At 38.6% G+C, this 136,426-nt stretch overlaps 1 protein-coding gene across 7 annotated transcripts; it reads left to right on the forward strand.

The window, feature by feature from the left end:
• The first annotated feature begins 336 nt into the window (after window positions 1–336).
• Window positions 337–114,019, forward strand: HERC2 (HECT and RLD domain containing E3 ubiquitin protein ligase 2). 7 transcript variants are annotated; one of them, XM_074815002.1, is made up of 93 exons: window positions 337–482; window positions 1,346–1,462; window positions 12,210–12,324; window positions 20,299–20,436; window positions 31,042–31,261; window positions 32,909–33,009; window positions 33,709–33,865; window positions 34,667–34,777; window positions 35,107–35,278; window positions 36,618–36,791; window positions 37,398–37,586; window positions 38,236–38,387; window positions 39,189–39,346; window positions 39,795–39,908; window positions 41,297–41,548; window positions 42,494–42,687; window positions 43,232–43,432; window positions 44,122–44,350; window positions 44,425–44,549; window positions 45,870–46,048; window positions 46,995–47,179; window positions 47,541–47,696; window positions 47,969–48,154; window positions 49,026–49,196; window positions 49,303–49,406; window positions 49,521–49,671; window positions 50,279–50,493; window positions 51,392–51,524; window positions 51,634–51,761; window positions 51,884–52,079; window positions 52,680–52,816; window positions 53,333–53,506; window positions 53,586–53,722; window positions 53,805–53,956; window positions 54,218–54,409; window positions 55,228–55,415; window positions 55,917–56,109; window positions 56,704–56,886; window positions 57,468–57,652; window positions 59,297–59,444; window positions 59,537–59,733; window positions 59,974–60,204; window positions 60,887–61,022; window positions 61,588–61,731; window positions 63,180–63,322; window positions 63,536–63,803; window positions 63,967–64,109; window positions 65,511–65,609; window positions 65,699–65,867; window positions 65,981–66,106; window positions 66,845–66,953; window positions 67,099–67,238; window positions 68,875–69,065; window positions 70,864–70,969; window positions 71,161–71,252; window positions 71,834–72,009; window positions 72,501–72,612; window positions 73,565–73,646; window positions 73,740–73,883; window positions 74,470–74,560; window positions 75,979–76,156; window positions 76,619–76,700; window positions 76,782–76,953; window positions 78,002–78,146; window positions 78,840–79,065; window positions 79,954–80,125; window positions 80,697–80,883; window positions 81,663–81,803; window positions 82,171–82,362; window positions 83,282–83,435; window positions 84,140–84,247; window positions 85,406–85,537; window positions 86,057–86,215; window positions 86,298–86,416; window positions 86,786–86,911; window positions 87,823–87,978; window positions 88,124–88,239; window positions 88,364–88,562; window positions 89,726–89,940; window positions 90,717–90,894; window positions 92,596–92,757; window positions 93,899–93,990; window positions 94,886–95,025; window positions 96,047–96,234; window positions 96,918–97,115; window positions 99,019–99,102; window positions 107,667–107,808; window positions 108,557–108,751; window positions 108,849–108,961; window positions 109,819–110,009; window positions 111,727–111,832; window positions 112,362–112,574; window positions 113,182–114,019. In XM_074815002.1, exons 2-93 carry the CDS (start codon window positions 1,391–1,393, stop codon window positions 113,452–113,454), a joined length of 14,520 nt encoding a protein of 4,839 aa, XP_074671103.1. In that variant the 5' UTR covers window positions 337–482; window positions 1,346–1,390; the 3' UTR covers window positions 113,455–114,019. The 7 variants fall into 7 exon arrangements, 6 of the variants coding, with proteins under 6 accessions (XP_074671103.1, XP_074671105.1, XP_074671106.1 ...); XM_074815004.1 differs by having other exon boundaries at window positions 33,709–33,850; XM_074815005.1 differs by lacking the exon at window positions 84,140–84,247.
• The last annotated feature ends 22,407 nt before the right edge of the window (window positions 114,020–136,426 follow it).

Consider the following 136,426-nt stretch of genomic DNA (forward strand, 5'->3'; position numbering starts at 1 on the left):
GACTTTAAAGAAAACCCCCAAACCCTCTTTTTAAAAAATCTCTGCATCCTACCTAAAAGCAGACTTTGTTTTTCGTTATTATCGGCTTGATCCCAGCCGCATCCCTGAGGCGGGCCGATGCCTCTGCCCGCCCCCCCGGCCCGGCTCGGCTCGGCTCGGCTCGGCTCGGCCCGGCCCCCCCGCGCCGCTCCCCTCCCCTCCCCGCTGCGGCCCGCACCGGGACAGGATGTCCCGCCTCCCCCTCCTCTTCTGATTGGCCGGAAGCTTTGCTGGCGTAGTGGGACTGAGCCGCGAATTGGCCGAGTTTCCCCCGTCTCCAGTGCCGAGGGAGGGGCGGGCGAACGAGCGGCTCTGCCGGTGGCGAGGGAGGGGGGCGGCGGGCGGGCGAGGGAAGGAGGGTCGAGGATTACCCGGGGCTGAGCGGGCGGCGGTAGAACGAGGCGAGGTGAGGGGCGAGGAGCCGCCGCCGCCGCGGCCGGCCGGTGAGTGTGAGGGAGCCTGGCGCGCGCCCCGACGCCTCCATCTGGCGGGGCGGGGGGGGGGAAGGCAGAGGGCGGGAGTGCCCCCCCCCCCCTTCCCCCCCGCGGTGAAGCTGGCCGCAGTGTGGGGGGGGGGGGCGTGAGCGCGCTCAGCCTCGGTCTGGCGGCGTGGGGGAAGGCCCCCCCCCTCAGCCGGGAGCCCCGCGGGAGGGGCGGGGCGGTGCAGCCCCCGCGCCGTGCGCAGCGACCCCTGACCGGGCGGGGCCGTTCCCCTTTCCCCCAGGCCCCGCCAGCCGCCCGCGGTGCCGGGGGACCCCGCTTCGCCGCCCTCTCCCCCGGGCTGGCCCGGGTGGGTGCAAGCCGCGGCGGGTGACCGTAATGGGCGGTGACAGAGGGCCGTGAGGGCCGGGGGGAATGCGCCTGGGGGAGGGGGTCGTGTGGCGAGGGGGAGCCCCCCGGCCTCGGCTGCTGCCGGCGGCGACGGCGGGGAGGAGGGGGTGCGGGTGACCCTGATAATCACGTTATGTTGGCCTGCGGCTTGCGTAATCTGCGATCAATTATTTATTTCATGCACCACTTACGGGTCTGAGGGGTAGCGTTAGGCCTCTGATGTAGCTCAGTGCAGTGGAAGGGAGGCTTCCTTCCACCAGTGTTATCGGGAAGGGAAGGGGGGGTTTGGGGAGGTTCAGATAGTGTTCTTAATGCGTGTTCCTCTCCCTGGGCAATTTCAGGGGATGTGAACGAAGGAGGTCCTTATTCGTGATAAATTTTTAAAGATCAAGGGGAAACCATGCTAGTCTGAACAAAAATAACCTTGCGTGGTTTATTTCATGTGCTAGATTGTTATTTTTCTCATTCTGTGGCAGGTTGGGCTGCTCAGCCAGCCTGGAGAGAAGGCTGGAGGAGGAAACATGTCTTCTGAATCTTTTTGTCTGGTTGCTCAAGCTAGATTTGACTCCAAATGGTTGAAGACAGACTTACAGGTAAGGAGTTAGTTGTATTTCGTTGTGACCTTTCAGGTGCAGATCAAGGATGCTTTCAGTTTAAATAGCTGACAGGCAGAAGACTGCAGCATTGCTCTTGAGACAGATGTATAGGGTTTTTTTTACATATGCTGATTTAATACTGATCTTGAAGAAACACTAACTTATGTTGATCTGCAAATAGATCTGTATGGTCAGTTCAGTCCCTTCTGCTTAGAAACAAACTGGACTTGTCAGACACGTTGCTGAGTATGTAACATTACTGCTAGACCTAGAAACTCTTCCTTTAGGTTGTTGCTAAGCTTCTTGTCTACATATGATGCATATGCAGCTTTAATGCATAAGAGAATTGAAGTGAAAAGTGATGGAAATCTAATCTATTTTGAAGAATTCAGATTAAGTTCTACTGTAGTTGTTTGTATAACAGGTATAGACTTAAATTTTGTCATTTTTGAACGGAGTTAATTTTTTGTCATAGATATGTGGTTGAAATGGAACTAGTCGGTTGAAATGTGCTGGTGTTTGGTGAAAGTTTTTTTTGTCTTAAAAGATGATCTGTTCCGTTACCAAAGTTGTCTGATACAGGGATGAGAATACCATCATGTTTTCCCAATTCTGGTTTGAAAATTAAATGGAAAATACAGAGAAGTAGAGTGGTTTGGGTCAGTTATGTTTGTTTCAGATGAAATGGGTAACTAGAGTGAGTCCTTGTCTGTCTTCTTCATTCCCCCTGATGTTGCAAATAGATACCTTATTTTGAATAACCTTTCCAAGTTCCTGCTCAAAACTCCAAAATTCCTGTTGGGATGGACCAGCCAGTGTTATTATTTTTGTTACAGATTAATAATAATTATAAAAAATTTAAGAAGTTGCATCCTGAGTGACTACCCAAAATGCTGATAGTCTGAATGATTGAGTTCAGCTGTTCTTGTGGTTAGACAAGAGTTTTTCCCCATGCAGTTGTGATTCAAAAGCAGCCTTTCTCCGATATTTTACATCAAACAAGCTAAATTGGAATCAGAAGTGACAGATATAGCCTTAGAGGTTACATTATTTAGTAGGTCTTGTATGTAAATGATAAAAAATGACAGGGCTTGCTCTTGGTTTGGCTAGATTAGTTCTATTTTAACCTTTTATTCTTACCAAAGTAAAAATTTTGATCCAAAGTTAGATGTTTTGGCTAATGTGTAAATAAATGTACTAGAAAACAATTTGAAGATAAGCATATTAACAAATGCAGAAATATTTTTTGTGTTCCCTGGAGGCGGACTTCTGGATTACAAATATGTTGCCTCAATGACTGTAGAATGGAGGAAAATTTTAGCTGAAAAAGTGGCAATCTTTGTTTGTAACAGCTGATGACTATGCATTGCCTATTTTTCTTCTGTATTATATGGGGTGAAAAATGTGACTGTTCATGTGATTTGTCAGATTTTTTTTTTTCCTCTCATTTGTAATGCCTTTTTTTTTCTACATCCTTTTTTTGTTTATGTAAACTTTTGACAAGAGAGCTTCAGCTGCCATCCAACTTCAAGGATTATTTTCAGCTGAGTGTGTAGAATGCAATGAAATACTTGTCTTTTATGAGACTGTTGTGTAATTAATGTGTTGTAATAATTCCTTTTAATAATAAAAATCTTAATTTGTAACAAATTTATATGAATAAGCTGTCTTATTTATAAGAGTTCTTTATGAATAATAACAAGTTAGACTCTAATTGTCAGGGTACTCCCTTTGTTTTCTTCCAGTCATACTGTAGTCAAAATAATGAGATTAATGAAATAAGGGAACAGTAATCATTTGTGATCTGCTGGACACAAACATCATTTCTCTGGAATCTGAAGACTAGCCAGGCCTCCTGGGTATAATATAATTTTCTTATTAGGTAAACTGTTTTTGGTATTACACTGGTCCTCATCACAGAACTCTATCTGGATATATGTGTTCAGTATTTTAAAAAAATAGATTAAATGGCAGATGTCTTCTGTCAAATAAAGGGGGTTTGGGGCTCTAGGGAATTTTTCTACGGCATGATTGACTGTTTTAGCTACTAGTTGACTAGCATGACCTATCTACATGTGGAATTTCTTCATAGGTATAAATCCTGTCCCTTAATCCTTCTAGTGTTCTAGGTGTACTGAATATGCTGATTTCCTGCTGGCTACGGGCTAACTATAGAAGGGGCCTTATTGATGTTCAAGAGACTGTCAGCAGGAATCAAAAAGATGAGCATAGTACCTAGAAGAGGTTTGAAGAAAGACACACTAATTTATGTGGATTAATCAAACTGACTAAAAACTATTGTTTGGAATTATACCCTGAAAATCTGGACTCTGCAGCTAGATTTTTTTAACTTTTCACTGCCCAGCGGTCCAAGAATGGGTAGGTGAAAGTACTTGGAGAAACAGAATTACAGTGGGGAATTCTTACCCTAGGAGACATACAGAGATTCATTAGTCTTTAAAACTAGTTTTTTTGTTTTAAGTGAAGTTCTTTGCTGCTGCAAAATTTGGGGAGTGTAGCTAGAATTGGAAGTGAAATGTTTCATTTGGTGGGCTAATAGTCTCCCAAGTCTGACTTGCTGTTTTTTTTTTCCTTTGGTCACTGTTGCCAGAGTTTGCTCTTTAGACTTGATGGCTGTGGCAGTTATTATGTATTAAGCCAGTGAAATCTCTCTGAAAATAATCAGTTTCTTTTTGCTTTGGCTCAAGACGATGTTGCATTAATAATGTAATACACGATATTATAATGCTATGTACATTAATAAGTCTATACTATAGTGGTATTAATATAATAAGAAAAGAATGACACATGGATTTTTAGCATGGATTGTGTTTAGTCGCTTGCGTGCGTCACTGTTCCAGGCATCCAGGCCAAATTTATATGTTCTTATACAGTTTTGGGATGTTACTGTTCAGAGACAAAGCCAGTGTGATGTAGAATATTATTACTGTTCTTAAGCGAATATCAAAGACACAAGTGCTTTTGTAATAGCAGTGTAATAGAAGTGGTGTGAAATGTTAATGGAACTATATCTTAACAATGTATCTTTTGCTTATGTGAATTTATCTGAAACTAATAAATCTTACTATAGGAAGCCAAAATGCTCTACAAAGACACAGGTGCATCCCATAACTATTCCATGTCTTTCTCCTAACTTTGTAATTATTGACCTATTATTGCATGATTTACAGCTGCTAGTATAATTTTGAACTGATTAGAAACATTTGTTTTATTAAAAATTTCCTGGTTGAGCAAAATTAAGATATTCTGTGTTTTCTGAAAAAACACAAACTGTTAGATGAAAAATTAGGATAGTTCAGCTCAATATGAGGTAACATCAGTAGTACAATATGCAATATGGTCTCATATTACATATATCAGTAATGTGTATTATAATCATGAATATAATAATTAATAAAATCACCCTATGAAGTTATAAAACAGGTGGATTTAAGTACAGGCCACTTTTTCATGGGTCATGTTTAACATAGTTGCTAGAAAGGTTAGCCTGTCACTTAGATTTCCAATTTACTTTTTTAGATTTGAATTAATAAATTTTAAAACACCTACCTGTCCATGTCTATTACTAGCAGAAGCCATCACATTTATAGCAAAATCTCTGTGTAATGGGGAGACTGTGCTTTAAGGGCCTAATGGAAGGCAGGCATCTTTCTTTTTATAAAAAGGAAAGTATAAAAAATATACAGATGGAGGGGAAGACTAAAATTGTTCACTTAAACCTAGATACCCAGTTTGCTGAATCAAACTGTGCTTAAAATAATTACGGTTAAGTAGATACTGTACTACTAATTCAGAACCTTATGCAGAGAACTTTAATGAGTGATGGCTGAATAACGGAATATTAGAATTGCTGTCAGCTAATGGGATGCATGTGTGTGTTTGAATGGTGTTTAATTAGTCTGCTTATTCTGGATCCTGCAGAGAACTATTGTGCTTAATAGCAAGAGTTACAGGTCAAAAACTTTTTCATTTTCTTATAGCATGGAAAAAAAACTTCAGGCAATGGTCAAGGTGCAAGAGCTGTCTGCCAAGAGGAATATGATGCATTTTTATCAGTTTTCACTGAGTTCATGGTTGGCAGGCTATTTCTGTCATCTTGTGCCAGAGATGAGAGTGAGCTTTTTAAAATGAAACAGCCACCTGTAAGAGTTGCATTGGTCTGAAACCTTTTTACTTTCCTTTCAAAGTTACATTTGGCATTTTGATTTTTATGAAAATCCAACTCTTCTAGCATCTAGATCATTGTCTTTGCTTGTAGGAAAATAATGTAAATAAATGATGTCTGGACTGTTAAAAGCAAGTTAGTGAAAGTTGCTTTCTCTATTTTGTTGATTTTTCTGTTAATTTTCTTTTTATCTTTGGTTTTCTGATCAAAAAATGAAGGGCTTATGTGGAAGTTCTTATAGCAAACTGCAAATGAGAACTCCTACATTTTTAAAGGAAGTGAAGTTTGCAATATGAATTTTTTTATTTATTTAAAAAGTGAAGCAATGCTGTCACTCCAAGATAAGTGATTTCCAGAGGATGGGTTGAGGACCGTATGTGGAGTGATAGGTCAGAGAAATGAAATTTAATGTTTTTGCAAATATTTGGGCTCAAACAGAACTACTGTTCTGCAAATGGAGGAAGTTAGAGAATGTCTCTTCTAACTTTGAGGGAATTGCATAGTTTTTCTTTGCATATGATCAGTAACTGTTAATAAACTCTTGCAACAAATGGAAGACTAGTAGCCTGTTATTATGGGGACATTTCTAGTTTAACCCCCAAATCTGTTGAAGTAATGTGGGGCTGCTGAACTTTTCTGTCTTTGCTATCGGAACTTTAGAGCTGTATGTTTAGATCTAATGATGTTTCATTGTGCTTTGCATAGGTGCAATAAGCAGCTGTGGTTTCAGGGAACTATGGAAAGGTTTCAGCAGCTGTGGCTTCAGCAGGGAAGGAAGGAAGCCAGGACAAAATACTGAAGGAGACAACAATGAAAAAGCAAACACAAATTGAATGGATTCAAAAAAGCGTAAACAACAGAGAGACTTGGGAAAGGACTTACTGTTCTGTGATTTTCTTTACCATTATTGGGCTGAAAAAGTTTGTTTGTTTTTAATCTATTTCTAAAGAAAAATGATTTTTTTAATGTAGTCTTTAAAATACAGTCAACGGCTAATGCAGAAGTAATTGAATGGAAGAACAGATTCTCTCCCCCCCCCCCCCCCCCCCCCCCAGCAATTCTGAGGCGAAGATTATTTAAGTAGCTTATATTTTAAATCCCTATTGACACTTCGTGATTATGAATTCACTTTCTTGAATTTCCAGTGCAGTTATATAATCAGAAATCCTGCCTGAATCAATCCTTGTTCTTTTGTGTCATTTTCTTTTCCTGGCTTCATTCTTCTTGAGCTCAAGTTAACTTTTGTGGAGGCTTCTATGCCTTCTGCAGGAAAGTTTATGAAACCACGTCAAGAACATGATCTGCTGTACCACATGGAGTAAGCTTTGTCTGATTTAAACAGTTGAGTTTAGAACAAAATCACAGCTGCTGATTATTCTTAAAATAACTTACTAGAAGCAAAATTGTAGTGGTGCGTTGAGAATTCTCAGAAGCTTATCCAGCTAGGTTGCAAGAGTTAATTTTCTTGAAATATAAGGAAATGTTAATGCCAATGCCTTATTCTCTAGAGTTGATGGGGATGGACAGGAATTTCACTGCCAGCCCTGTTGGAGGATGGCAGCAGCGTATGCCAGCAACCAAACTAGATATCCCTTTGACTTTAATTAAGTGTTCTACCAGACAGAATAAATTACAGTTTAACTGCAGAGATAAGATTAGCAAAAGATTAGAGTGGGGGCTGCCCAGTTTACAATACAGTAGAAGTTCACTTTGAAGTCTGCTCAGGCCCTTGCTTTTTTCGGCTTGGGATAAGTGAGCAGGGCTGAGACTTAGGTCTGTGTGGGAAGTATGAATTTGGTGAGATACATGTCTTACAAGTGCAGAGATCAAGACATGGTCTGGGGATGAGAATGTGTGACGTGGTGGCAGTGGCCTGGGGTTTGCGAAGGTGAGGTGCATAGAAGATGAGGCTATGTGGCTGAGGTCTTATCTGAGGGGAGGTCAGGAGATGCCATGGGAAGAACAAGGGAGATTTTGGGCATGGGGAATGGCACTTGATCCGGTGGAATGAGTAGAACAAGTAAGAAAACAGGCCAAGGTTGTAAGGCAGTGGATAGTGGTGATGGAGCATGGAGCTGCTGTTGCTTTGGTCTTGGGAAGGCAGCGTGTAGGTGGTAGTGCAAGCAGGGACTTGGGGTCCTTGTGGGGTTTTCATAGAGTGTACAGCTCTGGCACTGTTGCCAGTTGCAAAAGTTCAGTGAAAACAATTATTCTTAATTTGTTAATTTACTGAGTTTGTCAAGTTCATACCTTTAAACATTCACAAATTAAGTTACTAAGTTATTAGAGGGAAAGATGTCCACATAAGCAGTGTAGTGAGAGTGTTAGGCTTAACAAAACGCAGGTAGGTACTGTTGTACTTGCAACCCCAGTATGTCAGAAACAGTGAAGACACCGAATGTGTTTTTCTTCTCTTACGCTGCACCATCAATTGCCTTGTGAACTTTCTTTAAAGAATTGGTGGAAGAAGAACCATATTTTTGAAGAGTCATATTTTTTTGAAAATAGAAACCAAAGAGTTGTTTTCCAAATTTGTTTTGAACAAAGTTCTAGTTCTCTTGTTTCAGCACTTGGATGTGTTGATGGACTCCTTGCAGATGACTGAATGCAAGAAGTATTGGTGGGAGCAAAAGAAGAAAGTAATATGTGCTTCTTCTGGCTAAGAAAGCCTTAAAACACTGTAGAAAGAAAAGCAGGGTTGTGTAGTCAAAGCAGATATTTGACTTTTCTACCATATGGTTGACTTACTGTTATCTTCAGCTGCTAGTTTCACAGAATCGCAAATTGTTGAGGTTGGAAAGGACCTCTGGGGGTCATCTGGTCCAACGCCCCTGCTCAAGCAGAGCCACTTAGAGCCAGCTGCCCAGGACCATGTCTGAATGGCTTTTGAATATCTCCAAGGCTGAAGACTCCACAATCTACCTGGACAGCCTGTGCAAGTGCCCAGTCACCTTCACAGTGAAAAAGTGTTTCCTGATGTTTGGAGGGAAGCTCCTGTGTTTCAGTTTGTGCCCGCTGCCTCTGGTCCTGCCACTGGGCACCACTGAGCAAAGCCTGGCTCCATCCTTTCTGCACTCTCCCTTCAGGTGTGCAAAAATATACATTAAGGAGATGCCCTCCGAGCTTTCTCTTCTCCAGGTGAAACAGTCCCAGCTCTCTCAGTCTTTCCTCTTAGGAGAGATGTTCTGGTCCCTTAATCATCTTGGTGGCCTTCGCTGGACTCTCTCCAGCACGTCCATGTCTCTCATACTGGGGAGCCCAGCACTGGACCAGCACTCCAGCTGTGGCCTCATCAGTGCTGGCATCAGCATCATCACCTTCCTCGACCTCCTGGCAACACTCCTCCTGATGCAGCCCAGGACACCCATTAACCTTCTTCATGGCAAGGGTACATTGGTGGCTCATGTTCAACTTGTGCCCACCAGGACTCCCAGCTACTTTTCTGCCAAGCTGCTTTCCAGCTGGGCAGCCCCTAGCACATAACTGGTGCCTGGGGTTGTTCCTCCCCAGGTGCAGGATTTTGCACTTCCACTTGGTTCCTGTCAGCCCATTTCTTGAGCCTGTTGTGGTCCCTCTGGAAAACAGCATGACCCCCTGGTGTATCAACTACCCCTCCCTGTTTCTGTTGGTTAAGTGAAATAGTTCTCTTACAGGAGTTGTGAAACTTCTATTATGGTTCCAGAATTTTGGGATCATGAAAATAAAATTGCTTGAATAATTTATCACTTAAAACCTCAGACTTTTCCTTCACTTTTGGCTACTGTAGTGTCAATTCACTGTTTAATATGTCTGCTGAACATCGAGTAAATTAATAATGAACTTATTAAGTTGGCATTGAGTTGCCCTCAGTTATGACAGATGAATTGGTTGTAAATACTGTTTCTTAATTGTCCTTTCAGTTGGTTGTTTTGATTACAGCTGCCAAAGAAGTCCAGTGTTCCTTTACTTTCAAACATGTCTCCTTCTTCCCCTCTCCCAACACATATACCACTGTCAAAATGTTAACTACTGCCTGAATAAAAGCAAAATTGTTTATCTGAAGGTTGCTTATGGTGTAAGCTTCCACATGAGGTATTTGGAGAAGGAGGGGAAGCTCTCTCTGAACTGTAATCTTGGTGGTTGCTCTATCTTCATGCAACATACGAAGAAAATGACTTTGATAAGAATTTGAACACCAAACCCAAGGCAAAAGAAATTTTGTTTACTTTTTCAGGTTTTAGTTGCTTGAAAGACTTGGGTAAATTTTGGGCCATGTGAAAGGATTAGAGATTAAAATGGAGAAAACAATTCTTGATTCTACTTTACAGCAGTGTATACGAAAGTTTTCTGAAATAAAGTTTTCTGAAATAAAACAATGCTGTGTTATGAAGAACCCTGAATTCAAAGCCCGTAGGCATTTAGATTGTAAGCTTAAGGACTGTGAGAATCATTTTCCATACCAAGGTGATCTGAGAATGTAAAATAAAATGTATGAAAAGACAGTTTATCAGACAAATCTTAACTTTGTGAAAACCATAATTATGCAACCCATCTGGAGGGTTGCCTCACTATTTTTTAAGCTTGTATTTTAGCATAGGTTAGCATAGCTTAACATTTGACAGGTGAATGTGTTTAAAAAAAAAATCTATCACATATGAGCCAAAAATGGTGTTTAGCTATTTTTGCAAGAAAAAAGTTGTGAAAAATAAATTCCTTAAGTGCCCCACTAAAGTATATGACCACATCTGATGAAGGAGAAAGTGAATGACATTTGTTTTTAAAATATTTATAGAATGAGGCAAGAAATTGAATCAGTGGTGAATGGTTGAAATTTTTTTTTTTGCATTGTTGCAATGCAGCTTTACTTCACACTATTCCAATTTTGAAAAATTTAAGCCAAATGTAAAGCTTTTAGCAAAAGACAGACTCTTTGCAGAAGCTTTATGTGCTGTGTAGCTCTGAAGAACAGGGACTACTTTTCAGTAAAGCATGGTCACAGTGTAATTCTGGTGCTGCACAACAGATAAATTGCAGATAAGTTGAATAATGTCTAGCTCACACTGTGTGATTGTTTTCCCTCTTATCCCCTTGAGATCAGGAAATAGCAAGTGACGAATATGTACAGCATGTCAGCTCATATTTTATGCTGAAAGAAAAGTGACTGAAATCATTAATATGTGCAATATGAAGTCAAGAAACTGCTATGGTAATTTAATGTGTTGCAGTGGTGTCAAAACAGGCACTGTGTTTTTAATTCTTCATATTAACTCAGATTAGCTAGATCAGAGAATGGCTTCCCTGATGGTGGTTGTAACTCTTAAAACCTGTAATCCTTAATCATTAAAATATCTTTAGGAAATAGATCAAAATAAAGTGTAAGTGGACTTCTGTGTATAATGGTAAATATTTTACAGCAGTTGTGTAAGTAACATTTTTGTATTGCACCTCAGTTAAAACACTTTGGAATTGAATAATAGTTACATAACACAAAGATGCTTCCAAATAAGCCTTCAGCAGGTTTGTGGTTTTTTTTAAAATGTCTCCACTACATCACTTTGGTATGCTAAAGGTATTCTGTTTTTTCAATTTCATGTACTCCCCTCCTCCCTTATGCTGTATTGTGGCAAATTATAGCCTGGTTGTTACAGAATTTGCTTGGGATGTTGGCACCTGTTTTGCAGCATTTTATAAAGCAGAGAACAACATTGGTAGAAGGCAAGTTATCCTGGTCATTAGGATTCTTCAAGGTAGATCCAAATTCATAAATCATTAGGAGACTCGTGTTACAGCTGTCGCTTTCATGAGTGCTTCCAGCTAGCAGAGTCCTGCCATTTGTTCTATCACAAGTATTTGTCCTATTGCGCATGCAGCTTGTTGGGAACTGACCTGGACTGAGGCGGCCCCTCGCTCTTCCCCCAGGCGCAGCTGGTTCTAGTCTTGATCGGTTTCATAATCTGGTTCTGCATGTGAGAGGAGGTGGTGTAGCAGCTGGAAGGAAGAGGGAGGGCTGTGAGAGATGCTTTGCACAGCAGGACCAGTTTGAACTGGTTAAATACGTTTATGAATCTGTGCCTTGATGTCATGTGTTCTGGTTGAGTGCCCAGCTCTTCAGTTGATGATTTGGAGAGGGGGCTGTGTTGACTTTCCTCATGCTTCCCCATTTTGTGTCTTTATGCAGCTTGACTTTGTTTGGATAGCTTTTCTGATGGGAAAAAGGACACCCTGCCCCTGATTATGGCATAATGTCACCTTGAATATGTGGATAGTTCTGAGGTGACCAAATCCGTGCTTTTGATGAGAGTTTTTTAGCGAAAGTTCATCTTGCTGTGTTTGAGCCTATCTAAAAGTTACTGTTTTGCACTTTTAGTCTGAAAATAGCATAGCTAGAGAATCAGAGATCCTGAAGATTATTTAAATCCCTATCATACACACACACATTGAATATACTAGTGAGGTGATACATGTGTTTTCTTTATCTGGGACAAAATATAAAGTCTGATGTATTTTAATGTATGTTAGCTTGAGTTGGCTTGAGGGAAAATTGTTGTGTAACTATATATAATGTATTATTTTTAACAGCTCGCTTTTACACGAGATGGACTATGTGGCTTGTGGAATGAAATGGTAAAAGATGGGGAGATTGTATATCCTGGAACAGAGTTAACACAAAGTAGTGAACTACCTCCAAGAAAAGGTATGGATTTTTTAAATTATTTTTTTCTTTGTTCATTTTTTCTTTCATGGTGGTAATGAAAATGGAATTCAAATTTCATACTGTCACAGAGATTTTGTTTATCATCACCTGTCTATACAATTTGCAGGTGTTCATGTTTTGAATTAAATACAATTGAAACTGATTTCTTAGAAGTGTACAGAAAGGTAATGTCTAAGCCTTCAAATGAAGGCTTAAATCTGTTCTAGCCTTTTGAAATTAAACTTCATAACTAGGCATGTTATTATGAGAGAGGCTTGGCAGTGTCCTTTTGTTTGGTATATGCTTGGTGAAAAAAAGAAAGCTGAAGCCTTTGTTCAAAGGAAGTGGATTGAGGAATTGGGGTAAAGCTGATACTGCTGTTTCTAATTTTGTTTACAATCTTCATAAAGTATGTAAAAGGTCAGCTAAATAACTGTTCACAATCTGACTGAGAATGTAGTGCTTTTATTCTTTTTTTTATCTTCTAGTGTACTTGAGGGCAGTTTAAACACTGTGGATTCTGCAAGTGGCAGAGCAGTGCATCTGTTTAGAGAGATTACTTTGGTGGAGGTGGATTTTGTTTCATGATGGGCTATGCCAAAATGGAGCGATTCTGCTCTTGCCTTTTTTCCTTCTGATTGTGGTGCTCTTTTGACTCCTTATTGAACAGAAAATTAAACTGGTCAAAAAAGGAAAAGGTTTATGCTTCCTAACCTGGCTGAACTGGGCTCACCAAACAATCAGATAAGTTTTGCCAGTAATTTATGTGACTCCTAAATAAATGAGCTCTGTCTAGGAGAGGGATGGAAATACTGCCTTTGGTAGTGGTGAACTATTATTTCATCTTCTTTGACTTCCTGAACTGTACTGTTGGATAGACATGGTATTTTAAACCAGTAATGCTCAATTACTTATGGAGAGAAATTTTTTTGTACTTATGAATTGCCTTCTTTAAAAAATGGGGGGGAGGGGGAAGTCTTTTTGACTAGAGGAAGTTATTTCTACAGAAAAGAAGCTGTAATAAATAGTTTATGAGAGGAGAGTGAATTATATGTTATTTCTATCAAAAGCTTTGTAGGTTGTGAGTGGCTGTGTGCTGTAGTAAGGACTAGAATTATGCTCCTAACTGTTTCAGAGTTAGAAAACTTTTTTTATCCTCATTCTGCTTCTGCCCCTTTTGAATATTATTGTTAACACTAGAGGAAAATACAGCTGTTCTTATCAGAAAGGCTGCTATAACAGCTGCTCCTGAAATGAGTGGAGGTAGTGTAATATTTTTTTCTTACGACTAGTTTAGGAAAGGCATCATAAACTTGATGTAGTGAAGGGAAGGGTAGTCCCTTAAATGAACTGTGGGAATCTCCCCTCTGCTGAGGGGAGACCTCATCACTCTCTACACCTACCTGAAAGGACATTGTAGAGAGGTTGGTGCTGGTCTCTTCTCACAGGTGATTAGTGACAGAACAAGAGGGAATGGCTTTAAACTCCAACAGGGGAGGTTCAGACTGGACATTAGGAAAAAATTTTTCATAGAAAGAGTGGTCAGACAGTGGACTAGGCTGCCCAGGGAGGTGGTGGAGTCACCATCCCTGGATGTGTTTAAGGGTCGTTTAGATGAGATGCTGGGGGATATGGTGTAGGGGAGAACTTTGTAGAGCAGGGCTGATGGTTGGACTCGATGATCCCAAGGGTCTTTTCCAACCTGAATGATTCTGTGATTCTATGAAGTGCTTTCCCATTCATTCACTGACAGCTCCTGATAGAGGTGTTGTCATGGTTGTGGTATAACGATTCAACACACTCTACTCTCATGTGGTAAAAAGATAACAAACATCTATAATAAGACAATATATTAAAGTAAATACCTACTTTACAAATGAAATTGATGCGGTAACCTCTTTTTGTGCCAGATACACATGGTTTTTAGAGTTGTACTTGTGCTGGTCTCTGACAGAAAACTATTCTTCCAGTATCTTTATAGCTAAGTAGCCACAGAGAATTGGGATTTTTGTTAGTTATGGTGCTGTGGTGTGTTCAGTGATTCTAAGAAAACTTATAGAAAGATATAGTATAATTGGGTTTTGTTTTCAGGGGAATCATTGAAATACCAACTAGGAAAATGCAAGCTGTCAGTTCTGATCCAACATGTAGAGAGCAGAATAAAGTAAAAAACCAGAAGTGCTAAGCAAGTCAATCATCCACGACTGCGTGTTCATCCATACTTGGGATACCTACTCTGAATAACGGTGTGACGTTGTTTTTAAAATGCTGTATGTATGCATGTACATATGACTTTAAAGGATCAAAAAGGTGTAAAGTGTTAAAGGCTGTAGGATACCGTTATTTACAAATACAGAAATTCTGACTGTTTACTCTAGAAATAAGGCATTTATTTTACCTTAAAATGTCAGTGGTCCAAGCCGTGATGAGGCTTTCAAAAGTTTTCTGGTATCTGTGGTGTGTTTTGTTGGTGGTGTGTGGTTGTTTTTTATTTTGTTGTTGTTGAAGCACAACTGCCACTTCTTGTTTCAGGTGACTGTATTGTGGTGGGCTGACCTTAGCCAGTTGCCCACCCAGCTTCTTGCTTGATTCCCCTCCTCAATAGGACAGAGGGAGAAAATAAAACAGAAAAGCTCGTGGGTCAAGATAACGTCAGGGAGATCACTTACCAGTTACTGTCATAGGCAAAACAGACTTGACTTGGGGAAAATTAGTTTAATTTAATATATTGCCATTTCAGATAGAGTTGGAGAGTAAGTAACAAAGATAAAAATTAAAACAGCACCTTCCCCTCACCCTTCCTTCTGGGAAGGTTAAGTGTAGGTGTTATATAGCACAGATTGTGTCTCTTCCTTTCCACAATTAGAGTGCCTATGCTCTTCTACATAGGTACTTCTAAAACATCTATTTCTTGAAAAGGTGCAGTAGTTTAGAAATTTAAATATAGCTTTTTCAGGCTCTTAACTCTTAGAATTAATGTATGAATTCTCTTTCAGTGAAGTTAACCTTGATAAATGCCATTGTGCTGGCCTACAGGATTGGTAAAATACAACCATTTTGCTTACTAGACTTGAGTTTTGAGAAGAAAAAGCTAATCAAGGCTATTTTTGGTCAGTGTTGATCAGATTGCGTGTTTGATTCTGTTAGGCAGTGGAACCAGAGAAATTGGCGGTCAGTTTGCACTTCTGAATTTGCAGCTTGAATTGACTTTCATGAAATTAAAATCTAGAGTACTTCAGTCTGTTTAGTTGGTAGTTAACTTTTTTTTGCATAAACGATCTACAAATGTAATTCAAGAGGAAAAGGAAAAGTGCATACAAGTAATGAGGTTTGTATAAAACCCAGTGCTTTTATATTAAAAGCAATATATCTTAATCTCAGTATTCAGATTTTGCTGCTAAATTGACTAATTTGGAGATAAATAAGAGAGGTTGCTGTAAGCAGTCCTTTTTGTTCAGTCTGTTTGTTTTAAGAAGTTTTGATTTATGCCCATCCATTGTAACTCCTTTTCTTCAGTAGTGCTGTAGCTCTCTGTCGATGCTGACGGGGCTGCTTAGAGGAGGAGGCGCTTCATTCTTTCAGTGGATATCAGCAGTGATAATAGGCTGGAAGAACATGCTATTGATAGCAAAAACATTCCTCTTCTCTCTGGGAAGAATATGCAAGTAGTGTATTTTTTTTTCCCTTGTTAGCAAGAACATTTGGTTAGGAATAACCTCTTCTTTTTTTTTTCTTCAAGGCACTTTCAGAAAAACATGTTTGATAAATGTGTTCAGCAGAATGTGTTTGCATGTTTCCAAGTATCATCTGAGGACACAGCTGTGACAGTAGTGATGTCCAAATACAGGTGCACTTGCAGTATGCCATGTACTTAAAAGATAATCAGGCTGCCCTCAGGAAATTTGCATCAGATTAATATCTTGTATACTGGAAGTGTACCGAAAATAATAAGAACTATTAAATAATGTTATTCTTACTAATTTTTAAGTGAGAGAACCATTTATGTAAATTTTTAAGACATATCAGACTATGCAGGCATCTCTCTTGCAGGTTTTTTTTTTTTTAATATTTTTGATTCCTCAAACCTCTGTATATGTAGGAATTTCTGTTTCAATTAGCTATTTCAAGTTTCAGGGCAAAAATATAAAATTGTCAGCTTCATGCCTCTGTCCTGCCTTTGGTAAATACTGTGGGCTTCCTCTTATCTTCTGTTCCCCCTTCCCTGAAAGTTGGACCTTTGTCAGCCTAGTGCTGTTGAATCCACAAACCTCATTCAGTGTTGCACCTGCAACTAGATAGTAAAGTCCAAACACCACAAGTGCTTCCAGAGAGGCTGGCAGAAACCAAATCTTTATGATAAGAATAACACAGTATGTGGGAATTGGTTATACCGTTCAGACCATGTATGTATCAAACTGTAGTAGCGAGCAGGCACACAGGCTGGCTCCTGCTTTGAGCCTACTTTCCTTGTGTAAGAAAGAACTTGTTAAGAGTGAGAAGTGTCTCTTCTTCTCTCTCTCTTTTCTGCTTCTCCCAACCCAGCTATATTGGCTGTACCAGCTGGCTCAAGTGTTCAGTACTCAGCTGTACTCTCTTTGCAGGACAGAGTCTGTAGTCACCCTGTTGGACAGTTTGACTTCCTAAGTGTAAAACGCTTTATTGCACATTCAACAGATAATTTAAAGAATGCATTTTAAAAAATAGTCTACCAAGGAAGAAAAAAACCCAACTTTATTTCTGATGAGGGTGATGAGATCAGAATCTTCTGTCATCTGGACTTCTACGTGTGGAAGGCTGTGTAAACATGGTTTGCAAATCATTAGGCATGCATTGTTCCTTCATAAATAACTATCAACTGAAGTTTTTATATATATATGTATATATAAAAGAAAAGCTCTTTGACAGAAAACAAATTACTATTTTGTATTTCAGATGAAAAACTTCCTGGATCTGGCACTACCAAATACTATTTTAGAGTGATTGTAAAATACAGCCCTTGCCTAAAGCACACCGGGTAACTTTTTGCCTTGTAAATGACAACATCTGTTGGGAAACTGTTGTAGGCTTTTTCTTTCTACTGAGGGATTCCTAATTATATCAGTTCATTTGGCATTTAAGAGCTGCACAAGATGATAACTGTAACAGGTGCTGGAGGTGACTATGCAGAGTCTGTTATTTTCTTCATTGAATATGAAATATAAATTCCACCTTTAGTTGCTTCCTTTTTATCCTCTGTTTATACTGGATTAGGCTATTGCTGTGCAAGATAGAGCACACACATGGTGAGCTACTGCACTTGGGTTTGGGAACTAACTTCTAACTGATGATGGTTACTTCACTTGTTCAGTTTTGACTGGCTAAGTATAGCTACCTCAGCTTGGAGGCTTAGGGTTGTAAACCAAAACACAGTTAAGAGAAAGTTCTTTCAGGGAAATGTTACATGGTAGCTTTCCCCCACCACAATATTCATGCTTCAGTCTGAGGAAGATGAAGTTAAAACAAGTTGTCACACTGCAGCATGTTTTTTCATGCTTTGTTTTGAAAACTGTCTTATTACTTGTTATTTTGGCCTGTGCCGGCTTCACTCAAATTTCTTTCTCCCTGCCCCTCTTTCTGAGAAATCTTTGGGGCTCCCTTTTTAAAAATCCCTCTCATTAAGCATAACTGAGCTTTGACAATTGTGATGTCTGTGTTGCTGCTGTCAATCTAGACTGATGCCAACTTTGTCCTTTATGGGACAAGTGGTTTTTTGCAAGTATAGTGAAAAGTCTTTGTGGAACAATTTGACATGGGCTTTTAATGTGATTTTTAGCTGAGCTCCTTCCCACTTATTCTCTCATTGCTCCCCTTTTCTGTTCATAGAGACAATGAAAAAAAAAATCCTCCATGTGGATTTGCGTGTCAGGGTTGTTTTTACACAATACAAAGCTTAAGTTCCCACCTGGATCGGGACCTTCTCCCTTTGCAGTGAGGAGTTGGGCAGAATGATTTAAGGTCGTAGCCCTTTGTCATCCTTTGCCAAGGATCTGTTAAAAAACGTAACAAGTTCTCTTACAGCTGCCTGCGAAATGTAGTGTCTTGGCACAGCACCCTTCTACCAACTAACTAAAATCCCAGACCCTGCAGAGTGTGTCTTTAGATGTGTGGGTGAGTGGAGAAACAGTGAGATTATGGTGTTACTGTGGGAATATTCTGAACTACTGGGGCTAAACAGGGTCCTTAGTCACTGGTTTAACTCTCTAAGGGAATCTATGCCTTTAATATTTTTTACTTGTGCCTTGAAGTAGAAACAGCTAGATTCAGTCACATTTTGGACATGTGTTATCATGCTGTACTGTTGGCTGTTCCTTGGTGTTTGAGAAACGGTTATACCCTCTATGGTTGCCACTTACAAGTGGGATATCCAGACTGTTTTTTCCTGTTCTCAAGTGACTTTGCTAGCTCTTCCTTAGCCCACAATCTCAGCTGCAGCATGTATGCTCTTCTCTTCTTTTTTTCCTGTTCTCCTTCAGTCTTCATCTGCCATCTCCTGAGCAGTAGTGTGGGTTATAGGTTAAGAAACACTGGCTTTAATTTAAAGCTTGTATAATTAAGGCACCTTAAAAAGGTTTAATTTGGGAGGTGCTATTGTCTAGTCTAACATTTTTTTAACAAAGAGGCAATCACAGATCCAGTTACAACCAGATTAGGCATTCATTTTTTTTTCAGGCCAGATGGCAAGAATAGTTGAATGTTTTGTACATTGTGATAAGTGTATTTTGTATGTTCTGAGGTAATGAGAGCCTTTGATCTCCAAGTGGGGTCATGATGAGTCTGAGGCAGGCTGCAGTCAGATGTGCTGTGTCTGGCTACAGCTGTAAACCTCTTGCCTATTATTGTCTTCTGAAATATGCTGGTATACGTGTATATGTTTTGGGTGGCACGGGTGAGGTAGAGAAAAATACAAAATTCTAGTGCTTGTCTGGCTTCTTTTGGCCATGACATTTTGGGGGAGAGTCTCTTGTAGATGAGATTGGCAGATAGGATTGGAGGATCAGTCATTTTCAAGAGCCTGGTGAAAATGGCAGGACGTAAACTTTTCATGGGTAAGTTGCAAATGGAACTTGAGAAATTTTGGGTGACATTCTTAGAAAAGAAGGTCGGGACGAGGAAAGCAGTTGCTAATGTGGCCCTTAATTGCAAGGTGATCTTGTACATTGAACTGACTGCAGGTATAGATATGGAAATCTATATCCCCAATATGAATAAGGAGAGACTTTCAGCTGTCTAGTTCTACTGTATTTAGAAAATTGGGACTTTCATGCAGCCTTTGACTACAGAGATAAGTGACTAATGTCTGTTCTATCTTTATGAAAGTAATCTCAAAAGGATTGCAAATGCTGTTTTGTTGCTTGGACAGAAAGTGGTGGTATTATTTTCATTACTTGCTTGCTGGTAATTACTAAGATGCTAGATACATTACAGATGTTGAAATACTGCTGCATAAAATTAGTGTAAATGTCAATATATAGCTCTCCTTGATTTTGAAATTTAGGCAGTTGCTATCTTTTTTTTTTTTTTTCTGTGTTGGAATATGAAAACAAGTAAATACTGCAGAAATGCAGATGGGAGCAAAAATCTGACTGAAAGTGCATTCTTTGTGATACTGTGTGTTGTGAATCCTTTACAAGTGTTTCATGATGCTATTGATCTTAAATGTTCATCCTCCCTAGGAGGTTACAGGAGTGATTTCTAAGGTCACTGTCATACAAAATGTAACACAAGACCTAGCACCTGTGGCAGTTAACATGGTAAAATACTACTTCTCCCCACCCTGTACTCTTAATGATAGACAGTACTGCTGTAGACTTGTGGGCTGGGCATTTCACCTTTACATTTCTAATCCAGAACTGAGTTCAAGGGGGGAAGTAGCTTAAATGGTCTTTTAATTTCTACACCATCACCCCCCCCCCCCCCCTTTTTCTTTTTCTTCAGATGATAGCACTGAATGCCAAACTGCATCAAAGAAAGAAGAGCAAAACGATAAAGAAAAGAAAGATGAAGAGGAGGCTCCACTGCCCACTTACAGAGCCAAATCGATTGTTGAGAGTTGGGTGTGGGGCAAACAACCAGGTATTACAGCTGTTTTGGTCATTCTTAGTGAAACATTATGTATTCTATATTGATCATTACTTTTGTAGCATCAGGAAGTAATCAGATCAAATGTACTTGGTGACAGATGCATCTGTTAGGTTAGTGAAAAAGTTGGATAAGTGGTTAACTGTGACTGAACTTAAACATTTGCTATAATTACTTCCAGATTTAGATGCATGACTTGAAGAGGCAATTTGCATCTTTCATGCTACTTGAAGGAATGATAAACTGACTTGGAACAAATGCAGTAATACAGTGAATTGTTATGATGTCTTCAGAATACTTTTCAGTTGCAGACGCTAAAAAGACATTGCCTAGTTCTTGAAGCCTGAATTTTCTGCAGGCATTACAGGTTTAATAGGTGATTTTTCTTTTTGATTTTATGGTCTGGTAGATAAGTTTGAGTGAATCATGGGAGGAAGGTTGAAATGGTTAGTTCAGTTAGCTGTCTGTCCCGACCTTTGCTGACAGTAATCTCACCTGTGATGGCTGTGGAAAAATGGTTTGTGTGTTCACATCTTCACGTATGGCTCTTTAAAATACTGATTTTGATATTGAAGACAGTTGAAGTTCATGGCTGTGTATTACTGCAGAGCAGCAATTCATTGTGTACGTTTAAAAATAACAGAACAGAAGAAGCTTCACTTCAGTGTGGCTTTTTTTGCAGTTCTGGTGCATGATATTGCCTGACATGGTGGCATGTGACTTTGGAGACAACTGTTGTGTCCCTTTTCCTTTCCCCTCACCCAGCAGCACTTGAAAATCCCTGGGAAAAGTATTGTCTCTTCAGCGCCAGAATCCTCATCTGTGTAGTGCTGTTTGCTAGGGAAGCTGTTTGTTTCTGTTGAGCCACAGGTCAGCTGCCAGTCTGCTGTCCTCTGCTCTGTGCCAGCCAGCTTGCTCCCTTTTCTTAAGGACAGGAGGACAGATGGACTTGCTGTCACTCTAGTAATGGGACAGAATTTGTAGGAGGAATGAAAAGAATTGCCATTACAGTGGAAGGGGGAGTGAGAATTGAATGTGTTGATGAGATGCAAGGTCACATTATTTTTGTTTTGTATTTTTATTTAGTGTTTGTTGCTGAAGAGTAAAATAAAACTATTTTACAAAATGGTAATCTAAATGCCAAGTATCTTACCAAATTTCTCCCAACTGATGAAGGTGTTTGGGACAAGACCTGGCCTTTAAGCTCCCTCCAATTATTTCTTAAAAAATTGAAAAAACAGTTGTTTAGGAAAAAAGGCATGTATGTATGTTTGGAGTTTTCAGAAAGAAATAACTTACTCTCTTGTACTTACTTTTAGTGCTTATGTATAGTATGGTTTATTGGCACACATATAGATACTTACTGTAGAAATAACTTACGAAGACTTTGTCTAATAAATTTGTATTCCTTGGTCTCTGTTACCATTTGTGCTTGAAGTTTGCATCACCTAGCTGTGACATATGAATTCTTAAACAATACTACAAATACACTTGCAGTTTATTTATAAAAGTGTTACAGGTGGCTTTTGTTCATGATTGTATGTAACTTTTTGGTTGGTATTTGTCAGAAACATAGCTAACAGATGCCTTTTGAGCCATTCTAGTTTTTGTGTCTTGGTAATTAATTTTGAAAAAAATACAGAGAATGACTTCAATTTTCATAAAATGAAAATTGTGTTTCATAAAATGAGGAAAACTGTTTTAAGCTTTTCTTCTGTCATCCTTCATAAAAATGAAATTAACCTTTGAACATTTGCCTGTCAAAAGCATGAAGGAACTTCTGAAAAGAAGAATTGTTTCTTAAGTATATTGTTGCTGATCAGGTAAGAATTAAAGACTTTACTGTGTTTTCATTAATGCTTTATATTCCTTTATAAGTAAGGTATAATTTGGAGCTGTGAGCTTGGAGTTAGTTTACAAAAAGAACTGAAGAGGCATTTAGTTTGTGTTTCAGGTCAATACCCTGAGCTATTTCTACTGAGTTTAAACAGTCTTACATTATGAAATTAGTATCTAAACATTAGACAGTATATATCTATGTTTTAGAAGTGCTGTGATACACTTTTTTTTTGCCAAGAATTGTGGAGGATCATGCTATTGAACTTCAACAGGCCAGTGGGCCTTGTGACATCCCTCCCCCATGAGGGCTGAGAGATTTTGAGAGCACACAAAAACCATGTTCACAAAATGTGTTGAGAAGCAGTACTTTTTGTCCCCCCCCAGTCCTGCGCTTGTTTTGTAATCCTGGCACAAGTTCAGAGAAGCAAAATGCTTTCCCTAGTTCTAATTTTGCTGAGATCACTACTCTGCCAGAACAGGACAAACAGGTCATAGCTTTTTTTTGGAATGGTCTTCTTATGACAAGTACTGTAAAAATGTGTAAGATAGTAATAAATAAATTGGTAAGTCATTATTTAACTTTAAGGTGTTTTTCCTTCTTTCTTGCATCTTGGTGTTCATCCATTCAATATTCAGCTCTCAACTGATGTCAGTGTTTTAACTATTCAGGCCTCATTTCTGACATGAGTGCTTCTTTAAAACATCTTTCCCCTATCCTATTCCTACCAGGTTATGTGTTCATTAACCAGTTCTTGTGATTCTTTCTAAAAATCATGGTTTACTACTTGCATGAGTTGTCTTTTGAGAAAATATTTGGTTTTTAGCATCTTACATGATTTGGAGAGAAGTCCAGGTTTTCAGCCCTGGATATGGGGAGAAAGAGGAAACCCTTTGAAGCGGTTGTTTAAAACGTACAGAAAATAGAGCAGTATTTCATTTTCTTGGGCTTCTTTTTCTTAGTCATGATATGCTTAAGGTTGGCTATATTGAGTCAAACCAAAGGACAGTCTAGTCCAGTGTCCTGACAGCAACAGCATAAACAGCAGTAGCCAAGTGAATAATTAGGTCCCATGTTTATGATACATTATCTGTAGCCTATAGACTATGAGCCAGAGGTGGTGCTATGGGGAAGTGTGAATGTGTGTTTGGATTCCCCATCCCTCTTTTATTTTGCTGGAGCATATGTGTGCATGGCATAACTTAATAGGCTTTAATATTTTTGATGTTGATTTTCCTATTAATTTGTCTAGTCCCTTTTGAACATTTTTAACTTTTAACATCCACATCTGAATGTAGCAAGGAGCTTTGTAATTGAACTGTTTGTCACGTGAATCAAGTCCTTGACTTGATTTTGGCATCTGTTTGTTTTACCTAATGCTCTGTTCTTCTGCTGGAAGAGGCAGTGAGTGGTTGTTCCTTACTTCTCTTCCCCAGCGCTGCTGTGGTGGGTTTTTTGTCTTTTAAGAATTCTGTCATAATTGTCCCCCTCACTGAAGATATTATTTCATGCAACTTCTTTGCATATAGAAGCTATTCTAAACACTTAGTTCTTCCCTTCATTTTCTTTTTTTCCTACATTTTTATGCCAGGGAAGGTGAGTTGGGAACTGTATATACTACTTCAGCTGTGGGTATCTCGTGGGTTTCATGAAGTGGCATAATGATCTCTGGTTTTCATTCTGTCTTGATACTCTCTTTTTTCCAGCTGTTGTACAGTGGACCAGTTTCTTCTTGGATCTACCATGCCATAGTCCCAAGATCTCATTCCTGAGTGGAAGGTTGTTTGGAGCCCCTTTAACAGGGAAAACTGGAATTTTGTTTTCCCTTGCTCATCAGTGTCCATCTACTGTTTTATTGCTCGCTTAATTGCCTGCATATTTTTGCAGTTGGCTGTCATCTTTACTAATGTAGTACCAACAGACTTAATGACCTAAATATTTGTCTCCATGTCCACACAACTGATGCATGTATGGAACAGCGGAGGAATTTACATGGGTTTCTGTGTGGCTTGCTGTTGATGCTCCTGAGTGGATATTGGCTATTTATTCATATTCCTTGATGCATTTTGTATGCTTCTCTGTCAGTGGGTTAAGGTTAAATATTAAGGGTTCTAACCCTTAACTATCACTACTGGGTGTTTAGAAATGTCTTCAAAACACCATGTCTTTGTAGATACAAAATCTGAGAGGTTTGGGTATTTTTGACTTCCATGTAAAAATGCTGTTTTCCCTTAAGATGAATCCTGTTTATTTTTTGTTGTTATGTTGTGAGGCGTTTTTTGTTTTGGTTGTTTGGTGTTTTTTTTTTTTTTTGTCTTTGGAGAAAAAGCACTGGATATATTTTTCTCAAAGCTTTAAATCGTAGAGCCAGCTCAGACTGTGGGTATAATTGAGTATTTATTTCATACCACTTGAGGTCAGGTAATTTTTTTTTTTCTTGGAAAAAAAAGGATAGAAACAGCTTGCCTGGTGCAACAACTGTGTGTGTAAAAACTTAACTTTAAAAATTGTTAAATAGATTATGATTCAAGTTCACTGTAATCTGATCTTATTTCCTATGTTTAAGATACTAAATATTGCATAATTACAGACAAAGTTAGTTTAAATTCACATTAATTGGTGTCTAACTGGAAAATGCTTGGAAGTTTCAGTAAGAATGCTATTGTTCTGTTTCCTCTGTAGGACAAAAACAGTAAATGAGGAAATAATCTTAATGCAAGCATCCCTAAATGAATGAGCAATGTACAGTTGAAGTGGGAATATGGCTTTCTTGTGTAGTCAGATCTGGTTTCTATTAGCTGTGAATTAAACTATTATGCTGGTAAATCAGTGTTGTGATGTAGCACTTCTGGGGTTTACTCATGTAAGAGTGAGAGCTTGTTTACAGACAGTGCTGCATCTTGTTTTTCCAATATTGTTAGTACAGCCGATTGCACTAAGAAATGCTTTAGAGGCAATACCTAAGAGGGCAGGTTAAAATTACCCATGTGAATACAGTGAGATATTGTTGAGATACATGTCACTACCAACAGCAGTTGAATCTTTCTATGTTTGCTTTGTGAGAACAAAGGAGAGAGACATGCAGAACTTTCATCCTGTAAGGGCTGCTAGTTACACAAATCTAAATTTGTACTGTGTACAAAAGTAATTAAAAGCAGTCATGGCATAGAAAAAACTGTTTTTAACTGCCTTTATAGTGACATTTTCTACTTTAATAAAATTTCTTGATCAGTACTTTAGATTTAGAAATGCTGGTAAAAGAATGGTTCAGCCAAAGGATGAAATTTGGCCTCCTCTGTTTACCTTTCTCTTCTAGGAACTTTTTTCATCCCTGTTTTTTTTTTTTTTACTTTCTTAACACTTGGAACAGATTTTAACTCCCCTCCTTCCCCCCTCCCTGCCACTTGAAAGCTGTTGCCCAGCTCCAAGTATCTGTTTGGTTGTTTATGCTCTTAAGGGGTGTGTGCCTATCTGTGTATACTTTTACACACACACACACGGCTCAGTTCTTACTGTTTTGTTCTGTGTGTGAGTATTTGAGCATCAATTTAAACAAGTTCTGCTCATGATATAAAACTTTGAAAATTAAGCACCCGGCCACATAATGAGATGCATTCTGAATGTGCATTCAGCTACTCATTATTTCTCCTGCTGAATACTAATAAGGTGAGGTCTGCTGGTGGTCATCTTTTGAATAGAGGAGCAGACAGAAGGAAGCTAAAAGCTGAACACCTTTTAGGAATTATAGTCTTTGTTTCTTAAGGAAATTATGTGTATGTGATTGCATTTTTGTCTTTCCCTCTAAATTTTGAATCTGCTCATTCTGTGGTGATGGCTTGCAGAGTCATTAGATGCCTGTTAACCCAAGCCAACTGCATCCTCTGTTTGCTCTTTGTCCAGTGGAAATACCATGTAGTGGGGAAAGAGGAGAGAAAATATAAAAATCTCTAGGAAATTGGAGCACATTAGTTCTGCTGCTGACAGGAATGTGTGCTCATTATAACAGTAGATTCTTGCCAAATTCTGTTCGAAATGTGTTTTGAGTTTTTAGGTCTGAAATCTCTCCAAACTGTAAAATTTGTATTTGCCTTTAGTAAACCTTGTGTCTCAACCAAAGTCCTTGAAACTTTTCGTTTGATGTCGGCATTTTTAAGGTCCTTAATTTACCAGTTAGAAGCCTGTGGTGTTCCCTACAGGAGCTAAAGAAATAAGTGTTAAGAAACCATTTATTATGATGTTTGGTTTTTTGTTTTTGATTTTTAGCTGCTAAAACAGGAGCAAATATGCCTTTGGACAGGCCACCTGTCTTAGACTCATGTCACGTTAGTGTTCTGGCTGTGGCTGACATGGTTTAAGAAGCTACTGTCTTCAGCTGCTTGTTTTGCCCCCGTAGTTTTGCTGGCATACCTAAATAACGTGTCACTTCTTAACTCTGTTCTGTCAGATGATCTGGGTTAAACACTATCAGTATTTTTCCTTCTAATGCAGAGAACTTCTGGCAGGAGGAATTAAGAAGTGAAGACATGTAGTTATGTTAGTTGCTGAGGGGAGGGAGAAGAATAAATTTTAACGGAAGATGGTAAAAAACCTTTATGTATCTCTACTGCAGCCAGAAATGTATCTGACTGTATTTGTCAGTTAACAAGTATTCTGCTAATGATAGTTTGAGAATTTAAACTTGTATGGTATGACTTCAACTCTTATATTGTAGGTGTGGATTAGGCAAGTAATGTGTCTTCACCCTTCATAAAATAACTGACACAGCAAAGCATTGCAAGGGATGATTAGCATCCAGGGCTGGTGTAGTGGCATAGGAACAGTTTTGTTTAAAGAGTTCCCTGTAACCTTCTCAGATGAAATTTGAATCGTTACTATTAATATGCTATTTTCTCATTAGTCTATTTAGTTCATCGGTAAAAGTGTTGTTCAGACTTTAGGGTTTATTGAAACCAATTTCACTGGCTGATTCCCAGATACATTTAAAGCTTTCTAAAGATGATCTGAATTTTTGTAAAGATAAGTTTACTTGTGAAATAAGAGAAGATTTAAAGTGAGGAAGTGCATAGATATCTCTCACTTAAAAATAGTGTTACTCTTAATAAAACAAGACAGTCCTTGGTTCAGTTTTGAGATGTCTGAGATACAGGACTACTATAATCTGTTTCAGCTTTTACTACACTTTGCACATGAACTTTCTTTTGCATTCTTGAAATGCTGAAGAAGTATGTAGAAAATATTTGTTAAATTATGGTAGAATTATTAAATTTTGGTAGAAGGCCTTCCTAAAATTGTAGCTATTTCAGATTGTGGAGGCAAGGTGAGAAGGGGGAAAGAAAGTAATTTTATTACAACTAAATTCAGTAAACTTAAGTTTATGCTTCATGCAGGTTATTTTTATATGGCTTGAATCTTGGTGAGGCTAAATCATATTTTCCATTATAAAAAATTTTTTTTGCATGCATTGTTTAAGTTTTTGAAAATAGTGTATTGTAACTGAATGTGTCTTCATATTGCTAGCTTCCAAATATAAATATTTTGTGATTTTTAGGGCTAATTGCTTGAAAATTGAATTATTTCCAGCCTCTTTTCTTCATAACAAGACAGAATTTTAGTTGATTCCTATTCTAGTTTTTTTAATTGTCTTAATTTGACTACTTTGATGTTGACTTTGTTGTCAGGAAAGCAAAATACTTGCTTTTAACATCCCTTACTTTAGAAAGAGCAATTGTGAGGTTTTGTTTTGTGAAACATTGCACAGTCTGTGGAACTATGGATTATTTTTGTATTAAAATGGAATTGAACCTTTGAGGTGTTCAAAACCTACAGTAATGTTAATTTTTTTTGTCAGATGAGCTGGTTGTCTTGAGTCATTGAGTAGGATGTTGAGTGTCTACCCTCACTATGTGTTGCTGAACCATTAGGAATTAATTTCCTAGGTGCTACTATAAAACTAGTTTTTTTTTTTTCTGCAGAGACACAATATTGTGTGTGTATACAATGGCCAGCTTTAAAACTGGTACTGCTTCATGTTCGTACATTGTATATGCTTCTGCAGGATTCTCTTTTCTGTGCATTCAGAGTTCATACAGTAGTTTGTGTCACCTGTTGCATCAGAATGGCTGGGATGCTGATAGCAGCAGTACTGTGGTTGAAAGTGATTTGAAAGGTATGCAGTTGTAGACTTTTAGGGAAAGTTCCTTGTAATTACTGGAGGATTGTAGGTGTTCTCTGCTTGTCCTAAGGGTTTCTTTCCAGTAGTACCCATGACAAGTGTTTAATAAGCATGTTATTTTGAAATGAAGGACTTTTTCATCTACCACTTCTTCAACTTTCAGGAATAATTTTAGAGGGTGTCCGTATTTACATGATTTGCCATCCAGGAAGGAATGATGAATGCCATAGCTCTGCTCATAGACTCTGCTGAGTCTGGCACCTAGTGCTTGATTTCTGTATCACCAAACATAGACTCTCTTTCCCAAGCATGAGTGAAGTGCCTTGTTTTTTCTTCATTGACTATTTCCTTATTTTTCTTATAGATACAGGAGACCATAATGTGGGGAATGAATCTGAAGAATTAAATCAGTTGCCAAAAAAGAACAATGTTAAGAAAAGCCTATTTGTGAAGTGTAGAGTGTGGTTATTTCTTACTTCATTGTTGTATCCTGGTGGTATTTGATGGGGCTTTAGTGTTCAGGAAGGGAAGAAGAAAAAACTTGATTTTTATTGCTTCTGATGGTTTGTTTAGAGGGATCCTGAAACTGGCATGTCAGTATTGATTATGTTCTGTTATGATACTCTGAAGTGCAGAAACCATGTGCTGCAAGTGATTTTTTTGTATTTTTGCTTACAAAATAAAGGTTAAGGCACACCTGAGGTAGCAGCAGCAGCCTCAGAACATGTAGTTTATATTTTGTAGAAGCTTTTACTTTGGTGTTCTGAGTAATGCTAACACTTCACAATTGAGATTTTTCCCTCAAAATTGTGGTATTTAATGAAAGAAAATTTTAGTTGGATCAGCCTGGAGCTTCAGGCTGGGTACTGATACAGTCATCCAGTCATACAAACCTTCTGAGTAAACTTCTATATGGCCATAAAGTTAAGAGACATTATAAAAGTCAAACCAAACAAATCAAACATACTTTCACACTTTTATTTATGTGTTACTTTACATTGTGATCTGAAGTAGCTGTATGTATGTAGCTTGTTGGTACTTGACTGTGCTATAAAGTTCTTTGGGGAATTTTGTAGGGCTGATATTAAGGACAGCATGGCTTTTTTGTCATATATATGTTTGAGTCAAGGTATGAATGTGTATTAGCTGCTATTGCTTTTGTCTAACTTTTTTTTAAGGTCTAGACTGCAAGGAACACTTTTTAATCTATTCTTGTTGAAAAACAAGTTGTTCCTCATAGTCATGTGAAAAGATGTAAATTGCCTTAGGGAATGGAATCTAACACATTATGAAATGGTGAAATGTGAGTAGTGATGTTGAAAACAGGCTGGGGTGATGGCTGACAACGAACCATAAGTGACTGTGCAACGTGATCCTGTGGCAGAGAAGGCCACTTGAATTCTCTGCTGGGTCCGCCTGCAAAGATGCGTTGCAGAGAGGAAAAAACTTTGAAGTACTTTATATAGTTACAGTTGCAAAAAAAGTTATACCTCATTAGATACAGTTTTCAACTCTAGAGTATAAGTGTGTCTAAAATTCTATAGCTTGGAGGTAGCTGTTCCAAAAAATGTGTTGGTTTCGTGGTGGTTATTTTTTTAAGGTTGTGCCCATCTTCTTATAAACGCTGTTACCTACATGCAGACATATGTTTGGTTTTTTTAATACCCCTTAGTCAAGTGTCAGTTAAAACAAAGGTACTTCTGTGTAGAGCCAGGCAACAAATGTGGTTGGCGAGTACAGTGATTCTGTGCAAAGCAGAGTGGGGTGACCCAGTGATCAGACTGTTAATAAAGGGACAGAAAAAAGAACCCTTCTAAAAATGTGCTTCATTGATGTTTGTCCTAGGAATTAAAGCTCCAGAGAATGTAAAAAACACGATTTCCAAATTTTTATTTTAAAGTGGTGTGTGTGTTTTCTGATTTTTTTTTTTTTTGTTTGTTTGTTTGATAGTGTGCTTGTTACTATCTGTTATTAGATTACTAGGACTTTGGGCTGTGGACTGCTTTTTCTGGTTAGTGAAGAGTTAATTTTCTAGTGTTGGTACATAAGTCAGATATTTTATTTGCTAATAGTACTTGCAAGCATCTTAAATTTCTGACATTATTTGTTTCAGAAGCTTAGCAGCTCTTGGCAGTGATCCTAGAGCTTCTGAGAGTAGTTTTATAACTTCTGAGAAACTTAAGATAATGTGTACCAGTGTAAAATGAAAGTGTATCCTTGTGGGGACTTGCAAGGTGGTTGCCTGCAAGCCTGACTCTGAGGTTGGATGATGATAAGAATTTGCTAACTTGTTTTTTTTAAATGCATAAACATTTCATATGACGTTTTAATTTCAGACATGAAATATGAAGGTTCAAACGTGTTCACACAACCAGTTTTGGTGATAACCTTTATCTAAACACCTGTTAAGTATGATGATGGTTATGTAATACTGGATTAGAAATGTGTACGTTAAGTATGGAAATGGAGTTTCACTGGGTTTTGAGGTTCACACTTCTGATTGGTTCACAGTTTTCACTTTGTCTTGATTTTTCTTGATACTGTATATAGGATGAACACCCATAAAATGATATCTTTCTCTGATTCTCAGACGTGAATGAGTTGAAGGAGTGCCTTTATGTACTAGTGAAGGAACAGCAAACTCTGGCCACACAAACTGCTACAACAGCTCTTTCAGCTATGAGGCTAAAACAGAGGCTAGTTATCCTGGAACGATATTTCATTGCACTGAACAGAACAGTTCTTCAGGAGAATGTCAAAGTTAAGTGGAAAAGCAGTAGTATTCCTCTGCCTGCTGTGGATAAGAAAAGGTAACGACACACGCATGAGCAAGTTAATGCATTAAGAAACTTATAGAAAGGTTATCAACCTGTGTGTAAGAGCTTAATGTGATTTCTTCCTCCTCATGAAACATTAGCAGTAAAGAAACTATTCTTATTTCTTAAGATGGTTTTATGTGGTGTTACCTGCCACACAGTTTTCCTCCTTGGCTGATGCTTGCTTATAGTGTCTCTGTTCATACTGATGGGTTTTTATTGTAATACATTGCTGTAGATATTATTCTTTGAGTTATAAGTGTACTTCTATTGAGGTATTCTTTTTGTTTTACTCAGCTAGGAAGTATGGATAAGCCTATTTCGGAAATTATGCGGATGGATGTTACATGGTTCTAATAACAATATATTTTTTTGTCAATATTTGCTCAGTTAAGGCACATAACAAATTTAAAAATAAGAATACATAATAGTTTAACATAGTTTTTCCTTTGCTTGGGTAAGAAATGCTGTAATAGTACATTTTATATGAAACTGTTTCCAGAGAACTAACTGAATAAGAAATAGTCTGATTACTTTCCATGTCTAGATAGCTTATTGACCTAAAAATAGGAAAATTGATCAGATGAGGCATTAAAGAATGTATTCAGTAGCTGAACAAGGTTGCTGTCTGACAGAATAAGCAGTTCAGCCAGGGAAATTTTTGTTAGATTGTCTCTAGCTTCAAAAATGAAAGGAAACAGTAAGTAGCTATCATGACTAGTTATTATGGGATTGGAGTTCTGACAATGATATCTTTCACTGAATAGTCTGTTCTCTGAAATTGGTTTTTTTTCCAGTTCTGATTAAAAAGAGCACTGGTATACTTAAGTTACCAGATTGCTAAAAATGCCAGTTTAAATTTTTTTTCTCTCTCGAAAAAGTCCTAAACAGTTCAGTTTCTTTTGATGTGAGATTAAAAAGAAAACAGAATTGTTGGTGTCTTTCTGAGAGAATGTAGTAGGGAATCTCCTGCTGTTAAGAACAAAGGGAAGCTTACTTAATGTGATTGCTTGCATAAAAAGAAAAGTTAGAAACATATGTGAGTCCAGTGGGTATTAACAGAAGTTCAAGTTATCTCTCTTCCTTACACACACCCATACAGAAGCTGCAAAGAGATTTGTAACACTGACACTTAAATGGAAAGATAAGAAATTACAAAATTGATGGAATTAATTACCAGTAATTGAAGATTCATTAAAAAGAAATGCCTATAAGCATAGTTTATGCAGTCCAAATTAACTAGAAGTATAAACTTCCTGAGTAAATGAGTACATGAAGTACCTTGTGTCTGTGTACTTTGAATACACCATCATATTTTCACTCTGGGTAACTATAGGCATCTTTCTGATGGCAGTCAGTTATGCCAGTTTAGTTTATTTTTGCTCTGTGAAGCTTTTTTGAAGTTGGGGGTTGAATTGGTTGTTCTTTGAAGCAGCTGAAGCTGAATTTTTGTTGTTGATGTTTTGATGTTGATCACCTTCATTCTTAAGGGACAATTACAATTCTTTAAAAATTGTGTAAATATATATACATGCATATAGCTAAATTATAAAATTGTCAAAGATGCAAGTTATACAAATAACTACTACTATTATTATAATATAAATTATATCAAGACAATGCATATATAATTTTATTTAGCTCAAGACCTATAGGCAAAGGTGTAGAAGGACTTGCACGAGTCGGATCCCGAGCAGCACTTTCATTTGCGTTTGCATTCCTTCGTAGAGCTTGGAGGTCAGGTAGGTCTACTCTGTAGCATGTTGCAGATATATTTTTATTATAAGACAGATGATTCATTGAAGCATGTGTGTGTGTTAAATATTTGCATAGAACTATATGTTTATTAAATGTTAGATTTGCATAATTGTGTTTTATGTTTATGTGGTATTATGCCCAACAATACTATCGCTGATCCGAAGCCAGCCATCCAAGCCAGCACCAAGGCTGTGTTGTGCTGGGATACTTTTATGCTTAGGAAGGAAAATGGGGATTTCATGAAAAGAATGTATTTTTAATGCCAGGTTTCAGGAAAGTTAGTTTTATTCTTCAGACAGGGTCAATCCAATATATTACTACATGATAGTAGCAGCTTAGAAGAGGAGTTTTGAGCAGTAATGTGAAACTTCCATTTAGTTTCTGTACTTGTCAGCAATTGTCAAATTGCAGAGGTTGGCAGAGTTGTCATCTGTGCCACTTCAACCTACCTGTTTGTCTCAGTCTGCACTGTTTGTTCAGATGGCAGCTGTTTGGCTCACTCTTTGTCCAGCCAGCCCTAGTTCTTCTGATATCCTCAGCGATGCGTAGTGGGAAGAGCTCATTTAAGAGTTTTCACCTTTCTGAATGTATTTTTTGTGAAGCAGAGAAGTTCTTCAGAAGTCTTGCAGTCAAAATGTTCATGTGAAGATTGAGAGTATAACTAGCATTACTGTGTTCCTTAGGTGAAGATGCAGACCTGTGCAGTGAATTGTTACAGGAATCACTTGATGCGCTACGAGCTCTACCAGAGGCATCCCTTTTTGATGAAGGGACTGTATCTTCCGTATGGCTGGAAGTGGTGGAAAGAGCTACTAAATTCCTAAGGTCTGTTGTGACTGGGTAAGTTTCTTTTTTTGAGCATTACTGAAGTAACTGTTACGTGGCAAACTTGCATCTCTTAGCAGCTGAGGCTATAATAGTTTATGGAACATTGAAAAGATTGGTTTCCTTTTCTAATGTTGTTGTACCAGCAAGCAAAAAATACATGAACTGTTGAAATGATGCTCTTTAAATATGATTTAGTTTCTTTCAGATTTTTCTTAAACAGTTAATTTGAGTGTTCTGTATCACTGCATGTAGACTTACCTGAAAAAGTGTTTCACTAATGTAAACTATCCACATGAAGAGTGCTTTGGTAATAGAATATATGTGTACACTTAATTGTGTCTTTCTAGTATAGTAAAATAATGCAGACTTCTGTGCATATGAAGGAATATACACTCATATTGGACTTAAATCACCCCCCCTACACTTTTCCTTGTTATTTAAGGAGGCTTAAAGTTATCATTTTACAGTAGTTACCAGAAATTAATTGTCTTTTGAATACTGGAACTACATCCTTATAGTGATTATAATAAATGTTTAAATTTCAGCTGTGAAAAATGTTTTTCATGTTCTTGGCATATTTAATAGAGTTATAGAGTAGATAGTGAAGCTTGGGGCAGTTTTAGAGCCTAGCTGCCCCTCTAAAAATTGATCTTGTGTGGAATGTGTCAGCTTTTCTCGCCTGCTTTCATTACCAATTTTACATTTTTCTGTAAGTTTAGTGATTCTTGGTGTGCTGTAGGTGCTTTTGGTAAGCGAATACGTATTGTTTCCGTTTACTTTTCTGTTAATGTGTATTGTTTGACTTTTAAATAGAGATGTGCATGGAGCTCCCAGTACCAAAGGGCCAGGAAACATTCCGTTACAAGACCAGCACTTGGCACTTGCCATATTGCTAGAACTGGCAGTGCAGAGAGGTACACTAAGGTGAGAAGCATAAGCACTGTGATTTTTAACCATCATTGTCTGTTGGAATGGCCTGAATAGTGCCTGTCTTCAGTTTTCCTGGGTTTGGGTTTAGCGTAATAATTGTTTCAAAGCATGTGAACATTTTCTGTAATTCAGTGGCGGTCAAGATCTTATGTTAGCTAGCTTGCAAAATCTATTTTTGATTATTTTGATAATCTGTTTAAAGTGGAAAGCTGTGACATCAGATATTGCTGAACTTAAAAATGTAGAAAATGAATTGTATGGATAACCTAAAATAATGGTTTTCGGAATGCTTATTAATAGAAGATGTAAACTTTCTCTTTCAGCCAAATGTTGTCTGCAGTTATGTTGTTGCTTCAACTTTGGGATAATGGGACGAGGGAAACAGATAATGAGCGATCTGCACAGGGAACGAGTGCACCCCTTCTACCTTTGCTACAAAGATTTCAGAGTATAATATGTAATAAAGATGTGCCCAATACTGAGGAAGAGATTCAGGTACTTACCAATGGATTATTTGAAAGGGGCGTTATGTTGGTATCCAGTTTCATTTGTCTGGCTAAAATAATTATAAAATTATCCAAACAAAATTGTTAGTAGTGTTTTCCATGTAAGATGTATATACACTACTGTTGTTTGGTTTTCATGTGTACGTTTGAGTATCTTGAGGTGGAAGAGCAATGTTGTAGTAGGTTAGAGGTAAGCATTGTGTGTCAGAGTTAATTCTTTTGTGATAATTAATTTAGAGATGTGACCAGTTAACTTTTCTGCATATTTGGATTGTTCTTATTTAGTTGTGTCTGAAGTTAATTGAACTATGACTCTTGGAGATTATTACTGAGGTTGACAAAACAGTGGATCAGTTGTATTATGCTTCTAACTTTCTATTATATTCACAATCTGACTGTATTTTCTCAACATGTGTGTTTGGAATTTTCCTCTACTAAGAAAAAGGATGTGCAGAGTTAATTTGGTTTTTCTTAAACTTGTGCAGACAGAGTCATAGAATGGTTTGGGTTGGAAGGGACCTTAAAGATCATCTAGTTCCAACCCCCCTGCCAGGGGCAGGGACACCTTCCACTAGACCAGGTTGCTCAAAGACCCGTTCAATGTGGCCTGGAACACTTCCAGGGAGGGAGCATCCACAACCTCTCTGGGCAACCTGTTCCAGTGTCTCACCACCCTCACAGTGAAGAATTTCTTCCTTATATGTAACCTAAATCTACTGTCTTTCAGTTTAAAACTGTTACCCCTTGTCCTATCCCTACACTCCCTGATAATGAGTCCCTTCTCATTTTTCCTTTAGGACCCCCTTTAAGTACTGGAAGGCCACTATAAGGTGTCCCTGGAGCTTTCCTTTCTCCAGGCTGAACAACCACAACTCTCTCAGCCTGTTCTCACAGGGAAGGTGTTCCAGCCCCCTGATCATCTTTGTGGCCTCTTCTGGCCCCTTTCCAACAGGTCCATGTCCTTATGTTGGGAGCCCCAGAGCAGGACACAGTACTTCAGGTGGGGTCTCACCTGAGCAGAGTAGAGGGGGAGAATCACCTCCCTTGACCTGCTGGCCACACTTCTTTTGATGCAGCCCAGGATGCAGTTGGCTTTCTGGGCTGTGAGCTTATATTGCTGGTTTATAGTCAGTTTTCCAACCAAGTCCTTCTCTCCAGGGCTGCTCTCAATCCACTCTTCACCCAGCCTGTATTTTTGCTTGGGATTGCCCTGACCCAGGTGTAGGACCTTGCACTTGGTTGACAAGTCTAAAATAAGTTGTGTATCTGTATGTGTAGTGGCATAGTAATACCTTGAATACTCTTCTGACTGCTTGTTTCTTTTCTAGCTCCTGACTTACCCTCTGAGTCCAAATGAAAGTTTTTTAAGGTATCTGACTTTACCGCAGGACAATGAGCTAGCGATTGATCTGAGACAAACAGCTGTAGTGATCATGGCCCATTTAGATCGTCTAGCCACCCCATGTATGCCTCCACAGTGTAGCTCTCCTACATCTCATAAGGTAACTGTTTGCAAATTTAGTAAGATATTTTTCCTAAAAGAGTAACTGATTGTCAATTTGGAAGGAAAGATGACCCCTAAGATTCTTCAAATTTCCTTTTGGTTTTCACAAGGTAACCTTGAGTTGCCTGAATTTGTCTTACTTGGGTATCTTTTTATTGCATCAGCGCTCTCTCAGTCAGCCTTGGAGTAAATGCTATGGTTTGTGAACCATTCTTTCTTATCACAACGCTATGGCTAATTCTGCCATATTTTGAGCTGTTCCCTGTGTTTATAATGCTCAAGACTGGACTTCACTAATGTTTGGGATCTGATATATTAAAAAAAAAAGAAAAAAGTAAATGTTAAACTTCCCAACTTGAAAGATTTCTGAACACTTGCTGTAGATATTTATACCTTGTTCAGTACCAGACTAAACTGAATATGATGCATGCAAGTCTTTATTTTTGATATCTTCTAATAGGTAAGCTTTATTGGCTACTGGCAGTAATGACTATCACAGATTTGAGTATATTTGGCATGTAAAGGTTTAAAAAATAATCTGCTCTATGCATTTTATTAAATTGGTATTTCAAAATCAGTACTTACAGAATTTCTTATTTTCTAGGGATCTCTGCAAGAGGTCATTGCTTGGGGTTTAATAGGTTGGAAATATTATGCTAATGTGAGTGGTCCAATTCAATGTGAAGGACTTGCCAATCTTGGCGTTGTGCAGATTGCATGTGCAGAGAAACGTTTTCTAATATTATCTAGGAACGGACGAGTTTATACACAAGCGTACAACAGTGATACTCTGGTGAGAGCTTTTTTTACATGTTTTTAAAAATGTGTTCTCTTCTGTATTACTTCATAGAATAAGTTTGCTCCTTTATTTACATTATCTTGGAAGAGTAGATGGAGACATGCTGATTTTTATGGGCTTCTATGTTGTTTTTGACTTTTCAGAAATACTGATTTTGATCTCTTGTATTGATTTGATGAAATACATCTGGCTTCTGTAATTTCTGTCAGGCTAGAGGTTATGAATGCAATGATAATTGTTTTCATTGGTACTCTGGCCTTGGTGACAACTTTAGAAATTGGCAGATAAAAATGGATTTTACTAAAGTGATGTAACACAGTGCCCACACTGCGTAGTTTCTCAAACAAAACTGTACTGTAACAGGAACACTTGTCACTAACATTTCCTGTAAGATTAAGGTAAATACCATTTTTGTAAGTACGGAAGACCTTATAGGGATGGGAACAAAATAACTTCAAGGCATTATTTTTGTCAGACTCAAATAGTCGATTTGATCTTTTTTTTTTATACCTTCACCTCATTAATTTGAGCTCACAGTTTTGATAAAGCATTAGGAAAACTGTACCTAGTTATTCTGTATATAGGCAAGTGATGGAAAATATAAGCAGTTTTTGTAAGTGTATTACTTTTGTTTGGTTCACAGGGACCACAGCTGGTACAGAGTCTAGTTTCCAGAAATATTGTGAAGATAGCAGCACATTCAGATGGGCATCACTATCTTGCTTTGTCAGCAAATGGTGAAGTTTTCTCTTGGGGTTGTGGAGATGGTGGAAGACTAGGCCATGGGGATACAGTGTATGTAATAAAAATAATCATAACATTTATTTGCCAGTGTTCTGAATTCATAGAAAAAACTACTTTGTTGTGTATATAAGCACATACAGCATTTGCCATTCGTCTCTGTTATTGAACAAAAGTTGCATTCTCCCTGCATATTTTCTCTGCTTGTAATATTCCCAGTTCTGTATTAATGCTACTTTCTGAATACTTGTAGATAGAGGCTGTAGTAGTGGTTGCATGGTTTTATGAATCCACAACACAAAACATTGATTCAGCTGTTGGAGTGAGGTCATCATTTCCTGTGCAGTCATGTTGCATATATTATTCCTTTTTTCCCTTGAGTTCAACAATAACATTACTGTCCTGCTTTTGTGTAGGAGCAGTCTTCTACAGGGGTATTCTATAGGGGGTGTACATCAATATATTTTGAAGGTTTTAAGTGTCTTCCCCCAGAATTCACTATAAAGCAAGGGAGTTACTATACAAGGGTTAGCAGTGTCATGAAATTAATTGTTCAGATATAGTAATTAAAGATAATCTGTGTTTATAATGGACAAATATTTTTTAAAAAATACTGCATTAATTTAATTGGAAATAGAAGTCATAGTTCAGACACTCTTTCAGTGTTTTTTATGTTGTTGAACAATCTGAATGTAATTTTTAGCTTATAGCTCTATTTATATCTTGATACTTCAGACTAGTAATAAGGTTTGCAGGTAGAATTGCAGCAATTGTCTTTTGACAAGTATGTCACAGATTTTATTATCTGCTTATGAAATCACCTTTTGTGAAATATGTCACCTTCTCTTTAAATAGTCCTCTGGAGGAACCGAAGATGATATCTGCTTTATCTGGAAAGCAAGCTGGGAAACATGTTGTTCATATTGCATGTGGAAGCACCTATAGTGCAGCCATTACTGCTGAAGGAGAGCTATATACATGGGGGCGAGGAAACTATGGCAGGCTTGGTCATGGTATGTTACTTGACACCTTAAAGTTCTTTGTCAAAGAATTGTTTAGTGCCTGTCTCAAATTATCTTTTATTTGACTTACCTAAAGCTGATTTGAGAACCATACGTGGTTTCACATGAATTGAAATAATTACAGGAGGGATCATCTCAAAACCACTAAATTTCTATGAGTTGTGTGAAAATAAGCAATTGAATGGAGAAGAAAAATCTGCACTGTTCTCTGTTACCTTCCTTGTGAAGCAAAGACTGTCTCATGGGTTAAGTCCATATTAGTTACCTAAGAAGCCATATGAGAGCTTAGTCATGATGCTCAAATCTGAAAACAAAACCAAACCAACTTCCCCCCCACCCCCACACAACAAAACACCCAAAAGCAAGCAAAAAAAGCCAAACAAAAGAACATACCAGGCTTTCTTGATTTTGCTTCTCACAAAACTACTTTGTTTTGAAGGTTCCAGTGAAGATCAGACCATCCCAATGCTGGTCACAGGGCTGAAAGGACTCAAAGTCATTGATGTGTCCTGTGGGAGTGGAGATGCTCAGACTCTTGCAGTTACTGAAAATGGTTAGTAGCAAAATATAACTTCGCACTTTAAGTAAGCTTACCTTTTCTTCCTTTCATTCTGAAGATATTTTTACTGCAAATATACTTATTTCTAGTGGCTTGACTTCTGTAAGAGTTGGAAGGTGAAATTCCTTTTGTGGAAATAATGTACGTGCATTCATGCGTTTTGCATATAATGTATGCAGATATAGTTCCATGCATGGATATGCAATATATTTTTTATGAATACGCAAATATATATTTTAGTTTATTGTATATATATTTAAAATTCTCATGTAAATGTATAATATACACACAAAATATTATGTATATGTACATATATGTCTAAATTTAATTATTATATAAGTGCAAATAACTCATGTTGTCACAACAGCCAGAATTTTGAGTAGGAGAGTTGTCTGTGTTAACCTATGTGAAGTGCCAAAGAGAGGCTTTATTGAAATTCTGCTTCCTGCATCCTTGAGTGAGGTTGCCAGGGTGAGACAGATTCAAAACCTGAATTTCACTGTGTGAGGTTAAGCCCCAGAGTTATCCCTTAGAAAGCAGATAGTTCTTGTAAGCTAGTTGTTCTTTTAAAATATAGCTGGTTATGGTGATGTGCAGTATTTTAAAAGCTGAAAGATTTGCTCATCCAGGAAATGGAAACGCAGATTTTAATTTTCCTTTTTTTTCCTCTTGGTCTCCTTCTTGCGTGCTTCCATTGCTTATCAGAGTGCCTTAGAGACTAGCTTATGCAAGTAGGGAACATAAATGCATCGGAATGTAAAACAAGACTTTCTTTTTGGACATGCATGGTTTTACCATTCTTGAACCATATTTTTATTTAATGCACATACAGAATGACTTGACAATTTCTAAGTTCCTACATCAGGGCTTAGATTTAGTAGTGTATTTCAAAAGAACATGGTAGACAATGGCACTTTTAATTTCATTTTGTGAAATGGTTGAATGACAAGAACCGAAAGTTAAGAAAACGGGTTTTGCAGACAATTTGGCCATTTAATGTGGAAAAAGATTTTTGCAAATTCTTATAATTAACACCTTGTAATAAAAGAAGGCCGTTTTTAACTAAAGATCATACTACAGGCTTGATTCACAGTAAATCCTATACTTCATATGTTTCTAAGAGGGACTTTCTATACACTGATGAATTTTCAGAGCATGTTGTGTTATACTTTTTATGTTTTATCAACATGAAAACTTTTCAAATCTTTTTCTTCCTTATTTTCACGAACAATTAGAAATTCATAACTCTTCTTAAATTACAGTTTGAAAATTGTGCTTATTACAGAATCTCAGATTTTTAGGAACTTGCTTATCAAAACAGGTAACTTCATTACATGAAAAAGCAATGCAATATATTTTGTTATTTTTCTCTTGATTTAAAGGCCAAGTGTGGTCTTGGGGTGATGGAGATTATGGAAAACTGGGAAGAGGAGGCAGTGATGGTTGCAAGACTCCTAAGTTGATAGAAAAACTTCAAGATCTGGACATTGTGAAAGTACGCTGTGGGAGTCAGTTTTCTATTGCTTTAACCAAAGATGGCCAGGTCTACACCTGGGGAAAAGGTGACAATCAGAGACTTGGGCATGGAACGGAAGAGCATGTTCGATATCCCAAACTGCTGGAAGGCTTGAAAGGTAATTATCAGAGCTGGAAATACTTCAGATTTCTTTTTGCTGTTGTTGGAATCTTTTTACCAGACACTAATGATCTCAACTTTAAGAATGATGGTAGTATGTACTCTGTCCATATTTTATGCTGGTTGCATTGAAAAAGGTAGTAGTGAACATCTCTCATCACTCTGCATTTATACCTTTAAAACTGTAGCAGACTTAGAGACACTGTTATGACTACTTTAAGTGCTGCTTGTCTTGTGCTCTCTTTATTCTTACTGCTTTGCTTTTATTAGGTTCACAGAAACACTTATTTAAAAGCATGTATTTTTGCATTGTCCTGCAAATAAATACATATATTTTTTATATATATATGTGCTTAGATTAAGGCATGTGAATGGAATAAATGAAAATCACAGGCAACAAGTAATGTTGTTAAAGTTGTGTTTGTGCCAGTACTTTTGACTAGTTTGTAACAGAGTGAAGATTATTTTTTGCATTTGTGAGAAACCTGAGATTCTGTAGGGGAGGATGAGGAAGAGAAACCTCTTCTATTGCTCTTTCCTAAAATTGTTATTCATATATGATGAATGATTTAATTGAAAGTAACTTCTGAACTATGACTACAATATAACCTTAGGGTCTCTGTTCATAGGTGAGGAGGGCTTTTAATAAACCTTATGTGAAAAAGTATCTAAGTAGAAGGGATACAAAATAGAAGATTTTTTTAAACTTGTAAACTTTTGTACTTAACCTGTCTCTTAAAAATCTTTAAATATTTCCTTGGTTTTTCTTTTTTGCTGTACTCTTCCAATCCACTACTAAGGCAAAGGTGAGACTCTTGACATCCACAGTGTGTTCATAGTTAAATATGGTTGTAATGAGCAGAGTTTTCCTTAACTCTGATATTTTTTTTGTTAATGATTGTAATCTTTAAGTTATATTTTCAATATTTGACTTTCGTATCAGGAAAAAAAGTGATAGACGTGGCAGCTGGATCCACCCATTGTTTAGCACTGACTGAGGATAGTGAAGTGCATAGCTGGGGAAGCAATGATCAGTGTCAACATTTTGATACTTTGCGGATCACCAAACCAGAGCCTGCAGCTCTCCCAGGATTAGACTCAAAGCATATTGTTGGAATTGCTTGTGGGCCTGCTCAGGTAAGTTTTGTTTTTGGATTGTTAATTACTATTTGTCTTTGTCTCTCACTGAGTCTAGTTCAGTGCACCAATCCCAGTCCCTCTTTTTCTTCTTGCATGACGTTTTCTTCTTTCTTATTCTGAATAAATGAAGGCTTGGAAAAAACAAATCTTGTGCAGTTTATCTGCCAAAAAGGTACGACTAGCTTTCCCTCTGCTGGGTATTCTGAGAAGTAGCTGTTTGCCTTTCTTGGTTTTTTGTCTGGTACAGCAATAAAAGAGTTATCAAGCCCGGTGTTTCCTGCAGCAAAGTAATAGTGATGTATCTGGACTGGCATGACAGAGCTTTGCAAAATGTGATGAGAGTGTTCTTTTCTGGGATTGGTGGGGTTTTCTATATGTTTGCAAGGATGCAAGTAGAGGGTTCTCTTCAACAGATGGGCTGATATTATTTCTGCATCTTCTGCTAATGTTTGAAGGCAGATGTTAGCTTTACACTCCTATCTCTAATCAGTGTCATGTTATGTTTTGGAAATTACTGTTGAACTTTTGTTTCTGTTTATAGAGTTTTGCTTGGTCGTCATGTTCAGAATGGTCAATAGGGTTGCGGGTGCCTTTTGTGGTGGATGTTTGCCCCATGACATTTGAGCAGCTAGATCTGTTACTGAGACAAGTGACAGAGGGAATGGATGGCTCCTCTGACTGGCCCCCTCCTCAGGAAAAGGAGTGTATGGCAGTGGCAACATTAAACCTTCTAAGGCTTCAGGTACCTTCAGTTTCTTACACATTGAGCAGTTGTTGAGCTAAACGTTTCAGTAAATTGTTTGGATGAAAACAGTGGACTTAATGTGCTTTAAAATATTTTTATTGATTTAAAAAGTGAAATAAGTACAATATAATTTTCTACTCTTTGAAATTTGGCAGCTAGTGGTTGTTTTTTGTCTTCTTGAGAGCTTTTGGATCTCATTAAAAATGAACCATAGAAATAAAATGTAAATGGATGAAGCTCACTCAGTAAATGGATATATACTCACTCAGTAAGCCCATACGCTCAGAGATTTTGAGCATTTTTAAGAATTTTAAATAGCATTTTTTAGAGTGAATATTCCCTTTAGAAAATGTCTGACAGTCACTGAAGATGTGCTACTTTTCCTAGCATACGGTAACAAATTTCCTAGCATACTATAACAAACTAGAAACAGTTTAGGTTATTCTTTAGGTTATTCTAGTTCAGAGTTTTAGGGGATGTAGTTAAATATAGTTAATCATCTTTGTGTATTAGTTTAAATTCAGTATGTGCTTGTGCAAGCCACATTTCCCTTTAATTTTACAAATTTACAGATGAAAGTTTGTATCTTTGTCAGTGGATTTACTAGATTGCTGCAGGATTGATTCCCACCCCCCCAATCTCTTTTTAATTAAAATTTGCCTTTCTCATGCCTTTCTTTTTTTCAGCTTCATGCTGCCATCAGTCATCAGGTGGATCCAGAATGCCTCGGTTTAGGTTTGGGCAGCATCCTGCTCAATAGCCTGAAACAGACAGTGGTAACATTAGCAAGCAATGCTGGTGTTCTTAATACTGTGCAATCGGCCGCTCAAGCAGTGCTGCAGAGTGGATGGTCTGTGCTGCTGCCAACAGCAGAAGAGCGGGCTAGGGCACTCTCAGCACTCTTACCCAGTGCAGGTTGGTCCTAAGATTTAAACCTGTTTGTTCTGTGCTTGCTTTTGTAGTTCATTAATAGCTTCTTCCGTTCTTAGTTTCAGGAAACGAAATGAATGTAAGTCCAGGCCGTAGATTTATGATTGACCTCTTGGTGGGCAGCTTGATGGCTGATGGAGGCTTAGAGTCTGCACTAAATGCTGCTATTACTGCAGAAATTCAGGTATGTTTTGGCAACTTTGCTGTTCTGTATAAACAGAATAAGAAGATGTATCGAGTGTTTTCTGAAGTTTGTGGATTGATGTTATCCTCTTTTGACCTGAAACTTGAGCCAGTGTTTGTATGGAAGCATGAATCATATTCTCCTTTTCAGTAGGGTATTTCTTTTTGTTGCCTAGAATGACGATTTTAACAACAGTAACAAACTTTTTCATAAAGCTCTGTAATAGGCTTATAACTTTACAAAGCACTTCGTACCTGTCTGTGGGATTCTTGAGTTCTTCACTTTCTTGATTTCACCTATATCTTTCAAGCAGAAATTTCAGCCTTATTGCTTATGAATTCAAGATGAATAAGTTCTTTGTAGCATCCCAAATTTCCATAAGTTCCATTTCAGACTGGTTCTAATGTTTACAGATGCTGACTAGTTATACAACTGATGACAAACATTCTATATGTACTGTCTTCTCCATTAGCCTCTCAGAGATGGGACATCCTCTGCACAGACTACTTTAAATTGCCATATTTATGTATGGCTGTGAAAACAAAAATGTGCGTTTCCCTTGCCTCTTCATTAGTTTTTTTTTTTCCAAGTATATTTTCTCCTTCATTTCTCTCTACTGTTGGTAAATGGGGAGGTTTATGATGCAGAGGAAATGCATGTATTAAGTTTTGCTTTATGCACAGTCTAGCATTAGTATTTTCTGTTGTATTTAAAGGCATTCAGGACCTCTTGATTTTTAACCAAGTCTCCTAGGGCACATTTACGTTATAGCATAAGTCAGAGGTGCCAGAGCCAACTTCAGATACATGTTGAAAGTGATCTAGGTGGCAGCTTACAGTACTGTACAGGTTAATTTACTTGTCTAAAACCTGAGTGAATTTGTTTCCATAGAGTTCTCTATGACTGTAGCTCAATAGCAAATCTAACCCAAGTTCTTCTGCAGTGGACTGGATTTATTACTTTTATAAATACAGAGTAAACATCTCTTCAGTTGTGAACTGTGCAGCAGTTACTGGCATGTTTAAACATACATAGAAGAGAAGTTAACTTAGTTTGGTGGAAATTGAATTTGTACTTTTTCTACTCTTGTTTACCTTCCCCCCCCCTTTCTTTTTATATTATAATTGTGTAAAAAAAAGAAAAAAAGTGTGGCCGCGTGGTTGTTGTAGAGTATGCAATACACATTTGTCTGATAGGAATTGTTTCGTTTCTGGCATAGGGAAAAGTAATGTTGATCTTATCATGAATACTCGAAGGTAAAATGTATCATAATCACAGTGGCAGTTTGAACGTGTTCTTTAACTTGATTTACTTTTTTAGGATATTGAAGCAAAAAAAGAAGCACAGAAAGAAAAAGAAATTGATGAACAAGAAGCAAATGCATCAACGCTTCATAGGAGCAGGACTCCACTGGACAAAGACCTTATTAATACTGGAATCTATGAATCTGCAGGAAAACAAAGTTTACCATTAGTTCAGTTAATTCAGCAGTTACTAAGGTAATTACTTCAAATTTGACTTTTATTTTTGTACAGAAGATCTGTTTAGATATTTTATGAACTAGTCAATTAAAGGAGAACTGATTTTGGTTAGCAGATAAATAGTTTCCTGCTAGCATTTTAGCTTGTCAGAATTCAAAATATTGGACATTCTTCTAGCTTGTCTATAGTTTTGCTATTTTATGTTTGTTAAGGAGCAAAGTTCTATACCTAATTACCTGATTTTAGAAAGTCTTACTGCCTTGCTTTTGTGGAGTTTGATACTTCTTCCTGTACTCTGAAAGTCTGTGTAACAAATACAGAACAGACATTCAAAAGCCTGTCCTTACAAAGTATGAGAATCAGCACAAATTTACTTAGAACTGAATGTATTGCCCTGTTTATTTAGAATTGAATATTCTGCCTCGAGGAGACTCTAGGTGGGGCTAGAAGTGGGGAAGAAACCTGAATTTTAATTTCTTGACACAGAAAGAATTGTGAAGACGTGACCAATACGGTGCTGAGAATAAAGCTTCTTTGTCAGCTACAGCAGTGTTTAATATGTAGTAGGAAGCAGTTACGAGATTACTAAGAAATTCATTGTGCTCTTTCACTTAATTGTGATGGTAACCATGTCATTTAGTTGGTACGGAGACTCTTGAGCTACATAGTGCCGTGACTTTCATTGCATCCTTTCAGTGAAAATTGTCAGATTATGTTTTTGTAGTGAATGATGACAAAAAATGCAAACTTGATGTATTTTATGTATCATGTTAAACAAAATGCCTCCACAAAAACCATTGACTTTTTGGGTATTATGTTGCAAACAAGGGAACATCCCACGAAGACACTTTGCATAGGTTTCTTAAATATTTATGTGAAATTCTAGCAAAAGCTTAACCTGTGTTTCTGTGGACTGTCTTCGCTATCAGCTTTAAGTACTTTACAATACTTTTATACCAATTAGGAACATTGCTTCACAGACGATAGCCAAACTAAAAGATGTTGCTCGTCGCATTTCTTCCTGCATGGACCATGAACATTATAGCAAAGAGAGATCCGCTTCTCTGGACCTGTTGCTCCGTTTTCAGCGTCTACTTGTTAGTAAACTTCACCCAGGAGATTGTATTGGGCATGTCCCTAATACATACAGTAAGTTATTGTAAAAAGATAAGTCCCGCTCCCTCCCCCCAAGTATTTCTGTAATACCTCTTTTACAGGATAGGAGTTTCTTATTTTAATTTATCTTCTTGTCTCATTTATCAGCCTAGTTGCTGAGTCTGTCTGAGAAGTGTTTGAAAGTAGGTTCTTTAAATTGTTTTCTGTAAAGGAAAGTTTCTCTTTGGAAGGTTACAAGATCTAGATAATAAACTTTTAAAAAATTTGAAAAAGATATAGTTTCTTAATTCAGTGCTGAGTGGCTGCATTCCAGAAGAGTTTGACAGCTTTTGAAATCTGGTTCTTAAATATGACTGGTGATAGTTTTTTTGTGCTCTTCCTCCTTTTTATACAGGTCCTGACCTCTTAGGTGTTGGCTCTTTACTGAAGAAATACACTGCTCTTCTGTGCACGCACATTGGTGATATACTTCCTGTGGCAACCAGCATTGCTTCTACTAGTCATAGGCATTTTGCAGAAGTATCTCGTGTTGTGGATGGAGATTTAACAGGTAGGTTTTTCTTTGCTGTCCGTCCTTCCTCCCCTTCCACGAAATTACAAGGTTATATTGTAGATGTTCTTGAAAGGTCTAAATGACTAAAAAAAGTCAGTTTAATCTTTTGATTGATGGGAGAGGAGGGCAAATTTGATGAGGAAGGCAAGAGCTTTGTGCTGAAGTGATAATAGAAGGCAGAATGTATTGATTGGTGATTTACTTCCGTGATGCTGTAAACATAGGTCTTGAATTAAATCTGAATATCTTGCCTGTTTTCTGTGTTTTAGGCATTCTTCTTCCAGAATTGGTGGTTTCTATAGTGCTACTCCTCAGTAAAAATGCTGGATTAATGCAGGAAGCTGGTGCTATCCCTCTGTTGGCTGGCCTGCTAGAACATCTGGACAGATTTAACCATTTAGCCCCTGGAAAGGAAAGGGATGACAATGAGGATTTAGCATGGCCAGGAATAATGGGTATGTACTAGTAGCATCTGGATTGTTTATTTATGTTTTCATACAGGAACTATACAAAAATGGTGACCGTTCATGAACTGCTCTCAGGAGGGAATTCTACTTTACAGTACAAATTTTTATTAACCAATTCATATGGTAGTCATAGGGCAGTATTTATTTCTGTCAGTAAATTCTTAAGGAAGTTACGTATAGATGTAGCATTAAGAAGAATACAAATGCTGCTTTTTAAAGAAGTAGTTCACATCATTTTGCATTTTGAGTGTGAAAAGTTGCAGTGAAAACGTGAATAGTACATCTATGCATTTTGTTACGAAATTGTATCCATAATATAAAGGGAGAGTAACGTGAAAGCTTTAAAATAAGGAAGTTTTCTTTTTCCAGGAGACTTTATAATATGAGCTGTGTCTGGGGTGAAAACAGAAGCAGAGAATGTGCATTTCTGACTGTGAGCATTTTATTGGTGGAGGGAGGAATGAAACATGGTTGTCATAACCCAAGAGAGCTGAAGGTCACACTGCTAGACAGTAGTGTGTTGGGGAGAGCAAAAACTATGTGGAAATTCGGTTACTGGTCTAATAGAGCAAACTGAGATGAAGGTGAACAGCCATATAGTTGGGCAATGCTAGGTCTTTGACAGTGTGACACTGGAGATTAGTGCGTAAAAGAATACAGCTTAGAGACAATTTAATTGCATAATATGTAGACAGGAACATATTAATATCCATTTTGACTTTTGAGAATATCAAAAGACAAAGCAGCCTTTGAACAGAAGTGAAGAATTTGGTAAGGCAATTGTTAAAAGACTGTTTAGAAAAAACTTTACTTTCTGTTTTTCTGTTGATAAAATCTCTTTTTTGTTTTATATCTGTAGGTTCATTTTTTACTGGCCAGAGTTGCAGAAATAACGAGGAGGTGACACTTATACGTAAAGCTGATCTAGAGAACCACAACAAAGATGGAGGATTTTGGACAGTGATTGATGGCAAAGTGTATGATATAAAGGACTTCCAAACCCAGTCTTTAACTGGCAGTAGCATACTTGGTGAGAATCAGTATCTGAATTAAAGACACAGATTACTTCTGTTTCATAACTGGATGGCATAAACAAGTTTTTAGATATCATACTGACTACCTCATGCTTTCTTTAGCTCAGTTTGCAGGTGAGGACCCAGTTGTTGCTTTGGAAGCTGCTTTGCAATTTGAGGACACACGGGAGTCAATGCATGCTTTCTGTGTTGGCCAGTATATGGAGGTAAAAATGTTGTATATTAATGAATACACGCTTTCTAAAGTAAAGTGTTGCTTTGCTTTCAGAATTCCTGTTGGAGCTCAGTTCTAGCTTTGAACTCCTATTTCTTTTAATTAGCCTGACCAGGAAGTGATTACAACACCAGATCTCAGTACTTTGTCATCACCTCTAATAGACACAGAAAGGAATTTGGGTCTTCTCCTTGGACTGCACGCTTCCTACTTGGCAATGAGCACACCACTTTCTCCTCTGGAAATTGAATGTGCCAGTAAGCAGAACTTAATTTTGAGTTTAAATAAGTGATAAATACTTGTCAAAGCATGCAAGAAAAAGACACACGCCAAATAAATTAACTAGCGTCTCTTTAGTCTTGCTGTCTTCTGAAGTTCTTTATTGTCAACATTAATTACCACACTCATCAAGGTCCAATAATTTAGCAAGATTTAAATGGGGATTAGATAATTTTGAACGGTTAAATATATAGAATTTTGTAACATGCAAAGTAGAATATTGGAAGAGAAAGGCGACTCTGTATAGCACAGTTATCTCACTAATTTGTGTTCAAATAAGAGTGCCTGAAGCATCTGGTGTTGGATTCTATCTTGTTGGGTATCTTAGTTTGGTGAATAGAGGGTATAATTCAATATTAATCACAGAAAAATAGTTAAGGCCCTATTATCTCTAAACAGGTGATGGGTGCTTTTTTACATAATTGTTTCTTAGTTGCAGAACCTTTTTTTTTCTGTGAATAAGTTTCAGCAAATGGAAGAGCTGCTAAACCTTGTTTGAGGCTGTGTATGCATTTTGAGGGAATTGTTGGGTCTTTATAGCTTAATCTTTCATCAGAACACACATTTCTGTTTTATTTCTTTTAGAATGGTTGAAGTCATCTATCTTTTCTGGAGGCTTGCAAACTAGTCAGATTCATTACAGTTACAATGAGGAAAAAGATGAAGACCATTGCAGTTCACCTGGTAACACTACCCCAAATAAATCAAAACTATATACACATCGATTAACTTTGAGTGACCATTCACAGCCTTTTCTCCAAGCTATTGCAGATAATAATATTCAGGATCACACTGTGAAGGTAAGCCCTCAGTTGTGTTCAGAAAAAATGTTGCTGTAGGGGGACAGTGGTGGCCTGAAACAGTTTGTTGGTGAAAATTCTCCAAAAGTTAGAGCAAAACAATTGAAAAAGTGATATCAGAATTACTTTTTGTGAAAGGAGTGTTTGAGTACTACTAATGGATAAAATTTGTTCATTTCACTTTATTATAACACAACATTTTTTTCTTTCAAATTACTGAGTGGGAGAATGAAAAAACCTAAGAGTATTCTTACCAAAAAAATTAGTAATGCGTTACTTCCCATGTCAAGTTTTAGTAGTATTGACAGACCCTGCTCACCTTCAGTTCATCTACGATGGAGTTTTCTTTGTCAAAGTGCGAATGTATTTTGTGTGTCAGGTGCATGTATGCCTTTGTCTTAAAGTCCCTTTGTGCCTTGGGGTTCAGGTTTCACCTAGTTGGAATCGTGGATGTTATGAAAACCCCTAAGACTTACATTGATCACTGTCTTCTGTAATAACTTCAGATTTTCTAATACTTTGAGTTCAGCTCCTTTATCAAAAAAAACCCCAGGTGAGTCCTTGGGAGGATAGGACAGCAATGATGGTGAGTCAGGAAAAGACAATTAAAAATTGTGTTAGGTGACCTGGCTATCTCAGGAAGAGATAAAAGCAATAGCAGCTTTGTTCCTTCAGCCATGTTGCTCTTCATACAAGAACAATGATACAGGATATTCTTTGTAGTATTGGGTTGTAATTGCTGTGTATTAAGTAGTGCGTACAGCGTGTTGTATCTCAGTTCTGAATGTTAGTTCAGATTGTGGAGGTTATTCAGTGTTAAATGCTGGCTGCAGTATTTTGGGTCCTTTTGTTGTATTTAAAAACAAAGTTAAATAGAGGCTGTTGTGTGTTTTTGTAGGATTTCTTGTGTCAAATAGAGAGATACTGTAAACAGTGTCACTTAACAACACCAATCACATTCCCTCCTGAGCATCCTGTGGAAGAAGTAGGACGTTTGTTATTATGTTGTCTTCTGAAGCATGAAGATTTGGGTAGGTAGGCTTGTGGTATAGCTGTCCCAGAATACATTTTTGACCAGTTTAAACTCTGCTATGGATGATTTTGGAAATGCATATTCAGAGATTGTCTTTTCCCATTAAGGTCATGTAGCACTGTCTCTTGTTCATCCTGGTACCCTTGGAGTTGACCAGGTAAAGCACAAAACCTTACCAAAATCTGTAGTGGACGTGTGTCGTGTTGTCTACCAAGCAAAATGCTCACTGATTAAGGTAGGCCTCTTACCTCCTGAAGTTTAGACTATTTTTCATTTGAAGTGTTTTATTAAAAAGTTATATATTGTTCATTTTATTGTATATTAAATAGTAACCTAACTTTTCAATGCCTTTTTTAGACTCATCAAGAACAAGGACGTTCTTACAAGGAAGTTTGTGCTCCTGTCATTGAGCGTTTGAGATTCTTGTTCAATGAATTACGTCCTGCAGTTTGCAATGATCTCTCTATAATGTCTAAATTTAAACTTCTGAGTTCCTTGCCCCGATGGCGGAGGGTAGCTCAGAAAATAATTAGAGAAAAAAGGAAAAAAAGAGGTAAGGCAGCATTAATGTTGGTTTTTCTTTGAAACAGTGAAGATCAATCTCATTCCAAGGTTTAATGCTTTATATTTGAGACTCTTGTTAGCTAAAGCGTCATGGCCATTTGGTTTCTGTGGCATTTTCATGAAGTTTTCTAAATCAATGGTTACATGTCAGTTCCTACAGCAAGAACAGTCAGACAAGAGTGTCAAGTTTAGGCAAGGCATGCTTCTTGTGTTCCAGCATATTAAGAATGGTCCATCAATATCAGTCCCTCTGAATTTGTTTTAGTAAAGTTTAACTAGAAGTGGCATCTTATTAAAAGTCATGTTTTATTAAAGCAGTGTAGTCAAAGGACTGTTTAACTGGAAATAAATGAATGTGGTATACAAACACCAGAGTGCTTTTGAAGTTGGCCTTTAAAAATAAAAGCATATTGCAGATATTACCAGAGTTAATTTGATAATAGTTGAACACAGAGTTCACCAGGAGTATATTTACAGTTCATTACAGGCAGATCTTGAGCATTCTCTGTGCTTAGCTATCATGCAAACCTAAAAATGTGACACTGTAAATGTTACTAGATTACATGAAAGAATAATTTTTTTATTTCAGTGCCAAAAAAATCTGAATCTGCTGATGTGGAGGAATCCAAAATTGGAAACGAAGAGAGTGATTTAGAAGAATCCTGTGTGGTACCTCACAGTCCTGTACCTATAGATAAAAGGCCCATACCAATCAAATCACCCAAGGTAGGATATCAGATTTAATCAACCTTGTGAATAAAAATAACAAAAGGAGAAAATACGAGCTAAAGCATGATTGCTACAGCTTGACATTTAATATTCTGATAATGGAGTTTGGGATATATAATTAAGTATGGGGCATTGTTTTAGTGAAACCTGTAATAATTCTTAAAAATAAGCCTGCGTACTGCATATTTAGAATATGTAAAGAAACTTCTAATTTTTAGATTATTGATAATCTCAAAGTGTTCAGATAAAGCTTCATTTAAAAATAAAAGGTTGTGATGGGTTGCTTCCTCTTTTTTTGAATATTAATGCATTTGAAATTTTATGTAGCAATTGTATACAAGATAATGAGTTACAAATAATGCTAAGATCTTTCCTGGCTTTGAAGATGTTTCCTTCCTCATCCCCCTCAAATATTTTAAATTTGGACATGGTTTTACATGAAAACTTATATTTTCAGTAATTTCAAATTAAATAGTTTAAAATATTTTAACGTGCTACCTTCCTGTTTTGCAGGATAAGTGGCAGCCACTTCTGAGTACAGTTACAGGTGTCCACAAATATAAATGGCTGAAGCAAAATGTCCAAGGCTTGTATCCACAGTCTGCCCTCCTTAACACCATTGTTGAATTTGCACTTAAAGAAGAGCCAGTGGATGTAGAAAAAATGAGAAAATGTTTATTAAAACAGGTAAAATGGATGAAAATGGGCTTGCATGTATTAGCTGTTTATGTAAGTGTGACAATTTTTTTTTTTTCCTCTTTTGCAGTTGGAAAGAGCAGAAGTTCGTCTGGAGGGAATAGATACTATTCTGAAATTGGCAGCAAAAAATTTTTTGCTCCCATCTGTGCAGTATGCTATGTTCTGTGGATGGCAGAGGCTAATTCCAGAAGGAGCCAATATAGGGTAAAACTTTTTGTTGCTTTTGCTTTCACAATTCTTCTGTAAGAAAAAAACCACTTACTTTTGTTGTTGTTTTTCTGTGAAGGGAACCTCTTACTGACTGCTTGAAGGATGTTGATCTGATCCCACCGTTTAACAGAATGCTGCTAGAAGTAACTTTTGGAAAGTTGTATGCGTGGGCTATTCAGAACGTCCGGAACATCTTGCTAGATGCTAATGCAAAATTTAAAGAACTAGGTGAATCTCATTTTGTCACTGTTGGCTGGGGACAAAGCTATTTTAAATACATGTTGGTGCATTTTTTTAAAAGTTCCCAATTATTGGGACCTTAACATCCGTTCCCTTGGTTTGTGCTGAAAACTACTTTGACTTTCTGTCTGTCAACGTGTCATTACAACCCACCCCCTGCCCTGACCCCCCCTTAACTCACTTTTCAGTGTTTAAGAGAGTGCTCCCAAATGTCAGCTGACTCTGTTATTTATATTACTTTTGAATTAGGTGTGCAGCCTGTTCCTCTACAAACAATTACTAATGAGAATCCAGCAGGACCAAGTCTTGGAACTATTCCACAAGCACGTTTTCTGCTGGTCATGCTTAACATGTTGACGCTGCAGCACGGTGCTAATACCTTGAGCCTCCTCCTTAATTCTGGCATGCTAGCATTGACACAAACAACACTGCGACTGATAGGTATGAGATCTAATTGTTTCTTGTTTGGAAGAAAGCACATGTTTTATGAATCTCCTGTATTTTTAACTTGTTGGTGTACCCAAGCTACAGAATGACTTCGCTGCTTAAAGGTAGTACTTAGTGCTATTTATCTTTACCCCTGATACAAACCCCACATCTGTAAGCGTGATTGAGAAGGAAGTTAGTTTGATTATAGTCTTTATTCAGTCATGATTTTTCTCCTAAGCTTTTACTTTGGCATCCTTTGCTAGAATTTAGGAGTGATAGTGTAGTTTTGGTGGAAACATTACAAATAATTGAAAATTTCAAATGAAAATATTAAAAACTGCCTACTCCCTACTCATTCAGTTTCATTTGTTCTACCTATTAAAACTGTTCCCAGTCTGCATATTTAAGCTGGAAGCTTCCTTTGTTCTAAGAAGTTCTGTGATGTTTTTTGCTATGATTCAAGTTGTCCTGCTTTTTCTTTCTTGTTTTTCTTAGATAATAGCAGATATTTGTTCTTGTAATTGGTACTTAACTGTAGTGCTCAAGAGAAGTTTTAAAAAAAAAATTCTGTTAGCAGAACCGTTCAGCCCCTGGACTCGTCCTTGCCTCTATTATTTATCACTTGCTTCTGATCAAAATTAAGTATTTAAAGTCCTCTGAGTTCAAAACCATTATATCCTAGTTTCCTAAAAACTCATCTGACTGTATCACCTGTTAAGTCATCTTTCCTGTTTGTTACTGCTTTTATATTGCAAACCTAACGTTTAAGTGTGACAAAGGTATGTATACAAACTTGTAGCTGGCTTCAATTTTGTTTTTTTCCTCTTTAGGGCCTAGTTCTGACAACACTGAAGAAGATATGATTGCCTCTTCTCATGGCGCTTCTGCCACAGTCCTGGAAGAGTCAAGAAAGGAAACTACACCCGTTCAGCTCCCTGTTTCTGGACCAGAGCTGGCAGCCATGATGAAAATTGGTACCAGAGTGGTGAGAGGGGTAGACTGGAAATGGGGTGATCAGGTACAACTTCTTTCATACAGGTTTGGGTGTGTTAAAATCTAAAGTCTCTGTTCAGTGGTCTGTCTGTGAATTTTATGTTCAAGTTTTAAAGGTCATTATACATTTTAAAGACTTGGAGAATTAACATAAAATAATTATTTATTTAACTTTATTTTTGGAGATGAAAATTCTTTTTTAGTGAGACTGTTCTGATTCGTGATTTAACAGGAAATTGGATCAGTTGTTTACTACAGTGTTATACACTTCCAACTAGGTGTGTATGGCACTTATGTAGGTCATAGTAAACTAGATCTAAACATGAGTGTTGCTGCACTTTACTGGGGCGATTTTGTTTTGAAGGTTGTGAAATGCTTTCCAACTTTATGCTGGATTTTGAAACATTGAATGTTTACTACCTGACCATTAGGTTAGCAGCAAAAAAGAGCAAGTGCTTTATTATTTTACAAACTTTGGATGTGAATTAGTGGTGTTGGTGTAACTTGAGCCTCTCTCTTCTGCCAGGATGGACCCGCCCCAGGTTTGGGTCGTGTGATTGGAGAATTGGGAGAAGATGGCTGGATTAGAGTGCAGTGGGACACTGGAAGTACAAATTCTTACAGGATGGGGAAGGAGGGAAAATACGATCTCAAACTAGCTGAGCCACCACCAGCAACACAGCCCACAACAGAGGATTCAGACACTGAGGATGATTCTGGTAAAAAACAAAATTTTTTTTATAGAAGTGGAGGCAGGGTTTTAGTTGAATTCCAAAATTGATAATATGAGAAAGCTTCTTTCATAGGAGAAAATGCTTCATCAAAGAAGGTTAATTTAATAGGTGTACATTTCTGACCAGAATCTTTAAGATAGCTTTACTGTGAGAAAGGATAGAAAGGATGGTATCACATTTGTTGCGTATTCATGGGGCCAAAGAAAACAGTATTATCCAACTGAAGCAGTTTCAGTTACAGCTACCAGGAGGTATGCATTTTAACATATGTTAATGCCATTCTAAAGTGCATTTTTTTAAATGGCCTAATTATACATCTAGTCACACTGCTTTCCTATTCTTGGCATTCCATTTAGAATTTCTTTTAAGTCATATACTGCTAGAATAACTTGAAAATATCTGCACAAACTATCTGGTTTATATTTTCCTCTTGCAGTTGGAAATAGGGAATCTTATTTATGACAATCTTAGAGAAAATATTTACAACAAATTTCTCACATCGTGTTTGTTTCGGTGCTCTGTGTGAAATAGATTAACTTGATATTCATGCATTTCTTTGCTTTTTATGTCTCCCTTCAGAAGGAGAACAAGTTGAAAGGAATCTCCACCCTACTTCCATGATGCTGACAAGTACTGTGAACCTGTTGCAGACACTGTGTCTCTCTGCTGGTGTCCATGCTGAAGTCATGCAAAGTGATGCTACTAGGACTTTGTGTGGTCTACTCCGGATGCTTGTGGAGAGTGGAACAATAGATAAATCAGGTATATTATATAGAAACAGTTTGACTCAGCTGTGTGCTTCTGTTTTGTGCTTTGTTGTCTTGTAACTTTGTAAATCTTTTCTTACTAGTTTTTAATCCTTTAAGGCCAAAGGCTAAAAAATTTTCAGAACTTTAAAAATCTTAATTGTTAGCAAAGGCAACATTAAATGATCTTGAGCATTCTTAGAACATAAACAGTAAAAGCAGGAGAAAAACATGAGATGTGGAGCATCAGGATGTGTGTGGTTGGCTTAGAAAATGACTTTCTTAGCAGTCTTTTTCTGTTTGGGGATAATAATATGACTGTGTATGTCATATTCATTTCCATAGCTGCTTTGTAATTTCAGAAGTAATGTTGTTAACTGCTTTGAAATGAGGAAACAGTATAAGGATGAAAATTGTTTTAAAGGCATGCTTAATAAAATTATTTACAGGCTCTAAAACGGAAGTTAATAGTTCATGTAAAGGCAGTGGAGTAGCTTGGTGTTATGATTTGTCCAAAAAAGCCCCATGTAGTATATAGAGAATTATGTAGCTGGCGGAAAAGTCAACTGTTATATGTATATATCTTTTTGTTTTTAGCTTCCTTGCCAAATAAATTAGTTTATAAAGAACAGCATAGGAGTTGGTGCACGTTGGGATTCATTCGAAGTATAGCACTCATGCCTCAGATGTGCAGCACTCTTAGTACATCTCAGTGGATAACTTTGCTAATGAAAATTGTTGAGGGGCATGAATCTTTCACTGCTGCTTCACTACAGAGACAGGTAATGTGTGTATTTCCAAATTACTTTGATAGGCAATAAATTTAGTAGACTTTAGTTGTCTTTAAAAAAAAAAAAGTGTATTTTAAAAACCAGATGGGAAACATGCTTAAATCAGTTTTTAATTAACTGGAAAAAAGATAACATGTCTTCTTATTTTTAGGATTCATTGTTTTAAACATACATCTGTAAGTCTTTGAGCCTTCAGGGTACTACAGACTCCATTGAAAGCATGAAAGCTTTGTATAGATGAGAGGCCAAAACAGTGTTCCAAAAACGTATTCCAGAAACTCCCATATAACATTTCCTAGAAGTTGAATAAAGAATAGCAAAAAGATGGTTAGGAAAAATGTGCAATTTCATTTTAAATTTATCAAATTGTATATTATCTGCTCTTTCTCCTTTCATAGCAAACTGTTACTTACTGTTTTAATTACAGTCTGTCTTAATAAACTGCATCTTTGCATCTTACTTTGGTATTGTATTTCCCCTTTTCTCTTTTCTTCTTTTTTTTTTCTTTTTTTTCTTTTTTTTTCTTTTTCCTTTCCTTAGCATCTTGTAGTGCCTTTTTCATGAGATTGAAAAGCAATCTTACTATGGAATAACTTTTCCAAGCTTTAAGGCTCAGGGATCAAAAGGTTTTCTTAATCTTTTCCTTGATAAGGCATCAGCATTTTTTAAGTAAGGTCTGTGCATTTTTGTGTGATTTTGCAGCAAATTTTTGCCAGTATTTTTAATATGATGTCATCATCCAGGACTTAGTGAATTAGATCATCTGTGCAGTTCAGGGAATATTCCAGAGAAACGAGCACTCCTTCTGTACCAGCGTCTAACTTATTATTAAGAAAAAGACAAGATCTTGAAGTTTTAGAAAGACGTATTATTGACAAAGGTTTACAAGAAGAGAGATCTCTTCACTGTTATTGGTCACTTGTATTGGTCTTCTGGGTAGAAGATGAGGAAGCTCAAAACCTGAGATACTCCTGTTCAAAATGTGCAACCTCATCTGCCCGTTGATACTGCAGCGCTACACCTTCCTGTGTTCCTCATCAGTCCTGCACTGCGTGTCTAGGTTTAGAGATGCCAGCCTGTTCCTTCTATACTGTGGCGGAGGCCCTAGTTTCACAGTAACTACTTTTGGGTGTCACTGGTTGCTTTTTGCCTTCTTGTATCATTCAGCTTTATATCTCATGATTTTTAATTATCATCCCTTTATTGCAGAACACTTGGAAACTTTCATTCTGAAATATATCTTAGTACCAAGTTCTGAGCCTGGAACCTGAACAAACCTTCCCGTTCTGTATTTCTATTTTTCGTTTGTGTGTTAGTCATTTACATTGTTTCTCAGTGTGTGTTTGTCCCATGTCCTGAGTATTGAAGAGGCTGGATTCACTAATATAACGTGCCAGTAAAATTGTTACTGACTTTGAACTGGCACAACTTCTTTTACAATATTCCTTAGCAAACTGAACAGAAGATCAGTAGCTCTGTAATTTCCACAGCTGGAAAGAAATGAGCATTATAGAAAAAAACTACAAAGGAAAGCTAACGTTTAAAATGTCTTTCTTCTGTACTTAATATGTTTGAAAATTTCTTTACTATTTGGTGACTTAGGATGGAATAACACTAATTTTGTTCTCTTCTTAGATCCTTGCTGTACATCTATTGAAAGCAGTACTTCCATCCTGGGATAAAAATGAAAGGTCAAGAGACATGAAATTTCTTGTGGAAAAACTGTTTGGATTTTTAGGCAGCCTGCTTAGTACTTGTTCTTCAGATATCCCACTACTCAGAGGTAGAGGAATTTTCCCTTAGTGGCTTATTTTTATGTATAGAAGATGTATGCATTAAATTACTAACTGTTGTGCAATTACCATGTCTCTCCAGAATCTACTCTGAGAAGGAGAAAGGCCAGGCCCCAAGCATCTCTAACTGCCACTCACAGTAGTACTTTAGCAGAAGAGATAGTGGCACTGCTGAGGACGCTCCATTCGCTCAGCCAGTGGAATGGACTCATAAACAAGTACATCAACTCTCAGCTAACCTCCATCACCCACATCTTTGCAGGAAAACAGTCAGAAGGGGTAGTTTCCACGTTTTAAAATAAGCTCATTTTTATAGCAATATTTATTTTGAAATTATAAATATTAAATGTTTATAAAAATATTAAGTTTAATTTTGAAACCATTTTTCTATTTATATCTATATATATTTATTTCTGTGTTGTAATTTTTAAGTTGAAGTATGTGTGATTAACTTTGTATTTTAAAGCAGATAGAAGTATATGTTTTCTCCCTACAGTTAATTTTATTGTTCTTTGTTAGGCTCTGTTGGATGACTACTTTCCTGACACTGAGAATCCAGAGGTGGGAGGCCTAATGGCAGTGTTAGCGGTGATTGGTGGCATAGACAGTCGCTTGAGACTGGGTGGACAAGTAGTTCATGATGAATTTGGAGAAGGCACAGTGACACGCATCACCCCAAAAGGGAAAATCACTGTACAGTTCTATGACATGCGAACATGTAGAGTGTGCCCTCTGAATCAACTGAAACCCGTAAGTTCACTTTATGGAGGCTTTAATACAGGGAAAGGCATGGTTAAAGATTCTGATATGCTGCAAAGTAAATATTTGTTCTTCATTGGGTAAATACATGAACGTTTAACACATACAATGCTCTGAATGCAAGTCTAAGATAGTACTCATGCAAACCTCTACAGGGCCTCTAAAGCCCGTCCTCATTTGTTGAGGAGGTGAAAGGAGAAGGGATTTGAGCTGAAGTCCTTTGACTTGAGGTAAAGTCCCAAGACATGAGAATGTGCTTTATAGCTCTTACATGAGAGGAGCTTATTTACTTGTATTTAATTTGATTTGCTAACTAATGTAGAAAGTCTTGGGTGTTTTAATTTAAATCTTAATCTCAAATTGGTTAATATGGCTTTAATGAAAGCACAGTCAAAGTGCCTGGTCTGCTTCAGTGACTGCAGTTCTTCCTTGCTCTGACTCTTTCTTGCTTTTTCACCAAGTAGACTTGCCATTATGTGGTACAAATACAGGCTTAGGAGCTATGTAGGGAATAGAAATCCTCTCCGGCTGTTCCTGATCAAGAGCAATAAGATGAATGCTACTTTTTCTCTTCTTCAGTTAATAATTGAAATTTTTGAATGATTATTTTAAATTTTGGAAAATGCTTACCTGTAATTTTTTTGTTTTGTCTGGTTCTTCCTGCACTGTTTAGCTTCCAGTTGTGGCTTTTAATGTGAATAACTTGCCTTTCACTGAACCTATGCTATCCATTTGGGCTCAACTAGTAAATCTGGCTGGGAGTAAAATAGAAAAGCAAAGAATGAAGTCTCCCAATCAGGGTCTTTCAGGTACAGTTGTTTTATTTTTTGTTGTTGTTGTTTAGTTTTTAAATAGATGGATATACTCTGGGAAAAATAACTGGTAATAGCAAGTGTACGTAAAGAAAAAGGGTTTTCTGGAACCTTAGCTTCTTTCTTAGTCAGAGTTGAATAATATGCCCTTATGAGACAGGTTTAGTTAGGAGATAAATTGCTCTGCATTGTAAGTAGAATACTGTTTTTACTTTGGTGAGAAAATGCAAATAAGGTTAGGGGCTGGCCGCCTTCTATTGAATTGTTTAAAATATTGGATCCATATAACATCTTAACTGCACTTACAATGCTATGGGCTGTTTGGTTGTCCAGGGTGTGAAAAGTAGGAAGGTGATGTTTTTAATATCATGGGTTAGAGAATGTGTGTGGACTTCTTATCCAGGTGCTGTTCTGACTACCTCATATAATCAGTTTTTCACAAGCTTTCACAGGGTGAGTTAAGATGTAAACTCATTTTTAGACTGAGCTTGTATGAATGATAGCCTTTCTTCTCTGATAAAAGAGATTCTTAGTGCTAATGGCCGCTTAATATTTCCAATAGGTCAAGTGGATTTGGATCTACTGCGATGCCAGCAATTAAAGCTGTACATACTGAAAGCAGGCCGAGCTCTGCTTTCTCACCAGGATACACTAAGGCAGATCTTATCTCAACCAGCTGTTCAGGAGTGTGCATTAAATCCTGCAGGTATTCTGAAATGCAACCTCAGTGTACTGCAGTTTGTTTAGATGGTGGATAGAGTATGTGATTATAACCCTTGCTAATGGCAGTTGGAGGGTAGAAATTAGGTTTTCCCTCTGAAGACTGAAAACTAAAAATTAAATTTCAGGAATGTTTTAACCTTATGTTAAAAGTATTTTGACTTTTTAACTTACATTTTGAAGATTAAGTGGATCAAGTGTTTGAAGCTTGAAATATTGGAGTTAGCTAAATTTGTAAGTCTTCTATAGTTAGTAAGCTTTGTAAGTAATTTTAAAAAACCTGTGGGTTTTTTTCAATGGTGTCTTTTTCTGCTTCAAAGCTTAAAGTATGAGTTCCCAATTGGCTATTCCTTTGACTTCAAACGTTTTGCAGTTTCCAGTGAACCAAGTAGCAGGATACAGTGTCTTAAGTGTAATCTTAAAAGGATTTTAAGGAATTGTAGTTTTAATAACTTGAATTTATTCTTTACATTCATTCTACATATAAAAATAAATAAATTAGCTCTGTCAGCTTTCAGGATAGCTGTTGATGCCCTTATAGTTTATATTCATTCTTCAGGCTTTTGTGAAGTATGTAATGTCTTTAAATATGTTGATATACTTGGTTTATTTGTATATTTCTGTGGGTTTTTGTCAGTTGCCAAATTTTAAGCCAACAGAATCATCAATTTTCTCTCAGGAATGGAACATGGTTTTACTTCTACTGTCAGTTTTTCAGGGGGGAAAAAAAAACCCACTGAATTTTTTTTTTTTTAAAACCAGGACAGCGTAAGTACATGAGGACTATTAGCTGTTTTGTTACTTTTTCAAATATGAGAACTTCCTTTTGTTGGAGTTAAATGAAGAGTGGGAACACTTCCCTGAGATAGCCACAGTAAAGATCTAGGAAACATGAATGTTTATGCAAACAAGAATACGAAATCAAATATAAAAGTTGCAGAATCATGAGCCAGTTGATTCAGAAAAGGTATAGTCTTCTGGAAGCACAATGAATACCTAAAGGGAGCTCTTCCCAACAGGTGTGTTAGAGGGGGAAATGGCTCGATCCAGAAAGAATGCACCATGGTTTTGGGGATCAGTGAGATTGTTGGTTGTCTGTATAAAGTGGTTTATCCTGGAAGGACGTCTTTAGAATAATCTTATTGTAAAAAGATGAACTCAGAAGATACTTGTGCAAGTATCAGTCCACTGAGCAGTTTCTGCTAGACATATTTTAGGTGTATTTTAGTAAAACTATTATTTATCTACAAACATCTCATTTGCTTTTTTGTATGGAGATTGTCACACGTGATTTAATCTTAAACGCATGATTCCTGTGGAGAAAAAATATAGGAGAAATGAACAATATGTTTGATCAACCAGTAGGCCCCAGAATAAGTCTCCTGATTGATTTCTGTTATGTAGTTTTGGTTAAAATAATGTTTTTATTTCAAGAGGATGGAGCAGTTGCCTCTCCCGACATAGGAGATATGTCTCCTGAAGGACCGCAGCCTCCCATGATTCTTTTACAGCAACTTTTGACAGCTGCTACGCAACCATCACCTGTGAAAGCGATATTTGACAAACAAGAGCTTGAGGTAGAGTCTGTTTTCTGCTAAATAATCTAATAAATAATTCTCTGTAATTCACATTCTAATTAAAACTTGTTAAACTATAGCTTTAAAAAAAAAAAGTGACACTGAACCCTTTTTGGCAAATAACTTTTTTGTTTCAGGCACACACACACACACACACAAACCAATACTAAGTATGCTTGTTTTACTTGGACTGATTTACTTGTTGTCATTTAGGCTGCTGCTTTGGCAGTATGCCAGTATCTGGCTGTAGAGTCTACACATCCTTCAACTCCAGTGTTTGAAGACTGCAGCTCTAGTGAAGCTACGACACCCATCACAGTGCAACATATCCGACCCACAAAAGTCAAGAAACGCAAGCAATCTCCAATTCCACCCCTCCCCATTGTAGTTCAACTTATGGAAATGGGATTTCCTAGGAAAAACATAGAATTTGCACTAAAATCTCTGTCTGGAACCTCTGGAAGTGCTTCTGGATTACCAGGTATTTAATTTAGTTAAATTAATGATGTTAGAAGGAGAAGGAAAGTTGCGAGCGCATTAAAATGCTTCTTACAAGGGAGCAGTTGTTACTTCTCTTTTTGGATACTATATTAAGAACGTCAGAGAATCCCTTAGAGATAGACTGAGTTTATTTTCTGTATTAGGAGTGGAAGCCTTGGTTGGCTGGTTGTTGGATCACCCTGATGTTCAAATTACGGATCTCTCTGATGCTGATACTATCTCTGATGAATATTCAGATGAGGAAATAGCAGAGGAGGTGGAAGAAGCTGAAGCTGCTTGCCCTGTGGTAAATATCAACTTCCTAAAACCTATGTTATGCTAGCTGACTGCAAATCTTGTAGTTCTTTTATGAACTTGGTTAGAGTACAAGGACGTTCTGCTGTCCCAGGCTTTTAAGACTGTAACAAGGACCACGTTTGCTGTATGTTTCTAAGACATGTCATAAAAACTCAAGAATAATCTATAAATCTTTATGTATGAGTAGCATAGGGGAAGAATGGGATGCAGATGGATGTTTCAATAGCTATAAGTGTCCCTGATAGTTAGTCTCAGTTTCAACTAAGATAGTCAGTGTTACAGTGTAATATTTGTAAAGGACTTAATTTATTTATTTATTTTAAAATTTATTCTTCCATATCCCTTCCTTTGGGCTGAAAGACAAATGTATGCTAGCTACAATGAGTGACTGAGAAATTAGTGAATAAATGGCAAAAAGATGTCAATGAATAACTTAGCTTTTTCCTTATAAAAAGTATTTTCACTTATTGGTGATAAAATGACCTTTACAATGCCTATTGAGTGTGATGGCTTTAATATAAATTTATATTAGTCTTCTTTTGACTTTGAGGAGCTGTTTCAGTAAGGATTTGCCAATAGAATGAAACGGGTTCTCTATTTCTATATATATATATTTTTTTTTTAAGGAGTTATGTTGAGTTTTCTGGCACATGTGGGATTTTGTAATTGAAACAAATGCATTGTATTTTGAAGGAAATCAACTTGACGTTGGGTTGGGATATCTTTATCAGTATTGCAGTGAGAAACTGCAGTATATTGTCTTGAAAAAACATTTAATGCTCAGAACAGAGTTTTCTGAAAATTCTCATTACAGCTGATTCTCTTAAAAATTTTTAAGTTAATGACATTTTGAAAGGAAGTTTCTGATAACTACAGTCTTTTTTTGTCAGTTTGTTTTTCTAAGGGAATACTTTAAATCCCATTTATTATATAACAAAAAAATTAGTAGTGTACTTTAGGTAGGAGATTACCATTCACCACTTTTTTGTTTTTTTCCTCTCCAAACAAATAGCCTAAGAAGCGGAATGTGAATGTGTATCTGCAAGGCTAAGTAGATCACTCACAAATCCTTCTTGTTGTAATTTTCTTTGACAAGCAGATTTCATAAAAACAACTTGCAGTTTGTTTCATGCATTTTGAAAATTTGCAGCTATGTTCCTTGGCAAGTCATTTTGGAAACTAAACTTTAGTTTAAAGTCAAGTAGATCATAAATGTTAGTCCTATAGTGAATTGACCTGTTAAAGATTTTTCCCATTTTGGCATATAACTTGGATATTATATGTGTGCGTTTTTTGTTGGGTTATCTTCAGTCTCTGATAACAATTTTATTTATCTGAATTGAAACCAAATTTTGTAACTGTTATGTGTTTATTTTGAATTTTTTTTCAGTCAAGTGGTGCTGTCGTAACAGAGAGCCAGACCTATAAGAAACGAGCTGATTTCTTAAGTAATGATGACTATGCTGTGTATGTGAGGGAGAATATTCAGGTAAGCATGATGATCAAAAGCTACATAGAAACTACTTTCTGGTACAAAAGTCTACATAGCTATGGCATTCTGTTGTCCTTTTTCCGTAGGTGGGGATGATGGTTAGGTGCTGCAGAACCTATGAGGAGGTTTGTGAAGGAGATGTAGGAAAAGTTATTAAATTGGATCGAGATGGATTGCATGACCTGAATGTACAGTGTGATTGGCAACAAAAGGGTGGTACTTACTGGGTCAGATATATCCATGTTGAGCTTTTAGGTAAGTTCACTGTTAACTGCTTTTTAATGAAAGAAATGAATGATACACTAAGGGAGATACTTTTTTGGAGGGGAAAAACCCACTCACCATGCATTTATTCTTGCAACTGCTAGGATTCCCACCGCAGAGTTCTGCCTCTCATATCAAGATAGGTGACAAAGTGCGTGTGAAAAGCTCTGTTACCACACCCAAATACAAATGGGGATCAGTTACTCACCGAAGTGTGGGAGTTGTTAAAGGTAATGTATATTCAAAATGGGGCATGGGGAGGTAATAAAACTGGAAACCACACAGACTTTCTGCAGTGTTTAAGGAGAGAATCGTCTAGACACACTTACAAATCATGCTGTTTTGTGGAATATTACATGATGATAAGAATATAGAATGCATTTGACAGACATGTGCTTTGTGGCAGCCCATTTTGTTAATGTGTTCACCTGTTTTTTGAGCCACTCCATTCACATACAGCAAAGGCCTTTAAGAATCTATGCAGCTTCCTTTTGTAGTTCTCGTTTATACTTTGGATGAACCACAAATGGTTTTCCTTTAAGAAGTGAATCTAACTTGAAGACTGCATATGGAAGTGAGGAGCAAGTGGGGTGCACTAGTGTTAAGCTGTATGGGATGTTGTAGAAGTAATCTGTGGGGTATAGATTCCTTAAAGAGATATAAATTTTGATCGTACTATGTTTATGCCTAGAAGTATTCTCTCCCTTTGGAAACTGTTAAAAAAAGAAAAAATTGGAATTAAGGAATTTAAATAGAATAATATATATCTTTAAAAAAATCTTTAGAACTCCCTTTCCCTCTGCCCCTTTCCAGGCTATCTAATAAGTTTAACACATAATTCCATTAAAAAATTAATTTTGAAACTAACTTTTATTACGTGTTTCTGCTCTGATGTTGCACTGGATACTTTCTGCTTCATTTTGTAGAGGTTTGCAACATATTGTATTTTCTGCATGTTTTTGTCACAGCTTTTAGTGCCAATGGAAAAGATGTCATTGTAGACTTTCCTCAGCAGTCTCATTGGACTGGCTTGTTGTCAGAAATGGAACTGGTCCCCAGCATTCATCCTGGAGTCACGTAAGTGATGATTTACATTTTTCTTAGTGTATGTGGGTTATCCTTTAGCCCTGTCTTGATCCATTATGTTAACTTGTACTATAATTAAATTGTACCATGAAAACTGCTAGAAATATATTTACTCCTTTTTCTTTTGTGAAATCAGGTGTGATGGCTGTCAGATGTTTCCTATCAATGGGCCTAGATTCAAATGCAGAAACTGTGATGATTTTGACTTTTGTGAAACCTGTTTTAAAACCAGGAAGCATAACACCCGACATACTTTTGGCAGAATAAATGAACCGGGTAAGTTTCAGGATCTAAGTGTTTCTTATATTAATTTAAAATGCACTGAATTTGTTTTTAAAAAAACATTTTTAAATTTCAGCTCCTTACCAAAATGAAATTAGTGTTTGGATTGACCCTCTAGACAAAACATTTTTAGCAGATCATAGCACTGCTCCAATTGCACATGGTGGACTACACCAAAACATCAACCCTTAAGCTTTCTTTGTAGTGTTAAAAAAGCATAAAATACGTCTATGTGACAGTAACTGTGTCAGAATGGTGTTTTCATCTACACCAAGGGTAAAACATAAAATTCCTTAATCCTCCTGCCTTTTGCTATCAGCCTAAACATAGGTGAATGGAATCCTCATGACAGCAGGTGCAGCTTGAAATACCTATGATACCTTCTTATATCTCAGTTGCTCTTCAACAGTTTTGCCTATCAGTGTGTGATAGCTCTTGCCTCATTTCCTCCATGATGTGGAGATTCCAGAGAGGTGTGGTAGGAAAGGGAAGCCTTTTCAAAGACCCATAATCAGAATTTTTTGTTTCTAGGGCAAGAATAGGTGCAGCCATTTTAATTCCAAAACTTCTGGGTTTTGCATTATTTTGCAAAACTTAGCTGACACTAGCTCTTACTACTTTTTCTCCACCTGTCTAAAAGGCAGTCTGATCCCTAGTATTTGCAAGGTGATGCTGGCTTCTGGACTAAACCTCTTCATATTTACACATAGCCAGTCAAATTGGTTTGGAAAATGAATAAAACTGATTCCCTACTAGAAATCATGACCATGCTTTGCATATGTATGATGGTTTGTCTAAAGGGCAAGAAAGACTTTCCATTAATAAATCAGTATGGTGTGAATCTGTAGTCCTTCCTGTTGCCCTGGATAGGGTAGAGGACTTACAATATTCTTTTAGTCAGGCTTTCTAGAAGCTACAAAGATCATTGAAGGAAAGTAGCAGTGGGATTTTCCAAGGAGAAAATCGGTAACTCATTAAACCACCTCATTCTTGAACAAGATTTGAAATTTTTGAGTGTTGTAACTTAGCTGTGTCTATTTTCCTGTGAGGGACTTTTATTGAAGCTTGGTTGCATCTTTTTCATATGCTATGGTGGTGTAGAAATTCATGTGCTGTGGGCCTGTATTTTGAAGTATGTATCATCGTAAATTTTGATTTGTATTTCAAAAGGAAGGACCCTTTCAAGTGGCTATTTAGTCAAGTCTTTTAAGGATTCAGTCAGTTTAAAGATTACATGCCTCTGTAATGTTTTATCATTTGATTTTTAGGAATTATTCTTAGTGTCTTACGTTCTGGAAGAGAGTAATTTTCCTTAATTTTTTAATGTTCATTTTTTACTAAATTATGCTTTGTTTCTTGATAAAAATCAATCATAAGTGTAAGAGTAGAAAATGTGACTATCCCAAATGACAGGCATGAAAACTTATAGTGAGGCAAAGTGCTTGGAACTCCTTTTAAAAAAAAAAAATTAATCTTGACCATGCCCTTTAAGCGTGAGTAGTATTACCATACCTATGTGACATACTTCTGTATTCTAGTTTTAGCCTAAGTTCCTTTCACATTGCTTATGGGGTAATAAAAGCAATTTTCTTTGAGAGGTACATGCTTAATGTTTCACTTAACCATGCAGGTCAGTCTCCTGTGTTTTGTGGGCGTTCTGGAAAGCAGCTGAAGAGACGGCATAGTAATCAGCGGGGAATGTTACTGGATGATTGGTCTAGAATAGTTAAGAATTTGAATGTCTCATCTTCTGTGAATCAGGCTTCACGTCTTATTGATGGTAGTGAGCAGTGCTGGCAATCTTCTGGCTCACAAGGAAAGGTAACTTTAAGCCATAACTGGTTTATTCTGGCATGCTTTCTTCTTAAGAGGATAGGTCTGCACCTCAGTGAAATTTATTTGTTATCTTTGTGTAAGATAGAAGAGTGGTAAAAACAGACATCTGAAGTAAGAAATTATGTTTCTTTGTAGTAAATGTGCCTATTATTTTAAAGCTGTGCTTCATCTTCCTATTTCGTGTTAATGATAAGGAACTTGTGTGATCTTTGAAATACAGGGTAATTATTCTATTCTGTAGTTGGTTATATGGTTACAATTGCCTTTTCAGTATAACTGATGACAGTTGTTCTTAACAATCACATCGATTATATTTTACTTACGTGAGTTTGTTGCAATACAAAAAGCACCTGTGTTCTCAGTAGCTAAAACTGCTGCTAAGTGCTCCCTCACTTGCACAGAATCATAGAATATCTCGAGTTGGAAGGGACCTGTAAGGATCATCAAATCCAACTCTCTGCTCCTTGCAGGGCTACCTAAAACTAAACCATATGACTAAGAGCATCTTCAAACCTGTTGGAGCTCAAGGAGTGTCTAGGTGCCATGACCGCTTCCCTGGAGAGCCTGTTTCAGTGACTGACCACCCTCTTAGTAAAGACCCTTTTCCTAATGTCCAGTCTGAACTTACCCTGTTGCAGCTTCATTCCATTTTCTTGAGCCCTATCACTGGTTGCCAGAGATGGGAGATCAGCACCTCCCCTTCTGCTGCCCCTCTTGATGAAGTTGTAGATGGTGATGAGGTTTCCCCTCAGCCTTTTCTAAGCTGAACAAACCGACTGACCTCGTAAGTCTTGTCCTTGAGACATTTAACCATCTTGGTTGCCCTCATACGGCCACAGTTTGATGTCCTTCTATTGAGGTGCCCAAAACTGCACGCCATGCTCAAGGTGAGGCCACACCAGTGCAGTGTAGAGCGGGACAATCACCTCCCTCAACTGGCTGGCTGTGCTGTGCTTGATGCACCCCAGGACATGCTTGGCCCTTTTGGCTGCCAGGGCACACTGCTGACTCATATTCAACTTGCCGTCAATCCAAACCCTCAGATTTATTTCTGTGGGGTTGTTCTCCAGTTTCTTGTCCCCCAATTTATATGTATAAGCAGGATTACCCCATTCCAGGTGAAGAATCTGGCATTTACTTTTGTTAAATTTCATATGGTTGGTGATTGCCTAGCTCTCTAATCTACCCAGGTTTCTCCATAAGGCCTCTCTACCCTCGAGGGAGTCCACAGCTCCTCCTGGTGTCATCAGCAAACTTGCTTCATGTACATTCAACTCCTGTATGCAGATCATTTACAAAAAGTATTCTTCCGTAGTTTATGGTTGGCCAGTTTTATTGGCGTGTAGCACTGCTTTGTGGCCAGCTTAGGCACTGGGATTTTCAGCTAGGCTTCTGTCCAGTGAGTTTTGATGCTCTGTTGGTGGCTGTGCTGAGAGTATTGCCAAGCACCCTTCCTTCGGGTTGTCTACAGACTGTAACCAAACATTTACATTATGTCCCATTTCTTGACCTCCAGTGGTATTGTACTTTCTCAGTCTTCTCAGTGGTGTTGCTCTTTAGTGGAATAAATCATTTGCTGCAACTGTTTCTCTTGTATTTGAAGGTTGGACAGGCGAGAAGTTCACAGGGTCATTTTCCTTTGGCCAGTTGCCATGCACTGCAGCTGTTGTGTACCATTCACAAATGTTTTTCATGTTTTCTTCAAAAACAGCACACATTTGTTCTTGTTAACCATATGGTGGTCCTAACAATATCGGAAAATGAAATTCTGTGTTTCCCCTAGCACTGGATTCGCTTGGAGATTTTTCCAGATGTTCTTGTTCACAGACTAAAGATGATAGTGGACCCTGCGGACAGCAGTTACATGCCCTCTTTAGTTGTAGTTTCAGGTATGTGTATGTTCTCCGAGAAGTCTGAAAAACGTGGGGGTTTTTTTTGGTTTTTTTTTTTTTTGTACATTCAACAGTAGGTCTATTTATCTGGTTTCAGTTAATGTAGTCATCTATTTAACATGCATAGTGCCTGTTTATGAAACACACCGTATCTTAAAATGTTCTTCTTTCCATGTTTTGTTTTCTAGGGGGGAATTCCTTAAATAACCTTATAGAGCTAAAGACAATCAATATAAATCCTACAGACACCACAGTGCCTCTTCTCAGTGATTGTACAGAAGTAAGTGAAGTTTGTGGAGAATTACTCTTGTATGCAACAGAAGAATGTTTTGCTGCAAGAGATGAATGAAAAGCACTGTTGTGATTACTAAAGCATGGTATTTTCTTTTCCTTTAAATTAACACTATTTCTGGCAGTTTACTGAAGTTAATGATCCTGATAAGTTTTACCGTAATCCCAGTGTAAGTCTATTATAGCGTTAGTAGTAAAGAAATTTTAGGGGTTTTTGATGTAAATTAATGTACTTATGAACCAAGCAGACATCCCAATAAACTTAAATTTGGGGAAAATTTTGGTGGGTGATACAGCTTATTTTGGATAGTAGTTCTGATCTTTTTCAGTAACAGCAAGGAGGAATGCATAATGAATTTTTAGAAGATTGGAAGTGAAAACGTTCTCAAATTAATGAGGCCATATGTTTATCTTAAAGTATGAATTACGTAGGGCTGAAAAGCCAGATATTTAAAGTTACAGATTCATTTTGTTAAGGTGACAAAGTCAAGCAAAGTTCCAGATTTTTTTCCTATGTTTTATAAAGTTATATAGGACCCAAAAGATGGCGATTCAGTTTTTTCTTCTTAGTACCACAGATATATTGAGATTGCAATCAAGCAGTGCAGGAGCTCTGGGATTGATTGCAAAATACATGGCCTCAGCATACTGGGACGTATACGTGCAGAGGATGAAGATTTGGCTGCAGTCCCTTTCCTTGCTTCTGATAATGAGGAAGAGGAGGATGATAAAGCTAACACCGGGAGGTAGGTAACTGCAGGGGTGGGAGGAAGTGGTAAAGAACCTTAGTGTCTATATATTCCTATAATTCAGGAGATTTTTGTAAGAAGAGCCACTTAATTAGGTTGAATGGTAGTAAAGAGAAATCATTATCTTAAGTTTTTCAGAATTGTAAGTAGGTCATTTGTTGATAACTTCTTCAAGATTATCACACTGGTAAGGTGGTAGCATTTTGTACAACTCTTCTGCTTCTGCAGTATACTTGGAGTTGAAAACCTAGCTAAAAGCTTGATGTGTTTATATTTGGTATGTGGCACAAGTATATTTACTACTGCTCAACAAAACATTCTGGGTTTTTGTTTTGTTTTTATTTGTTATAGCCACCAATTAACTGTGGTGGTGTAGTTTGAGTACTGAAACTGTTCCAAACTGTAAAATCTGTAGTACAGTAAAAAGGTGCCTGTGCTATAGCATGCATGTTGCTAAGCTGACTTTGTTTTTTTCACAATACGTTCAGTCTTGTTAGAAAGAAGGCAGCTGGACTCGAATCAGCAGCTACAATAAGAACCAAAGTTTTTGTTTGGGGACTGAATGACAAAGACCAACTGGGAGGACTAAAAGGTTCCAAGGTATGTTTGTTGTTTTCATACTTCACTACAAAATAGAAACAGCTAAAAATAAAATGTACAAGTCTCACACAACTCAAAATTAATTCAAATTCAATCAGAATTTTACAGTTTATCAAAAGCTGTGAAGAGTAGGTTTTAATGTCTTTTTACTGTTAAGACATGTATCTCTGTGCTTGGTGGAAAATTGGAGAAAATTTGCATTTTGGTTGTTACTCTGAAATCCAGTTTGATTTTTAGTAGCTGCTGAATCATTTGTTTTAGATGATAGTGAACTAATTGTTCTAAATGTAGCGCTCTATATGTATTCTGTTCCTTTTGAGTTTGCATGCATGAAATTAAGATATTGGTGAACTTTTCTACCTTGAGCTGGTGCAATCATAGAAAAAAAAAAAGACTTCAAATGTTTTGATTGGTGTAACTTGATTGCAATTCAGTCTAATTCGAGAGGAATTTCAGTCCCAATTGCAGCCATTTATACATAATTTTTAATACAGTGCAAGATGGGAGATACATGGCAAATGTTTAATCTATTTAAGAGATCGTTAATCTGAAAAGTATATAAACAGAGCATTTCTTTGTGGTAAAATAAATGTATACTATTGTATCCTTAGAGTGTCTTTCAAGAAACAAAAAGTTAACCATTACTGTATTTTTTGGCTTTCTCAGGAAAACTTTACTGTAAGGAAAGTCTTTGTTTATATCACATTTAATTTTTTCTCAGGTTTTGTATTTATGATGGTTTCATTATTAAATACTTTTTCTTAGTTACTGTCTTTTGCCTGGTAGATATTAACTGTTATGTGTGAAGTGTCTGAATAACATGGGGAGTTTCATATATTTAAAAAAAAAAAATGTACCTGTTAGATTAACTGGTTTCTCACTTAAGAATAGCTCTTCTTTTTAAAGCATAGAACTTTAAAATGTAATGATTTTTATTTTCTGTCTGCTCTAGATAAAGGTCCCTTCCTTTTCTGAAACCCTGTCTGCTCTGAATGTTGTACAAGTAGCTGGAGGATCCAAAAGCCTTTTTGCAGGTAATGTGAGTTTAAAATATAATTAAAGGGCAGAAAGAGATTTCCAGTTGTGAAACATTAATGGTGTTTCAAACTTCTTTTCCTTCATTTTAGTGACTGTAGAGGGTAAAGTATATGCCTGTGGAGAAGCCACAAATGGAAGGCTGGGTTTAGGAATATCTAGTGGAACTGTGCCTATTCCCCGCCAGATTACAGCTCTTAGTAACTATGTCGTAAAGAAGGTGGCTGTTCACTCAGGTACTGACTATTGCTACTCTTACATACATAATCATAACATATTAAGCCTGAAAATAGTTGCTTTGCAATTTTCTTGGGTGCTGTGATGCCTCATCATATCTGATATATTTAAATTTTTTTAAAACAAATACAGGTTACTAAATTCTGTTGCATAAACTGACAGATTAGAGCTAATGGTTCTGTTATTAAAATCTATGAATTTAGACCATACATGGTTTCTTACTTGCTGGAAGTTAAATTTGGTAACTTCTGAATAGTTCTTCAGTCTGATCCAAAGAAAGTGTTTTCATTTTTGAGTATTGCTAAATGGTGGGTTTGTTTTTTTCTTTTTTTCTTGCAGCATTGAAAATAGCAAGTTGAGTGATTATTTCATTTTTTTAAATGTGCCAGGAAGCCTACTCTAACAAAAGTTTTGTGTTCTAAATTAAATCACATAAAAGCCAAAGAAAAGAAACAATGTGTGTTGGCTTGAGAGGCTTGCACAATTACATTGTAGAAGAACAGTAGTGCCAAAGTTCTGATACTTTTGCTAGACCTGCTGTCTGCTTGAAAGCTTGAAAATTTAACTTTTTCTTTACGCTTCTAGGTGGCCGGCATGCTATGGCATTAACTGTTGATGGAAAGGTATTTTCGTGGGGTGAAGGAGATGATGGAAAACTTGGCCACTTCAGTCGAATGTAAGTATACCAAATTTGTCTGTATTTCAGTAAGAGAATATGTTACAGCACAGCTGACCACCACTATTGACAATGACAGGATTTTTAATACAACTGGAATAAAAAACTGTGTTGTGAAAAGATTTTTTTTTCAGCAGTGTATGTCAGTTTATGGTGCAGCATTTGTAGCAATCTTCAGTCATTTAAAAAAGAAGCATTCAGTTAATATAATACTTGGAAAATACTTAGTGGATAAAGTCTTTAATAGTATTTTTGAATGTCACTGATGAAATGGCACACTTCTGGATGTAGAGTTTTTGGTTACTCTTGTATGGTAAGGTTTACATAGGTGCCTTGAGGTGTAAAACCATAGCGGTTTTACACTCCTGAGCTGTACCGGTTTGTAATGTAAGCCTGACAGAGTACTTTGTAACCCTTTTCTTTAGGCTTCTGTTCCCAAACTTGTTAGCCGGAAATAGGTTTCTTCCACTTTTCAGTAATACATAATTTAATTCTCCACACGACAGCTTTGAGGAAAATCTGAATTGTCTCAGGATTTTTCTTTGTATGCATCACAGTACAATGTTTTGAAAGGAAAAACAAAAAAAAAGATAAACATAGCCCATGGGGAAATCGTTGTTTGTCATTCTGGTATATTTTGAAGACCTGCTCAGAATACGTAAAAAATTACAGTGCCTGACTCAGATGGTTAGTATGTGACAACAAATAAATGTTCGTTAGGCGTATGTGTGTCAGATCAATGAAAAGGGAAGTCTAGATTAGATCAGTGTTGCTTATTGTTCGACTGTCTCATGCTTTCTGTAATTTTATTAAAAGTGAGACTTGGAACTCATGGGAGCAAATTTTGTAGAGGCCATGCATAATTTTATAAAACATTAATAGTGACTCTGATACATAGTCAAAATTAGAAAACCTTGACTTGAAACTCTTCCCTGAATTTAGAGAATATTTTAATAATATGAATAGTAAAAGTTTCCAGTACACTCATAGAAGCCTAACAGTAAATTCCAGTTCTAATTTCTCTCTTGTAAAGAGCAAAGTTGGTATGGGAGTGTCCTCTCTTAATCTTGCTATCTGACACTGTGTCCACAGCTCAACTGTGGGCAGTGACAGGATATCAGTTTTCACTTTGTATTACACACTTTTTAATTGATTCATCACTTTGGTATTTTGGCTTTGTCACCTAAGTTTTGCAGTGTATTCATAAAATATTTCTTTAAATAAACTCTGAAGTACATTAAAATAGTGTAAACTTTAGATTTATGGTGCTACTAAAGAATACGTCTTGGAATCATAATGTTGCATCTTATTTTAGATTACTGTTAGTGCACAAAACTTTTTGGATTATGAAGGTTGGAGTACATTGTGCGACTCTTTCATAGTTAACACAATGAATTCTTTACTCATTTTTTTTCTAGGAACTGTGATAAACCCAGATTGATAGAAGCATTGAAAACCAAACGCATCCGTGATATTGCTTGTGGCAGTTCCCACAGTGCTGCCATTACCTCTAGTGGTGAACTGTATACGTGGGGTCTTGGAGAATACGGAAGGCTAGGACATGGAGATAATACCACCCAGCTGAAGCCCAAGATGGTAAAATAAATGTTTCTTGTCTCTGATGAAATGTGAATGTGTGTGTGTGTTTAATAAATGATAAAATAAAGCTAAAGTAAAGCCAAAAACCATGAAAGCAGTATGAAGACGTAATTTTGGAGTGATCTAAATCAGGTTTTGGTACACATACCTCTAATAAAAGGCAAGCTATTTCAGAAAGACCAAAAAGATCCAGTCTCTTTTTCTTGGGAAATGATGTGAAATGGCTAGTGCTGTTTTGAACATTCGTGTCCTGCATCTACTTTGATATGTAGCTGGAAGCTACTACTGTCATTGAGCGATGTTGGATCCTGAGTGAGGAAGGCTTGATAATCCTTTGCTAAATGGCATGGCTCAGACTGGGCACAATGAAGAAGATCAGTCATAAGAGCTTGAAAATGTCTGTAAGGTTTTAAAACATAGTTTCTTTGAAATGCCTTGCTTGCTTTTTCTGTTTTGTAGGTTAAAGTGCTCCTTGGCCACAGAGTCATTCAGGTTGCTTGTGGAAGCAGAGATGCTCAGACTCTTGCTTTGACAGATGAAGGTAGGAATATCTTGTTTCAGAGCTTTCTAGCCCATGGAAATACTGTGATCATTGTTTGACCTGCAGTTTGGTCTTTGTTAGGTTTGGTGTTTTCTTGGGGTGATGGTGATTTTGGAAAACTGGGCCGAGGAGGAAGTGAAGGATGCAACATTCCTCAGAACATTGAAAGACTGAATGGCCAAGGCGTTTGTCAAATTGAGTGTGGTGCGCAGTTCTCATTGGCACTGACCAAGTCAGGAGTGGTATGGACATGGTATGTTACATTTGCCAGAAAGCATTAACAAAGTAATTGCTAAGTATGTGTTGTATTTATTGCCGTTTGACTGTCTTAACTCCATCTGTGCCTTGTTTGTGTGCTTCCTCTTTTAAATTGATGGCTCTTTGAGACAGCCTGTGTTCTGTTCAATTACTCTAACACCGTGTCTTGTAGCATGCTCCATTGTGTATTGTACTCTGTTAGGATGCCTGGGTCTTACTGAATTAGTGGAGGAAGTGGAAGATCATTGCCTCTCTTGAGAGCAATGGAGCTTGTTGGAGTGGAGTGGGAAAAAGAGAACCTGAGAATCAGTTTGCAGTATGTGGTGCACAGCTAAAGCAGAGACTGTGAGTAAGGATATAGTAGACTAAGGAATAAGCTAAAGTTCAGAGGAGGTGGGAAGAATTTCCGTGGAAACACAGGATCTCTACAGAGCTCATTGCTGCTTGGGAGGCCACTGAGTTGTCAGTAATGGTTCCTCAAAGCAAGAACTCATATAAGCTGATCACTGAGAGTTATTCAGAAACGCTTTTGATTTTTCTGTTTGTCTGAGGCTTCTCCTTGGTTTTGAACACAAACACCTTTTTTTTAGTTTATAAACATTTCTGTAAAATTTCAGAGCATGTATGGCAGATCAACTTCAGAGCTCTAACCAGATGGTTTTACCCCATCCTTGTGTAATAAGACTGTGACCTGTTTGATGTATATCAAAGCTGTCTTAAAGTGATAATTTTTGTTGTATTATTTGTCAGCAATTGATGAATGATATGAAGTGCACAAAACTTATGTTTTAAGAATAGCAGAAGCTTATAAAAAGGGACAAAAGCTTTTAGCAGAGATGTCATTTCTCAGTGTGGCCACTGCAAACTATTTTTCTCTGTCGCATTCCCCTGTCTTTAAATTCTTTTTTTGTAGTGACGGAACGAGTAAGAGGAAAGGAAATTTGACAGTCTTCAAGAATGGTTTTGATTTGGAAAGCTGCATTGACAGAGGGATGTGTAAACAATATAATTGTTTTGAATTTTATGTTTATTATCTGTTGCAGGGGTAAGGGTGACTACTTCAGGCTAGGCCATGGCACAGATGTACATGTACGAAAGCCACAAGTTGTGGAAGGACTGAGGGGTAAAAAAATTGTGCATGTGGCTGTAGGTGCACTCCATTGTCTAGCGGTTACTGACACTGGACAGGTACGTTGTGTATCACCTACCTTTCCCATTTTCCCTTGATCCAGAAAGGAATAAACTAAACTGTTGAGGAAGAAGAGTGTAAAAGCATCGGTGCTGGTTAAAAAGCAAATAAGTATCATTAGAACTTTTTATTCCATTTAAAGTTCTGAATAAATATAAGCATTATCGTAATTTAAAATATATTAGCTTTCATATTATTATTAGAGTTTAAATGTTGTTGTAGTAGCTTTTGTAATATTTTTCTACTTTATGTAGTATCTCATCATCAGTTTCCTGCTTCTCACTCTTGAAATGCAAAAGCAGTTACAGTTCTGGACAGATTTTTCTGCTGTGATCCAACATTGTCATTTTATTGATTCAGACCCCCAATCTAATTACTGTGCAGCTAATTTTTCTAACTTACTGTTCACTGTGAACACTGATTAATTTATGAATCAACTGATGATTTATGAATTGGCAATAACTTATGAATCATCTGATAAAGTGGTGCTTTGATTTTTTTTTTTTTCCTTTTAATGTACAATAATGCCTGCATTATTTAATGGGGAAAAAGAAAGACACAGCAATAGGCTCTCTAAAGTGTCCTAGATGAATAATACAAATTGCCAAGATGCTTTTTTAGGAATTTTTAAGAAAAAAGTTAAATGAGGCAACCAGTGAAGCAAAATAATATGTGGAAATGTTTCCTGGCAGGTTTATGCTTGGGGTGACAATGACCATGGGCAACAAGGCAATGGAACTACTACAGTCAATAGGAAGCCCACTCTTGTCCAGGGCTTGGAAGGCCAGAAGATCACTCGGGTTGCTTGTGGGTCTTCCCACAGTGTAGCATGGACAACAGTGGATGTAGCTACACCATCTGTTCATGAACCAGTACTTTTCCAGACAGCGAGGGACCCTTTAGGTGCTTCTTATCTTGGTTGGTATTTATTACTGTACTTTTTTTTAATGCCATTGGAGAGTTAGTTGTGTATGTGGTTTGATATGTGCTAGAAGAGTGCAAAAAGAAAAATGTCTTTCAAAAAGTCTACCACAAAACAACAAAAAACCTACACATCTCTAAAAAAGAAAACCCAACAAAACCTCTTTCTGAAGGTGAAAGTGGTAAAGGAATTTTTCAGAAGTAGCATTAGTTTGAACTTTTATTGTTCTTCAGGAAATCAAAATGCAAAATGCTTTATCAAATGTTCCAGAGACTTTGTCTTTAATATAGGATAGAGCTTTATGGACGTAATGGTAGATGGATGCTACTGTAGTATTGGTGGTCTTACATGTAACCTCTTGGTACAATTCTTGATGCTACCGTTACCTTTTGTTTCTAAGGTAGGTGACTTAAGAATTAGGGTGGCAAAACAGCAATGTTTTGTGTTGAATATAAAAGCACCAAACATTTTGCTAATTAAGCTTTTCCATGAACAAGACAATGTATTTAAAAAAGAGCAAGAACTACATATATAGTTTATTTGATTAGTATTTTTAAGAGTACTTAATAAACGCTCTTGCTATTTGAGAAATTTCTTTGTAAATAAAACCTGATTTAGATGCTGATCACCAAATACTTATATCTGTATTACTTTAATCTTCGTGTGTAAGTAAAAAGGTGGAAGACTATTTTATAAAAGCCCTTGCTGAAAAGCCTCAGTATTGACTTCAATGTTGTAACTGTAGGCACTGCAGTTTAAGAATCTACTGTGGAGTTAGTTTTAGAGTCATCTTTCTGTTTCAACAAGAAATTAGATAAATCAGTTCCAGTTATATATTACACCATTAAAAAATGCTTGCCTTCTCTTTTTTCCTCTCGCTCCAGGTGTTCCTTCAGATGCAGATTCTTCTGCTGCCAGTAACAAAATTAGTGGGGCAAACAGTTCCAAGCCAAATCGTCCTTCCCTCGCTAAGATTCTCCTATCGCTTGATGGGAATGTTGCCAAACAACAGGCATTGTCTCATATACTGATGGCATTACAAATCATGTATGCCAGGTAGGCATGCAAACATTCTTGTCTTTTGCAGAGCAAAAGATGACATAGCTTACCATCTCTTAGGGTCTCTTGAGTCAGGTGTAAATTGTTTCACAAGTTTGAACTTCTCAGGATAGGCCTAAGCTTTGTTTAAATTTTCTTTTGATGTCGATGTTAAGTTTATGCTGTTAGTTTTCTTTACAGAAGCTTCCAGTGCCTGGGGAAAAAAATTGTTTATTTAGAAATTCTCAAGTAAATCATGTAAAAGTGTAAGTCAGTCGTGATAGATGATATGGAGCAAGCAGTGGGGGACAGGGTGGAAAGAACAATAAAACTTTACAATGCCCTCCTTGTTGTTGGTAGACAACAGAGTATTTGTGCTAAAATTTATGAAGAGAAACTCACGTAAAATAGTGGCCCTGAAACACAGTATTTTAAGTGTCAGGCCCGAAGGAGAATGGAGATAAACTACTCTAAATTCCAGAGCTTGGAAAACTTTCCTTATTTTATTAAGACAAGCTAATATGACTTTTTCTAAGTTCAACAAGGGGCTGTAATTAGGTTCATGTTAATCTGTCGTAAATGATTTCAGGGATGCAGTTGTTGGAGCATTGATGCCTGCAAGTATGATTGCACCAGTAGAATGTCCTTCTTCATCGCCAGCCCCCCCATCAGATGCTACTTCTACAGGAAGCCCTGCAAATGGAGATGAATGCATGCTTGTAGGAGATATAGAAGAGAGGCTGAGCCCAAACCCTTGGCAGGATAGGAGAGGGGAGGTAAGGTGTCAGATTCATTTTTCCATCAGCATTTAACAATAAAACTGAAAAATATTGTCTCATCTAGGTTGATATAGCAGAGATTAAACAGTTCTTTCATGCTCTAATTTCAGGAGTGGGTACTCTGCATATGTTGAATTTGGAAAAACTAACATTTAGTGTGAAATCAGTTTTGAAATTTCAGAATGCACTCCGTCATTTAAATGCATTTGTGATGATTTCTAGTAGTATTTTAGAGTTAACATGAAAATATTAACCATTTGACCAGATACTAAGTCCATTTTACAGGAGTGATCTTTCAAAAAAAAAAAAAGTCAAGACTAAGGGAATATTTGATCATTATTTAATAAAATGTAATTGTAAACTTATTTCAACTAATGTAGACAGAAGGGCCTGACAGAATTCTACTGTTGATTCCCATCTGCTAACAGAAGCAGAAAAAAGAAAAGGCTTACTACTGAAGAGATCTTTTCCTTTAACAAACTATTAGTTTGACATGTATTGTTAGGGCTTTTCTACATTGTATGCTTTCCTGCAGGCACTGATGTTTTATTGTATGTTTTTGTAGCAGCTGGTATTGGGGGGGTGTTGCCTGGTTTGCTGTGCTAGGAATGTAAATAGAAGTTAAAAATACAGGGAGCAAATCTGTTGGTTTTGAATTTATGGCTGTTTTTCATTTGCTGCTGTATTTGAACATAAGCCCTTCTAGTAAATAATTAGACTCTTAAAGATCTTACAGTATCTTGTTGCAGCTTTTCTTGGTTATTTGTTTTGGCTAGGTTGTTTCTTCAGAAGATGCTGTGACACCGTCTGCAGTAACTCCCTCGGCTGCTGCTGCCTCTTCCCGTCCTTTCATTCCAGTCACAGATGATCCTGGAGCTGCCAGTATCATTGCAGAAACCATGACAAAAACCAAAGAAGTAATGTTGTCAATACCTTCCTTAAAATCTAAGTCCTTACCATGCTTTTGTCAAGCAGTTTTGCTTTTTTTGTGCTTTCAAAGTTATTCTGTAAATTACTGCATTTTTAAAAATCTATCCAAAGACAGAGGGACTTTTCTTTTTTAAATTTTTTTTGTCTGACATTAAAGGAGGTTAGTTTTAGGAAACCTTTTTCAGTTGAGAAATGGATTTAACAGTAGGTTAATTTGGGGGCCTTATAATCCCAGATTTATGAATTGAGTTTTAAAATACCTTTAAACTTCTTCAGACAAGTTAACTTGTTCAGATTCAATGAAATATTTTTCATCTTCACTGTCTAAATATTTCTGCAACTTTTTTTTTTTAGGATGTAGAAAGTCAAAGTAAAGTATCTGGCCCAGAACCACAGTACTTGGATGAGTTTACTAGTCTCTTAGTACCAGATGACACGCGAGTCATGGTTGACCTGCTAAAGCTTGCTGTGTCCAATCGAGCAGGTGAAAAGGGAAGAGATGTTCTTTCGGCTGTGCTGTCTGGTATGGGCACAGCTTACCCACAGGTCAGGTTTTGTTTCTGTTGCATTTTAAATTTGTCCTTTTTATTAGAAGTGTACTAGAATGTTTTCTTGTATTTGAAGTGCAGTTCAGCATACTGGGAAACTTAATAAGCATGAAAATTTGATTTGAACTTAAATGCATGTGAACCTTTATGATTTTAAAGGTAACATAACATGAATACATGCGTGTGCTACAAATGTCAGTAATAGACTATTTTCTCGATTTGTCATGATGAAATTAGATACTAAAATAGAAGCTTAATGAACTGTATTTATGTATTGGAGAAGTGACTGTTGTTATCGGAATGAAGCTGAATTTAACTAAGCCCTGTTTCCTGGATTTGTGGAGTGTTAGTTTAGAAACTTCCACGTTGGTTTCGTTTTGCACCTGGGTTTACTTCTCAAATTGATGCAGTCATCATTGCTAGCTAAAAATGCCGTTAATATATTGTTAATGATACAGTAATTCTTCTTAATATTTAAAATTTACATTTGATTCATTGAAGTTTCTAATTATTTACAAAGTATCCATTGGTGTGTTTTTTTCTGGGACAACTGACAGGCAGAATTAATAAATGCTGTGATATTGGATACCAGCAGCTATATGAAAGAATGTTACAAATCATAAATTATTTATAGAATATCTGCTTACAGTAATGAACTGAAAGTTGTTTAATGTTTCTTGTAGCTTTACCCTTCAAATATTTTTTTCTAATGAGTAACAACGCATTGACTTTTAGTTTAAGGAATTTTTCTAGCTTTAACAACATGAAAAAAGTATTTTTGAATTAATGTGATGGTTTATGAATCAGAATTCAGAAAACAAGTGATGGATTCATTTATTTTAAATTTGGGAAGAATGGTAGTTGGCATAGATTTCTTGGACTAATCAAACTTTTTGTAAAGTGTATGTTTTTCTTAGGTTGCTGATATGTTGTTGGAGCTGTGTGTTACTGAACTAGAAGATGTAGCAACTGATTCACAAAGTGGTCGCCTCTCTTCGCAACCAGTTGTGGTGGAAAGCAGCCATCCGTATACTGATGATACATCTTCTAGTGGCACAGTTAAAATACCAGGTATAGGATTATTAAAGTCAGATTACTAAAATTCAGTTAATTTCAAGCCTGCATGCATAAACTTTTTCCTTAGCTTGCAGAAATGTGTACTATTTTAAAAGCCATTTTATGTATCCTGTTGCTGTAATAAAGTATTTCTTAAAACACTTAAATGCTGCATGAACATCTTGATCCTGTGAAATGTGCTTTTTTGGGCCCACTGGCTATGACTGCAGCTGTATGTCACTGCTGTTTTCCGTTCAGTTACGAAGCTGAGGACTGAGTCTTTTTCAGGGTCAGTAACTGAACACCTACCTTCTAGTCTTGAGCATTTGGGAAATGCTTTTTTGTTTTAACTCTGTCTTTTAATTTAATACTTCCTTCAGTATGTTACCTAGTACTTATCAAAAGGTACAGTCAACAAAGAGCTATTTGCCTTAACTGTAAATAGACACTTTGTCTGTTGCAACTTTAGTTTGGAATGTTCTGAATATAGTCTTCTGTCTGCTAGCCCCTGCTCACATGAGCTTGCTATGATGTAAGCCTTTCAAAGAGAAGAAATTGCAGACAGATAATGTCATTAAACCAAAGGAAATTATTTTTATTAATGAGTGCTGTGGCTTCCAACCAACTGTGTTTGATTTCATGTGAATTTCTAAAATACTGCATTTGTTTGTGGTATTGATTGCTCTGTAGAAATGTGTAAACTCTTTGTTGCTGTTTAGGTGCTGAGGGACTGAGGGTAGAATTTGATCGCCAGTGTTCTACAGAGCGGCGTCATGATCCACTCACCATAATGGATGGTGTCAACAGAATTGTTTCCGTCCGATCAGGTTATGAGAACTAGTGCTTTTCAAAGATGTCTTGTGTAATTTACTGTTAAAAGTTGAATGAAATGTACCACTGTCTGTGACTGACTTATTGTGAGGGATATGCCAATAAAAAAAAGAGGAAAAACTATGTAAATTGATACTCTGTTTTAAAATAAAAAAATATATAGCATCTAGACACAGACGTGTAAGAGTGATCTGGCATCTTTGAATATAGAGAATCTCTCAGAAGAGTGTGTTGTCACGCTCTTCCTAGGAACAGAGTGTAAAAAAAAATCAGTGTTTAGCACCCCTGCCAATATCTCTAAATTTCTGTATAATTAAAGTATATTTTAACAAATTGGAATACATTTGGAAAAGGATTCTTTTGTTAGCTTTTTTCTTTTTCAAGTCATACTTATGGAAATTTGAGTTTTCATACAGTCAAGACAAATGCTCTTCTGCTGTTGAATGCCTAAAATAATATCTAGACTCGCTCTCTTTCTGTTTCCTACTCTGGCCTATGTATGCGACACTACATGAAATCTTCACATCTTTTATCCTGTTATCTCTGATTTAATTTTTAAGTACTATTAATTTGCAGTAGATTTTAGAGGAATATTTTCAATCTCATTAAATTTTACCGTGAAACTACCCATACATTACATCATGTGCAAGGGTCTCAGTAGTTACTGCCTGTGCTTAATAACATTTCTGAGCAGTCGTGATGTGGGCTTTTACTGTTGACCCGTTTTCCCCCAGACTGTTTCAGATGCACATATGTTTCATTATTGTGATATTTCTGATTGGATTCCAGGTTGGAAAAAGCTGTAAAGCTTTATTTAATGTATATGTTGTTATATATTTTTGTAATATAAAAAGATAATTTGAAAATAGGACAAAGGATTTTAGTAAGATCTCATAATTGTCTTTCGAATATGGTATTAAAAGTACTGGGGATATCTGTTAACAGTGCTAATTGATCTGTTTAAGACTTACTTAAGTTTCATTAATGTAACATCTTTATAGTTACGTATATGTGCTTTACATAGCTTTTTTTCTTGAATGTGTTTATGTGATGTTTATAATATATGACCATGGAGTGAAGTTGCTTTTGATGAGTGGCTTGCATATTGGCTCAGACAGTACAGATGAATATGTTCATATTACCTGCTGTAACAGGTCGTGAGTGGTCAGACTGGTCTAGTGAATTGCGAATTCCAGGGGATGAACTAAAGTGGAAATTCATCAGTGATGGCTCTGTGAATGGATGGGGATGGCGATTCACTGTTTACCCTATCATGCCAGCTGCAGGTAAGGTATCATATATGATGTTTACCAAAGGGCAAGAGAGTGATTTCCTTGTCTGTTTTTTGCAGTTGCATTTACTTCATGATATTTACATGCCAAAGTTCAATAGTTCATTTACGTTCATACTAAGAAAACATTTTCATTCATACTTCGGAAACATTTTCAACAAAGTCCTGAGAGGTGCACTTGTACATGAGGAAGAGATAAAAATATTTTGTAATCACTCTAGTTTGCCTCTTCATCAGTGAAGAAAGGATGCTTTTGAGACACAATTCATCTGAAATTTTTCTTTTATTAAATGCATCTGTTTTGGAGTTGGGTCAGTTATGTAATGAACATGATTCCCTCTTTCTTCCAATCCCTTCAGAGGGAGGTGGAATGGAACAATTCAGATGCAGACTGGCACTCGACTGCTGTGTTTGGTCAGCTAAATCCTGCCTATGTTCGGTTCTTATTTCAGTCTGAGGACAAATATTTGCCACCTTTTTTTGTTTGTTTGTTTTTGCTTTATGTTTCTTGCAGGTCCTAAAGACCTTCTCTCAGATCGTTGCATTCTTTCATGTCCCTCAATGGATTTGGTTACGTGTTTGTTGGATTTTCGCTTAAATTTTGCTTCCAACAGGAGTATAGTTCCTCGCTTGGCAGCTTCTCTTGCAGCTTGTGCTCAACTGAGTGCCTTAGGTAGGTATAATCTTAAATTAAGTCTGTTTGTTTGAAGTTAAAATGATTGTTTTAGATAATAACGTTCTTTGTGTTTCCTTAGCTGCTGGCCACAGAATGTGGGCTTTGCAGAGGTTACGGAAACTGCTCACAACAGAGTTTGGCCAGTCTATTAACATCAACCGAATTTTAGGGGATAATGATGGAGAAACACGAGCTTTGGTAAGAAGGCAGTGATGCTCTCCTCATTTTTCACATTAAGATGTATGCAAAGCATTAAAATGTACAACATTTTTGTTGTTAATGGCAAAATAGGAAGTGTGTAAATGAATAGCCTTCCTGCATAGGTTTGCAAGTTGGTAAAGTACTCCATTTTAGAAAAAAATGGCTCATTCCAATACTGTATAGATGTGGTTTTGGAATTGCCAGAAAGTGACAGAAATACTTTTGCATTAGGAAATGGATGGAAAGGATACTTCACATAGCTAACTGTAGTTTGGGAAGTCGTTAATGTTTTGTCATGGTCATCTAAAGAATGTACTTTTTGTAATACAGAGTAAGACTAACTTTGCAGTTCTGTGGTTTCTCTAGAGTTTCACAGGGAGTGCTTTAGCTGCTTTGGTTAAAGGTCTTCCAGAAGCTTTGCAGCGACAGTTTGACTATGAAGACCCCATTGTGAGAGGTGGCAAACAGTTGCTCCACAGCCCTTTCTTTAAGGTAATAGAGTACAATCAGGAAAGAATTCATTAGTGTAATTCTGGATTTTTTGTGAGATGTGGTAAGCTCACCTAGTCCTTTATCAGAAGCATTTTCTGACAAAATCAGATTACTACTCCTAAAAGGAGAATTAAATATGCAAAGAAAGAATAAGGAGTACCTAGCTAGGCAGAGGTAGGTAGGTGAGAAAAAACATGTTGAAAGTACAGACTTCTTGATAAGTGATTTTTGAGTTGTCCTAATAGCAGTGTTGTATATCTTTATTTAAATACTCTGAAGATTTTATTTACATCTATATCTTAAAAGGAAGGCTATTCAGTTTTGGATCCTGTACTTCAAAGTAAAAATAGACAGGCGGAGGAAGTGTAGAGAAGAGCAACAAGAGTAAAAGGCTGTAAAAGCCTCCCATGTAGTAAAAGTTAAATTGAGAGGACTCATCTATCTTAAGGAAAAGAAATTATTAAAATATGTAAAAGTTTACACAGGGAAGAAGGAATCCATTGTTCAAAATCTTCATCAGTAACATTGATTTGAAATTGAATCAAATTGAAAATCAATTGAAAATTGATTTAATTGTAGGAAGGAGACTTAGTTTAGAAATGGAAGGTTAAAAGTTCAGCACATGGTATTCAATATAGAAAAGTTAATTAGGAGTATTTTTCACAGGGGATTTGTGAAAATTTCTGGATTGGAAATTAGATACATAACCATGTGAGATGGTGTGGGTACACTTGATGCTGCCCCATCAGTGAGGGTAATGAACATGGCTCTTAATGTTCCTTGTGCTTCACATGTCTTTGAGACTGTGTTCGGGCTCTTGTGGTCTGTGAGCTGTTCAGCTACATCAAATGCATATTACTTTTTATTACACATTTTTGATACATCTCTAAAATGTTTTTGATTGTCTGCAGGTGCTTGTGGCTCTTGCTTGCGATCTGGAGTTGGACACACTCCCTTGCTGTGCAGAGACGCACAAATGGGCCTGGTTCAGGAGATACTGTATGGCATCCAGGGTTGCTGTGGCTCTTGATAAAAGGACACCGTTACCTCGCCTTTTCCTTGATGAGGTACTGCAGGATTATTTTAAATGGTTCATGGAACGTACAAAAATATTTCTCTTAAAAAGATACACTGTTTCAAGTATTTTATGCCAACTGTGATAGGAATAACTGATAGTTTGAGAAATGTTGTTTAATCCAAAATATTTTACAGGTGGCAAAGAAAATCCGAGAATTAATGGCAGATAATGAAAATATGGATGTTCTTCATGAGTGCCATGATGTCTTTAAGAGAGAACAGGATGAGCAGCTTGTCCAGTGGATGAATAGGTTATTTCTTTCAACTGTCATTGGTTTGGTCTTGTGTTGCTTCATTGTTGTACAATGATAAACTGTACTTTTGGTGACTTTTAAAATCTCTTTTAAAACTTTATTTGTTTTGCATTTTCTACAGACGACCCGATGATTGGACACTTTCAGCTGGAGGCAGTGGAACTATTTATGGTTGGGGTCATAATCACAGAGGACAACTTGGTGGGATTGAAGGAGCAAAAGTCAAAGTCCCAACTCCATGTGAAGCTCTTGCTACACTTAGACCAGTGCAATTAATTGGTGGTGAACAGACTCTGTTTGCAGTGACTGCTGATGGGAAAGTAAGGATACAGTAGATGATTGTTTGTTAGACTCCCTTGAAATATTTCATCCTCAGGATGAAATATTTCATCCTCGCTAAATTCAATGTGCATAGCACAGATTTATTAGTAGTAGTAGTTTTATTTTTTTAAAGAAACTGAACTATACCAACCCTGCAAGTGCAGTCTAGGAATTCAGGGTACTGTAGCATTAAGCGCATGAAATAAGACATGTATTTTAGTTCTCAATTCAAAACTGTGATCAGATTTTGGAAAACAAAGCTGAATACAAGTGATGTGCTCACAGAGTGCCGGAAAACAGGACAGATGGTAAAATGTGATGCTGATTATGTGTGTCTGACAGGAGAGAGGTATAATGGGAATCTGAGATTGTTCACAGTTGGCTAGATGCCCGTAAGTTAGATACTGCAGGATCTAATTCGCAGATGCTTAAATCCTGAGTGAAAAGGAGCACCATGCAGAAGTTTAGTGTAAGGTATAGGAGCTAAAAAAAAGGTTCACAAATTTGAAAATGTTTTTATTTTGATACAGATGGCAGTTTGTGTTAAGGATGTGATCGAGAATTTTAGCTAGAGCTTTTTGTAACAGTTATATTCATCTAGTGAGATACTGTAATGATTCCTCAGCAGTCAGTATCATCCTTGTTAATGATTCACAGAAGGGTAAAAGACAGATTAATGACATTGTTTGACATCATTTTGTTGAGAGAAATTACTTTCAGATAGACAAAAAGAGAGTGAAAAACAGTACTTAAGGCTGTATTTATGGGATGGAAGGGGAAAAAGCAACTGTTTAGCTGTGTATACTCCACAGAAGAAAGAAAACTAGAATAGTGCTGCTTGGAAGAGACCTATAGGTGATAGATGATTTTGTAATGTTATCACACAAAGCTGTGGTTTCCTGATACTTTTACAATGAAATCTGTTAAGTCAGTGGCAGTTCATATTGACTGGAATGTAGCCATATTTTCACCTTTTTTTCTGAAATATTTCAAAATATTTCTTACTTTTTCAGAAAAGGGTATAGAGGCATGTAAGAAACTGTTTTTTCAGGCTTTCCTTTAACTGTATTCCAGTATACATTCATTAAGAATTCTTCTCTACAGCTCTAGTGAATGTTCTTCAAGAGGCAAACAAAATTAAATTTTATTCTTCACTTTAAAGCTGTATGCCACTGGATATGGAGCAGGTGGTAGGCTTGGAATTGGAGGAACAGAGTCAGTTTCTACTCCAACTTTACTGGAATCCATTCAACATGTGTTTATAAAGAAGGTTGCAGTGAACTCAGGAGGAAAGCACTGTTTGGCATTGTCTTCTGAGGGAGAAGTATACTCTTGGGGTGAAGCAGAAGATGGTAAACTTGGTCATGGAAACCGAAGGTAAGTAACACTTTTTGAAATGTTATTTTTAAAAACTATTAATGGATACTTATTGTAGTTGCTATGTATTTGAAGTGTTGTATGAGTACTGTCTGTATGTAGAAGTTGTTTTTTAGTGATGTGGAAATGTACATTTTTAAATTGAGGAACTGCAAAATATTTTTCAGCTAGACAGTTACTCTGATTTCTGTAATTAGATACTGTGTTCTAACATATCTGTGGATGCTAAAGTCCAGTGGCCTTCCTTTGGAATCTGTCTTGTAGGTATGTGGAATTTCAAGGCACTTTAAGGAGCAAAACTGCCATTCTGCTTCTGATCTCCACATGCATTGTTGTGTACATTAAAGGAGAAGTTCTGTTGTGTTATGAGATAACAGTGTTCTGATCAAAAAAAAAAAAAAGAGGAATGCTGAAGTCCATGGGAGGCAACAGTACATTTTGTGCTAGAAATTTTGATAATGTATCTTAAATTGGACTGATTTTCCAGGGTAAATGCTTAGCTTTGACTAGATTTTAATGGAAGTGGTTTTGTAGTTTCAGCTTACCTGTAATACTGTAGTATAGCATACAGTAAAATACTTATAGCTTTTATAGGCCTCTAAAAATATTTCTGAATGACTAATTAAACAAATCTTTAGGATATTAAACAGGAGCAAAAGCAAATACTCAGTTATTTTGGGTGTCCTTGTACTCATTTAAAAAACCTCTTTCCATACACTGGTGAACTTAAATAGTCTATTCTAAAAGTTTTGTGAAGACAAATATTTTCATTTCAGCCCTTGTGATCGTCCTCGTGTAATTGAGTCTCTGAGAGGTATAGAAGTGGTTGACATTGCTGCTGGGGGAGCACACAGTGCATGTATTACAGCTGCAGGAGACCTTTTTACATGGGGAAAGGGAAGATACGGACGCCTTGGGCATGGAGATAGTGAAGACCAACTAAAACCTAAACTGGTAAGAACCTTTGGAGTTCTATACAGTCTTAGTCCAGTTCTTACCTTCTGATGTGTAACTTTTCGCATTTCTGCATATAAAGAACAAAAGAGCAAAATGGTGGCATGTATTTGTCAGAAATGAACAGTTGCTTTAGAAAACAGGAATGGATTGGAAGAATAAAATGAAAATGGAGCTGCAAAACTTTTCTAGATGTCACTAACTGGCTGTAAGGAATTTGTTTTAGAGAAGACTTAAAGAAAACCCCAAATCAAACATCCCACCCTCCAGTAAGTAAATTCCATCCCTTCACAGAAGTAGTTTGCACTGAAAATAACAAATGAGCTCCTTATCTACTGAGTCCCCTCATTCTTTACTTCCTGGAAAATATACCAGTGATTACAGTGATAGCCACTTAGTCGCTTGCAAACTGCTTTTTTTCTGCCATAATAATTATACTATTAATTCTCATGATTGAATACTGAGATATTACTGAAGTATATGCTAAGTTATTAAGAATTTAACCGAAGTAATTATGAAGTATTTAATTGCTATTTGCTAAAGAAATTTGCGTTAAGCAATTATTGATGGAGAAGGTAGCTGTTTCCATTTGATTCTTCAGTGGTAAATCTAAGAACTTGGATGGTATGGAATGTAGGGAGAACGAGTATACTGATTAGCTGATGAGTTTTAATTCAGACTATCGAACTCCTGTGAACTAGACTGTAAGAGCTTTAAGTTAGAATAGCAACATTAAGAGAACTGCCTCGCCTTTGAAATGAGAGTTCATTTTGCTACTTGTGTTTTCTTGCTGAAAATACAGCAAAGGATAAGATTACATTAGTTGGAACAAACTGAATGTTTGTTATTTTTATTCATAGCTCTGTGCAAATATTTCTATTCACAACAAGCGTTAACTTTTTTTCAGTTCTTGCATTTGTGGGACGAGGTATCATACATTCCTAGTCTACTTTGGGACCTTATCACCTGTACCCAGATATTCTCGTTCCCCTGCCCCCAAAAAACCAAGGTCTACCCACCTCTCCTATATATCTTTATATATATATATATATCTATCTTTCCCCCCTCCATGTTCTTGGTTAGTATGAGAATAGATAATCTGTAGATGAGTTGAAGTATGTGAAGTTCCATGCTGTTTCGGATGATGGATTGTGTGACCTATAATCTATTTCAAGTAGGGGTGAGAATGGGAAGGATGCAATCTATGTGGGTCACCATCCTTTTACTTTGGGAATCCGAATGCCATACTTCATCACTAGATGGCAGCATTTCAAAAGATGTTGATTAAGATTGTGACGCAAGTGCTAGAAAATTGTAAACTAGTAAAAGAGTATTTGAAAATAAGACTCTTTTTTTTCTTACTGTGTACAATGCTCACCCAGAGAGCCTGAAATTATTTCAACTTAAGGTCTTCAATAACCTTAAGTTTTTTTTACCTAAAGTCAGGGAAAACAATTCATAGAAAACACATAACTAGTTCACAAATTAAAAAGAACAATCCAGTATTTAAAATACATAGTTACTTTTAATTTTGCTGGTTTTAAGAGTGAAGCCCTTTCAGTTGCCTTTATTTGCTTGTTCCTGTGGTGTTTCAGACTTGTAGTTCCAGTGAAATACCTCTTCAAGTTGGGTTTGTCATCTTTTCTGAACCTGAATGACTGAGTCTTCTATTGTGAACAAAAATGGGCAATTTCTTTACAGGTGGAAGCTCTCCAAGGCTACCGTGTGATTGACATAGCCTGTGGCAGCGGAGATGCACAGACATTGTGCCTGACTGATGATGATACAGTCTGGTCCTGGGGTGATGGAGATTATGGAAAACTTGGGAGAGGAGGCAGTGATGGCTGTAAAGTACCAATGAAGGTATTTGAATGTAATTTTTTTATTGTTTTAGAAACATAAGGTTGATGATGAATGCTGAAGACAGATTTGCCAATATGTGCAGACTTCACCCATCCTGGGACATCAGGATTCTTCTGATGGTTAAGAATGAACTTTGTAGGCTACAATGATGAGTATTTCAATTTTGTGCTGACTGTTAAAGTTGCACTTGAAGGTTTTTTTTCTTTGGAGAACATTGCTGGTTCCAGCAGTATTTCTCATTTTCATTTTGGTTCCTGTCAAAACATTATGTTTGCCAAGAAATCTTCATGTTTTCATGTCTTAATAAATTTCCATACTACTACTGAAGTCATAACTTCATTCCAGAAAGGGGTATCAATTAATTAAAAAGTAATCTTATTTTATATTAAAACTTTCATATGAATGCATGGTTGACTTGGAATATGTTACAAATGAAATCCATGTAGACATCTAATTTGAATTCCAGCACTTGTTATGAAGATGAACATTGTTTGTGTTTGAGAAATATATGTGAGTGTCACTGTGTATATCTAATGCACAGTGGATTTTAGATCCTTAGTCCAGGATCACACTTTATTACCTGGATACACGTGTCCCCATTCTGTTTCCAAATGGACAAAGTCTGCCAGGCTGTCTGAAATAACTTTTTTTTAATTGCATGATGTAACACAATATGAAAATAGCTTGTTCATGTTTCATCAATCATTAATCTCATAGAATTGATGGTAAAGTGACATAAGGACCTACACAGAATAAACAGGAATGGAAGTTTGAGTGTTTTTACTGTGTAGGCAGAATAAACATCCATGTCATATGAGCTAGAGATCATTAATGTTGAGTATTTGGAGACAAGAGTCTTACCATTTCTACTGTGGGACAATTGCTGAGTAACTATTGACAAAACATAGAGATGATCTTCAACGGTTTGCCAAATCTGAGTTTCTTTTTAATGTTTCAGTATTAAATGGTAGAAAGATGAAAGGAGTAGAATTCTGCTAAATGATCTACGTACACGTTTTAATTTATAAATATACATATAGACCTAGCACACTTGCACATTATATTTTACTTAAGACAGTGTAGTCTATGAAACTATAGCCTCCTTAATTAACTTGAATTTCATTTGATATTATTTTCCTAGATTGATTCCCTCACAGGCCTTGGAGTGGTTAAAGTAGAATGTGGATCACAGTTTTCTGTGGCTCTTACGAAATCTGGAGCAGTGTATACGTGGTAAGTAATTTGTATTAGTTAATTTGACAGTGTTAGATGTTACCTTGTCTGCAACAGGTATTAATGTTGCATTGCCTTTGCTGTTTTGATTTCCCCTGCCCCCCCCATGAAAAACTTTTTTGAGTTCCTCTGTCTTGATTAGTAATAAAATCTACCACTTTGGGGAACATTTTATAGTGCTAATTGAATGAAAATCAAAGTATTTTATCTTGGAGACCTAAGTACAGGGTTATCATTCCAGGCATTGACCACTGCAAGGTGTGGAAGTTCCAAGGATGTCAGTGGAAGTATAAACCCGAAGTGTCATGTGGGGTGGAAGATGATAGCATAAATAACGTTCTCCTGTATTATCAAAATTGTGGCTAGCTTGTGTGGCTGTAGTCTGAGAACTTGATTTTAGTTCATAGTTTTAATATTCCTATGCCATTCCAAGTTTTGTAGTTTACTAGACTTAAGTGTTTAAAAAGACTAAGCAAAATATGTTCCAAACATCCTTCTGCTCCCTTGTTTGCATGGCATTAGAGATATCCTTAAACTGTACAAAGTTACAGTCTCTGAGGTTGGTAGACATACTGTTTTTGCAGATGAATGCTTCTAACATTTGATCCTTTTAAGAGGGGAAAAAACCCCCAAACAACCCCCTGCAAAAGTGGCTAAAGGACCCATGCAGAATAAGTAGGAACAGCATATTAGAGGTTTAAGAATTTTTACTATATCAGCAGAATCACATCCATGTCATATGAACTAGGGTGATTACTGTTGAATATTTGGAGAGAATATTTTGGTATTGGACTGTTTATAAATATATCTACAGATCAAATATCAGACACAATTTGTTGTTTCCTTTTTTCCACAATTAAACACAGTTTTGAAATGTTTTACCTCCTTTGTGCAGGGGCAAAGGAGATTATCATCGGTTAGGCCATGGATCTGATGACCATGTTAGAAGACCACGACAAGTACAGGGTCTGCAAGGAAAGAAAGTCATTGCAATTGCTACTGGGTCTTTGCACTGTGTTTGCTGCACTGAAGATGGTATAAAAATCAAATAATTTACTTAGTTCTCCGTACTGAATTTGAAACAAATGAAACTTTATCTGTTGTAGGTTGTCCTTGCTAAAAATGCTGGTCCTCTATGTGCATGGACATATGTTGTGTTTGCAGATGTTGCATATTTTTTGAGCAGCAAGCATGTAATTGATTTAAAAGATAACGTAAAACCAACTGAAAGTTTTTAATTAATAAAAAATAAAGAGTTTAAGTTTCATAAATGCTGATGGCCAAAGAAAAATATAGGGCTCTAAAAGTAATTGCAGATTGGTCAAGCAGTAGAATGAATGGACTTGGGGTTTTTTTATAGGGCTTTCTGAGCCTGCTGAGGTGTTTAACTTGCTACATGAAGCACTGCACAAACAATATTGCTTGTTACAGAGCAGGTTGAGATACCAAATAATCTTTGTAGCAGACTCACTCCCACACGTAATTAACAAGTCTGCACAGCATCTGAGTGTTCTATAGGTGCTAGTGAAATAGGATATAGCTGCAGAACATGAATGCTCAGAATCAAGGTTGCTATTTTAAAAGTATTTTCCAATTATCTTGCAACAATAAGCACCCATTTTAATGTCCTGTCTAATAGTACAACCTATTATAGGATCTTTTCTTCTGTCTCATGCAAAATGTTAAGCCTTTTCTAAATATCAGCTTTTTTTTTGCTATGAAACTATCAAATACAGGCTGTTTCTGGTATATCTGTTGTTATTCTTCTGCTCCACCATTTCCTTCTTCTACAGAACAACTTTAAAGTTATACAAACTATGAGGAAATAAATGCATCTTACACTAGCTGCTCTATATAGACCATGGGCCTAACCATGCCATTCAAGATTTATCTGCGCTAGATAGTGGATCTCAAAATGGACATCAGTCCCAGAAATCTTGATTACAGTCCAAGGCCTCATTTGGTTAAATGATTTATAAATGCTGATTTAAAAAAAAAAAAAGGCAAAAAGCTTCTATTTTAGCTTCAGAACAATTAATTATTTTTACTGGTTTAGGGGAAGTGTATACATGGGGAGATAATGATGAGGGGCAGCTTGGAGATGGAACAACTAATGCCATCCAAAGACCACGCTTGGTTGCAGCACTTCAGGGTAAAAAGATCAACAGAGTAGCCTGTGGATCCGCACATACTTTAGCTTGGTCAACCAGTAAACCTGCTAATGCTGGCAAGCTCCCTACACAGGTAATATTTTTGTCTTATTGAATTCAGATTTTAAACATACTTAGTATGCTTATCACTGATCTTCCAGTAGACTTAGTTCTTTTCTAAATCCCTGCATAAGCTCAGTGTGCTTTGATTTGTCTTTGAGTTTCAGCCAGTTACTTTGTTTTACTTCCATATTTCCAAAGAAAGATTCCAGTTTTCTGAGGCGAGAAAAGCCTCTTCATTCAGTTGTTAATCCAATGCAGAACAGTAACTCAGTTTGCAAATGGGCAGGCATTTTAATTCTGTATTCCAGCTATGAATAATATGCCTTCCAAGGGAGTTCTTCATTTCTTGCTTTACGTTGAGAAGATTGTTTTTGGAATGTTCTGTCTTTCAGCTATAATGCCTGGGTGCAGTGAAGACAGGAATGTAAAATGTTTATGGATAAAGAGACTATTCCTGCCATTCCATATTGTCAAATATGGAATAGCAAGAATAGTCAGTCATGTTCCTAATACTTGTTTCGGTTTAGATGGATACTGTTAACATCTTTTATAAACAACTGAACTCCGTATATTAAGTTTTGACAGTGTGAATAAGCAAATATCTGAATTTCTAATACAAACTTACCTGTAAATTTTATAAATTGTTCTTCTGTTTAATAAAATAAAGGATATGATAATTCTAAACTACATTCGGATATCACTGCCTTATCATAGGTTCCTATGGAGTACAATCATCTGCAGGAAATTCCCATCATTTCACTGAGAAACAGGCTTCTGCTGTTGCATCACATTTCTGAACTCTTCTGTCCTTGCATTCCAATGTTTGATCTTGAAGGAAGACTTGATGAAACTGGCCAAGGACCCTCAGTTGGGTTTGACACATTACGGGGCATACTAATATCACAGGGAAAGGTATTTATCAGAATGTTTTTAAGGGAGTGATTTGTCACTGTAAGTGAAATGTACTGTTTAAACTGTTTCTGAAGAAAATAGAACTATATATCTCAATTTGTTCTGTAAGTTGTATATCAACTAGTTGCATTCTGATTATGCAAACCTCTTTCTTTGTGAATGTGTTCTTTTTATTACATTCTCCTCAGTTCTTCATAACAGTGCTTTTGTGTGTTGATCTTTACACTGTAAATCTTCAGGTGTAGTATAGCCAAAGTCTTCTAGAGTATTCAGTAGATGCTATCCTGGGAAAAAATGTAAGGTAGGTTTGAAATGGTCATTGTCTGCTTTTTCTATTTCAGTTGTCATGATCAGGTGATACACTAGTTGATCCAAAGCTCTGTGCAGGTACAAACTTGTTTTAGACTGAGCTAAAAGTGAAGACAGAATACGTAGGAGTTCAATCTCAAATCAGTAAAGAAAATGGATTTTTATAGTTGTAAGTAAAGTCAAGTCATGAGAAAAGTTAAATAATCATAATGCTTCAAGTTTACAACACTTACTCAAAACTTCAGATATGGAAAGCCTTTGAAAACATGACTTGCCTTCAGTATGATCATCAGTTTTGGATCTGAATTTTCTCACTGTCATAGTAACTTGTCTAACAAAATATGATAACGTTATATAAACAGACAAAATCTGCTGGGAGATATATTAGAGAAGCAGTTAAGTTTCCCTCTGCAGTGCAGTTCCATGTCCTTAAACAAGACACATGGCCTGTAACTAGACTCGTAGCATGTATTGTCTCACGGTTTCTTTCTCTAGACTCCAATAAAATTGTGTAGTAGAGCAATCCAGCAGAATACGTGCTTCACAGACCAAGAGAATACCTCACATTTTTCATCAAAACCTAAATTGGAAAAAAGGAAAGGGAAATCCTGCCTATTCTGTTCGTGACACTTTTATATGTTAGTGCTATTAATAGGGAGTCTTTAGGTGTATGATGTTACGTATAGGAATGGATATGCAGGAGGCACATTCAACATAATTTACTTTGAGTCTGCAGAACAGTTACAGAAAGGCTTCAGATATAAATGTGATATCAGGCATGTTATGTCAGAAGCATTGAACCAGAGACACCAGAAGTTGTGATGCCATATTTATATCTAGGCTTTTAAGTCAAGCTTACCTTCAGAGATTCTAAAGACTTAAAAATCTCTTTAAAGCTTGGTTGAAACTTGACAGTGTAAAATTAGATCCAAATATTCAGTGAGAGAACCTCAGATACTTGAATCTGCAAGAAAATTTTATTTTTTAAATTTTTATTTGTTGTTTGTTTATTGCCTTCCATAGCATGATGATCTAATCTTTGGTGCTTTTGATTGTTTTTCTCTGACATTCATTATTCTCCATATACCTATGTTATTTTGGTATAAACTAATTTATAACTGCACTCAGCGGCATGCTGGTTGCTTAGTAATAACTGAATCTGGGTGCAATACAACCTTTCAAGCCATGGTTTTGAGTGATACAGGAGAGACTTTTTTCTTTACTTTTTTAGTTTCCTGACTGTTTCAGACTTGAATTGTATTAGCACAAATAACATGATCCTTAACTAACATCTCACAGCTTTATCTATAAACAGCTTTTGTTTATTTTTAGCATTTCAAAAGTATTTGATGCTTGTTTCCATTTCTTCTAAAGAAGGACTCAGAGGTGTTACACTTTTACTAGTGTTTGTGGTGTACTCAAAGGAAATTGCTGAAGGATAGTATTGCAGGATCAGTTTCTCTATTCTGCTGAAGAGTCTTTATTTTTTCCTGAGTTGAACTAAGTATGTGTTCATCTGAAATATGTGCAGCTTTCTTATTTGACTGCAGTTTTGCCACTATTTTAACTTTCTGTATTTTCTTTTTTTTTTTAGGAGGCAGCTTTCAGAAAAGTTGTGCAGGCAACTATGGTGAGAGATCGTCAGCATGGGCCAGTCGTAGAGCTCAACAGAATACAGGTATCTTAAGCTGAAGTTTTGTTTTTAGTATCTGTATATTTAGCCCACAGTGCTGTACCTTTGTCAAGTCCCTTTGTTTCAGCTGTTTGGTATCTGAGTACTGAAGAGTTGAATTTGTATCAAGAGAATCAAACAATGAAGTGAATGCAGCAAGGACTGCTCATTTTCTTTTCAGTATGTTTTCATCTGCACTGTAGTTTGGGGGAGGGGGGCACTTGTTGAAATACTGAGTGAACAATTTAGGCTTTAATGAGGAAAGTATGTCCTGCTTGACAAAGAACCACTTTTCAAAACTCACTGCGTTAAACAATTTAAGAGTAGTGATTCTGATGCATTTCTTCCCTTTCCAAATGGTCAGATGAATTATTCAGCTGTTGCTTTCATAACAGGGAACATGAAGGAAAAAAAAAGGCAAGGAAAAAAAAAGTCCTTGAATATAATTAAAAATTAGGCTGATAAATTCTTGTCCTTTGCTGGTCATCACATGTGGTCATATTGATTGCAGAACTCTTTGATACAAAAGGGCTTTTTTCTTTATCATTGACGTTAGAAAATGTAATGTTGTGCCTTAGGCCAGATATGTCTTTTTTTATAGATATTTCTGCAACATAGAATAATAAAACACTGTTTTTGTTTAAATGGACTGAAGCCTGGTCTTACAGAGTCCTCATGCATTTATTTCCTTCAGTGGTGGTTTTCTCTTTTTTTGTATATTGTGAAAAGTAAGAAAACCTACTCTATGTAAGGTTAGAATGGAGAAATTGTGAAAATTTTGACTAATTAGTTTTTTCTTAGTGAACAGAAGTACATCCTATTGTGGCTGGACCCTGTTTCTGCTTCTTTGCTGTTTTCTATGGGCACTTAAAATTTCTTGTGATAATGTTACGTGCTTAAAATGTGTTATTTTAGTTTATTATTTGGGAAGTTGAAGCTGAAGAGAGTGCAAGAGATTTTCTCATTACTTTGTGTCTGTGAATTCATAAAGTCCAATAAAGCAGTGCGAGTATTTAGCTTCAAGCAGGAAACCAGTGTGAGTAGGTTTTGGGCCCATTTCCTAGTGTCCTCCTCCTCCTGTTGAGTTAATTCCAGTTCATTACTTGAATCTGTCTTGAACTCTGGAAAAGAACTGGTAGCTGCAGGGCTTCCCTTCTCATAGCTTCTGGGGGAAGTGAAATATTGCTGCAACAGAAGTCTGTCCTAGGTTGAGCCAAGTGAAGGCTAAAAAAGACCATGTTCATAATCTGGCCTGATTACACAGCAGGAAGTATGGGTCACAATTTCTTGAGTTAGCTTTTGCAGAGAATGAAAATGTGGATCATAAACTGTTTGATCCTTTATAATATTTAGTTGAAGATTCAAAGCTGCTTTACATAGTCTCCAACAGCTAATTGTCAGTGTTAAGAATTTTCATCTTATTTGCAGTTGTGAGTTTAACTGCAGCTAGGCTTTTAAGATCCTTTTGCTTTCAGAATACTCTTCTTACGATTTATATACGCAGTCAATTCACTTCATCTTCCTTCGTATCAAGTAAACAGATGAGTTTTTAATTTAAAGTTGTCTTCCAGATACTGACTTTTTAAAAATATTTCCTCAGCTTACTTTGTTGTTCAGTGGTTTCTTTGGAAGTATCAGAACTGGACATAACAGCTGTCTTAACTTGCGGTATAAAAGCAAGCCAAACACCATTCCCTTGCCCTGAAGTCAAGTTTTACATGGATCAGATTCCTTTAGAGTAGATCGCATTCACCTTACTACTTGGCCTGGCATCTTTTCTATTGGGAGCCTTGTGATAGTAGGACACAGTAGTTTTATGTAGTTCTCTTGTTCATGGTGTATGAAATACAACATGATGTTTGTACTGCAACTCACCCAAGTGCCAGCCTGGTATTTCTACAGCATAGAATTGAGGAGTAGATGTTTTATGCTTTGAGATGTAGCATGAGGGAAAGCCTGAATGCACAGAAACAGTTTGGGACACTGTTGGAGAACTGAATTCATGGCTAACTGGGGAGGTCCCATTGGACTGGAGGGTGGCAAATGTGATACCCATCTACAAGAGAGGCAGAAAGGAGGATCCAGGAAACTATAGACCTGTCAGTCTGACCTCGGTGCCAGGGAAGGTCATGGAGCAGATCATCTTGAGTGCCATTACAAGTCATATAATGGACAACCAGGGGATCAAGCCTGGTCAGCGTGGATTCATGAAAGGCAGGTCCTGCCTGACAAACCTGATCTCCTTCTATGACAAGATGACCCGACTATTGGACGAGGGAAAAGCTGTGGATATTGTCTACCTGGACTTTCGAAAAGCATTTGACACAGTTCCCCATAGGATTCTCATAGAAAAACTGGCTGCCCATGGCCTGGATGAGCGAACGGTCTGCTGGGTCAAGCACTGGCTGGATGGACGGTCCCAGAGAGTGGTGGTCAATGGAGCTAAATCCAGCTGGTCGCCAGTCACAGGTGGTGTTCCTCAGGGCTCAGTGTTGGGACCATTTCTGTTTAACATCTTTATTGATGATCTTGATAAGGACATAGAGTATATTATCAGTAAATTCACAGATGACACCAAGTTAAGCGGGAGTGTTGATCTACATGAAGATAGGGAGGCTCTACAGAGAGACTTGGATAGATTGGATCAGTGGGCCAGTGTTAACGGGATGAGCTTGAACAAGGCCAAGTGCCAGGTGCTGCACTTGGGCCACAACAACCCCATGCATCGCTACAGGCCTGGGGAGGTGTGGCTGGAGAGCTGTCTGGAAGAGAAGGATCTGGGGGTTCTAATTGACAAGCAGCTGAACATGAGCCAACAGTGTGCCCAGGTGGCCAAGAAAGCCAACGGCATCCTGGCTTGTGTTAGAAATAGTGTGACCAGCAGAAGTAGGGAGGTGATAGTCCCCCTGTACTCTGCACTGGTGAGGCCACACCTGGAGTATTGTGTCCAGTTTTGGGCACCTCAATACAAGAGAGATATCGAGGTGCTGGAGTGAGCGCAGAGGAGGGCAACAAAGCTGGTGAAGGGCCTGGAGAACAGATCCTATGAGGAGCGATTGAAGGAGCTGGGACTGTTCAGTTTGAGGAAGAGAAGACTGAGGGGAGACCTCATCACTCTCTACACCTACCTGAAAGGACATTGTAGAGAGGTTGGTGCTGGTCTCTTCTCACAGGTAATTAGCAATAGAACAAGAGGGAATGGCTTTAAACTGCAACAGTAGAGGTTCACACTGGACATTAGGAAAAAATTTTTCAGAGAACGAGTGGTTAGACAGTGGACTAGGCTGCCCAGGGAGGTGGTGGAGTCACCATCCCTGGATGTGTTTAAGGGTCGTTTAGATGAGATGTTGGGGGATATGGTGTAGGGGAGAACTTTGTAGAGTAGGGCTGATGGTTGGACTCAATGATCCCAAATGTCTTTTCCAACCTGAATGATTCTGTGGTTCTATGGCTGTGTAGGGCAGAAGAAACCAAGCTTGATGCAGTTTTATCTGTATTACTTCTTGGGAGTGGTCATTAAGCGAGATGTTCCAAAATAGCACCTGGGCCTTGTTCTGGAAAGGTGTAATAGTAGTAATTGAAGACTGAGCCAGAAAGTGAACTAGAAGTTGCAGACAGGGCTCCAGTGCTCGAGTTTACTTACCGACCCTCTTAACTAGCAGATCAGATTTACCTAGTATTTAAGCTCATGTGGTGTCAAATGGACAGTGTATTATGACCTATAGGCAGACATATTCATAATGCTGTTAAATCATATCTTTGCCTTTAGATGAAAGAGATTATCACAGCAGTTGAAAGGAATTTCTTCCTTTTAAAAGGGAAACAAATTTCAGTTGTTAAGGAGAATGTCTACTTTCACGAATGTAATGCTGCAAATGATCTCCTGGTTCAATGTTCTCTACTGTTATGGGAGAAATGTCACATGTATGGATATATGCAATCCCACTTTAAGAATAGTTTCTTCCTCTTCACTAGACTTCTTATTAAATGTAGGTTACAGAAATCTCAGTAGCATGATGATTAAAAATAATCTGATCTTAAAGTAGGCACAGCATATCAATGAATTATTTGTTCTTTTGTGAGTGTTATATTTCAGTTTAAATAACAACATTCCTCCTTTCTGGTTATTGTTTTCTGCTTTATCAAATGTGTTTTTAAAGAACAGTCATTTCATGACAGACTTCATTTTTCCTGTATTCATTAGGCTAAGCTTTTTTGTCTGCTTGTGTAGAATAGTCTTTCTCTACTCATCTTTTTATACTGTATTTTTTCTGTAGCATTTCAGTTCGAGCATAGATAACTGAAACCTCAAGGTATAGGTGAGACACTGTCTTTACTCTTGTATTATAACACTGATACTTCTCTACCTCTTCTGGAGATTGGTTTCATTACATATCTTTGAATTGTGTTTGTTTTCTTCATATATATCTATCTTGTATGTTAACAGTACATTTTTCTTATCTGATTCCAACTAATAAGCTGCTATCTTTTTGTGGACTTTTTTTTCAGTCTCTGAGTGCATGGCTTCATGTACTACATTTCTTCCAAGTCCTGGTGGGTTGGAGAGTCCCATAGGATGGCCAGTATTTCAGTGGGTACTCTCAGGCTGCTTGAGACAAAAAGATTGTTTCTTTAGATTCAGAGAAAGAACTTAAATTTTTGGTCTTTGTCACTTCAAAATGCTTTAACCAGATTACAGATTGACTTGAGTACATCTCCCCCTTTGCATGGTTCTGCTCACAATAAGTGATTATTCACTGTGGCAAGTTCTTGACCTTGATTCTTCCACACTTCACTGTATGCTACTTTTGAGCTGCTGCATTTCTCTCTGGTCCAAGAAATGTTGGTTTTCCACAAGCTGATATCTTCTGATGGCAGACTGTTTTATGATAATGCTTCTTGGGCTCTAATCAACATATTAACTTGTTTTATGCTAAAAAGTTACCTCATCACCAAGAAGGCTGGAACTGTATTTTAAAAATCTGAGATGCTGCATAATCTGTGTTTAATAAGGCATGTATTCAATGAGGGTCATATCTGACCCTATTCCGTAAAACAGATTTCACAGGGGGTGATTTGGAAACATGAGCAAAATGCTGTGCTCCAGACCTCTACAATAAAAAGCTAAAACACCTGTGGTGGATTGTGGCCTAAACATATTTGTATGAATTTTTGCCATTTTTCAGTGAAGTGTTTTACTCTTTGCTAATAACCTAATAAATTTTAATATGGGCATCTGTCTTTGTCAGCAAGTAATATGTTAAGGTGCTGGTGGAAATACCAATAATCCTTCACTGTGTTCTTACATTGCTTTGTTAAAAGTCAAATTGCAACCATTCTTGCATCTAAATGATCAGATTAAATGAAAATTCTGTGTTGCTAGTAAATAAATACTAAATAAAATGTATAATTGTAAATGTGCATGCCATCCTGTTCAGTTCAGGCAAGATTGCTTGCCTTTTTATTGTCACTTTTTGTATTATTTGTATTTTAGGTCTGAGGTTTGAAAAAAACAGTGAATTAACTACTGCTTTTATAGACCTTCTGCTCATACGTTCCTCTCTTTAAGAGAAGACTCAGTGATTTCTCAACTTAAAAACTTCTTGGGCATCCAAATTCCTTAGAAATCCATTGAATTAAAACCCGCTTGTGTTCATACAGAACATCTTATACAGAAGGAGAACTTGAGTGTGTCAGCCATTTCATTCAATAAAACCTGAAAGAAATCTGGTGGATATTTTATCCAAAGCATCAGAAGTATGCAGCATCGGACCAACTGGATTTTGAGATGCACCGTAGCTTGAAGTGGAACCAAATACAGATTAGTGGGATGAGTCAGGGTTATTTCTGAATGAACAGTCTCATGGATAATGGTGAACTATGTGCACTGTAGGAATCCCTTTGCAGTCAGAGCAGGTTGAGAATAATAAATTGCAGAACACCAGACAGAAAAAAAATATCTTGGGTTTCTCCAGCCTTCTGTTTACTTTCCATTTCTTTCTTCTCTATACTGGTGAAATGCTTTTTGTATTCTTACCTACTTTTGTGCATCTCTTGCAGCAAAATACATGGGATTTTCCATGCATGTCATTCCTTATGGATCTTCATCAAATCTTAAAATAAACTTCTGTAGGTGCCTAAGAAACACATTACTCTGTGTATATATATATGTATTTTGGTAGTGCTTACTTATTTTTTAGAGCTATTGTAGATGCGTATTTAAATATTATCAATTAATGAATATAAGAATAGCATGTATTTAGTTTTCTGGCCAACAACAAAGCCTCTGTGTATGAAAAATTACCCAAATTTAACAATTGAATGTATGAGTAGAGATAGGATGCATTAACTAAGTTGATTGCAATCCAGAAAAATTGAATTTACCCAGGCAATTGTGGCTGCTTCAGAAATAGGGGAAGAAAACTTTATTAACAAATTTTATCATCGATCCCCCTCTGTTTTTCCGTTTTCCTTTAAAGATGAACAGATATAATGCTGAACAGAGACAGATGAACAATGAACTGTTTGAAATTAAAGATAAAGTAAGGTATTGGTGGTTGAGAGAACGTAAAATGCCTTATGTAGGGAAGAAAACCCACAGGGTTGTCAACTGATATCATTCTGTCCAGCTGCAGTGAACACACCTATTGTTTTTGCATGTTTCCAGCTCTAACAGTAAAATTACTAAGGCCTAATCAACCTCGAAATTTTTAGTTTCATTTCGAAAAAAAAGTCACCATCATTGTGGTTAGCTGTGTTTGAACTAAGATTGTCTCACATAGTTATAATGATGTCAGGTCATAGAAATTACCCAGAATAATCAGTCATTCAGCATTGTCAGGTCAGTTCAGGACATGTAGTGGAAGTATGTAGATAACCAGATACTGTTTTTCATGTTTGTGCAAATCCAAGCATTAGTTGAAAAATTTCTTCTATTACAGAGGTGCTGGCATTTGCAGTGCTTATAAATGGTGATAACTGTAGTAACCACTGACAGTTAAACAGCTATGTCAGAGATAGGACCTACTGCAGAAGTTGCAGTGCAGCCTATCCTGGAATCAGTAAGTCTTTCTCCTTAATGTTTAGGTATGTCCTATTTTTATATCAGAAACAAGCTGACCAACATACGGGCTGGATGAGCAGACAGTGAGCTGGGTTCAAAAATGGCTAAACAGCCGGGTCCAGAGGATGGTGATCAGTGGCGTGAAGTCTAATCGGAGGCCAGTAACTAGCAGTGTACCCTGGGGGTCAATACTGGCTCCAGTTCTGTTCAACATCTTTGAACATTAATGAATGATCTAGATGATGGGGCAGAATGTACCCTTGGCAAGTTTGTTGATGATACAAAACAGGGAGGGGTGGTTGATACACCAGAGGGTCATGCTGCTTTCCAGAGGGACCACAGCAGGCTCAAGAAATGGCCTGACAGGAACCTCATGAAGTTCAACAAGTGGAAGTGCAAAGTCCTTCACCTGGGGAGGAACAACCCCAGGCACCAGTTATGTGCTGGGGGCTGCCCAGCTGGAAAGCAGCTTGGCAGAAAAAGTAGCTGGGAGTCCTGGTGGGCACCAATTTGAACATGAGCCACCAATGTACCCTTGCCATGAAGAAGGTTAATGGGTATCCTGGGCTGCATCAGGAGTGTTGCCAGCAGGTCATGGGAGGTAGTCGTTCCCCTCAGCACTGATGAGGCTGAAGTGCTGGGTCCAGTGCTGGGCACCCCAGTATGAGACATGGACATACTGGAGAGAGTCCAGTGAAGGGCCGCAAAGATGATTAAGGGACTGGAACATCTCTCCTAAGAGGAAAGACTGAGAGAGCTGGCACTGTTCTGCCTGGAGAAGAGAAAGCTCGGGGGGCATCTCCTTAATGTATATTTTTGCACACCTGAAGGGAGAGTGCAGAAAGGATGGAGCCAGGCTTTGCTCAGTGGTGCCCAGTGGCAGGACCAGAGGCAGTGGGCACAAACTGAAACACAGGAGCTTCCCTCCAAACATCAGGAAACACTTTTTCACTGTGACTGAGCACTGGCACAGGTTGATCGAGCTTGACAGGTTCCTTCGGTGACTGAGCACCAGCACAGGTTGCCCAGGGAGGCTAGGGAGTGGAGTCTCTGTTTGTGGAGATATTTGAAAGCCGTCTTGACATGGTCCTGGGCAGTTGTCTCTAGGTGGCCGTGCTTGAGCAGGGGGGTTTGGACCAGATGACCTCCAGAGGTCCATTCCAACCTCAACCATCATGTGATTCTGAAATACTTCTGGGCTTCTAATAGTTTGAGGTGTTAAGTGCTTTCATCCTCCTGGAGAGGATCGTGTTAAGTAATAGGAGTCTGTGATATCCATATCTAGGGATGGATATTAAATGGTACTGAAAAATACTGTAGTGCTGTAATTTGAAATTTGTTTCCTCTTCTGTATATGTCACGTATATAAAATACACTGTGGACCTCTGCAAATGTTTCACTGAACATGTTAGTATTTTATAAACCTTAATCTTATGGTCTGATCTGCACAGCGATGCCAGCTGAAATATGTTCTTACACTGTCTTTTATAATGTGCTTACTCAATAGGTAAAACGTTCTAGGAGTAAAGGAGGACTGGCTGGGCCTGATGGTACAAAGTCAGTGTTTGGACAGATGTGTGCTAAAATGAGTTCCTTTAGCCCTGATAGCCTTCTGCTTCCTCATCGTGTTTGGAAAGTCAAGTTTGTTGGTAAGAGGATTCTCCACCTCCCCGGCTATTTTGCACTTAACTTTACAATTTTCTTCAGATTTTTTTTTTTTTTTGAGTACCTGAAGGAAGAGATACAGGAAAGCTGTGTGTGTAGGCAGAGGAACGTGCTTAAAATGTTAGGAAGTAAAAAAGTCTTCTTAAGTGATTTTATAAAAAACCTGAAGATAGTGGAAATGTGTCTGTAATTCTCAAATTCTAGGGGCAACTCTTCTGCTGACAACAAATGTTCTGCAAAACCTAAACCTGTTTTTCAGCTGTCTGAATTGGTAAATAATCCTGGCTAGCTGATTTTACTGGTAGGGTTGTTTTTACAATTAACATACCACTTCAGGCTTTTTGATGGAAAAATATTTGAGATTGATGAACCTTTCTATCAACTGTATATAAGATATATAAATCTACTTTAAAATGTCACTTAAGAGTCATGTTGCTTTGAGTTTCTCTATTTAATTAGTGTATAACACAAAAATGTTAGTTACACTCTGGCAAAATAGTATTTTTGACACTGTGATGTGTTGTATAATCTTCTAAATAATATGATTTACAATGAACTGGAAATATCCAAATATAACGCAAAACATAAAAGGTTTCCATATGAACAGATATGACAGCGTAGCTTTTAGTAAACTTCCGTTTACTCAGTCATCCCTGTGGAAAGAAATACAGTTTATTGCAATACTTTATTTTTGAAAGAACATTTAATTTTGAGCCTTTTCTCTTCTCCAAGGTGAATCTGTGGATGATTGCGGCGGAGGTTACAGTGAATCAATAGCAGAAATGTGCGAGGAGCTTCAGAATGGGCTGACCCCTCTGTTAATTGTGACACCAAATGGAAGAGATGAATCTGGAGCAAACAGAGATTGTTTCCTATTAAATCCTGCTGCCAAGTCACTCTTGCATATGAACATGTTTCGTTTTCTTGGTAATTTTTTAGCAACATTGTGACATTCTATTTGCATTACATTATCAGAATATTGGGAATCTAACAGAAATTGAAAACACTGTGTTTGAAATTACAGGTGTACTTTTGGGCATTGCTATCCGTACTGGCAGCCCTCTGAGCCTCAACCTGGCTGAGCCAGTGTGGAAACAGCTTGCAGGAATGAACCTAACAATTGCTGATCTCAGTGAGGTAAGTGTGAAGTTCATGAGTAAGACGTAACTTACAGAAGACAAGCAGACTCTAGCATAAATTTTTCTCCAGTGATTGGTTTTCCTGGTTTCTATATACTTGTATTTTGTCTGCCTTTTTATGTTTTGAGCCAGTATATAAGGATGACTTTGTACTCACTGTTAAAACTGTAAATTTAAGTTGTTCAGAAGTAGTTAAATAAGCTTATTTGAATTCTAGAGCATTCTCAAATCTTCTCATGGGTTTGTGGTCGAACTCCTACTTTCCAGTAGACCTTTCTGTAGCTGTTACTGTCTGTTGTGCCAAGATGCAGTAACTGATTGGGTGTACACACCTACACTGTTTTGAAGTGAAAGAAAATGAGTTCAAACTACTACTGAAAATAGTTTGTGCCCACATACTGAACATCACAAACTTTCAATTTCTGTTTATTGAGCTCAGTAAACATGGAGTAAGGGTTAGGTCTTCACTGTGAAGAGAACTGCAATGTAGAAATGTACTTACTGTAGAAGCAGAGTCATTTACTTGTCAGTAAGGGGATTCCTTTTGTACCAAAACCAGCCTGTAGACTCTGTAGAGAAGATTATGTTTTTAAGCTTTAAATCCATTTGCTTGTTTAATAGAGTTTCTTGGCAAATGCTCCCCAAAAGGATTGAAATCTGGAATCCATGCACCCTCCTACATCCCAGGATAATGAAATTTTATGTAAAATACTAAGCCATTTTATGGCTTTGAAATTAATTTAGATGGGTTGTGGTCAGACGTTTGATAATGCTTTTGGTAGATGACACGTGATGCAAACGATGCTGTTGTATAGTGCTAGTTAACTGACTTTAACTCGGGATTATTTTCAAAAGGTTGATAAAGATTTTATTCCTGGACTTATGTACATTCGAGACAATGAAGCTACTTCAGAAGAGTTTGAAGCTATGAGCCTCCCATTCACTGTGCCCAACGCAAGTGGTCAGGATATTCAGTTGAGTTCAAAATACACCCATATTACCCTGGATAACAGAGCTGAGTATGTGAGGCTGGCAATAAACTACAGGTTTGTTGAATAAGTTATTCAAATTATTGACGCGAATAAGCATTTTCTTTTAAAAAACATGCAAAAGCTTTTAAACAATATACTACTTAAACATCTTGTATTCAAGTGTTTTAATATTTTCATGTGATTACAGTGTTGATTTTCTGACTTCTTTTAATCTATCCAAGGAGAAAAGATTAAACTTAATTTTTAGGAAGCAAAATAAACTGTCAGGTATGGCTCTAGCTTTGAATAGCTGTCCTGACAGAGCAGTTTTGGCAGACAGTTTTACAGGTGGAGAAATGCCCCATCCATCTAGTTCTTCTGATGTGATAAAGTAATACCCTTGATCAATAGCAGTGAAGAGCTGCCCCAGCTGAATTCTTACTCTATTCTTATCTAAGTTGGAATATACAAAACAAAATGTTCATTCCTTGGACACCATAAAATGTCTGACACGTATGTGCAGACAAGTAAATTCGCCCAGAGATGCCAAAAACTGAACATTTCACTGAAATCACTGGGAAATAATTGTTCGCTATTTGAGAAGACAGGCCTTTGGTTACTTAAATACCTAGGTAGCTAATCTAGACAAGTACATCTAAGAAGCCACCATAGGCATCTTGTTAAGTGAAGCAGTGGGCCTAGTGCCAATTGAAATACGGAAATTTAGATAGTTTGGATGAGAAACTGATTATTAGTTGTTTTATTCTCTCTTCCATAGTTAACAGTTTTAGAGAGTGCATAAGTAAGACTTGCTTATTAGCTTGTAGTTATAGTGTCTGCCAACAACTACTGAATGACAGTCTTTGTTTTTATTTTTTTTTCTATAAATGGTTATGAACTAATATTTAAATCTCTTTTTGACAGTAGAGAGAAGTTTCATTTGGAATAGATAAATGATATGTCAATATAAAATATTACAATTCTTTGAAGAAACAGTTTTGTTCTCTTGCCAGTTCTGGCTGTCCTCAAAGGACACAAGCAATTCAAAAGGATTTTACAGTTAAAGGCCTTTGGGATAAACATTTAAATGTTTAGATTAAGTATCAAGTTTTTTAATTATATGTAACCCTTGAGAGGTAAAACTAGCACCTGAATAGAATCCATGTGAAAAAGTGGATGCAAAAGACCAAGTTTGTCCTGACATCATTGTTCCTGAGGACAGGACTTGTCAATGATGTGATCTTTGCTCTGGAGAGCTCTGTAAAACATCTCAGAAATTATTTGACAGGGAAAAAAAAAACAAAACACAAATAATGGGTGGCAGTAGAAGCAGCAAAATGTTAGACTTATCTGTGCCTGTCTTGAAATAAAACAGCTCTTGTCCCCTCAGACATCATGTTTTAGTTCAGACCTGTTTTTCTGTTACCATAATGTCTGTCTAGTGTTGGGAATCTTTGAGGGTAGAGTTTCAAAGCACAGCCCTTCTCTTCCCAAGAGCTTGTCGTTTCCAAATGGGGTGTTGGTTTGTTCTTGTCAGGCACATGATGTGAATAATACTGGAAATAAAGTATCCTAAACACTGGGAGATATCTCTCCATACTGAGCTTGCTCTGCAATATGAATTGATTTAGAAACTGTTATAAGTCAAGTATCTTGTGTGATAAATGTTTATTAATGTTCCTTGGTGTATAGCTGAGGAGAATGGTTAAGGTCTCCTTGATAATTCTAGTAATTGCTAGAAATAATTGCTAGAAATGGCATTCACAGAAACTCTGAAAATGTGTCTCTGCAGACTTCATGAATTTGACGAACAAGTTGCAGCAGTTCGTGAGGGGATGGCCCGTGTTGTTCCAGTTCCTTTGCTTTCACTCTTCACAGGATATGAACTGGAAACTATGGTATCAATTTCTGCTTCGCTACCTCTGTCACACTAACTTGGAGTTAGATTCTTCACTTATCTTACTAATCCAAACCCCATATTAAATACTGTTTACAATGATCGCTCTGTGATTGCAAACATTTTGTCCAAGGGAAGACTAGAAAATGTTTAATTGCCCTCTTTGTGTTAATAAGGTTATTTTGATAGAGCTGAGCAGTGGTGTAATGAATTGTCTCTGGAAGAAACAAGAAAAAACAAACAAAGTCACAAAACAGGGACCTAGGAGGTGAATTGGAGGTATTAATCCCAAATGTTTAGTTCTTTATGTGATAAAGAAATAGGAAAGAAGGTTCATTATTGCCCGCTGATGGGAAGATGTATATTTAGTAGTATTTTAATAGGAGACCATGCACAGCACTCAAAATATTTGAATGTTCATTTTGTGAGTTGTAAAGGAATGTAAATATTGTAAAGGAATGGGGGGAACAAATCACCTGTAATTGATTGGATCAGACTTTTGTAGCCTATCACTATATTTTATTTTTCAGGTATGCGGAAGTCCAGATATTCCACTTCACCTTCTGAAATCTGTAGCAACTTATAAAGGCATTGAACCAACTGCTTCCTTGATACAGTGGTTCTGGGAAGTGATGGAGTCCTTCTCCAATACAGAGCGATCTCTTTTCCTGCGTTTTGTGTGGGGTAGAACAAGGCTGCCCAGGACTATTGCAGACTTTAGAGGGAGGGACTTTGTTATTCAGGTAAGGTGCATGGGATAGTGTGCGGGGTTTTTATTTAAAAAAGTTGGTACTGGAGAGTAGTATGACATAACAGGAGAACAGGCTGATTTCATTAAACTGTTTATGCAGCTTTGCACTGTTGAATCCACAATGTAACAGAGACCTGTAATGTGCATAAATATTTTTCTCTCTTGGCTTGGCAAAGTGGACATTCGTTTCTTTCCCAGCCATTTGCTTCTCTGGATTTTGATAGTTTTCTGCTGTCAATCATCAACTGTGTGTGCAGGCATTTATTTAGCATTTCATTCAGCTCAGTTAATCATTGCAGCTAGGCTAAAACCCCACAATCTTCAAATCGTATTTTAGTATTTGCTGAAGTAATATAATCTTTTTTTATATTGTTCCCAACCACATATTCATAATAAAAAAAGCTCATATATGTTTGGTTTTATTTATTTACTTAGTGTAGTGAAGATGGATGTTTTTCTTAATTTTTTTTTTTTGAAGAAACTTTGGCATCAGAATTGCAAATCTAAGACACTGTTAAAAAAATTCTCAAGAATTATCGTGATATTTATTTGTGCTTTGGACAGTGAATCAAAAATATTATGCTTTTTGTTTTCAACAGGTATTGGATAAATACAATCCTCCAGACCACTTCCTTCCCGAGTCATACACTTGCTTCTTTCTCCTGAAGCTGCCCAGGTATTCCTGTAAGCAAGTACTAGAGGAAAAACTGAAGTATGCCATCCACTTCTGCAAGTCTATAGACACTGATGACTATGCCCGGATAGCACTGACAGGAGAGCCAGCAGCTGATGACAGTAGTGATGATTCTGATAATGAAGATGCAGATTCTTTTGCTTCAGATTCTACACAGGACTACTTAACAGGACATTAAAAAAATAATATAAAGGATAGTTGTCACAAGCACTGAGGCAAAATGCCAAAATGGCAATGAAGCCAAGGACAGTTTAGGTCTTGGAATATAGACTGTGTAGTCAGAGGGATGGTAATCTTCTGAACGTGGGGAAAGTGTGTGTTTGCTACTCACAGTAGGAATTAAAGGTTACAGCTTAAACCATCAGCTTAGAATAAATGGCACAGTATATGGGCATTTAACATTTATTTTAAGAGCTGAAAGTGGCCCCCCATAATGCTGCACTACATTTAGAACCTTTGTGTTTACTGAAGTGTTGTAAATGTTTGTATAAATATGGTAGTGCAGCATCCAAAAGGCAGTGAAACCTTTAAATTGTGGGTGCAATAGGTTTTTTCTTATTAAGTGTTGTGTTCTGTGCATCTTCTTGACTGTATATTGGAAATACTGTGCAACAACTGAATAGTATTATAAATATTTCAATTAACTTTACTAGAAGTTTGTTAAAAATTTTTGAACATTGAATTAACATTATTCCTTGAAATTCTTCTATAGATAATAAAAATTGCCAATAGTTTCACCTCCACCCCTGGTTTGTATATTTTAGCTTATGCATTATTTATCTCAAATTTGATACCTTTCTGTGAACAGCATCATAATTCTTATCATGGAAAGTGTAATGTATATAATTTGTGCCATGTAAATGCAAAAGTTATAATTTCCCTCCAAATAAAAGTTCTGCCACAGAAAAAAATAGGATGTGTTTTTTAGTAGTAATGCAGCAGTTACATGAGACGAACATTGCAATAGCTCTGCTAAGAAATGTTTCTGTTTACACTATGTTTATAGTTGTGGACTAAACATTGCTGGTGCTGCTCCACCAATAGTAGGTGCATTGCCGTAGACACAACATGAGCTATAGTAAACTCAGAGCAAGTCTACACAACATGTTAATGGTAGTGATTAGGGACACTTCGCTTAGGCAGTTGTTTCTACTGATACTGTGGTCAGTAATGGTAAATTTGTTCTTGGACACCTGGGAAAAATTGATTTTGAGGAAGTGTAAGGGACAGATGTCTTCAAGTACCTGAATGCGAGTAGAAGAGTATGATGGCACTTGTATGACACACGAGAAACATATGAGAAAATTAGATCATTTTACAAGGCTTGATCACAAAACATTGTGCATCCAGTGGCCTGCTTGAATAACTCACTGAATAACTCAAGTGGCATTCAGGCAGGTATTATGTGTTCACCACACAGTGTATGCACTAGTTTTTCAAAGTAGGCAAATAAGATTTAGTTGTGCCAAGGCACTAATATTTTCCTTTAAAATCCAGTAGAAGGTGATGTCGTAGCATTTCTTCACTAATTATTAGGTATATGTGAATAACATTTTACAATTGAGAGTGGGTTCATTTTTTTTGGTGTGTGCATTTGACTTCTATTCCAACTTCTGTAAAATTAACTGTGGTCATGAAATCAGTTTTCCTGAGACATACTTGATATTTCAAAATACCAGTGAAACTACCTCTTTGTTCTTAAGATGTCAGAGTTTTGAAATTCATTAGCTTTAGAGGCCTCTATTTAGTGCTGAAGATCACTTGCAATAAATTCTGCTGTTCTGATCCTCTGTCTCTTTGGAGATTCCAGAAGTCAGGCCTGTGCCCTGTCCTAGAGATTTTCTCTGTTTGCTGTTGAAAAACACTGAGTCTTTTTTGGTTTTTAAAAGGAGATGCAAAACCCCAAAGCCTTGAGCAACCGCTTTTGTCTGTGCTGTGGAACTGAATTTCTCCCGAGGGTAAAGAGTGGAGAATCTGGTACAGAAGTGCTCATGTGGTTGTCTGCTGTCCTTCGCTGTGGAATTGCCATGGTAATAGTGGAGCCCTGCCCTGTAGCCATCCACCTTGATCAAAGGGAATTTGTACTCAACTTTTCAGGAGATGTGATGGATGAGTCATGCCTAAATGCCACAAGTCCAAGGACTGAGTTGGAGTTCTGTTGCCATTCTTGAGTTTCAAACCCTGTTTCAGGAGCATATGAACTACTGTAACATGGAGAAGTTTTATAATTTGCTTAGGAAAGAAAAAGAATGTCGGAGTTTTTCTTTAAAGAAAAGCAAAAAGGAAGTGTCTTTTATGTAAGGAAGCAGTTTACGTTGTTAATTAGTGAACTGCATAAAAAGTTTTTTTAAGCCTCCTTTGTTTTCCAATCCTAACAATAGTCTCAGATGCCATTTTACAGTGTGAAATGCTTGTTGCCAACGGCCTGACTTACAGCATTTCTAAGTAGCCAGCAGCTGTTCTTGAAAAATCACTGTTTCAAGTGGTCATAAAATGGGACTTTGCTCTTAATTGGCTTTGTTGCCTGGGTAAATTCCTGAATGTCTAAAACCACCTAATGGCTGGTAAACAACCTGTGAATGAGGAGAGAATGTCATTGAGTCCCATCAGGGAGTTTAGGGAACATGTACCACTTACGATATTTGTTCCTTAAATCATGTTAGTCAAATCTTTAGGCCAGCATATATAGGTACTTGCGTCTGCTGCAAGCATATTTATCAGCAGACAAAGCTAAACCATGCAGTACTCCTCCAGAAAAAAGTGAGGCAGTGGCTTCCAAACGTCTTACTGATAAAATATTTTCACTTTTTAGTTTAAAGGAAATGTACAGATGTGGTTTCCTGTAGATGTTGCCTTTGAAGCTTAATCTCACAGTGAATCTTACAGTTAAAAATTATGGTGTTAAATAAAACATGCCGACACAGTTTTTTTTACTCAGCTGGGCTTCAAGGGTGTGGGACTGGTGGAAAAGTTACTCTGTTGTGGAGTCACGTCCTTACCTTAAGTGAAAACGGCAGCAAAGCAACACAACTGTGAGTATGACACGCAAACTATTTGTGAATTGATGCTCCTAATACTTGGAAAAGATTCTGCTGATTAGTGTGTTCATCTCCAATGTTGATGTTGTATGTGCAAGGCACTGTTCTTCAGCTTTGCATCATCTGATGGCCAGTGAATAAGATTGTGCAAAGATCTCAGAAAAAAACAGAGTAGAATGGTCGCAGTTGTTTCCTGACTGTGGTCATCCTTGATCAGCTCTCTCCAGGGAGTTTGAGGGTGGTGCACTGGCATCATGACCTGAAAAAGGTTTCAGCAGAAGATTTTGAGAAGTTTGTTTGGAGGAGGTGGAGTCATGAACATGATAAAATATAAAATCCTCTAGGATTCTCTTTTGTAAATGGGTTAGTGTTAAGTGGAAAGAAACTTAATTCTCATTCGGCACTTGCATATACTTACTGCTGATGATAAGCCTTGATAGAGATGGGGTGCAGCACTTCTAGAAAATAAAGTCTGAGATAGGAGTACAACTCCTTGTTTCACTGTGACAATTTTATCTGGGGGAGAGGTGGCAAAAAATGCCTATGTGGTTTGGTCTCAGCCATCAGCTGAGCTTTGTTACCCTGATTAGCAGAAACTCCTAGGAAAAGAAAATTCAAGAAAGGATAAAGTCAAAATACATGAAATTAGGATGCTTGAAGCCATAGGAGGCTGCTTGCCCTTCTCACTCCTTACGAAAAGTTTGACCTGTGGCCAAGACATGCCAGTTTATGCTTCTTTCCAAACCAGCATGCCGTTTCAAAGGTCTAAAAGGGGAGAAATTAAAGAATGACCAAGTAGATGAAGCTGTGATTTGTTTTCCTAGAAGACAAACTCAATTTTGAATTAATACTTCCGTGTAAAGTATTTCACCACTATTTTGAAGAAAAGATGCTCTTTAGCTTCAGAAAGTGATCGGTTTTGAGCAAGTTCTTTCCATAATTTCCAAGCGATAATTTTCCTAACATTTGTTCTGATCTGCTTGACATTTGTGGCATGAACATGTGATTTATCAACCACAAGTTATGAAACTGTTCTAATGCTTTGATCTAGTAGTTAACAGATAAGGCAGGTTTGCTTTATTATGGCTTTTGATACACTCCCTTCCTTGGTAATGTTCTTTTATAAGTAAACTAAGAAGGCTTCTTAAATGAGGTGGAAGTAAAGCTGCAGGCAAAGTGTGAACTTCCCTCCTAAACTGGAAAAAGTTTTTGAGTAAGTCTCCTGCCCATGTACTTCCTGGTTCTGCTGCTTCTCAAGTTCTTCATCGGTTTCATCACAACATCTTAGAAGCACTCCTAAAAATAATCTAGAGAACAGGGTCCATGTCCAAAATGAAGCTGATAGGAGAAGGGCTGTCTGACCTGAGCAATGCAGAAGTCAGTGGGTTAGGAAGTGTTGTGCATAGAAGGAGGCAGAAATCAAATGCATGGAATACCTGTGTGGAGAGGCCAGGTGGGATTTGGGCTGGCCTGAGTTGCTCTTCCTCCATGCTCCTGCAGAGAATGGGGAATTCCTGGCGGAGAACTGAATGGACAAAACCAGGAAGGAAATGGACTTTTTGTAGTGCAAAGCAGGCCCTTTCCTTCCTGTGATCCTGGGGGCTGTTGCTTCCTGACAGAAACACTGACCAGGCTCTAGTATGTGGCACTCGTGACCAGAGTTACCCACATGGGGTAGAGCTCAGCAGACTTTGGAATTTTTCATTTTGGAACAAAGGAAGCCATTTTAGTTGCAGATGTGGACCTACTGTACAATAAGTCACTGATAGCAGTAGGAGAGATTGGGGATTTAGGATGGCGGAACCCAGGGAACAGTCATGATGTCTCTGTCACTGCAAGTGACTTAAATTAATAGCACAGATCTGTTGTATGATGGACCATACTACACGTACTAGAGGGAAAAAATACACTATAAAATGACCAGTATGGTCTAGAAGCCAGCTACCTGGGAGGATGTTGGTCCCCTTGGGTGCATGGGACCTTTGCAGAGTGACAGGAATGTGGTGGGATATTTTCTGTCTGTTACAGTATTGTTAAGGGATGTTAAGAATGTGGCTACCTCTTCCAGCCACTCTGGTCCAGGACCCTCCTGTCCAGCCCTGGGACCCAGGGGCAGTGATGTGGCTGCCTCTTTCCCCTTCACAGTGGCGAAGCTGTGCATATATCCCAGAGACACACACATGGACATGGACACCCACAGGACACTGACATGGCCAGTCCCACACCAGTGGTTAGGGGTTAGAGACACCCACCTGCTCCAGTAGCTGATGCTGAGACCGCTGGCACCAATTTTCACTTAGACCCACACAAATCTCACTGGTAGCAGGCACTTAGTCCTTGCAGCACACATACACATGGGATAGAGAGTGTAATCATGCAGACAGATAGTTAATAAAAGATTTTCTAAGAAGACATAAGAATACATGACAGACTGTGATGATCAGGCGCAGAGCTCAGCCAGAGAAGTGGGCTGACTGGTCCCATTTTACCCATGACCAGGCCCCTGTATACCCTTTTGTGTTTGCCCCCTTTGTCCCTCCCTTCTCCCCTTCCCCTGTGCATCCCTCATCAGTGGGCACAATTCCACCCAACCCTTCTGGCACCATGGACTCTCAGGTTTGCATCCCCATCAGTTGCAAAGTCCCAGTTTGCCTGCAGGTTCTTGCTAGCCCATCAGTTACTGTGACTGACCAGCTTAATTTCTGGTTATTGTGTTCATTAATGCTAATTTCTCAGGTTTCAGGGCTCTGTGTGTTTGTATCCCTCCTTTTCCTTATTCTCCTGAGTGATAAAATAAGCATTCCCATGCTCCACACGTCCTTACCAATTAGTACGACTGACCAGGTTTGTCCTCATCCCGATCTCCCCCATCGTGTGTCTGTCAGGTTTGTCTTTGTTCTTGTTTATGGCTTCTTTGACCAGATACCCTCAAAGGAGCAGACACTCTCCTTCCACATACCCTTGCAAGTACGGTCAGACATGATTTATTAGTTGGCTGTGCGGCTGAGGAATTAGCTGTACGGTGCACTATCTGGAGATGATCACTGAGGCGTGGAGAAATGGACATCCAAATGTCAGTGTTGATGGCAAGCATGAAAAGAAGCAGATTTATACCCAGCAGGGTGAAATGTTCTCTGCAAGAGCCATTTCACAGTGCTGGTGTGTGTCTGACAAGGACTGGGTAGACAGCTGAAAGGTACGTAGAGAGGCACAGAGGCAGCCAGCAGACTGCATGTATGTTTGGGGAGGGTATGGCCTGCAGGCAGTAGGCTAATGAGAAGGCTCCCATGTAATAAGACCAAACTCCTTCCTGCAGAGGTGAAAGCTGTGAGGACAGTCTGCAGGACTTCCAACCATAGCTGAGGGTAGGCCCACACTAACAGGATTTGTGGGAGGTCTGGCACACTGAGCTTTTTTCCAAAGGTTTCCACCTGCAGGTGTAGTGGACAAAATTTTCTGTATTAGGAGTGAGCTGTACTGGGAATACACACCCGGATACTGGATACTGGCTTTTCTAGATACCATGATGTATGTAAATGAAGCTGTGGCCTGCAGCTTCATGAGGAAGTCAAGAGTGTGTGCAGTCCCTTTATCTATAGTCAGAGCCAAACAACATCACAAAAATTTCTTGATTAAGAAATGCTAGTGGACAAAAGGATGTGAGGACCACAGACCAAACAATTCAGCAGTGATGAACAGTTACAAAAGGAGCAAATATCCTTCTAGGGGAGTTTCATTGGCATTCAGTGGCAGAAAGTCCATTTTAACCTGATAACAAATAATGCCTTGGCTGGAGTACTCCTGGATATTCCCTAAGATGCAAGCATGCTCCCTGGAAAAAATACAAAGGGAAGCGAATCTCTGGCAGTGTTAGGAAACAGAGATGAAAGAGAGCAGGAAAAGAAAAAGAGTGGGAATGTCTGATGCAGAAATGCTGGATAAAAATGCCATAGTAAATCTTTCAATATGTAAAACATTGGGATAAAAAAGGGAATGGTCTGTTTGCCACAGTTATCCAAAGCAGGTCGAGAAGAAATAGTATCCTTACAGCAGAGATACTTGACACCCCACCCCTCCCACTTTCTAACTTTAGAGACTTTTAAGCACCAGAATGCCCAGTCTAGGCAGATCATTAATTTTGGACAATAAGAATTTTTAAAACCTTGTTAGACATCTCTTGGTGATGATCTGATGATACTTGATCTACCCTCAGTCAGGCAGCTGCCCAAACCAATTTCTCTAGTACTCTCAGTTTATTTGGTATTCCTGCAATGCAATTTAATGCCCTATTCATTACTAGCTTCTCTAGAAATGAATTTCTAGTAAGTAGCATAGACTCTGCAGTGGTACCCTGTCCACCATGTTCTAACCAAGGTTGCCTTGAGACATCCGAACTTACTGTAGACAAGACCCTTGAAATGTTTATTGGTTATTACAAGTAACAGCTGCCTGCTTTTCCACTGCCTCAACAGGATCTTTTCTTTTTCAATACCAGTTTCCTTAACCAAATGCCAACTCCTCTGCATATACAGTTCTCCCTGACCCCATCAGGGCTTGCTGATCATTTAGGATAGAGACAGGCTGCCGTTCTGAGCTGCAAGAGTCCTCTCGTGCCTTCCTGCAGCTCCATCCAGAGCTCTGGCTGGGCTGTGGTGCTACTCTCTCTCGGGACAGGGAAGACACATACACCAGATCGATAAAGTGACTCCTTCCTCACCTCCTGCCCAAAAGCCATTGGGGACTGTTTTTCAATGGGATCATTTCCTTTCTCTGGTTTATTAGGTGGTTCCACAACCAATTGCACTGGCACAGTAAGATGGGGATGGGAGAGCAAACACTGCTAAGCCAGATTTGCTCTTGACTCCTTCTTACCGTTCATCTTTAGTAGCCCCCCAAAACTACAAATACCTGCTGAAATGCCTGCTCTCCTCCTGGATGCGGGAGCTGTGTGCTGGCCACGGCTGTTTCTTTTAAGGCTGCAGGGAGGGAAGCCATGCTTCTTGTTGGCAGAGAACAAGCTCATGGACAGCTGCTGCTTTGGCTGCTGGTGAAGGGGATGTGTTGAGGCTGGAGGCTGGCTGGAGGTGGGAGCATGTGGCTGCATGTGGGGAAGGGTGAGGCAGCAAGACTGCCTCCATCATCTGCAGCAGCTGGATCCTCCCGGTGTCCCCCAAGAGGCAGGGAGGCCATGGACAAGGGATGCCCCTTGAAGCTGACTCAAATTTTGTATCGTGGGTCTTGGCTACTTCAGTGAGAATGCCATCCTGCGGCCAGGTCATTTGTCCTTCTAGTTTGTTATGCACAAATCCAAATTGTTTGTTGTGAAAACTTGTGGCAACTCTTTTGAATGGCAGTATTCTGTTTAACCGTTTTTGTGCAATGTCAGAAGATAAATACTGGGAATTATATGTCAGGGGAGGAAAGCCACTGGGAGTAAAAAAAAAAATGTTTGCTATAAAATTCATCATAAGAACAGGCAAGTATGACTCCAGGTGACAGTCTTGGCTCCAGGTGAAATCACTTTTGACTTCAGTCTCTGTGTTTGCTTCTCAGTCTAGGTTCAACAAATAAAACTAGCTGCATGCTGCAGAATGTCAATACCATTTTGATGTTTGCTTCCAAGATGGTCTTGCTTGGTCCCAGGCAGTTTGCAGTGTGGTTAAGATACCCGTGTATAGGCATGACCAGGGGATGAGAAACCTGTGGAGGTTTTCAAGCTTCCTCTGTGGTTAAGGCACAGGACTGGGAGTCAGGAGATCAAAGTTTGTGTTGTACAGAAAAGCTGTTTCAACACATAGGCTGCATTGATAAAAGTGATCTTGTAGAAGTGTTACACACATTTCTTTGATGGGGCTAAGGCTTTGCTCTTGCCAGGCAGTGCACTGCAGAGAATTGGCTCACCCCACCTAGAAAAGGCTGCCATCCTGAAAGGGAGCAAGGACAAACAGCACCGATGCTCACTGGGCCAGTAAAATGTACATCGCGATGTCCATGAAAGTATCCTCAAAGTGGTGAGCACTGAGTGGAAAGAGGAAAGAGTAGGCAAAAGGTGACTGTGCTTACTCGTGTCACACTGTGTCACAAGAGTTGGGAAGGATGTGGTCAGCATAACCACAGCCAAGAAATGCAAGTAGGATTGCCCTTACATGTTATAAACAAATTAATGTTGATCTGGGTATTGTCTGCCAAAGATGTAAGAGTTAGAGAATGTAGAGACAACTAATGGAAAACAGTTTGAACAAATATTTGTTTACAGGAGATGGCCACAGAAATGTCTCACATGCTCAAAACGTGCTTTTGGGATATCCATTTATGCAAGGCTTTGAAGGGAGAAGTGGGGAGGACAAAATCACAGAATCACAGAATCACAGAATTGTCTAGGTTGGAAAAGACCTTGAAGATCATCCAGTCCAACCATTAACCTAACACTGACAGTTCCCAACTACACCATATCCCTCAGCGCTATGTCGACTCTACTGTTCAACACCTCCAGGGATGGGGACTCCACCACCTCCTTGGGCAGCCCATTCCAACACCTAACAACCCATTCTGTAAATAAATGCTTCCTAATATCTAGTCTAAACCTTCCCTGGCGCAACTTGAGGCCATTCCCTCTTGTCCTATTGCTTGTTACTTGGTTAAAGAGACTCATCCCCAGCTCTCTGCAACCTCCTTTCAGGTAGTTGTAGAGGGCGATGAGGTCTCCCCTCAGCCTCCTCTTCTCCAGACTAAACACCCCCAGTTCCCTCAGCTGCTCCTCGTACGACATGTGCTCCAGGCCCTTCACCAGCTTCGTTGCCCTTCTCTGGACACGCTCGAGTAATTCCATGTCCTTTTTGTAGTGAGGGGCCCAAAACTGAACACAGTAATCGAGGTGTGGCCTCACCAGTGCCGAGTACAGGGGTAAGATCACTTCCCTGTCCCTGCTGGCCACGCTATTTCTGATACAAGCCAGGATACCATTGGCCTTCTTGGCCACCTGGGCACACTGCTGGCTCATGTTCAGCCAGCTGTCAATCAACACCCCCAGGTCCCTCTCTGACTGGCAGCTCTCCAGCCACTCCTCCCCAAGCCTGTAGCGCTGCTGGGGGTTGTTGTGGCCGAAGTGCAGCACCTGGCATTTGGCCTTATTGAAACTCCTACAGTTGGCCTTAGCCCTGTCCCGATCCAATGTCAGGGGAGGTTTCGATATGATCCCAAGAGCGAGATTAAGACATAAACGAGGTCAAATGCCATATACCCAAAATGGGTTTTTATTATTAAAAAAATGAAGAGGGGTAGCGATAGGACAGAATGGGAGGAAAAGACAGAAATAAAGCAAGGATGCAGGATAGGCCTGCAAGAATAGTCACCACCATGGATCCAGCAGCGTCCCGTTGGTCCTCAGTCTTCAGTTCTTTGGTGGTGGGTGCACACAGATCTGGCTTCGATGGTAGATGTGACTTGCGGAAACACAACTCCACAACCTATAAGGTTATAAAGTAGGTATGTTTATTCAGCGCTGAGACGCACGGGGGATCGCTCCACCACAAACGTGCGCACCTCTCGTGGCACCTGGTCTTGACTTTATGCTACAAAGCATTACATATTCATAATATGCCTATACATATGCATGACCTATCCCCGCTTCGTATTATAATGAGCCTGAAAGTCTTTTTCATATGTTCCGCCTTGGTCTCCTCCTAGTTGCGTCTGCGCAGTGTGTCCCGGTGATCGTGGGCTGGGGTCGCAGAGATGAAGTAGCTCCTCTTCCTCACTGTTGAACTTTTTACCTTCATTCATTGTGCAGTCTCTGTAGCCTCCTGGACTCAGGCCGGACCATAGGGTTGGTTTTGACCAGTTTTTAGGGCTGTCTTCCTATTCCATCAGGAAGCGTTCCCTCACAGTTTCCGTTAATCAAGGTTTCCATATTGTTCTGCTCTCTGGCCCATCGACTATGATCTATTATCCTATTCAATCTTAGTTATCTTTTAACTAATGGGCCTCTAGCCCCTAGCCTGATCTCTAAGTCTTCAATCTTTATCTCTAAACTAAGTTATACCTTCATTTCTTGAGTGCCTAATTTCTATATCCTATTTTAATTTCCTAGCTCCTCATCTCAGATGCACACTGACCAAATTTTTCTGCTGCCTTTTTAAGTTCATCGTATCTGCTGATTAGCATATCTGCCCACCTTTATTTTTTTTTTCTCTGGTCCCACAGGTTTTGTTGCATCTGGCTTCTGGGCAGGAACATTTGCCTCTTGCCAGTTCATTAGCAATGCATGCATGGGGTCTGGCCTACACAATAGAGCCACAAATGGCTACAGGACGGGGCCAACTCAGTACAGTCTGCCCCTTTGAGGCTTATCTAAAGAGTCCGGACAATGCAACTGCAAAGAAGTGGGGGGGTACATCCTAGAGACACTCCCCAGACCAATTCACAGGCTGCGGCAGCTTGTCTTGGAGGTTTGCACAGACACAAGCAAGCTTTGAGACAGTCATATGACATTTCAGTCTCTCACAAGCCCATGGCTCCAGCCTGTCCAGATCTCTCTGCAGAGCCTCCCTACCCTTGAGCAGATCAACACTCCCACCCAACTTGGTGTCATCTGCAAACTTACTGAGGGTGCACTCGATCCTCTCGTCCAGATCATCAATAAAGATGTTAAACAGGAGTGGCCCCAAAACCGAGCCCTGGGGGACACCACTCGTGACCGGCCGCCAACTGGATTTAACTCCGTTCACCACAACTCTTTGGGCCTGGCCATCCAGCCAGATTTTTACCCAGCAAAGTGTGTGCCCATCCAAGTCACGAGCAGCCAGTTTTGCCAGAAGAATGCTGTGGGAAATGGTGTCAAAGGCCTTACTAAAGTCAAGGTAGACAACATCCACAGCCTTTCCCACATCCAGTAAGCGGGTTGCCCTGTCGTAGAAGGAGAATCCCTAGCTAGAACTTGCTTACAGGCTGTTTAATTTGAAAGGTAGTTGTATGAGATGTTTTTCTCCATTTGGGAGTGGTACAGACTGTCTTACCACCTTCTCGTCTTTTACAGAGTGGTGACAATTACTGCTAAGGCCTTACAGGAGATGATAAAACAACTGCTCTGTGGCACCTCTGCGAGATTCAGGTTACTTTATGGTCTCAAAACTACTCTGAGACAGTAGTGTTTGCACTAGTCAGTGCCCCCTTGTCCTGGTTTAGCCAGGATAGGGTTAAGTTTCCCCAGCAGTGGGGGGGAAGCTCTAGCCGGGTTATTCATATGCCATGCTGACGTCACGTCCTAGCGAGAGCGCGGGAAGAATCGGATCGCGTGAGTTGGCTCAGCCGGTTCTCTCACTGCTGTATCAATATATATATACACTTTGCTCTGTTCATTGTTATCACTGTTATTCTTATTGTTATTGTTTGTTGTGTTGCTGTTGCTCTGTTGTATTAAACGTCTCCTTGTCTCAGTCTCGGGGCTTTGTATTTCACTCCCTTTGTGGGGGGGGGGCAGCGGCCGCGTGGTCTCAGACCCCGGCAGGGATTAAACCACCACAACTTTGGTGCTCCAGCGTGGGGCTGGAGAAGACTGAGATAAGGACAAAAGGAGAAGGTGTGTTAGAACCATCTGTTAGGTGTAATTTTTCTGTTTTTATTTGCATTTGTTTGATAAAAAACATTTGCAATGCTGACCAATTTGCTTGCGTGGTGGGGCTGGATTAATCCTTATATCCACTGTGCATTCCCAGTGCTGATGTTTGTTTTTGGTGGAAAATGTGTCAAGGGTCTTGTTTTGCTGTATTGGCTGCAAACTGCTTATAATGTGATTGTATCCCTGTTTGTGGGGGTGAACCGGTACCTGTTTGCTGCCTGGGCTTTTGTTAACGGTCTCACCCCCTCTATGGGTGAGCCAGGGGAAGAGATTCTCTCGAGGGTGAGCCAGGGGAAGAGATTCTCTCGGTTTTTGAGAGTTTCAGCTATCCCTGGAGCACCCAGACCACTGTGCTTGCGGCACTGTGCTTTCTAAATGTCTGCCAGATCTTGTTTTGGGCCATGCGGTACTTCTCCAACAATAGCATCACCCGGAAACCTGCCCCGAGGGCAGATAGTTGTAAATGGCAAGGTGTGTGGGAAAAGATAGGCAAGTGCCTGAGTCAGTGGTCACATCCAATGCTTTTGGATCTCACTCCCAAACAAGTGCAGAGTCCTGATAAACTGGTGGAGTGTTTGGAAAAGGTGTGCTGCCAATCTGACAAACCCCGGGAGACACAAATCCTTGCGATGTGCTGGGGGCTTGCCCATGCTTACCGCATTGCCCTTAACACTGATCACTGCCCTCAAGGGGGAGAAAGGGCTGCAGGGTCTGAAAGTGAACTTACTGGTACAGCAGCTGGGCCAAGGGGGACAGGCAGCGCCAATACCGGTCGCCTCCACCAGCACAGCAGCTGAGCCAGAGGGACAAGCAGTACCAATATCAGTCGCCCCGATACGGAAAACCAAATATACCAAAAAATCCCCTCGCAGTGTACAGGGTGATAATGAACCAGGCCCATCACGAGAGCAGGAGGAAGAGCCGGAGGTAATCATCCGATCTCTATCCCTCAGTGAGTTGCGAGATATGCGGAAGGATTTTGGCCGCAGTCCAGGCGAGCAAATTTGCACCTGGTTGCTCAGATACTGCGATAGTGGAGCTGCTGGTTTGGAATTGGAGGGGATAGAGGCCAAGCAGCTGGGACCTTTAGCCAAGCAGGCTGGTATTGACAAGGCAATAGGGAAACAGGCTCAAACCCTCAGCCTTTGGAGGCGACTCCTGCTCGCTGTGAGGGAGAGGTACCCCTACAAGGATGATGCTCTATGTCAGTTAGGCAAGTGGACCGACATGGAGAAAGGCATTCAGAACCTCAGGGAAATGGCTGTGTTTGACATGATCTATGGTGATCTGAATGATGAGCAGTCACCAATGGATCCACATCAGGCCCCTTGCACACAGTTGATGTGGCAGAAGTTCCTGCAAAGTGGACCAGAGGGACATTCCAAAGCACTAGCAGTAGCGTCCTGGTGGCGAGACACCCAGACTCAGAGAGTGGACGAAGTGATTATCCAGCTCCGGCAATATGAGGGAAGTCTCCCTTCTTCCCAGCATGCTTTGGTTTCAGCCATAGAGGAACTGTCTCAGAGGCTCCAGAAAGTGGAACAGGACATGTCCTATGTTCCACCTGCACGGGCCAATGTCTCAGCTATTAGAAGCAGGTGCTTCCCCACCCAAGAGAAGGGCAGTGGAAGACACACACCACGGGGCACCCTGTGGTTTTTCCTCCACGACCATGGGGAAAACATGAGAAGGTGGCATGGACAGCCCACTTCCGCCCTAGCTGCACGAGTACAGCAACTGAAAGGGAAGACCACCATGAAAGGGGAGTCTTCCAAGAGAGATGCAGCTCCAGTGTCTAGTCGGAAATCCCCCAGACAGAATAGAATGGCCAACAGTATGCTTGACCCTCTTGAGGGGACCAGGAAGTCATTCTTGCAGGAGTCACTCTTAGATCAAGTGAGTGATGGTGAGCAGGATTAGAGGGGCCCTGCCTCCAGCCAGGTGGAGGAAAGGGATAATCGGATTTACTGGAAGGTGTGGATCCGATGGCCTGGCATGTCAGAACCACAAGAATATAAGGCCTTGCTAGACACTGGCGCACAGTGCACCCTGATGCCATCAAGCCACAGTGGGCTTGAACCCATTTGCATCTCCGGAGTGACAGGGGGATCCCAACAGCTGACCCTATTGGAAGCTGAAGTAAGCTTAACTGGGAAGGACTGGCATAAGCACCCCATTGTGACAGGCCCAGATGCCCCGTGCATCCTAGGTATAGACTACCTCAGGAGAGGGTACTTTAAAGACCCAAAAGGGTACCGGTGGGCCTTTGGTATAGCTGCCTTGGAGGAGACTGAGCAATTGTCCACCTTACCTGGCCTCTCAGAGGACCCCTCAGTGGTGGGGTCGCTTAAGGTTGAAGAGCAGCAAGTGCCAGTTGCCACCAAGACGGTGCACTGGCGGCAGTACCGCACTAACCGAGATTCCCTGGTCCCCATCCATCAGCTGATCCGTCGACTAGAAAGCCAGAAGGTGATCAGCAAGACTTATTCACCTTTCAACAGCCCTATATGGCCAGTGAGAAAACCTAATGGCGAATGGAGACTAACTGTGGACTACCGTGGCCTGAATGAAGTTACGCCAGCGATGACTGCTGCGGTGCCGGACATGCTAGAGCTCCAGTATGAGCTGGAGTCGAAGGCAGCCAAGTGGTACACCACGATTGACATCGCTAACGCGTTTTTCTCCATTCCAATAGCACCAGAGTGCAGGCCACAGTTTGCATTCACTTGGAGGAGTATCCAGTACACCTGGAAGCGATTGCCCCAGGGGTGGAAACAGAGCTCCACCATTTGCCATAGACTGGTCCATACTGCACTGGAGAAAGGTGGGGCTCCAGAACACCTGCAGTTCATTGATGATATCATTGTATGGGGGGACACAGCTGAGGAAGTCTTTGAGAAAGGAAAGACGATAATTGAAATCCTCCTGAAGGCTGGTTTTGCCATCAAGTGACAGAAAGTTAAGGGGCCTGGAAGGGAGATTCAGTTCCTAGGAATAAAATGGCAAGATGGGCGTCGCCACATCCCAATGGAGGTGATAAACAAGATAACAGCCATGGCCCCACCAACCACTAAAAAGGAGATTCAATCCTTCCTGGGCGCTGTGGGGTTCTGGAGGATGCACATCCCAAACTACAGCCTGATTGTGAGCCCTCTCTACCACGTAACCCGCAAGAAGAATGATTTTAAATGGGGCCCAGAGCAACAACGAGCCTTTGAACAAATTAAGCAGGAGATTACCCAGGCAGTGGCCCTCGGGCCAGTCCGGACAGGGCAGGAGATTAAGAACGTGCTTCACACCGCAGCCAGGGAGAATGGCCCTTCCTGGAGCCTTTGGCAGAGAGCAGATGGGGAATCCCGAGGCCGACCTCTAGGCTTTTGGAGCCGGGGATACAAAGGCTCTGAAGCTAACTATACCCTGACTGAGAAGGAGATACTGGCAGACTACGGAGGAGTTCGAGCTGCCTCAGAAGTGGTCGGCACTGAGACACAGCTCCTCCTGGCACCCCGACTGACGGTGCTGGGATGGATGTCAAAGGAAAGGCTCCCTCCACGCATCATGCAACAGATGCCACGTGGAGTAAATGGGTTGCGTTGATAACACAACGGGCTTGAATAGGGAACCTCGACCCCCCAGGATTAGTGGAAATGATCATGAACTGGCCAGAGAGCAAAGATGCTGGGATGTCACCAGAACAAGAGGTGAAACGTGCTGAGGAGGCCCCACCATATAACGAGCTACCAGAGGAGGAGAAATGATATGCCCTGTTCACTGATGGGTCTTGCCGCATTGTGGGAAAACATCGACGATGGAAGGCTGCGGTGTGGCATCCCACATGAGAAACCACTGAAGCTGTTGAGGGACAAGGTGAATTGAGCCAGTTCGCAGAGGTGAAAGCCATCCAATTGGCTTTGGAGATTGCTGAGTGAGAAAAGTGGCTGAGGCTCTTATCTCTACACTGACTCGTGGGTGATGGTAAGCGCCCTGTGGATGTGGTTGCAGCAATGGAAACAGAACAACTGGCAACGCAAGGGCAGACCCATCTGGGCCACTGAAGTATGGCAGGACATTGCAGCCCGGGTGGAGAACCTCGTTGTGAAGGTGCGCCATGTGGACGCCCATATACCCAAGAGTCGGGCCACTGATGAACATCAACATAACCAGCAGGCGGACCAAGCTGCTAAGATCGAGGTGGCTCAGGTGGACTTCGACTGGCAGTGTAAAGGTGAACTGTTCATAACCCGGTGGGCCCATGAGACCTCAGGCCACCAAGGCAGAGATGCAACATACAGGTGGGCTCGAGATTGAGGGGTGGACCTCACCATTGACACCATCGCAGAGATCATCCATGGATGTGAGACGGGTGAAGCCCCAGCGGAATGAAGATCGATGGATGAAATATAAGTATGGAGAGGCCTGGCAGATCGACTACATCACACTGCCACAGACCCGCCGAGGCAAGTACCACGTGCTCACAATGGTGGAAGCAACCACTGGGTGGCTCGAAACTTATCCAGTGTCCCACGCCACCACCCGAAATACCATCCTGGGCCTTGAAGACCGAGTCCTGTGGCAACACAGCACCCCAGAGAGGATTGAGTCGGACAATGGGACTCACTTCCGAAATAACCTCATAGATGCCTGGGCAGAAGAACATGGCATCGAGTGGGTCTTACCACATCCTCTACCACGCACCAGCCTCCGGGAAGATCGAGCGCTACAATGGACTGTTAAAAACTACATTGAGAGCAATGGGGGTGGAACCTTCAAACACTGGGACACATATCTGACAAAGGCCACTTGGTTAGTGAACACAAGAGGATCTGCCAATCGAGCTGGCCCGGCTCAGTCAAAACTTCCACGTGTTGTGGACGGGGATAGAGTCCCTGTGGTGTGCATGAGGGACCTGCTGGGAAAAATGGTCTGGGTTAGTCCTGCGCCGGGCAAAGGCAAACCCATCCACAGGATTGTTTTTGCTCAAGGACCTGGGTGCACCTGGTGGGTGATGCAGAAGGATGGAGAGGTCCGATGTGTACCACAAGGGGACTTGATTGTGGGTGAAAACACACTGTGAGTTATACTGTGCTTTTGTTAATTTTTCTTTGTCAATGCTAATTGCTAAGTGGCAGTTGGATGTGACGCACATGGTATAGAATAAAGGGGTGGATTATGTAATAAAACATATATGGTATTTGTTATTCAAATCTCAAGGGGAAAAAGAAGTTGTAGTCAGGATGTTGTGGCCGAACAGTTTTGTAATTCTCTTATGTAAATAAGAAATAAGATATATGTCTATAGTTTCTATTGTTAAAATCAGTTGTTAGAAGGGAGCTAAAATGGCCCCCATCTTCAAGACACTACAAAAACACTTGTGCTGAGTCATCCCCCCTTCTGTGACGGAAACCTGAGACAAGCCCGCTGAAACCTGAGAAAAGCCCCCGAAAACCTGAGAAAAGCCCGGGAAAACTTGTTTACAACTTTGCAGACCCCTCAGGGTACGCCCATCATGAATATGGATGAAGCCTACACTATAAAGGGACTCGGTTCTGCCGGGTCAGGTGTGTGTCCTGGTAGAGCAGAGACTCCCGGCACACCCAGCGCTGTTTTGCTCACTCGCCGCTTGCCAATAAATTTATTATTGATCACTAAAAATTGAGAAGTGGTTATTTCCCACTAAATTACTTTTAATCTATAACAGATTATGTCCTGGTTTAGCCAGGATAGGGTTAAGTTTCCCCAGCAGTGGGGGGGAAGCTCTAGCTGGGTTATTCATATGCCATGCTGACTTCACGTCCTAGCGCGAGCGCGGGAAGAATCGGATCGCGTGAGTTGGCTCAGCCGGTTCTCTCACTGCTGTATCAATATATATATATACACTTTGCTCTGTTCATTGTTATCACTGTTATTCTTATTGTTATTGTTTGTTGTGTTGCTGTTGCTCTGTTGTATTAAACCTCTCCTTGTCTCAGTCTCGGGGCTTTGTATTTTACTCCCTTTGTGGGGGAGGGGCAGTGGCCGCGTGGTCTCAGACCCCAGCAGGGATTAATCCACCACACCCCTCTACCCATCAGAGCCCAGATCCAGCTTTCCTGCTGCTTTTAGGAAAGAGGTGAGTTGCAACTACTGAGCGCTCATTTACTGATGTGGCTGGTCTTGGGGCCATTTCATGAGTTTTCAGTAACTTGCCTGCTTCCTGAAGAAGACAGTAGATCCTAATAATAACATCATAACTGTGCTACTGCTGTGCTGGGAGGGATTGCAAGATGTCTATTCTGGGTTAAACATCAACAAATAGCCTGAAAAGCCACCTTGGGGATGACAGACTGCTCTGAGAAGGGGCTATACTATGTGGGCGTGGGATTTTGGCATGACAGAGGTCTTTCATCTGGTTGGTGAGTTATGAATTGTCATGAAGTGAAATGATGATTTCTTACCACTGAGATGGGCTTTGGATTGCCAGTGTTGAGCAGTCCTCAGTACTCTGTGTGATGAGGTCCACTCTTCAGAGATGAGCATTTGCATCAGAAATGCAAAGTCGGCAACGGTCCCTGGAGGACGCCCCTCATGATGGTGCAGAACTGCTTTCCTTTTGCTATGGCTTTTGGTCTGACGGAGTTGCATCGGTGAATAGATTTTTACTAAATTGTTAATCAGTCATTACAATCCTGCAGTTCTCTGTTATAGGATACTGGACCCTCAAAGAAGTGAAAGGCTCACGTCACCCATGATGAGTTATCACTTGAAGAGACTTGACAAGGTCTGTGGCCGGCAAAAATCCCCAATATAGCAGATAGAAAAGGAGAAGCTGAAAAAAGCCAGTGGGCATTATTGGGTCTGGACCTTTTAACAGCCCTGCTGATGTTAATGTGAGACATTTCTGCCATTCCCAAAGACACTCCTTTCCCATGGAGAGTAAAAGGTCAGAAATAAAAACTGTGAAGTGAGATGAAACAGTGTCTTGTGAAATACATGTTCTTATAGGTGAGCTTATGGGAGCCAGCTGTGCTTGAAAGAGCCTGAAAAAAAAAACTATTTTCACCAGTTTGGGAAATGTTGAGTTAAACCCTGCAGAGGTGGAGATGTTTCTGCTCAACCAGACTAACATGATGGATTCTGTGAAATGAGTCTGGGACAAGTTAGGTAATGTGTAATAGTGCTATAACTTTTCTAGCAGAATTGCATATAAAGTATGTGTGTATCTTTAATTATCATTATGTATTATTAATTGTACAGATATATGGCAATAAAATGGGAGAGGAATATGTAACTTTGATGGGAGGAAAAAACCTGGTGAACCACTATTAAACTTTACTGAAAAATCATACCAGTCAAATACCTTCTTTTATGAAAAATTCAGAAAACTTCCCAGTTTAAGCAAATTAATTTCACATCTGCTAGAGACATAGAGGTATTCTCTGCTCTGCCTCTCACACAGAAATAATGGCTCCATAACCCCAAAGACTGAGGTTTGCCTCTGCATGGACACCAGTGTAACTATCCTGGAGTAATTATTTTTCTTGCTCCACTCCAGACCAGTGCAGGGTGGGGAAGTGGAGAGGGGGCATACGTGGTTACTCTGGAATAGATGTGGAGACTCGCATAGGTGAGAGATGTAGAATTTGCAACCACTCAGTATTTGTTTCTCTATGTAGATGAGAGATCCACACAGATAAAGATTTATCTTTGTAAGCCTCAGCTGAGTGATGATTAAACCTAAGGATATGGGATGACTTTTGAGCATGAAGCTCCTCTTGTGAGATGAGTACTGTCTCATGCTTGTTTTGACGTATGTGCTCATGCATAAAAGGGCGTTTGCTCTTGTAATTGCATCTTCTTATATAGAGTCACATGATGGTCCTAGTAGCCCTCCCTGTACCACCTGGATGCTGCTCTCCTGTCCTTGTGCCCCTGAAGCAAGGCACAGATGTCTGGCAGCAACCTGGTCTGTGAAGATGGGCAGCATTTGGCATACAAGGGGGGCTGCAACTGCTGGGGGCTACGGCCAGGAGTAGGAGCAGTGTTGGGCAGGCAGTGAATGCCACCTTTCAGGGCCCAGAGCTGAAAGGGCACCACTGTTATCTGCATCCCTCCACAACCACATCCCATGACCTGGTGAGTGGAGTCTTTCACAGTGGATCCAGGCACAGACAGCAGAGCTGGGATGCATGCCCATCTCCTCACCATCAGTGTGCTGTGAGCAAGGATTGAAAGTTCATGGGTGCTCTGCTCTTCCTTGTGGGCCCTCCCGCTGCTGGCAAGGCATACCTGGTGCTGGGCTGACAAGCGTGATGAAAACTGTAGCTTGATATGAAACACTCAGAGACCTCCAATAGTAGCCATATAGAGTGAAGGCTAGGTTTGTTTAATATCACCAGGGACTGAATGACAGGAGAGGGTTGGCTGTGAGAGATGAATTTTCTCTGTTTTTTCTTGCTTCAGCCCTGCCCGGAGAGACTGCTTGTCCCCATGTGCTCCAGAAGGTGAATCTTTCATTGAAGTTCGTTGGTTAATTGAGTTTCATTTGTTCAGCTCTGCCATACATTGGCACAGGCTTCTCAGATGGTCAGTTCAAGATGGCAAGGCAACATTCAACTATTAACTTGCCACTAGTAGGCAGTGTTGCTGGAAAACTGTGCTGTTCTGTTCAGTAACTGCAGAGGAAGCCAGCCAGTTGTCACACTCACTACAGCTAGATGGTTTGCAGGTATAAACTATAGAATATATTTTCTCCTCTTCCCTGTGTCTTTTACTTTTCAACTTTTCTTTCTGAAAAGAAGTTACGCTATTTCAGGTTGGTGTTAAAAAAATGGATTTTTCTACCCTGTGTTTTCATAAGTTCTGCTTGCTCCTACTGCTCTCACTGTCCTTCTCCCCTCCATATCTCCTCTCTATTGCAGCCAGGCCTTCACAGGGGTAGGAAACAAGAGGAAGAGTCAGAAGCATACAGAAGAGATAGATGAGGAAAGAGCCCAGCCACAGCTGGACTTGATCTTGTCTGAGCCAGGCGTGCATTTGTTCAGTGCAAATCAGGAAATCCAGGGAAACAGCAGTGCAGCTACAGTGTGGACACTTGCCTTAGGGGCATCAAATTGGTCCTAGTTAGAAAGACCCCTTGTGAAGTCATCTCCCTCTTCCCTTTCACTGTGCAGGAGATGTAGGCACCTCCCTCTGGAAGACCACTAAACTCTGTCACCTAAGGCTTCATCCCTCCTAAATCTAGGTGTCCAAGGTGAAGGTGTCCACATGTGAACTCTGTCTATTCTACCCATTTTGGGATGCAAAGGCTCAATCAACACAGTTGATACAGTTTGGAGAATTTTTAATCTCATCCTGCAGTGGACAGCTGGCTGTGATCAGGGTGTCCCTTTTAGACTCTGCTGACTGCATTGACCCTTCATCTCCATGGACTATAAGTGGGAGTTTAGACCTGCAGCTTTTGTGTAGACACCCAAAATTTTCCAGTATGAACCCCTCTCTAGTTTAGGCTGGGATGATTTGTCCATTAGAGATGTCTGCATTGTTGTTTAACGTGTAGGAGAGCGGTTGGGCTAGGCACCCAGCTTTCACACATCAATGGCAGCACAGTGGGAGGGGATGAGACAGTGGGTGGAGGAATCACCACTTCCACGGGTGGAGGTCACTGGCAGTGGTCTTCCTAGCTGTCCCCCTCCATCCCCAGCCCCCAAGGTTGGGCGGGAAGTGCTCTACTGCCTGGAAAGTCCATCAGCAATGCAAAAGCCCCTCTCTGTTGGTCTGAGTTGCATAAGTTTCACACAATGGCCAACCTGTGCAGTCATATTAATCCCTACTGAGAAATAAGTCTTTCCTCCACCTCTACAGTGGGGACTTGTTTAGAATACATGGGCTATGATCTTATTTATTTATCTATTTATTTATTTATCTTAACTTCAAAACCAGAATTTTCTTCATAAAAACCTTTATAGGGGATGTTGGAAACCCCATTTTTGCTCTGAAAAGACAGATAATGAAACCAGAACCAAGCCTGGTTTGCCACCCAGCTCTGATCAGTTCTGTGGAAACGAAGAAGTTTCAAAACTCAGTATTTGAAAAAATGATCTGTTTGAGTCTGGACACCAGTTAGGTCCTGCACAGGCTTATGGATGTGAAATCCTAAAGCAAGCTGAGCAACATCACAGCTGTCTCTTTGCAGTCTTTTCTAGATGTGATTTCATAATTTACTAGTATTTTTTGTGCATCTTTTTGTTCCCATTGCAGATTCTTCTGCAAGTGTAAGGTCCGTTGCTCCACGTAGAACATCAGTGGCGTGTTGAATGCATTATTTTCAGAGACTTGAAGCATATGCTAAGCACCACTTTCTCTAGTGCAAATATATGATGTTACTTTGCTGTTTTTTCTTAAATTTACTAAGAATTAGGGAAGCAAAATAATTTTTACTAGCAATATAAACAAATCCAACAACATTGTGTCCCCAGATTTCACACTTCCTATGCCCAGTGTATTCCTGGAAGGAATGA

The sequence above is a fragment of the Strix aluco genome, chromosome 2, assembly GCF_031877795.1.
Source record: "Strix aluco isolate bStrAlu1 chromosome 2, bStrAlu1.hap1, whole genome shotgun sequence".
In the NCBI taxonomy this organism is placed as follows: domain Eukaryota; kingdom Metazoa; phylum Chordata; class Aves; order Strigiformes; family Strigidae; genus Strix; species Strix aluco.

Coding starts and splice junctions, on each gene's coding strand:
- HERC2 (XM_074815002.1), top strand. CDS start 1,391: ATGTCTTCTGAATCTTTTTGTCTGGTTGCTCAAGCTAGATTTGACTCC. Junction 53,507..53,585: donor GAAAATGTTTATTAAAACAG/GTAAAATGGATG, acceptor CCTCTTTTGCAG/TTGGAAAGAGCAGAAGTTCG. Junction 59,734..59,973: donor CAGGAAAACAGTCAGAAGGG/GTAGTTTCCACG, acceptor GTTCTTTGTTAG/GCTCTGTTGGATGACTACTT.